Below are 144,179 nucleotides of genomic sequence, written 5' to 3'. Positions count from 1 at the left end.
TCCAAACCAGGTTTAATGGACTGCTACAGTGTGTTACCACTTTACTACGTGATCCAAAGCAGAAAAAACCCTCGATCAGGTCAACATGTATGTTAAAACTGCGACAGAATGACCCTGATGAGGGCAAATCCCAGGCCTAACCTAGACCTAACATGCGTTGTCCTCTAAAATATTGATGGAAACCAGGTTTAATTGACTGTTTCAGTTTTGTACATCATTACTACGTGATGCAATCCAGAAAAAGCCCAGGATCTAGCCATCAAGTATGAGAAATATGCGAAAGAATGAGCCTGATAAGAGCAAATCCCAGACCTAACCTAGACCTAAAATGAATTATTCTCTAAAATATTGATCGAAACCAGGTTTAATTGACTGTTTCAGTGTGGTACCACATTACTACGTGATCCAAACCAGTAAAACCCAAGGATCCGTTCAACAAGTATGTGAAGAATGCGAAAGTATGAGTCTGATGAGTGAAAATCCTCGGCCTAACCTAGACCTAACATGCGTTATCCTCTAAAATATTGATCGAAACCTGGTTTAATTGACTGTTTCATTGTTGTACTTCTTTACTACGTGATGCAATCCAGAAAAAGCCCAGGATCTAGCCATCAAGTATGAGAAATATGCGAAAGAATGAGCGTGATGAGAGCAAATCCCAGACCTAACCTAGACCTAACATGAATTATTCTGTAAAATATTGATCGAAACCAGGTTTAATTGACTGTTTCAGTGTCGTACCACATTACTACGTGATCCAAACCAGTAAAACCCCGGGATCCATTCAACAAGTATGTGAAGAATGCGAAAGTATGAGTCCGATGAGTGAAAATCCTCGGCCTAACCTAGACCTAACATGCGTTATCCTCAAAAATATTGATCGAAACCAGGTTTAATGGACAGTTTCAGTGTGGTACCACACTACTACGTGATCCAAACCAGAAAAAAACCCAGGATCTGTACAACAAGTATGTGAAATACGCGATAGTATGAGTCTGATGAGTGAAAATCCCAGACCGAACCTAGACCTAACATGCGTTATCCTCTAAAATATTGATCCAAACCAGGTTTAATGGACTGTTTCAGTGTGGTACCACACTACTACCTGATCCAAACCAGAAAAAAACCCAGGATCTGTTCAACCAGTATGTGAAAAACGCGAAAGTATGAGCCTGATGAGGGCAAATCCCATACCGATCCCAGACCTAACTTGCGTTATCCTCTAAAATATTGATCGAAACCAGGTTTAATTGACTGTTCCAGTGTGGTACCACATTACTACGTGATCCAATCCAGAAATAGCCCAGGATCTAGCCATGAAGTATGAGAAATATGCGAAAGTATGAGCCTGATGAGGGCAAATCCTATACCTAACCCAGACCTAACATGCGTTATCCTCAAAAATATTTATCAAGACCAGCTTTAACTGAATGTTTCAGTGTGGTACCACATTACTACGTGATCCATACCAGAAAGAACCCAGGATCCGTTCAACAAGTATCTGAGGAATGCGAAAGTATGAGTCTGATGAGCGAAAATCTCAGGGCTAACCTAGACATAACATGCATTATCTTCTAAAATATTGATCGAAACCAGGTTCAGTGGGCTGTTTCAGTGTGGTACCACTTTACTTCGTGATACAAAGCAGAAAAAACCCTCGATCAGGTCAACATGTATGTTAGAACTGCGAAAGTATGACCCTGATGGGGGCAAATCCCAGGCCTAACCGAGACCTAACATGAATTATTCTCTAAAATATTGATCGAAACCAGGTTTAATTGACTGTTTCAGTGTTGTACTTCATTACTACGTGACGCAATCCAGAAAAAGTCCCGGATCTAGCCATCAAGTATGAGAAATATGCGAAAGAATGAGCCTGATGGGAGCAAATCCCAGACCTAACCCAGACCTAACATGAATTATTCTCTAAAATATTCATCGAAACCAGGTTTAATTGACTGTTTCAGTGTGGTACCACATTATTACGTGATCCAATCCAGTAATAGCCCAGGATCCAGCCATGAAGTATGAGAAATATGCGAAAGTATGAGCCGGATGAGGGCAAATCCTAGACCTAACCCAGACCTAACATGCGTTATCCTCTAAAATGTTTATCAAGACCAGGTTTAATTGATTGTTTCAGTGTGGTACCACATTACTACGTGATCCACACGAGAAAAAACCCAAGATCCGTTCAACAAGTATGTGAAGAATGCGAAAGTATGAGTCTGATGAGTGAAAATCCCAGGCCTAGCGTAGACCTAACATGCGTTATCCTCAAAAATATTGATCGAAACCTGGTTTAATCGACTGTTTCGGTGTGGTACCACATTACTACGTGAACCAAACCAGAAAAAACCCAGGATCAGTTCAACAAGTATGTGAAAAACGCGAAAGTATGAGCCTGATGAGGGCAAATCCTTGACCTAACCCAGTCCTAACATGCGTTATCCTCTAAAATATTGATCCAAACCAGGTTTAATGGACAGCTTCAGTGTGATACCACTTTACTACGTGATCCAAACCAGTAAAATCCCAGGATCCGTTCAACAAGTATGTGAAAAACGCGAAAGTATGAGCCTGATGTGGGCAAATCCCAGACCTATCCCAGACCTAACTTGCGTTGTCCTCTAAGATATTGATGGAAACCAGGTTTAATTGACTGTTTCAGTGTTGTACTTCATTACTTCGAGATGCAATCCAGAAAAAGCCCAGGATCTAGCCATCAAGTATGAGAAATATGCGAAAGAATGAGCCTGATGAGAGCAAATCCCAGACCTAACCTACACCTAACATGAATTATTCTCTAATATATTGATCGAAACCAGGTTTAATTGACTGTTTCAGTGTGGTCCCACATTACTACGTGATCCAAACCAGAAAAAACCCAGGATCCGTTCAACAAGTATGTGAAGAATGCGAAAGTATGAGTCTGATGAGTGAAAATCCCAGGCCTAACCTAGACCTTACATGCGTTATCCTCTAAAATATTGATCGAAACCAGGTTAAATCGACTGTTTCAGTGTGGTACCACATTACTACGTGATCCAATCCAGTAATAGCCCAGGATCCAGCCATGAAGGATGAGAAATATGCGAAAGTATGAGCCGGATGAGGGCAAATCCTATGCCTGACCCAGACCTAACATGCGTTATCCTCTAAAATATTTATCAAGACCAGGTTTAATTGATTGTTTCAGTGTGGTACCACATTACTACGTGATCCACACCAGAAAAAACCCAAGATCCGTTCAACAAGTATGTGAACAATGCGAAAGTATGAGTCTGGTGAGTGAAAATCCCAGGCCTAACCTAGACCTAACATGCGTTATCCTCAAAAATATTGATCGAAACCTGGTTTAATCGACTGTTTCAGTGTGGTACCACAATACTACGTGATGCAATCCAGAAAAAGCCCAGGATCTAGCCATCAAGTATGAGAAATATGCGAAAGAATGAGCCTGATGAGGGCAAATCCCAGGCCTAACCTAGACCTAGCATGCGTTATCCTCAAAAATATTGATCGAAACCTGGTTTAATCGACTGTTTCAGTGTGGTACCACAATACTACGTGATGCAATCCAGAAAAAGCCCAGGATCTAGCCATCAAGTATGAGAAATATGCGAAAGAATGAGCCTGATGAGGGCAAATCCTAGACATATCCCAGACCTAACTTGCGTTATCCTCTAAAATATTGATCGAAACAAGGTTTAATTTAGTGTGGTACCACTTTACTACGTGATCCAAAGCAGAAAAAACCCTCGATCAGGTCAACATGCATGTTAAAACTGCGAAAGTATGACCCTGAAGAGGGCAAATCCCAGGCCTAACCTAGACCTAACATGCGTTGTCTTCTTAAATATTGAGCGAAACCAGGTTTAGTGGACAGCTTCAGTGTGATACCACTTTACTATGTGATCCAAACCAGTAAAACCCCAGGATCCGTTCAACAAGTATGTGAAGAATGCGAAAGTATGAGTCCGATGAGTGAAAATCCTCGGCCTAACCTAGACCTAACATGCGTTATCCTCAAAAATATTGGTCGAAACCAGGTTTAATGGACAGTTTCAGTGCGGTACCACACTAATACGTGATCCAAACCAGAAAAAAACCCAGGATCTGTTCAACAAGTATGTGAAATACGCGAAAGTATGAGCCTGATGAGTGAAAATCCCAGGCCTAACCTAGACCTAACATGCGTTATCCTCAAAAATATTGATCGAAACCTGGTTTAATCGACTGTTTCAGTGTGGTACCACATTACTATGTGATCCAAACCAGAAAATAGCCCAGGATCTATCCATGAAGTATAAGAAATATGCGAAAGTATGAGCCTGATGAGGGCAAATCCTAGTCCTAACCCAGACCTAACATGCGTTGTCCTCAAAAATATTTATCAAGACAAGGATTAACTGATTGTTTCAGTGTGGTACCACATTACTACGTGAACCATACCAGAAAAAACCCAGGATCCGTTCAACAAGTATCTGAAGAATGCGAAAGTATGAGTCTGATGAGCGAAAATCTCAGGGCTAACCTAGACATAACATGCATTATCCTCTAAAATATTGATCCAAACCAGGTTTAGTGGACTGTTTCAGTGTGGTACCACTTTACTACGTGATACAAAGCAGAAAAAACCCTCGATCAGGTCAACATGTATGTTAGAACTGCGAAAGTATGACCCTGATGAGGGCAAATCCCAGGCCTAACCTAGACCTAACATGAATTATTCTCTAAAATATTGATCGAAACCAGGTTTAATTGACTGTTTCAGTGTTCTACTTCATTACTACGTGACGCAATCCAGAAAAAGCCCCGGATCTAGCCATCAAGTATGAGAAATATGCGAAAGAATGAGCCTGATGAGAGCAAATCCCAGACCTAACCCAGACCTAACATGAATTACTCTCTAAAATATTGATCGAAACCAGGTTTAATTGACTGTTTCAGTGTGGTACCGCATTATTACGTGTTCCAATCCAGTAATAGCCCAGGATCCAGCCATGAAGTATGAGAAATATGCGAAAGTATGAGCCGGATGAGGGCAAATCCTAGACCTAACCCAGACCTAACATGCGTTATCCTCTAAAATATTTACCAAGACCAGGTTTAATTGATTGTTTCAGTGTGGCACTACATTACTACGTGATCCACACCAGAAAAAACCCAAGATCCGTTCAACAAGTATGTGAACAATGCGAAAGTATGAGTCTGATGAGTGAAAATCCCAGGCCTAACCTAGACCTAACATGCGTTATCCTCAAAAATATTGATCGAAACCTGGTTTAATCGACTGTTTCAGTGTGGTACCACAATACTACGTGATACAATCCAGAAAAAGCCCAGGATCTAGCCATCAAGTATGAGAAATATGCGAAAGAATGAGCCTGATGAGGGCAAATCCTAGACCTATCCCAGACCTAACTTGCGTTATCCTCTAAAATATTGATCGAAACAAGGTTTAATTGACTGTTTTAGTATGGTACCACTTTACTACGTGATCCAAAGCAGAAAAAACCCTCGATCAGGTCAACATGCATGTTAAAACTGCGAAAGTATGACCCTGATGAGGGCAAATCCCAGGCCTAACCTAGACCTAACATGCGTTGTGTTCTTAAATATTGAGCGAAACCAGGTTTAATGGACTGTTTCAGTGTGGTACCACATTACTACGTGAACCAAACCAGAAACAACCCAGGATCAGTTCAACAAGTATGTGAAAAACGCGAAAGTATGAGCCTGATGAGGGCAAATCCTAGACCTAACCCAGACCTAACATGAATTATTCTCTAAAATATTGATCGAAGCCAGGTTTAATTGACTATTTCAGTGTGGTACCACATTACTACGTGATCCAAACCAGTAAAACCCCAGGATCCGTTCAACAAGTATGTGAAGAATGCGAAAGTATGAGTCTGATGAGTGAAAATCCTCGCCCTAACCTACACCTAACATGCGTTATCCTCAAAAATATTGATCGAAACCAGGTTTAATGGACAGTTTCAGTGTGGTACCACACTACTACGTGATCCAAACCAGAAAAAATCCCAGGATCTGTTCAACAATTATGTGAAATACGCGAAAGTATGAGCCTGATGGGGGCAAATCCCAGACCTAACTTGCGTTATCCTCTAAAATATTGAACGAAACCAGGTTTAGTTGACTGTTTCAGTGTGGTACCACATTACTGCGTGATCCAAACCAGAAAAAAACCCATGATCTGTTCAACAAGTATGTGAAGTATGCGAAAGTATGAGTCTGATGAGGGCAAATCCCAGGCCTAAACAACACATAGCTTTCGTTATCCTCTAAAATGTTGATCGAAACCAGGTTTAATTGACTGTTTTAGTGTGGTACCACTTTACTACGTGATCCAATGCAGAAAAAACCCTCGATCAGGTCAACATGCATGTTAAAACTGCGAAAGTATGAGCCTGATGAGAGCAAATCCCAGACCTGACCTAGACCTAACATGGATTATTCTCTAAAATATTGATCGAAACCAGGTTTAATTGACTGTTTCAGTGTGGTACCACATTACTACGTGATCCGAACCAGAAAAAAACCCAGGATCTGTCCAACAAGTATGTGAAGTATGCGAAAGTGTGAGTCTGATGAGGGCAAATCCCAGGCCTAAACTAGACATAACTTTCGTTATCCTCTAAAATGTTGATCGAAACCAGGTTTAATTGACTGTTTTAGTGTGGTACCAGTTTACTACGTGATCCAATGCAGAAAAAACCCTCGATCAGGCCAACATGCATGTTAAAACTGCGAAAGTATGAGCCTGATGATGGCAAATCCCAGACCAATCCCAGACCTAACATGCGTTATCCTCAAAAATATTAATCGTAACCAGGTTTAATCGACTGTTTCAGTGTGGTCCCACATTACTACGTGATCCAAACCAGAAAAAACCCAGGATCCGTTCAACAAGTATGTGAAGAATGCAAAAGTATGAGTCTGATGAGTGAAAATCCCAGGCCTAACCTAGACCTAACATGCGTTATCCTCAAAAATATTGATCGAAACCTGGTTTAATCGACTGTTTCAGTATGGTACCACATTACTACGTGACTCAAACCAGAAAAAACCCAGGATCTGTTCAACAAGTATGTGAAAAACGCGAAAGTATGAGCTTGATGTGGGCAAATCCCAGACCTATCCCAGAACAAACTTGCGTTATCCTCTAAAATATTGATCGAAACCAGGTTTAATCGACTGTTTCAGTGTGGTACCACATTGCTGCGTGATCCAAACCAGAAAATAGCCCAGGATCTATCCATGAAGTATAAGAAATATGCGAAAGTATGAGCCTGAAGAGGGCAAATCCTAGTCCTAACCCAGACCTAACATGCGTTATCCTCAAAAATATTTATCAAGACCAGGTTTAACTGATTGTTTCAGTGTGGTACCACATTACTACGTGAACCATACCAGAAAAAACCCAGGATCCGTTCAACAAGTATCTGAAGAATGCGAAAGTATGAGTCTGATGAGCGAAAATCTCAAGGCTAACCTAGACATAACATGCATTATCCTCTAAAATATTGATCCAAACCAGGTTTAGTGGACTGTTTCAGTGTGGTACCACTTTACTACGTGATACAAGGCAGAAAAAACCCTCGATCAGGTCAACATGTATGTTAGAACTGCGAAAGTATGACCCTGATGAGGGCAAATCCCAGGCCTAACCCAGACATAACATGAATTATTCTCTAAAATATTGATCGAAACCAGGTTTAATTGACTGTTTCAGTGTTGTACTTCATTACTACGTGACGCAATCCAGAAAAAGCCCCGAATCTAGCCATCAAGTATGAGAAATATGCGAAAGAATGAGCCTGATGAGAGCAAATCCCAGACCTTACCCAGACCTAACATGAATTATTCTCTAAAATATTGATCGAAACCAGGTTTAATTGACTGTTTCAGTGTGGTACCGCATTATTACGTGTTCCAATCCAGTAATAGCCCAGGATCCAGCCATGAAGTATGAGGAATATGCGAAAGTATGAGCCGGATGAGGGCAAATCCTAGACCTAACCCAGACCTAACATGAATTATTCTCTAAAATATTGATCGAAACCAGGTTTAATTGACTATTTCAGTGTGGTACCACATTACTACGTGATCCAAACCAGAAAAAAACCCATGATCTGTTCAACAAGTATGTGAGGTATGCGAAAGTATGAGTCTGATGAGGGCAAATCCCAGGCCTAAACTAGACATAGCTTTCGTTATCCTCTAAAATGTTGATCGAAACCAGGTTTAATTGACTGTTTTAGTGTGGTACCACTTTACTACGTGATCCAATGTAGAAAAAACCCTCGATCAGGTCAACATGCATGTTTAAACTGCGAAAGTATGAGCCTGATGAGGGCAAATCCCAGACCTATCCCAGACCTAACATGCGTTATCCTCAAAAATATTTATCGAAACCAGGTTTAATCGACTGTTTCAGTGTGGTCCCACATTACTACGTGATCCAAACCAGAAAAAACCCAGGATCCGTTCAACAAGTATGTGCAGAATGCGAAAGTATGAGTCTGATGAGTGTAAATCCCAGGCCTAACCTAGACCTAACATGCGTTATCGTCAAAAATATTGGTCGAAACCTGGTTTAATTGACTGTTTCAGTGTTGTACTTCATTACTACGAGATGCAATCCAGAAAAAGCCCAGGATCTATCCATGAAGTATGAGAAATTTGCGAAAGAATGAGCCTGATGAGAGCAAATCCCAGACCTAACCTAAACCTAACACGAATTATTCTCTAAAATATTGATCGAAACCAGGTTTAATTGACTGTTTCAGTGTGGTACCACATTACTACGTGATCCAAACCAGTAAAACCCCAGGATCAGTTCAACAAGTATGTGAAAAACGCGAAAGTATGAGCCTGATGAGGGCAAATCCTAGACCTAACCCAGACCTAACATGCGTTATCCTCTAAAATGTTTATCAAGACCAGGTTTAATTGATTGTTTCAGTGTGGTACCACATTACTACGTGATCCACACCAGAAAAAACCCAGGATCAGGTCAACAAGTATGTGAAAAACGCGAAAGTATGAGCCTGATGAGGGCAAATCCTAGACCTAACCCAGTCCTAACATGCGTTATACTCTAAAATATTGATCCAAACCAGGTTTAATGGACAGCTTCAGTGTGATACCACTTTACTATGTGATCCAAACCAGTAAAACCCCAGGATCCGTTCAACAAGTATGTGAAGAATGCGAAAGTATGAGTCCGATGAGTGAAAATCCTCGGCCTAACCTAGACCTAACATGCGTTATCCTCAAAAATATTGGTCGAAACCAGGTTTAATGGACAGTTTCAGTGCGGTACCACACTAATACGTGATCCAAACCAGAAAAAAACCCAGGATCTGTTCAACAAGTATGTGAAATACGCGAAAGTATGAGCCTGATGAGTGAAAATCCCAGGCCTAACCTAGACCTAACATGCGTTATCCTCAAAAATATTGATCGAAACCTGGTTTAATCGACTGTTTCAGTGTGGTACCACATTACTATGTGATCCAAACCAGAAAATAGCCCAGGATCTATCCATGAAGTATAAGAAATATGCGAAAGTATGAGCCTGATGAGGGCAAATCCTAGTCCTAACCCAGACCTAACATGCGTTGTCCTCAAAAATATTTATCAAGACCAGGTTTAACTGATTGTTTCAGTGTGGTACCACATTACTACGTGAACCATACCAGAAAAAACCCAGGATCCGTTCAACAAGTATCTGAAGAATGCGAAAGTATGAGTCTGATGAGCGAAAATCTCAGGGCTAACCTAGACATAACATGCATTATCCTCTAAAATATTGATCCAAACCAGGTTTAGTGGACTGTTTCAGTGTGGTACCACTTTACTACGTGATACAAAGCAGAAAAAACCCTCGATCAGGTCAACATGTATGTTAGAACTGCGAAAGTATGACCCTGATGAGGGCAAATCCCAGGCCTAACCTAGACCTAACATGAATTATTCTCTAAAATATTGATCGAAACCAGGTTTAATTGACTGTTTCAGTGTTGTACTTCATTACTACGTGACGCAATCCAGAAAAAGCCCCGGATCTAGCCATCAAGTATGAGAAATATGCGAAAGAATGAGCCTGATGAGAGCAAATCCCAGACCTAACCCAGACCTAACATGAATTACTCTCTAAAATATTGATCGAAACCAGGTTTAATTGACTGTTTCAGTGTGGTACCGCATTATTACGTGTTCCAATCCAGTAATAGCCCAGGATCCAGCCATGAAGTATGAGAAATATGCGAAAGTATGAGCCGGATGAGGGCAAATCCTAGACCTAACCCAGACCTAACATGCGTTATCCTCTAAAATATTTACCAAGACCAGGTTTAATTGATTGTTTCAGTGTGGCACTACATTACTACGTGATCCACACCAGAAAAAACCCAAGATCCGTTCAACAAGTATGTGAACAATGCGAAAGTATGAGTCTGATGAGTGAAAATCCCAGGCCTAACCTAGACCTAACATGCGTTATCCTCAAAAATATTGATCGAAACCTGGTTTAATCGACTGTTTCAGTGTGGTACCACAATACTACGTGATACAATCCAGAAACAGCCCAGGATCTAGCCATGAAGTATGAGAATTATGCGAAAGTATGAGCCTGATGAGGGCAAATCCTAGGCCTAACCCAGACCTAACATGCGTTGTCCTCTAAAATATTTATCAAGACCAGGTTTAATCGACTGTTTCAGTGTGGTACCACATTACTACGTGATCCAATCCAGAAATAGCCCAGGATCTAGCCATGAAGTATGAGAAATATGCGAAAGTATGAGCCTGATGAGGGTAAATCCTAGACCTAACCTAGACCTAACTAACGTTGTCCTCTAAAATATTTATCAAGACCAGGTTTAATCGACTGTTTCAGTGTGGTCCCACATTACTACGTGATCCAAACCAGAAAAAACCCGGGATCCGTTCAACAAGTATGTGAAGAATGCGAAAGTATGAGTCTGATGCGTGAAAATCCCAGGCCTAACCTAGACCTAACATGCGTTATCCTCAAAAATATTGATCGAAACCTGGTTTAATTGACTGTTTTAGTTGTGGTACCACTTTACTACGTGATCCAAAGCAGAAGAAACCCTCGATCAGGTCAACATGCATGTTAAAACTGCGAAAGTATGACCCTGATGAGGTCAAATCCCAGACCTATCCCAGACCTGACATGCGTTATTCTCTAAAATATTTATCAAGACCAGGTTTAATTGATTGTTTCGGTGTGGTCCCACATTACTACGTGATACAATCCAGAAACAGCCCAGGATCTAGCCATGAAGTATGAGAAATATGCGAATGTATGAGTCTGATGAGTGAAAATCCCAGACCTATCCCAGACCTAACTTGCGTTATCCTCTAAAATAAAGATCGAAACCAGGTTTAATTGACTGTTTTAGTTGTGGTACCACTTTACTACGTGATCCAAAGCAGAAAAAACCCTCGATCAGTTCAACATGCATGTTAAAACTGCGAAAGTATGACCCTGATGAGGTCAAATCCCAGACCTATCCCAGACCTGACATGCGTTATCCTCTAAAATATTTATCAAGACCAGGTTTAATTGATTGTTTCGGTGTGGTCCCACATTACTACGTGATCCGAACCAGAAAAAACCCAGGATCCGTCCATCAAGTATGTGAAGAATGCGAAAGTATGAGTCTGATGAGTGAAAACCCCAGACCTAACCTAGACCTAACATGCGTTATCCTCTAAAATATTGATCCAAACCAGGTTTAATCGACTGTTTCAGTGTGGTACCACTTTGCTACGTGATCCAAAGCAGAAAAAACACTCGATCAGGTCAACAAGTATGTTAGAACTGCGAAAGTATGACCCTGATGAGGGCAAATCCCAGACCTATCCCAGACCTAACTTGCGTTGTCCTCAAAAATATTGATCGAAACCAGGTTTAATCGACTGTTTCAGTGTTGTACTTCATTACTACGTGATACAATCCAGAAACAGCCCAGGATCTAGCCATGAAGTATGAGAATTATGCGAAAGTATGAGCCTGATGAGGGCGAATCCCAGACCTATCCCAGACCTAACTTGCGTTATCCTCTAAAATATTGATCGAAACCAGGTTTAATTGACTGTTTCAGCGTGGTACCACATTACTACGTGGTACAATCCAGAAACAGCCCAGGATCTAGCCATGAAGTATGAGAAATATGCGAATGTATGAGCCTGATGAGGACAAATCCTAGACCTAACCCAAACCTAACATGCGTTATCCTCTAAAATATTTATCAAGACCAGGTTTAATTGAATGTTTCAGTGTGGTACCACATTACTACGTGAACCAAACCAGAAAAGACCCAGGATCCGTTCAACAAGTATGTGAAGAATGCGAAAGTATGAGTCTGAGGAGTGAAAATCCCAGGGCTAACTTAGACCTAACATGCGTTATCCTCTAAAATATTGTTCCAAACCAGGTTTAATGGACTGTTTCAGTGTGGTACCACTTTACTACGTGATCCAATCCAGAAATAGCCCAGGATCTAGCCGTGAAGTATGAGAAATATGCGAAAGTATGAGCCTGACGAGGGCAAATCCTAGACCTAACTCGGACCTAACATGCGTTATCCTCTAAAATATTTATCATGACCAGGTTTGATTGATTGTTTCAGTGTGGTCCCACATTACTACGTGATCCAAACCAGAAAAAACCCAGGATCCGTTCAACAAGTATGTGAAGAATGCGAAAGTATGAGTCTGATGAGTGAAAATCCCCGGCCTAACCTAGACCTAACATGCGTTATCCTCAAAAATATTGATCGAAACCAGGTTTAATCGACTGTTTCAGCGTGGTACCACATTACTACGTGATACAATCAAGAAACAGCCCAGGATCTAGCCATGAAGTATGAGAAATATGCGAATGTATGAGCCTGATGAGGACAAATCCTAGACCTATCCCAAACCTAACATGCGTTATCCTCTAAAATATTTATCAAGACCAGGTTTAATTGAATGTTTCGGTGTGGTACCACACTACTACGTGACCCAAACCGGAAAAAACCCAGGATCTGTTCAACAAGTATGTGAAAAACGCGAAAGTATGAGTCTGATGAGTGAAAATCCCCGGCCTAACCTAGACCTAACATGCGTTATCCTCAAAAATATTGATCGAAACCAGGTTTAATCGACTGTTTCAGTGTTGTACTTCATTACTACGTGATACAATCCAGAAACAGCCCAGGATCTAGCCATGAAGTATGAGAATTATGCGAAAGTATGAGCCTGATGAGGGCAAATCCTAGGCCTAACCCAGACCTAACATGCGTTGTCCTCTAAAATATTTATCAAGACCAGGTTTAATTGAATGTTCCAGTGTGGTACCACATTACTACGTGAACCAAACCAGAAAAAACCCAGGATCTGTTCAACAAGTATGTGAAGTATGCGAAAGTATGAGTCTGATGAGGGCAAATCCCAGGCCTAAACTAGACATAACGTTCGTTATCCTCTAAAATATTCATCAAAACCTGGTTTAATCGACTGTTTCAGTGTGGTACCACAATACTACGTGATGCAATCCAGAAAAAGCCCAGGATCTAGCCAGCAAGTATGAGAAATATGCGAAAGAATGAGCCAGACGATGGCAAATCCTAGAACTATCCCAGACCTAACTTGCGTTATCCTCTAAAATATTGATCGAAACAAGGTTTAATTGACTGTTTTAGTGTGGTACCACTTTACTACGTGATCCAAAGCAGAAAAAACCCTCGATCAGGTCAACATGCATGTTAAAACTGCGAAAGTATGACCCTGATGAGGGCAAATCCCAGGCCTAACCTAGACCTAACATGCGTTGTCTTCTAAAATATTGAGCGAAACCAGGTTTAATGGACTTTTTCAGTGTGGTACCACATTACTACGTGAACCAAACCAGAAAAAACCCAGGATCAGTTCAACAAGTATGTGAAAAACGCGAAAGTATGAGCCTGATGAGGGCGAATCCCAGACCTATCCCAGACCTAACTTGCGTTATCCTCTAAAATATTGATCGAAACCAGGTTTAATTCACTGTTTCAGCGTGGTACCACGTTACTACGTGATACAATCCTGAAACAGCCCAGGATCTAGCCATGGAGTATGAGAAATATGCGAAAGTATGAGCCTGACGAGGGCAAATCCTAGGCCTAACCCAAACCTAACATGCGTTATCCTCTAAAATATTGATCCAAACCAGGTTTAGTGGACTGTTTCAGTGTGGTACCACTTTACTACGTGATACAAGGCAGAAAAAACCCTCGATCAGGTCAACATGTATGTTAGAACTGCGAAAGTATGACCCTGATGAGGGCAAATCCCAGGCCTAACCCAGACATAACATGAATTATTCTCTAAAATATTGATCGAAACCAGGTTTAATTGACTGTTTCAGTGTTGTACTTCATTACTACGTGACGCAATCCAGAAAAAGCCCCGAATCTAGCCATCAAGTATGAGAAATATGCGAAAGAATGAGCCTGATGAGAGCAAATCCCAGACCTTACCCAGACCTAACATGAATTATTCTCTAAAATATTGATCGAAACCAGGTTTAATTGACTGTTTCAGTGTGGTACCGCATTATTACGTGTTCCAATCCAGTAATAGCCCAGGATCCAGCCATGAAGTATGAGGAATATGCGAAAGTATGAGCCGGATGAGGGCAAATCCTAGACCTAACCCAGACCTAACATGAATTATTCTCTAAAATATTGATCGAAACCAGGTTTAATTGACTATTTCAGTGTGGTACCACATTACTACGTGATCCAAACCAGAAAAAAACCCATGATCTGTTCAACAAGTATGTGAGGTATGCGAAAGTATGAGTCTGATGAGGGCAAATCCCAGGCCTAAACTAGACATAGCTTTCGTTATCCTCTAAAATGTTGATCGAAACCAGGTTTAATTGACTGTTTTAGTGTGGTACCACTTTACTACGTGATCCAATGTAGAAAAAACCCTCGATCAGGTCAACATGCATGTTTAAACTGCGAAAGTATGAGCCTGATGAGGGCAAATCCCAGACCTATCCCAGACCTAACATGCGTTATCCTCAAAAATATTTATCGAAACCAGGTTTAATCGACTGTTTCAGTGTGGTCCCACATTACTACGTGATCCAAACCAGAAAAAACCCAGGATCCGTTCAACAAGTATGTGCAGAATGCGAAAGTATGAGTCTGATGAGTGTAAATCCCAGGCCTAACCTAGACCTAACATGCGTTATCGTCAAAAATATTGGTCGAAACCTGGTTTAATTGACTGTTTCAGTGTTGTACTTCATTACTACGAGATGCAATCCAGAAAAAGCCCAGGATCTATCCATGAAGTATGAGAAATTTGCGAAAGAATGAGCCTGATGAGAGCAAATCCCAGACCTAACCTAAACCTAACACGAATTATTCTCTAAAATATTGATCGAAACCAGGTTTAATTGACTGTTTCAGTGTGGTACCACATTACTACGTGATCCAAACCAGTAAAACCCCAGGATCAGTTCAACAAGTATGTGAAAAACGCGAAAGTATGAGCCTGATGAGGGCAAATCCTAGACCTAACCCAGACCTAACATGCGTTATCCTCTAAAATGTTTATCAAGACCAGGTTTAATTGATTGTTTCAGTGTGGTACCACATTACTACGTGATCCACACCAGAAAAAACCCAGGATCAGGTCAACAAGTATGTGAAAAACGCGAAAGTATGAGCCTGATGAGGGCAAATCCTAGACCTAACCCAGTCCTAACATGCGTTATACTCTAAAATATTGATCCAAACCAGGTTTAATGGACAGCTTCAGTGTGATACCACTTTACTATGTGATCCAAACCAGTAAAACCCCAGGATCCGTTCAACAAGTATGTGAAGAATGCGAAAGTATGAGTCCGATGAGTGAAAATCCTCGGCCTAACCTAGACCTAACATGCGTTATCCTCAAAAATATTGGTCGAAACCAGGTTTAATGGACAGTTTCAGTGCGGTACCACACTAATACGTGATCCAAACCAGAAAAAAACCCAGGATCTGTTCAACAAGTATGTGAAATACGCGAAAGTATGAGCCTGATGAGTGAAAATCCCAGGCCTAACCTAGACCTAACATGCGTTATCCTCAAAAATATTGATCGAAACCTGGTTTAATCGACTGTTTCAGTGTGGTACCACATTACTATGTGATCCAAACCAGAAAATAGCCCAGGATCTATCCATGAAGTATAAGAAATATGCGAAAGTATGAGCCTGATGAGGGCAAATCCTAGTCCTAACCCAGACCTAACATGCGTTGTCCTCAAAAATATTTATCAAGACCAGGTTTAACTGATTGTTTCAGTGTGGTACCACATTACTACGTGAACCATACCAGAAAAAACCCAGGATCCGTTCAACAAGTATCTGAAGAATGCGAAAGTATGAGTCTGATGAGCGAAAATCTCAGGGCTAACCTAGACATAACATGCATTATCCTCTAAAATATTGATCCAAACCAGGTTTAGTGGACTGTTTCAGTGTGGTACCACTTTACTACGTGATACAAAGCAGAAAAAACCCTCGATCAGGTCAACATGTATGTTAGAACTGCGAAAGTATGACCCTGATGAGGGCAAATCCCAGGCCTAACCTAGACCTAACATGAATTATTCTCTAAAATATTGATCGAAACCAGGTTTAATTGACTGTTTCAGTGTTGTACTTCATTACTACGTGACGCAATCCAGAAAAAGCCCCGGATCTAGCCATCAAGTATGAGAAATATGCGAAAGAATGAGCCTGATGAGAGCAAATCCCAGACCTAACCCAGACCTAACATGAATTACTCTCTAAAATATTGATCGAAACCAGGTTTAATTGACTGTTTCAGTGTGGTACCGCATTATTACGTGTTCCAATCCAGTAATAGCCCAGGATCCAGCCATGAAGTATGAGAAATATGCGAAAGTATGAGCCGGATGAGGGCAAATCCTAGACCTAACCCAGACCTAACATGCGTTATCCTCTAAAATATTTACCAAGACCAGGTTTAATTGATTGTTTCAGTGTGGCACTACATTACTACGTGATCCACACCAGAAAAAACCCAAGATCCGTTCAACAAGTATGTGAACAATGCGAAAGTATGAGTCTGATGAGTGAAAATCCCAGGCCTAACCTAGACCTAACATGCGTTATCCTCAAAAATATTGATCGAAACCTGGTTTAATCGACTGTTTCAGTGTGGTACCACAATACTACGTGATACAATCCAGAAACAGCCCAGGATCTAGCCATGAAGTATGAGAATTATGCGAAAGTATGAGCCTGATGAGGGCAAATCCTAGGCCTAACCCAGACCTAACATGCGTTGTCCTCTAAAATATTTATCAAGACCAGGTTTAATCGACTGTTTCAGTGTGGTACCACATTACTACGTGATCCAATCCAGAAATAGCCCAGGATCTAGCCATGAAGTATGAGAAATATGCGAAAGTATGAGCCTGATGAGGGTAAATCCTAGACCTAACCTAGACCTAACTAACGTTGTCCTCTAAAATATTTATCAAGACCAGGTTTAATCGACTGTTTCAGTGTGGTCCCACATTACTACGTGATCCAAACCAGAAAAAACCCGGGATCCGTTCAACAAGTATGTGAAGAATGCGAAAGTATGAGTCTGATGCGTGAAAATCCCAGGCCTAACCTAGACCTAACATGCGTTATCCTCAAAAATATTGATCGAAACCTGGTTTAATTGACTGTTTTAGTTGTGGTACCACTTTACTACGTGATCCAAAGCAGAAGAAACCCTCGATCAGGTCAACATGCATGTTAAAACTGCGAAAGTATGACCCTGATGAGGTCAAATCCCAGACCTATCCCAGACCTGACATGCGTTATTCTCTAAAATATTTATCAAGACCAGGTTTAATTGATTGTTTCGGTGTGGTCCCACATTACTACGTGATACAATCCAGAAACAGCCCAGGATCTAGCCATGAAGTATGAGAAATATGCGAATGTATGAGTCTGATGAGTGAAAATCCCAGACCTATCCCAGACCTAACTTGCGTTATCCTCTAAAATAAAGATCGAAACCAGGTTTAATTGACTGTTTTAGTTGTGGTACCACTTTACTACGTGATCCAAAGCAGAAAAAACCCTCGATCAGTTCAACATGCATGTTAAAACTGCGAAAGTATGACCCTGATGAGGTCAAATCCCAGACCTATCCCAGACCTGACATGCGTTATCCTCTAAAATATTTATCAAGACCAGGTTTAATTGATTGTTTCGGTGTGGTCCCACATTACTACGTGATCCGAACCAGAAAAAACCCAGGATCCGTCCATCAAGTATGTGAAGAATGCGAAAGTATGAGTCTGATGAGTGAAAACCCCAGACCTAACCTAGACCTAACATGCGTTATCCTCTAAAATATTGATCCAAACCAGGTTTAATCGACTGTTTCAGTGTGGTACCACTTTGCTACGTGATCCAAAGCAGAAAAAACACTCGATCAGGTCAACAAGTATGTTAGAACTGCGAAAGTATGACCCTGATGAGGGCAAATCCCAGACCTATCCCAGACCTAACTTGCGTTGTCCTCAAAAATATTGATCGAAACCAGGTTTAATCGACTGTTTCAGTGTTGTACTTCATTACTACGTGATACAATCCAGAAACAGCCCAGGATCTAGCCATGAAGTATGAGAATTATGCGATAGTATGAGCCTGATGAGGGCGAATCCCAGACCTATCCCAGACCTAACTTGCGTTATCCTCTAAAATATTGATCGAAACCAGGTTTAATTGACTGTTTCAGCGTGGTACCACATTACTACGTGGTACAATCCAGAAACAGCCCAGGATCTAGCCATGAAGTATGAGAAATATGCGAATGTATGAGCCTGATGAGGACAAATCCTAGACCTAACCCAAACCTAACATGCGTTATCCTCTAAAATATTTATCAAGACCAGGTTTAATTGAATGTTTCAGTGTGGTACCACATTACTACGTGAACCAAACCAGAAAAGACCCAGGATCCGTTCAACAAGTATGTGAAGAATGCGAAAGTATGAGTCTGAGGAGTGAAAATCCCAGGGCTAACTTAGACCTAACATGCGTTATCCTCTAAAATATTGTTCCAAACCAGGTTTAATGGACTGTTTCAGTGTGGTACCACTTTACTACGTGATCCAATCCAGAAATAGCCCAGGATCTAGCCGTGAAGTATGAGAAATATGCGAAAGTATGAGCCTGACGAGGGCAAATCCTAGACCTAACTCGGACCTAACATGCGTTATCCTCTAAAATATTTATCATGACCAGGTTTGATTGATTGTTTCAGTGTGGTCCCACATTACTACGTGATCCAAACCAGAAAAAACCCAGGATCCGTTCAACAAGTATGTGAAGAATGCGAAAGTATGAGTCTGATGAGTGAAAATCCCCGGCCTAACCTAGACCTAACATGCGTTATCCTCAAAAATATTGATCGAAACCAGGTTTAATCGACTGTTTCAGCGTGGTACCACATTACTACGTGATACAATCAAGAAACAGCCCAGGATCTAGCCATGAAGTATGAGAAATATGCGAATGTATGAGCCTGATGAGGACAAATCCTAGACCTATCCCAAACCTAACATGCGTTATCCTCTAAAATATTTATCAAGACCAGGTTTAATTGAATGTTTCGGTGTGGTACCACACTACTACGTGACCCAAACCGGAAAAAACCCAGGATCTGTTCAACAAGTATGTGAAAAACGCGAAAGTATGAGTCTGATGAGTGAAAATCCCCGGCCTAACCTAGACCTAACATGCGTTATCCTCAAAAATATTGATCGAAACCAGGTTTAATCGACTGTTTCAGTGTTGTACTTCATTACTACGTGATACAATCCAGAAACAGCCCAGGATCTAGCCATGAAGTATGAGAATTATGCGAAAGTATGAGCCTGATGAGGGCAAATCCTAGGCCTAACCCAGACCTAACATGCGTTGTCCTCTAAAATATTTATCAAGACCAGGTTTAATTGAATGTTCCAGTGTGGTACCACATTACTACGTGAACCAAACCAGAAAAAACCCAGGATCTGTTCAACAAGTATGTGAAGTATGCGAAAGTATGAGTCTGATGAGGGCAAATCCCAGGCCTAAACTAGACATAACGTTCGTTATCCTCTAAAATATTCATCAAAACCTGGTTTAATCGACTGTTTCAGTGTGGTACCACAATACTACGTGATGCAATCCAGAAAAAGCCCAGGATCTAGCCAGCAAGTATGAGAAATATGCGAAAGAATGAGCCAGACGATGGCAAATCCTAGAACTATCCCAGACCTAACTTGCGTTATCCTCTAAAATATTGATCGAAACAAGGTTTAATTGACTGTTTTAGTGTGGTACCACTTTACTACGTGATCCAAAGCAGAAAAAACCCTCGATCAGGTCAACATGCATGTTAAAACTGCGAAAGTATGACCCTGATGAGGGCAAATCCCAGGCCTAACCTAGACCTAACATGCGTTGTCTTCTAAAATATTGAGCGAAACCAGGTTTAATGGACTTTTTCAGTGTGGTACCACATTACTACGTGAACCAAACCAGAAAAAACCCAGGATCAGTTCAACAAGTATGTGAAAAACGCGAAAGTATGAGCCTGATGAGGGCGAATCCCAGACCTATCCCAGACCTAACTTGCGTTATCCTCTAAAATATTGATCGAAACCAGGTTTAATTCACTGTTTCAGCGTGGTACCACGTTACTACGTGATACAATCCTGAAACAGCCCAGGATCTAGCCATGGAGTATGAGAAATATGCGAAAGTATGAGCCTGACGAGGGCAAATCCTAGGCCTAACCCAAACCTAACATGCGTTATCCTCTAAAATATTGATCCAAACCAGGTTTAATGGACAGCTCCAGTGTGATACCACTTTACTACGTGATCCAAAGCAGAAAAACCCTCGATCAGGTCAACATGTATGTTAAAACTGCGAAAGTATGACCCTGATGAGGGCAAATCCCAGGCCTAACCTAGACCTAACATGCGTTGTCCTCAAAAATATTGATGGAAACCAGGTTTAATTGACTGTTTCAGTGTTGTACTTCATTACTACGTGGTGGAATCCAGAATAACCCCAGGATCTAGCCATCAAGTATGAGAAATATGCGAAAGAATGAGCCTGATGAGAGCAAATCCCAGACCTGACCTAGACCTAACATGGATTATTCTCTAAAATATTTATCGAAACCAGGTTTAATTCACTGTTTCAGTGTGGTACCACATTACTACGTGATCCAAACCAGAAAAAAACCCATGATCTGTTCATCAAGTATGTGAAAAACGCGAAAGTATGAGCCTGATGAGGGCAAATCCCAGACCTATCCCAGAACAAACTTGCGTTATCCTCTAAAATATTGATCGAAACCAGGTTTAATTGACTGTTTTAGTGTGGTACCACTTTACTACGTGATCCAAAGCAGAAAAAACCCTCGATCAGGTCAACAAGTATGTGAAAAACGCGAAAGTATGAGCCTGATGAGGGCAAATCCTTGACCTAACCCAAACCTAACATGCGTTATCCTCTAAAATAATGATCGAAACCAGGTTTAATTGATTGTTTTAGTTATGGCACTACTTTACTACGTGATCCAAAGCAGAAAAAACCCTCGATCAGGTCAACATGCATGTTAAAACTGCGAAAGTATGACCCTGATGAGGGCAAATCCCAGGCCTAACCTAGACCTAACATGAGTTATCTTCTAAAATATTGAGCGAAACCAGGTTTAATTGACTGTTTCAGTGTGGTACCACATTACTACGTGATCCAATCCAGAAATAGCCCAGGATCTAGCCATGAAGTATGAGAATTATGCGAAAGTATGAGCCTGATGAGGGCAAATCCTAGACCTAACCCAGATCTAACATGCGTTGTCCACTAAAATATTTATCAAGACCAGGTTTAATCGACTGTTTCAGTGTGGTCCCACATTACTACGTGATCCAAACCAGAAAAAACCCGGGATCCGTTCAACAAGTATGTGAAGAATGCGAAAGTATGAGTCTGATGCGTGAAAATCCCAGGCCTAACCTAGACCTAACATGCGTTATCCTCAAAAATATTGATCGAAACCGGGTTTAATTGGCTGTTTTAGTTGTGGTACCACTTTACTACGTGATCCAAAGCTGAAAAAACCCAGGATCTGTTCAACAAGTATGTGAAGTATGCGAAAGTATGAGTCTGATGAGGGCAAATCCCAGGCCTAAACTAGACATAACGTTCGTTATCCTCTAAAATATTCATCGAAACCTGGTTTAATCGACTGTTTCAGTGTGGTACCACAATACTACGTGATGCAATCCAGAAAAAGCCCAGGATCTAGCCAGCAAGTATGAGAAATATGCGAAAGAATGAGCCAGACGAGGGCAAATCCTAGAACTATCCCAGACCTAACTTGCGTTATCCTCTAAAATATTGATCGAAACAAGGTTTAATTGACTGTTTTAGTGTGGTACCACTTTACTACGTGATCCAAAGCAGAAAAAACCCTCGATCAGGTCAACATGCATGTTAAAACTGCGAAAGTATGACCCTGATGAGGGCAAATCCCAGGCCTAACCTAGACCTAACATGCGTTGTCTTCTAAAATATTGAGCGAAACCAGGTTTAATGGACTTTTTCAGTGTGGTACCACATTACTACGTTATCCAAAGCAGAAAAAACCCTCGATCAGGTCAACATGCATGTTAAAACTGCGAAAGTATGACCCTGATGAGGGCAAATCCCAGGCCAAACCTAGACCTAACATGCGTTATCTTCTAAAATATTGATCGATACCAGGTTTAATTGACTGTTTCAGTGTGGTACCACATTACTACGTGATCCAAACCAGTAAAACCCCAGGATCAGTTCAACAAGTATGTGAAAAACGCGAAAGTATGAGTCTGATGAGTGAAAATCCCCGGCCTAACCTAGACCTAACATGCGTTATCCTCAAAAATATTGATCGAAACCAGGTTTAATCGACTGTTTCTGTGTGGTACCACACTACTACGTGACCCAAACCGGAAAAAACCCAGGATCTGTTCAACAAGTATGTGAAAAACGCGAAAGTATGAGCCTGATGAGGGCAAATCCCAGACCTATCCCAGACCTAACTTGCGTTATCCTCTAAAATATTGAACGAAACCAGGTTTAATTGAATGTTTCAGCGTGGTACCACACTACTACGTGATACAATACAGAACCAGCCCAGGATCTAGCCATGAAGTATGAGAAATATGCGAAAGTATGAGCCTGATCAGGGCAAATCCTAGACCTAACCCAAACCTAACATGCGTTATCCTCTAAAATATTTATCAAGACCAGGTTTAATTGAATGTTCCAGTGTGGTACCACATTACTACGTGAACCAAACCAGAAAAAACCCAGGATCCGTTCAACAAGTATGTGAAGAAAGCGAAAGTATGAGTCTGATGAGTGAAAATCCCAGGGCTAACCTAGACCTAACATGCGTTATCCTCTAAAATATTGATCCAAACCAGGTTTAATGGACTGTTTCAGTGTGGTACCACTTTACTACCTGATCAAAAAACAGAAAAAACACTCGATCACGTCAACATGTATGTTAAAACTGCGAAAGTATGAGCCTGATGAGGGCAAATCCCAGGCCTAACCTAGACCTAACATGCATTATCTTCTAAAATTTTGACCGAAACCAGGTTTAATTGACTGTTTCAGTGTGGTACCACATTACTACGTGATCCAATCCAGAAATAGCGCAGGATCTAGCCATGAAGTATGAGAAATATGCGAAAGTATGAGCCTGATGAGGGCAAATCCTAGACCTAACCCAGACCTAACATGCGTTGTCCTCTAAAATATTTATCAAGACCAGGTTTAATCGACTGTTTCGGTGCGGTCCCACATTACTACGTGATCCAAAGCAGAAAAAACCCTCGATCAGGTCAACATGCATGTTAAAACTGCGAAAGTATGACCCTGATGAGGTCAAATCCCAGACTTATCCCAGACCTGACATGCGTTATCCTCTAAAATATTTATCAAGACCGGGTTTAATTGATTGTTTCGGTGTTGTCCCACATTACTACGTGATCCAAACCAGAAAAAACCCAGGATCTGTTCAACAAGTATGTGAAAAACACGAAAGTATGAGCCGGATGAGGGTAAATCCCAGACCTATCCCAGACCAAACTTGCGTTATCCTCTAAAATATTGATCGAAACCAGGTTTAATCGACTGTTTCAGTGTGGTCCCACATTACTACGTGATCCAAAGCAGAAAAAACCCTCGATCAGGTCAACATGCATGTTAAAACTGCGAAAGTATGACCCTGATGAGGTCAAATCCCAGACTTATCCCGGATCTGACATGCGTTATCCTCTAAAATATTTATCAAGACCAGGTTTACTTGATTGTTTCGGTGTTGTCCCACATTACTACGTGATCCAAACCAGAAAATAACCCAGGATCTGTTCAACGAGTATGTGAAGTGTGCGTAAGAATGAGCCTGACGAGGGCAAATCCTAGACCTAACCCAGACCTAACATGCGTTATCCTCTAAAATATTTATCATGACCAGGTTTAATTGATTGTTTCGGTGTGGTCCCACATTACTACGTGATCCAAACCAGAAAGAACCCAGGATCTGTTCAACGAGTATGTGAAGTGTGCGAAAGTATGAGTCTGATGAGGGCAAATCCCAGACCTATCCCAGACCTAACATGCGTTATCCTCAAAAATATTGATCGAAACCTGATTTAATCGACTGTTTCAGTGTGGTACCACATTACTATGTGATCCAAACCAGAAAATAACCCAGGATCTGTTCAACGAGTATGTGAAGTGTGCGAAAGTATGAGTCTGATGAGGGCAAATCCCAGACCTATCCCAGACCTAACATGCGTTATCCTCAAAAATATTGATCAAAACCTGGTTTAATCCACTGTTTCAGTGTGGTACCACATTACTACGTAACCCAAACCAGAAAAAACCCAGGATCTGTTCAACAAGTATGTGAAAAACACGAAAGTATGAGCCTGATGGGGGCAAATCCGAGACCTATCCCAGACCTAACTTGCGTTATCCTCTATAATATTGATCGAAACCAGGTTTAATTGACTGTTTCAGTGTGGTACCACATTACTACGTGATCCAATCCAGAAATAGCCCAGGATCTAGCCATGAAGTATGAGAAATATGCGAAAGTATGAGCCTGACGAGGGCAAATCCTAGACCTAACCCAGACCTAACATGCGTTATCCTCAAAAATATTGATCGAAACCTGATTTAATCGACTGTTTCAGTGTGGTACCACATTACTATGTGATCCAAACCAGAAAAAACCCAGGATCCGTTCAACAAGTATGTGAAGAATGCGAAAGTATGAGTCTGATGAGTGAAAGTCCCAGGCCTAACCTAGACCTAACATGCGTTATCCTCAAAAATATTGATCGAAACCAGGTTTAATCGACTGTTTCTGTGTGGTACCACACTACTACGTGACCCAAACCGGAAAAAACCCAGGATCTGTTCAACAAGTATGTGAAAAACGCGAAAGTATGAGCCTGATGAGGGCAAATCCCAGACCTATCCCAGACCTAACTTGCGTTATCCTCTAAAATATTGAACGAAACCAGGTTTAATTGAATGTTTCAGCGTGGTACCACACTACTACGTGATACAATACAGAACCAGCCCAGGATCTAGCCATGAAGTATGAGAAATATGCGAAAGTATGAGCCTGATCAGGGCAAATCCTAGACCTAACCCAAACCTAACATGCGTTATCCTCTAAAATATTTATCAAGACCAGGTTTAATTGAATGTTCCAGTGTGGTACCACATTACTACGTGAACCAAACCAGAAAAAACCCAGGATCCGTTCAACAAGTATGTGAAGAAAGCGAAAGTATGAGTCTGATGAGTGAAAATCCCAGGGCTAACCTAGACCTAACATGCGTTATCCTCTAAAATATTGATCCAAACCAGGTTTAATGGACTGTTTCAGTGTGGTACCACTTTACTACCTGATCAAAAAACAGAAAAAACACTCGATCACGTCAACATGTATGTTAAAACTGCGAAAGTATGAGCCTGATGAGGGCAAATCCCAGGCCTAACCTAGACCTAACATGCATTATCTTCTAAAATTTTGACCGAAACCAGGTTTAATTGACTGTTTCAGTGTGGTACCACATTACTACGTGACCCAATCCAGAAATAGCGCAGGATCTAGCCATGAAGTATGAGAAATATGCGAAAGTATGAGCCTGATGAGGGCAAATCCTAGACCTAACCCAGACCTAACATGCGTTGTCCTCTAAAATATTTATCAAGACCAGGTTTAATCGACTGTTTCGGTGCGGTCCCACATTACTACGTGATCCAAAGCAGAAAAAACCCTCGATCAGGTCAACATGCATGTTAAAACTGCGAAAGTATGACCCTGATGAGGTCAAATCCCAGACTTATCCCAGACCTGACATGCGTTATCCTCTAAAATATTTATCAAGACCGGGTTTAATTGATTGTTTCGGTGTTGTCCCACATTACTACGTGATCCAAACCAGAAAAAACCCAGGATCTGTTCAACAAGTATGTGAAAAACACGAAAGTATGAGCCGGATGAGGGTAAATCCCAGACCTATCCCAGACCAAACTTGCGTTATCCTCTAAAATATTGATCGAAACCAGGTTTAATCGACTGTTTCAGTGTGGTCCCACATTACTACGTGATCCAAAGCAGAAAAAACCCTCGATCAGGTCAACATGCATGTTAAAACTGCGAAAGTATGACCCTGATGAGGTCAAATCCCAGACTTATCCCGGATCTGACATGCGTTATCCTCTAAAATATTTATCAAGACCAGGTTTACTTGATTGTTTCGGTGTTGTCCCACATTACTACGTGATCCAAACCAGAAAATAACCCAGGATCTGTTCAACGAGTATGTGAAGTGTGCGTAAGAATGAGCCTGACGAGGGCAAATCCTAGACCTAACCCAGACCTAACATGCGTTATCCTCTAAAATATTTATCATGACCAGGTTTAATTGATTGTTTCGGTGTGGTCCCACATTACTACGTGATCCAAACCAGAAAGAACCCAGGATCTGTTCAACGAGTATGTGAAGTGTGCGAAAGTATGAGTCTGATGAGGGCAAATCCCAGACCTATCCCAGACCTAACATGCGTTATCCTCAAAAATATTGATCGAAACCTGATTTAATCGACTGTTTCAGTGTGGTACCACATTACTATGTGATCCAAACCAGAAAATAACCCAGGATCTGTTCAACGAGTATGTGAAGTGTGCGAAAGTATGAGTCTGATGAGGGCAAATCCCAGACCTATCCCAGACCTAACATGCGTTATCCTCAAAAATATTGATCAAAACCTGGTTTAATCCACTGTTTCAGTGTGGTACCACATTACTACGTAACCCAAACCAGAAAAAACCCAGGATCTGTTCAACAAGTATGTGAAAAACACGAAAGTATGAGCCTGATGGGGGCAAATCCGAGACCTATCCCAGACCTAACTTGCGTTATCCTCTATAATATTGATCGAAACCAGGTTTAATTGACTGTTTCAGTGTGGTACCACATTACTACGTGATCCAATCCAGAAATAGCCCAGGATCTAGCCATGAAGTATGAGAAATATGCGAAAGTATGAGCCTGACGAGGGCAAATCCTAGACCTAACCCAGACCTAACATGCGTTATCCTCAAAAATATTGATCGAAACCTGATTTAATCGACTGTTTCAGTGTGGTACCACATTACTATGTGATCCAAACCAGAAAAAACCCAGGATCCGTTCAACAAGTATGTGAAGAATGCGAAAGTATGAGTCTGATGAGTGAAAGTCCCAGGCCTAACCTAGACCTAACATGCGTTATCCTCAAAAATATTGATCGAAACCTGGTTTAATCGACTGTTTCAGTGTTGTACCACATTACTACCGGACCCAAACCAGAAAAAACCCAGGATCTGTTCAACAAGTATGTGAAGAATGCGACAGTATGAGTCTGATGTGTGAAAATCCCAGACCTATCCCAGACCAAACTTGCGTTATCCTCTATAATATTGATCGAAACCAGGTTTAACCGACTGTTTCAGTGTGGTACCACATTGCTACGTGATCCAAACCAGAAAAAACCCAGGATCAGTTCAACAAGTATGTGAAAAACGCGAAAGTATGAGCCTGATGAGGGCGAATCCCAGACCTATCCCAGACCTAACTTGCATTATCCTCTAAAATATTGATCCAAACCAGGTTTAATGGACTGCTTCAGTGTGGTACCTCTTTACTACGTGATCCAAAGCAGAAAAAAACCCAGGATCTGTTCAATAAGTATGTGAAGTATGCGAAAGTATGAGTCTGATGAGGGCAAATCCCAGACCTATCCCAGACCTAACTTGCGTTATCCTCTAAAATATTGATCCAAACCAGGTTTAATGGACTGCTTCAGTGTGGTACCACATTACTACGTGATCCAAACCAGAAAAAAACCCAGGATCTGTTCAACAAGTATGTGAAAAACGCGAAAGTATGAGCCTGATGAGGGCAAATCCCAGACCTATCCCAGACCTAACTTGCGTTATCCTCTAAAATATTGATCGAAACCTGGTTTAATTGACTGTTTCAGTGTGGTACCACATTACCACGTGATGCAATCCAGAAATATCCCAGGATATAGCCATGAAGTATAAGAAATATGCGAAAGTATGAGTCGGATGGGGGCAAATCCCAGAACTATCCCAGACCAAACTTGCGTTATCCTCTAAAATATTTATCAGGACCAGGTTTAATTGATTGTTTCAGTGTGGTCCCACATTACTACGTGATCCAAACCAGAAAAAACCCAGGATCCGTTCAACAAGTATGTGAAGAATGCGAAAGTATGAGTCTGATGAGTGAAAATCCCAGACCTCACCTAGTCATAACATACGTTATCCTCTAAAATACTGATCCAAACCAGGTTTAATCGACTGTTTCAGTGTGGTACCACATTGCTACGTGATCCAAACCAGAAAAAACCCAGGATCAGTTCAACAAGTATGTGAAAAACGCGAAAGTATGAGCCTGATGAGGGCGAATCCCAGACCTATCCCAGACCTAACTTGCGTTGTCCTCTAAGATATTGATGGAAACCAGGTTTAATTGACTGTTTTAGTTGTGGTACCACTTTACTACGTGATCCAAAGCAGAAAAAACCCTCGATCAGGTCAACATGCATGTTAAAACTGCGAAAGTATGACCCTGATGAGGGCAAATCCCAGGCCTAACCTAGACCTAACATGCGTTATCTTCTAAAATATTGAGCGAAACCAGGTTTTATTGACTGTTTCAGTGTGGTACCACATTACTACGTGATCCAATCCGGAAAAAGCCCAGGATCTAGCCATCAAGTATGAGAAATATGCGAAAGAATGAGCCTGATGAGAGCAAATCCCAGACCTAACCTTGACCTAACGTGAATTATTCTCTAAAATATTGATCGAAACCAGGTTCAATTGACTGTTTCAGTGTGGTACCACATTACTACATGATCCAAACCAGTAAAAACCCAGGATCAGTTCAACAAGTATGTGAAAAACGCGAAAGTATGAGCCTGATGAGGGCGAATCCCAGACCTATCCCAGACCTAACTTGCGTTGTCCTCTAAGATATTGTTGGAAACCAGGTTTAATTGACTGTTTTAGTTGTGGTACCACTTTACTACGTGATCCAAAGCAGGAAAAACCCTCGATCAGGTCAACATGCATGTTAAAACTGCGAAAGTATGACCCTGATGAGGGCAAATCCCAGGCCTAACCTAGACCTAACATGCGTTATCTTCTAAAATATTGAGCGAAACCAGGTTTTATTGACTGTTTCAGTGTGGTACCACATTACTACGTGATCCAATCCAGAAAAAGCCCAGGATCTAGCCATCAAGTATGAGAAATATGCGAAAGAATGAGCCTGATGAGAGCAAATCCCAGACCTAACCTTGACCTAACGTGAATTATTCTCTAAAATATTGATCGAAACCAGGTTCAATTGACTGTTTCAGTGTGGTACCACATTACTACATGATCCAAACCAGTAAAAACCCAGGATCTGTTCAACAAGTATGTGAAGAATACGAAAGTATGAGTCTGATGAGTGAAAATCCTCGGCCCAACCTAGACCTAACATGCGTTATCCTCAAAAATATTGATCGAAACCAGGTTTAATCGACTGTTTCAGTGTGGTCCCACATTACTACGTGATCCAATCCAGAACTAGCCCAGGATCGAGCCATGAAGTATGAGAAATATGCGAAAGTATGGCGCCTGACAAGGGCAAATCCTAGACCTAAGCCAGACCTAACATGCGTTATCCTCTAAAATATTTATCAAGACCAGGTTTAATTGATTGTTTCAGTGTGGTCACACATTACTACGTGATCCAAACCAGAAAAAACCCAGGATCAGTTCAACAAGTATGTGAAAAACGCGAAAGTATGAGCCTGATGAGGGCGAATCCCAGACCTATCCCAGACCTAACTTGCGTTATCCTCTAAAATATTGATCGAAACCAGGTTTAATTGACTGTTTCAGTGTTGTACTTCATTACTACGCGATGCAATCCAGGAAAAGCCCAGGATCTAGCCATCAAGTATGAGAAATATGCGAAAGAATGAGCTTGATGAGATCAAATCCCAGACCTAACCTAGACCTAACATGAATTATTCTCTTAAATATTGGTCGAAACCAGGTTTAATTGACTGTTTCAGTGTGGCCCCACATTACTACGTGATCCAAACCAGAAAAAACCCAGGATCCGTTCAACAAGTATGTGAAGAATACGAAAGTATGTGTCTGATGAGTGAAAATCCCAGGCCTAACCTAGACCTAACATGCGTTATCCTCTAAAATATTTATCATGACCAGGTTTAATTGATTGTTTCGGTGTGGTCCCACATTACTACGTGATCCAAACCAGAAAGAACCCAGGATCTGTTCAACGAGTATGTGAAGTGTGCGAAAGTATGAGTCTGATGAGGGCAAATCCCAGACCTATCCCAGACCTAACATGCGTTATCCTCAAAAATATTGATCAAAACCTGGTTTAATCCACTGTTTCAGTGTGGTACCACATTACTACGTAACCCAAACCAGAAAAAACCCAGGATCTGTTCAACAAGTATGTGAAAAACACGAAAGTATGAGCCTGATGGGGGCAAATCCGAGACCTATCCCAGACCTAACTTGCGTTATCCTCTATAATATTGATCGAAACCAGGTTTAATTGACTGTTTCAGTGTGGTACCACATTACTACGTGATCCAATCCAGAAATAGCCCAGGATCTAGCCATGAAGTATGAGAAATATGCGAAAGTATGAGCCTGACGAGGGCAAATCCTAGACCTAACCCAGACCTAACATGCGTTATCCTCAAAAATATTGATCGAAACCTGATTTAATCGACTGTTTCAGTGTGGTACCACATTACTATGTGATCCAAACCAGAAAAAACCCAGGATCCGTTCAACAAGTATGTGAAGAATGCGAAAGTATGAGTCTGATGAGTGAAAGTCCCAGGCCTAACCTAGACCTAACATGCGTTATCCTCAAAAATATTGATCGAAACCTGGTTTAATCGACTGTTTCAGTGTTGTACCACATTACTACCGGACCCAAACCAGAAAAAACCCAGGATCTGTTCAACAAGTATGTGAAGAATGCGACAGTATGAGTCTGATGTGTGAAAATCCCAGACCTATCCCAGACCAAACTTGCGTTATCCTCTATAATATTGATCGAAACCAGGTTTAACCGACTGTTTCAGTGTGGTACCACATTGCTACGTGATCCAAACCAGAAAAAACCCAGGATCAGTTCAACAAGTATGTGAAAAACGCGAAAGTATGAGCCTGATGAGGGCGAATCCCAGACCTATCCCAGACCTAACTTGCATTATCCTCTAAAATATTGATCCAAACCAGGTTTAATGGACTGCTTCAGTGTGGTACCTCTTTACTACGTGATCCAAAGCAGAAAAAAACCCAGGATCTGTTCAATAAGTATGTGAAGTATGCGAAAGTATGAGTCTGATGAGGGCAAATCCCAGACCTATCCCAGACCTAACTTGCGTTATCCTCTAAAATATTGATCCAAACCAGGTTTAATGGACTGCTTCAGTGTGGTACCACATTACTACGTGATCCAAACCAGAAAAAAACCCAGGATCTGTTCAACAAGTATGTGAAAAACGCGAAAGTATGAGCCTGATGAGGGCAAATCCCAGACCTATCCCAGACCTAACTTGCGTTATCCTCTAAAATATTGATCGAAACCTGGTTTAATTGACTGTTTCAGTGTGGTACCACATTACCACGTGATGCAATCCAGAAATATCCCAGGATATAGCCATGAAGTATAAGAAATATGCGAAAGTATGAGTCGGATGGGGGCAAATCCCAGAACTATCCCAGACCAAACTTGCGTTATCCTCTAAAATATTTATCAGGACCAGGTTTAATTGATTGTTTCAGTGTGGTCCCACATTACTACGTGATCCAAACCAGAAAAAACCCAGGATCCGTTCAACAAGTATGTGAAGAATGTGAAAGTATGAGTCTGATGAGTGAAAATCCCAGACCTCACCTAGTCATAACATACGTTATCCTCTAAAATATTGATCCAAACCAGGTTTAATCGACTGTTTCAGTGTGGTACCACATTGCTACGTGATCCAAACCAGAAAAAACCCAGGATCAGTTCAACAAGTATGTGAAAAACGCGAAAGTATGAGCCTGATGAGGGCGAATCCCAGACCTATCCCAGACCTAACTTGCGTTGTCCTCTAAGATATTGATGGAAACCAGGTTTAATTGACTGTTTTAGTTGTGGTACCACTTTACTACGTGATCCAAAGCAGAAAAAACCCTCGATCAGGTCAACATGCATGTTAAAACTGCGAAAGTATGACCCTGATGAGGGCAAATCCCAGGCCTAACCTAGACCTAACATGCGTTATCTTCTAAAATATTGAGCGAAACCAGGTTTTATTGACTGTTTCAGTGTGGTACCACATTACTACGTGATCCAATCCGGAAAAAGCCCAGGATCTAGCCATCAAGTATGAGAAATATGCGAAAGAATGAGCCTGATGAGAGCAAATCCCAGACCTAACCTTGACCTAACGTGAATTATTCTCTAAAATATTGATCGAAACCAGGTTCAATTGACTGTTTCAGTGTGGTACCACATTACTACATGATCCAAACCAGTAAAAACCCAGGATCAGTTCAACAAGTATGTGAAAAACGCGAAAGTATGAGCCTGATGAGGGCGAATCCCAGACCTATCCCAGACCTAACTTGCGTTGTCCTCTAAGATATTGTTGGAAACCAGGTTTAATTGACTGTTTTAGTTGTGGTACCACTTTACTACGTGATCCAAAGCAGGAAAAACCCTCGATCAGGTCAACATGCATGTTAAAACTGCGAAAGTATGACCCTGATGAGGGCAAATCCCAGGCCTAACCTAGACCTAACATGCGTTATCTTCTAAAATATTGAGCGAAACCAGGTTTTATTGACTGTTTCAGTGTGGTACCACATTACTACGTGATCCAATCCAGAAAAAGCCCAGGATCTAGCCATCAAGTATGAGAAATATGCGAAAGAATGAGCCTGATGAGAGCAAATCCCAGACCTAACCTTGACCTAACGTGAATTATTCTCTAAAATATTGATCGAAACCAGGTTCAATTGACTGTTTCAGTGTGGTACCACATTACTACATGATCCAAACCAGTAAAAACCCAGGATCTGTTCAACAAGTATGTGAAGAATACGAAAGTATGAGTCTGATGAGTGAAAATCCTCGGCCCAACCTAGACCTAACATGCGTTATCCTCAAAAATATTGATCGAAACCAGGTTTAATCGACTGTTTCAGTGTGGTCCCACATTACTACGTGATCCAATCCAGAACTAGCCCAGGATCGAGCCATGAAGTATGAGAAATATGCGAAAGTATGGCGCCTGACAAGGGCAAATCCTAGACCTAACCCAGACCTAACATGCGTTATCCTCTAAAATATTTATCAAGACCAGGTTTAATTGATTGTTTCAGTGTGGTCACACATTACTACGTGATCCAAACCAGAAAAAACCCAGGATCAGTTCAACAAGTATGTGAAAAACGCGAAAGTATGAGCCTGATGAGGGCGAATCCCAGACCTATCCCAGACCTAACTTGCGTTATCCTCTAAAATATTGATCGAAACCAGGTTTAATTGACTGTTTCAGTGTTGTACTTCATTACTACGTGATGCAATCCAGGAAAAGCCCAGGATCTAGCCATCAAGTATGAGAAATATGCGAAAGAATGAGCTTGATGAGATCAAATCCCAGACCTAACCTAGACCTAACATGAATTATTCTCTTAAATATTGGTCGAAACCAGGTTTAATTGACTGTTTCAGTGTGGCCCCACATTACTACGTGATCCAAACCAGAAAAAACCCAGGATCCGTTCAACAAGTATGTGAAGAATACGAAAGTATGTGCCTGATGAGTGAAAATCCCAGGCCTAACCTAGACCTAACATGCGTTATCCTCATAAATATTGCTCGAAACCTGGTTTAATCGACTGTTTCAGTGTGGTACCACATTACTACATGACCCAAACCTGAAAAAACCCAGGATCTGTTCAACAAGTATGTGAAAAACGCGAAAGTATGAGCCTGATGAAGGCAAATCCGAGACCTATCCCAGGCCTAACTTGCGTTACCCTCTAAAATATTGATCCAAGCCAGGTTTAATGGACTGTTTCAGTGTGGTACCACACTACTACGTGATCCAAACCAGAAAAAACCCAGGATCTGTTCAACAAGTATGTGAAAAACGCGAAAGTATGAACCTGATGAGGGCAAATCCCAGACCTATCCCAGACCTAACTTGCGTTATCCTCTAAAATATTAATCGAAACCAGGTTTAATCGACTGTTTCAGTGTGGTACCACATTACTGCGTGATCCAAACCAGAAAAAAACCCAGGATCTTGTCAAGGAGTACGTGAAGTGTGCGAAAGTATGAGTCTGATGAGGGATAATCCGAGACCTATCCCAGACCTAACTTGCGTTATCCTCTAAAATAGTGATCGAAACCAGGTTTAATTGACTGTTTTAGTTGTGGTACCACTTTACTACGTGATCCAAAGCAGAAAAAACCCTCGATCAGGTCAACATGCATGTTAAAACTGCGAAAGTATGACCCTGATGAGGGCAAATCCCAGGCCTAACCTAGACCTAACATGCGTCATCTTCTAAAATATTGATCGAAACCGGGTTTAATCGACTGTTTCAGTGTGGTACCACATTACTACCTGACCCAAACCAGAAAAAACCCAGGATCTGTTCAACAAGTATGTGAAGAATGTGAAAGTATGAGTCTGATGAGTGAAAATCCCAGACCAAACCTAGACCTAACATGCGTTATCCTCAAAAATATTGATCGAAACCGGGTTTAATCGACTTGTTTCAGTGTGGTACCACATTACTACCTGACCCAAACCAGAAAAAACCCAGGATCTGTTCAACAAGTATGTGAAGAATGCGAAAGTATGAGTCTGATGAGTGAAAATCCCAGGCCTAACCTAGACCTAACATGAATTATTCTCTAAAATATTGATCGAAACCAGGTTTAATGACTGTTTCAGTGTGGTCCCACATTACTACGTGATCCAAACCAGAAAAAACCCAGGATCTGTTCAACGAGTATGTGAAGTGTGCGAAAGTATGAGCCTGATGAGGGCAAATCCCAGACCTATCCCAGACCAAACTTGCGTTATCCTCTAAAATATTGATCGAAACCAGGTTTAATCGACTGTTTCAGTGTGGTACCACATTGCTGCGTGATCCAAACCAGAAAAAACCCAGGATCAGTTCAACAAGTATGTGAAAAACGCGAAAGTATGAGCCTGATGAGGGCGAATCACAGACCTATCCCAGACCTAACTTGCGTTATCCTCTAAAATATTGATCGAAACCAGGTTTAATTGACTGTTTCAGCGTGGTACCACATTACTACGTGATACAATCCAGAAACAGCCCAGGATCTAGCCATGAAGTATGAGAAATATGCGAAAGTATGAGCCTGATGAGGGCAAATCCTAGACCTAACCCAAACCTAACATGCGTTATCCTCTAAAATATTGATCCAAACCAGGTTTAATGGACTGCTTCAGTGTGGTACCACTTTACTACGTGATCCAAAGCAGAAAAAACCCTCGATCAGGCCAACATGTATGTTAAAACTGCGAATGTATGACCCTGATGAGGGCAAGTCCCTGGCCTAACCTAGACCTAACATGCGTTGTCCTCTAAAATATTGATGGAAACCAGATTTAACTGACTGTTTCAGTGTTGTACTTCATTACTACGTGATGCAATCCAGGAAAAGCCCAGGATCTAGCCATCGAGTATGAGAAATATGCGAAAGAATGAGCTTGATGAGAGCAAATCCCAGACCTAACCTAGACCTAACATGAGTTATTCTCTTAAATATTGGTCGAAACCAGGTTTAATTGACTGTTTCAGAGTGGTCCCACATTACTACGTGATCCAAACCAGAAAAAACCCAGGATCCGTTCAACAAGTATGTGAAGAATACGAAAGTATGTGTCTGATGAGTGAAAATCCCAGGCCTAACCTAGACCTAACATGCGTTATCCTCAAAATTATTGATCGAAACCAAGTTTAATCGACTGTTTCTGTGTGGTACCACATTGCTACGTGATCCAAACCAGAAAAAACCCAGGATCAGTTCAACAAGTATGTGAAAAACGCGAAAGTATGAGCCTGATGAGGCCGAATCCCAGACCTATCCCAGACCTAACTTGCGTTGTCCTCTAAGATATTGATGGAAACCAGGTTTAATTGACTGTTTCAGTGTTGTACTTCATTACTACGTGATGCAATCCAGAAAAAGCCCAGGATCTAGCCATCAAGTACGAGAAATATGCGAAAGAATGAGCCTGATGAGAGCAAATCCCAGACCTAACCTAGACCTAACATGAATTACTCTCTAAAATATTGATCGAAACCAGGTTTAATTGACTGCTTCAGTGTGGTACCACTTTACTGCGTGATCCAAAGCAGTAAAAACCCTCGATCAGGCCAACATGTATGTTAAAACTGCGAAAGTATGACCCTGATGAGGGCAAATCCCAGGCCTAACCTAGACCTAACATGCGTTATCCTCAAAAATATTGATCGAAACCGGGTTTAATCGACTGTTTCAGTGTGGTACCACATTACTACCTGACCCAAACCAGAATAAACCCAGGATCTGTTCAACAAGTATGTGAAGAATGCGAAAGTATGAGTCTGATGAGTGAAAATCCCAGACCTAACCCAGACCAAACTGGCGTTATCCTCTAAAATATTGATCGAAACCAGGTTTAATCGACTGTTTCAGTGTGGTACCTAATTGCTATGTGATCCAAACCAGAAAAAACCCAGGATCAGTTCAACAAGTATGTGAAAAACGCGAAAGTATGACCCTAATGAGGGCAAATCCCTGGCCTAACCTAGACCTTACATGCGTTGTCCTCTAATATATTGATGGAAACCAGGTTTAATTGACTGTTTCAGTGTTGTACTTCATTACCACGTGATGCAATCCAGGAAAAGCCCAGGATCTAGCCATCAAGTATCAGAAATATGCGAAAGAATGAGCTTGATGAGTGAAAATCCCAGACCTATCCCAGACCTAACATGCGTTATCCTCAAAAATATTAATCGAAACCAGGTTTAATCGACTGTTTCAGTGTGGTACCACATTACTACGTGATCCAAACCAGAAAAAAACCCAGGATCTTGTCAAGGAGTACGTGAAGTGCGCGAAAGTATGAGTCTGATGAGGGATAATCCGAGACCTATCCCAGACCTAACTTGCGTTATCCTCTAAAATAGTGATCGAAACCAGGTTTAATTGACTGTTTTAGTTGTGGTACCACTTTACTACGTGATCCAAAGCAGAAAGAACCCTCGATCAGGTCAACATGCATGTTAAAACTGCAAAAGTATGGCCCTGATGAGGGCAAATCCCAGGCCTAACCTAGACCTAACATGCGTCATCTTCTAAAATATTGATCGAAACCGGGTTTAATCGACTGTTTCAGTGTGGTACCACATTACTACCTGACCCAAATCAGAAAAAACCCAGGATCTGTTCAACAAGTATGTGAAGAATGCGAAAATATGAGCCTGAAAAGGGCGAATCCCAGACCTATCCCAGACCTAACTTGCGTTGTCCTCTAGGATATTGATGGAAACCAGGTTTAATTGACTGTTTCAGTGTTGTACTTCATTACTACGTGATCCAATCCAGAAATAGCCCAGGATCTAGCCATGAAGTATGAGAAATATGCGAAAGTATGGCGCCTGACAAGGGCAAATCCTAGACCTAACCCAGACCTAACATGCGTTATCCTCTAAAATATTTATCAAGACCAGGATTAATTGATTGTTTCAGTGTGGTACCACATTGCTACGTGATCCAAACCAGAAAAAACCCAGGATCAGTTCAACAAGTATGTGAAAAACGCGAAAGTATGACCCTGATGAGGGCAAATCCCTGGCCTAACCTAGACCTAACATGCGTTGTCCTCTAAAAAATTGATGGAAACCAGATTTAATTGACTGTTTCAGTGTTGTACTTCATTACTACGTGATGCAATCCAGGAAAAGCCCAGGATCTAGCCATCAAGTATGAGAAATATGCGAAAGTATGGGGCCTGACAAGGGCAAATCCTAGACCTAACCCAGACCTAACATGCGTTATCCTCTAAAATATTGATCCAAACCAGGTTTAATGGACTGTTTCAGTGTGGTGCCACACTACTACGTGATACAAACCAGAAACAGCCCAGGATCTAGCCATGAAGTATGAGAAATATGCGAAAGTATGAGCCTGATGAGGGCAAATCCTAGACCTAACCCAGACCTAACATGCGTTATCCTCTAAAATATTGAGCGAAACCAGGTTTAATAGACTGTTTCAGTGTGGTACTACACTACTTCGTGATCCAAACCAGAAAAAACCCAGGATCTGTTCAACAAGTATGTGAAAAACGCGAAAGTATGAGCCTGATGAGGGCAAATCCCAGACCTATCCCAGACCTAACTTGCGTTATCCTCTAAAATATTGATCGAAACCAGGTTTAATCGACTGTTTCAGTGTGGTACCACATTACTACGTGATCCAAACCAGAAAAAACCCAGGATCAGTTCAACAAGTATGTGAAGAATGCGAAAGTATGAGACTGATGAGTGAAAATCCCAGGGCTAACCTAGACCTAACTTGCGTTGTCCTCTAAGATATTGATGGAAACCAGGTTTAATTGACTGTTTCAGTGTTGTACTTCATTACTACGTGATGCAATCCAGAAAAAGCCCAGGATCTAGCCATCAAGTATGAGAAGTATGCGAAAGAATGAGCCTGATGAGAGCAAATCCCAGACCTAACCCAGACCTAACATGCGTTATCCTCTAAAATATTGAGCGAAACCAGGTTTAATAGACTGTTTCAGTGTGGTACCACACTACTTTGTGATCCAAACCAGAAAAAACCCAGGATCTGTTCAACAAGTATGTGAAAAACGCGAAAGTGTGAGCCTGATGAGGGCAAGTCCAAGACCTATCCCAGACCCAACTTGCGTTGTCCTCTAAGATATTGATGGAAACCAGGTTTAATTGACTGTTTCAGTGTTGTACTTCATTACTACGTGATGCAATCCAGAAAAAGCCCAGGATCTAGCCATCAAGTATGAGAAATATGCGAAAGAATGAGCCTGATGAGAGCAAATCCCAGACCTAACCTAGACCTAACATGAATTATTCTCTAAAATATTGATCGAAACCAGGTTTAATGACTGTTTCAGTGTGGTCCCACATTACTACGTGATCCAAACCAGAAAAAACCCAGGATCTGTTCAACGAGTATGTGAAGTGTGCGAAAGTATGAGTCTGATGAGGGCAAATACCAGACCTATCCCAGACCTAGCATGCGTTATCCTCTAAAATATTTATCAAGACCAGGTTTAATTGATTGTTCTAGTGTGGTCCCACGTTACTACGTGATCCAAACCAGAAAAAACCCATGATCCGTTCAACAAGTATCTGAAGAATGCGAAAGTATGAGTCTGATGAGTGAAAATCCCAGACCTAACCAAGACCTAACATGCGTTATCCTCAAAAATATTGATCGAAACCTGGTTTAATCGACTGTTTCGGTGTGGTACCACATTACTATGTGATCCAAACCAGAAAATAACCCAGGATCTGTTCAACGAGTATGTGAAGTGTGCGAAAGTATGAGTCTGATGAGGGTAAATCCCAGACCTATCCCAGACCTAACATGCGCTATCCTCTAAAATATTTATCAAGACCAGGTTTAATTGATTGTTTCAGTGTGGTCCCACACTACTACGTGATCCAAACCAGAAAAAACCCAGGATCTGTTCAACGAGTATGTGAAGTGTGCGAAAGTATGAGCCTGATGAGGGCAAATCCCAGACCTATCCCAGACCAAACTTGCGTTGTCCTCTAAGATATTGATGGATACCAGGTTTAATTGACTGTTTCAGTGTTGTACTTCATTACTACGTGATGCAATCCAGAAAGAGCCCAGGATCTAGCCATCAAGTATGAGAAATATGCGAAAGAATGAGCCTGATGAGAGCAAATCCCAGACCTAACCTAGACCTAACATGAATTATTCTCTAAAATATTGATCGAAACCAGGTTTAATTGACTGTTTCAGTGTGGTCCCACATTACTACGTGATCCAAACCAGAAAAAACCCAGGATCCGTTCAACAAGTATGTGAAGAATGCGAAAGTATGAGCCTGATGAGTGAAAATCCCAGGCCTAACCTAGACCTAACATGCGTTATCCTCAAAAATATTGATCGAAACCTGGTTTAATCGACTGATCCAGTGTGGTACCACATTACTATGCGATCCAAACCAGAAAATAACCCAGGATCAGTTCAACAAGTATGTGAAAAACGCGAAAGTATGAGCCTGATGAGGGCGAATCACAGACCTATCCCAGACCTAACTTGCGTTATCCTCTAAAATATTGATCGAAACCAGGTTTAATTGACTGTTTCAGCGTGGTACCACATTACTACGTGATACAATCCAGAAACAGCCCAGGATCTAGCCATGAAGTATGAGAAATATGCGAAAGTATGAGCCTGATGAGGGCAAATCCTAGACCTAACCCAAACCTAACATGCGTTATCCTCTAAAATATTGATCCAAACCAGGTTTAATGGACTGCTTCAGTGTGGTACCACTTTACTACGTGATCCAAAGCAGAAAGAACCCTCGATCAGGTCAACATGCATGTTAAAACTGCAAAAGTATGGCCCTGATGAGGGCAAATCCCAGGCCTAACCTAGACCTAACATGCGTCATCTTCTAAAATATTGATCGAAACCGGGTTTAATCGACTGTTTCAGTGTGGTACCACATTACTACCTGACCCAAATCAGAAAAAACCCAGGATCTGTTCAACAAGTATGTGAAGAATGCGAAAATATGAGCCTGAAAAGGGCGAATCCCAGACCTATCCCAGACCTAACTTGCGTTGTCCTCTAGGATATTGATGGAAACCAGGTTTAATTGACTGTTTCAGTGTTGTACTTCATTACTACGTGATCCAATCCAGAAATAGCCCAGGATCTAGCCATGAAGTATGAGAAATATGCGAAAGTATGGCGCCTGACAAGGGCAAATCCTAGACCTAACCCAGACCTAACATGCGTTATCCTCTAAAATATTTATCAAGACCAGGATTAATTGATTGTTTCAGTGTGGTACCACATTGCTACGTGATCCAAACCAGAAAAAACCCAGGATCAGTTCAACAAGTATGTGAAAAACGCGAAAGTATGACCCTGATGAGGGCAAATCCCTGGCCTAACCTAGACCTAACATGCGTTGTCCTCTAAAAAATTGATGGAAACCAGATTTAATTGACTGTTTCAGTGTTGTACTTCATTACTACGTGATGCAATCCAGGAAAAGCCCAGGATCTAGCCATCAAGTATGAGAAATATGCGAAAGTATGGGGCCTGACAAGGGCAAATCCTAGACCTAACCCAGACCTAACATGCGTTATCCTCTAAAATATTGATCCAAACCAGGTTTAATGGACTGTTTCAGTGTGGTGCCACACTACTACGTGATACAAACCAGAAACAGCCCAGGATCTAGCCATGAAGTATGAGAAATATGCGAAAGTATGAGCCTGATGAGGGCAAATCCTAGACCTAACCCAGACCTAACATGCGTTATCCTCTAAAATATTGAGCGAAACCAGGTTTAATAGACTGTTTCAGTGTGGTACTACACTACTTCGTGATCCAAACCAGAAAAAACCCAGGATCTGTTCAACAAGTATGTGAAAAACGCGAAAGTATGAGCCTGATGAGGGCAAATCCCAGACCTATCCCAGACCTAACTTGCGTTATCCTCTAAAATATTGATCGAAACCAGGTTTAATCGACTGTTTCAGTGTGGTACCACATTACTACGTGATCCAAACCAGAAAAAACCCAGGATCAGTTCAACAAGTATGTGAAGAATGCGAAAGTATGAGTCTGATGAGTGAAAATCCCAGGGCTAACCTAGACCTAACTTGCGTTGTCCTCTAAGATATTGATGGAAACCAGGTTTAATTGACTGTTTCAGTGTTGTACTTCATTACTACGTGATGCAATCCAGAAAAAGCCCAGGATCTAGCCATCAAGTATGAGAAGTATGCGAAAGAATGAGCCTGATGAGAGCAAATCCCAGACCTAACCCAGACCTAACATGCGTTATCCTCTAAAATATTGAGCGAAACCAGGTTTAATAGACTGTTTCAGTGTGGTACCACACTACTTCGTGATCCAAACCAGAAAAAACCCAGGATCTGTTCAACAAGTATGTGAAAAACGCGAAAGTGTGAGCCTGATGAGGGCAAGTCCAAGACCTATCCCAGACCCAACTTGCGTTGTCCTCTAAGATATTGATGGAAACCAGGTTTAATTGACTGTTTCAGTGTTGTACTTCATTACTACGTGATGCAATCCAGAAAAAGCCCAGGATCTAGCCATCAAGTATGAGAAATATGCGAAAGAATGAGCCTGATGAGAGCAAATCCCAGACCTAACCTAGACCTAACATGAATTATTCTCTAAAATATTGATCGAAACCAGGTTTAATGACTGTTTCAGTGTGGTCCCACATTACTACGTGATCCAAACCAGAAAAAACCCAGGATCTGTTCAACGAGTATGTGAAGTGTGCGAAAGTATGAGTCTGATGAGGGCAAATACCAGACCTATCCCAGACCTAGCATGCGTTATCCTCTAAAATATTTATCAAGACCAGGTTTAATTGATTGTTCTAGTGTGGTCCCACGTTACTACGTGATCCAAACCAGAAAAAACCCATGATCCGTTCAACAAGTATCTGAAGAATGCGAAAGTATGAGTCTGATGAGTGAAAATCCCAGACCTAACCAAGACCTAACATGCGTTATCCTCAAAAATATTGATCGAAACCTGGTTTAATCGACTGTTTCGGTGTGGTACCACATTACTATGTGATCCAAACCAGAAAATAACCCAGGATCTGTTCAACGAGTATGTGAAGTGTGCGAAAGTATGAGTCTGATGAGGGTAAATCCCAGACCTATCCCAGACCTAACATGCGCTATCCTCTAAAATATTTATCAAGACCAGGTTTAATTGATTGTTTCAGTGTGGTCCCACACTACTACGTGATCCAAACCAGAAAAAACCCAGGATCTGTTCAACGAGTATGTGAAGTGTGCGAAAGTATGAGCCTGATGAGGGCAAATCCCAGACCTATCCCAGACCAAACTTGCGTTGTCCTCTAAGATATTGATGGATACCAGGTTTAATTGACTGTTTCAGTGTTGTACTTCATTACTACGTGATGCAATCCAGAAAGAGCCCAGGATCTAGCCATCAAGTATGAGAAATATGCGAAAGAATGAGCCTGATGAGAGCAAATCCCAGACCTAACCTAGACCTAACATGAATTATTCTCTAAAATATTGATCGAAACCAGGTTTAATTGACTGTTTCAGTGTGGTCCCACATTACTACGTGATCCAAACCAGAAAAAACCCAGGATCCGTTCAACAAGTATGTGAAGAATGCGAAAGTATGAGCCTGATGAGTGAAAATCCCAGGCCTAACCTAGACCTAACATGCGTTATCCTCAAAAATATTGATCGAAACCTGGTTTAATCGACTGATCCAGTGTGGTACCACATTACTATGCGATCCAAACCAGAAAATAACCCAGGATCAGTTCAACAAGTATGTGAAAAACGCGAAAGTATGAGCCTGATGAGGGCGAATCACAGACCTATCCCAGACCTAACTTGCGTTATCCTCTAAAATATTGATCGAAACCAGGTTTAATTGACTGTTTCAGCGTGGTACCACATTACTACGTGATACAATCCAGAAACAGCCCAGGATCTAGCCATGAAGTATGAGAAATATGCGAAAGTATGAGCCTGATGAGGGCAAATCCTAGACCTAACCCAAACCTAACATGCGTTATCCTCTAAAATATTGATCCAAACCAGGTTTAATGGACTGCTTCAGTGTGGTACCACTTTACTACGTGATCCAAAGCAGAAAAAACCCTCGATCAGGCCAACATGTATGTTAAAACTGCGAATGTATGACCCTGATGAGGGCAAGTCCCTGGCCTAACCTAGACCTAACATGCGTTGTCCTCTAAAATATTGATGGAAACCAGATTTAACTGACTGTTTCAGTGTTGTACTTCATTACTACGTGATGCAATCCAGGAAAAGCCCAGGATCTAGCCATCGAGTATGAGAAATATGCGAAAGAATGAGCTTGATGAGAGCAAATCCCAGACCTAACCTAGACCTAACATGAGTTATTCTCTTAAATATTGGTCGAAACCAGGTTTAATTGACTGTTTCAGAGTGGTCCCACATTACTACGTGATCCAAACCAGAAAAAACCCAGGATCCGTTCAACAAGTATGTGAAGAATACGAAAGTATGTGTCTGATGAGTGAAAATCCCAGGCCTAACCTAGACCTAACATGCGTTATCCGGTAAAATATTGATCGAAACCTGGTTTAATCGACTGTTTCAGTGTGGTACCACATTACTACGTGACCCAAACCTGAAAAAACCCAGGATCTGTTCGACAAGTATGTGAAAAACGCGAAAGTATGAGCCTGATGAGGGCAAATCCCAGACCTATCCCAGACCTAACTTGCGTTATCCTCTAAAATATTGATCGAAACCAGGTTTAATTGACTGTTTCAGTGTGGTACCACATTACTACGTGATCCAATCCAGAAATAGCCCAGGATCTAGCCATGAAGTATGAGAAACATGCGAAAGTATGAGCCTGACGAGGGCAAAGCCTAGACCTAACCTAGACCTAACATGAATTCTTCTCTAAATTATTGATCGAAACCAGGTTTAATTGACTGTTTCAGTGTGGCACCACATTACTACGTGATCCAAACCAGAAAAAACCCAGGATCCGTTCATCAAGTATGTGAAGAATGCGAAAGTATGAGTCTGATGAGTGAAAATCCCAGGCCTAACCTAGACCTAACATGCGTTATCCTCAAAATTATTGATCGAAACCAAGTTTAATCGACTGTTTCTGTGTGGTACCACATTGCTACGTGATCCAAACCAGAAAAAACCCAGGATCAGTTCAACAAGTATGTGAAAAACGCGAAAGTATGAGCCTGATGAGGCCGAATCCCAGACCTATCCCAGACCTAACTTGCGTTGTCCTCTAAGATATTGATGGAAACCAGGTTTAATTGACTGTTTCAGTGTTGTACTTCATTACTACGTGATGCAATCCAGAAAAAGCCCAGGATCTAGCCATCAAGTACGAGAAATATGCGAAAGAATGAGCCTGATGAGAGCAAATCCCAGACCTAACCTAGACCTAACATGAATTACTCTCTAAAATATTGATCGAAACCAGGTTTAATTGACTGCTTCAGTGTGGTACCACTTTACTGCGTGATCCAAAGCAGTAAAAACCCTCGATCAGGCCAACATGTATGTTAAAACTGCGAAAGTATGACCCTGATGAGGGCAAATCCCAGGCCTAACCTAGACCTAACATGCGTTATCCTCAAAAATATTGATCGAAACCGGGTTTAATCGACTGTTTCAGTGTGGTACCACATTACTACCTGACCCAAACCAGAATAAACCCAGGATCTGTTCAACAAGTATGTGAAGAATGCGAAAGTATGAGTCTGATGAGTGAAAATCCCAGACCTAACCCAGACCAAACTGGCGTTATCCTCTAAAATATTGATCGAAACCAGGTTTAATCGACTGTTTCAGTGTGGTACCTAATTGCTATGTGATCCAAACCAGAAAAAACCCAGGATCAGTTCAACAAGTATGTGAAAAACGCGAAAGTATGACCCTAATGAGGGCAAATCCCTGGCCTAACCTAGACCTTACATGCGTTGTCCTCTAATATATTGATGGAAACCAGATTTAATTGACTGTTTCAGTGTTGTACTTCATTACCACGTGATGCAATCCAGGAAAAGCCCAGGATCTAGCCATCAAGTATCAGAAATATGCGAAAGAATGAGCTTGATGAGTGAAAATCCCAGACCTATCCCAGACCTAACATGCGTTATCCTCAAAAATATTAATCGAAACCAGGTTTAATCGACTGTTTCAGTGTGGTACCACATTACTACGTGATCCAAACCAGAAAAAAACCCAGGATCTTGTCAAGGAGTACGTGAAGTGTGCGAAAGTATGAGTCTGATGAGGGATAATCCGAGACCTATCCCAGACCTAACTTGCGTTATCCTCTAAAATAGTGATCGAAACCAGGTTTAATTGACTGTTTTAGTTGTGGTACCACTTTACTACGTGATCCAAAGCAGAAAGAACCCTCGATCAGGTCAACATGCATGTTAAAACTGCAAAAGTATGGCCCTGATGAGGGCAAATCCCAGGCCTAACCTAGACCTAACATGCGTCATCTTCTAAAATATTGATCGAAACCGGGTTTAATCGACTGTTTCAGTGTGGTACCACATTACTACCTGACCCAAATCAGAAAAAACCCAGGATCTGTTCAACAAGTATGTGAAGAATGCGAAAATATGAGCCTGAAAAGGGCGAATCCCAGACCTATCCCAGACCTAACTTGCGTTGTCCTCTAGGATATTGATGGAAACCAGGTTTAATTGACTGTTTCAGTGTTGTACTTCATTACTACGTGATCCAATCCAGAAATAGCCCAGGATCTAGCCATGAAGTATGAGAAATATGCGAAAGTATGGCGCCTGACAAGGGCAAATCCTAGACCTAACCCAGACCTAACATGCGTTATCCTCTAAAATATTTATCAAGACCAGGATTAATTGATTGTTTCAGTGTGGTACCACATTGCTACGTGATCCAAACCAGAAAAAACCCAGGATCAGTTCAACAAGTATGTGAAAAACGCGAAAGTATGACCCTGATGAGGGCAAATCCCTGGCCTAACCTAGACCTAACATGCGTTGTCCTCTAAAAAATTGATGGAAACCAGATTTAATTGACTGTTTCAGTGTTGTACTTCATTACTACGTGATGCAATCCAGGAAAAGCCCAGGATCTAGCCATCAAGTATGAGAAATATGCGAAAGTATGGGGCCTGACAAGGGCAAATCCTAGACCTAACCCAGACCTAACATGCGTTATCCTCTAAAATATTGATCCAAACCAGGTTTAATGGACTGTTTCAGTGTGGTGCCACACTACTACGTGATACAAACCAGAAACAGCCCAGGATCTAGCCATGAAGTATGAGAAATATGCGAAAGTATGAGCCTGATGAGGGCAAATCCTAGACCTAACCCAGACCTAACATGCGTTATCCTCTAAAATATTGAGCGAAACCAGGTTTAATAGACTGTTTCAGTGTGGTACTACACTACTTCGTGATCCAAACCAGAAAAAACCCAGGATCTGTTCAACAAGTATGTGAAAAACGCGAAAGTATGAGCCTGATGAGGGCAAATCCCAGACCTATCCCAGACCTAACTTGCGTTATCCTCTAAAATATTGATCGAAACCAGGTTTAATCGACTGTTTCAGTGTGGTACCACATTACTACGTGATCCAAACCAGAAAAAACCCAGGATCAGTTCAACAAGTATGTGAAGAATGCGAAAGTATGAGTCTGATGAGTGAAAATCCCAGGGCTAACCTAGACCTAACTTGCGTTGTCCTCTAAGATATTGATGGAAACCAGGTTTAATTGACTGTTTCAGTGTTGTACTTCATTACTACGTGATGCAATCCAGAAAAAGCCCAGGATCTAGCCATCAAGTATGAGAAGTATGCGAAAGAATGAGCCTGATGAGAGCAAATCCCAGACCTAACCCAGACCTAACATGCGTTATCCTCTAAAATATTGAGCGAAACCAGGTTTAATAGACTGTTTCAGTGTGGTACCACACTACTTCGTGATCCAAACCAGAAAAAACCCAGGATCTGTTCAACAAGTATGTGAAAAACGCGAAAGTGTGAGCCTGATGAGGGCAAGTCCAAGACCTATCCCAGACCCAACTTGCGTTGTCCTCTAAGATATTGATGGAAACCAGGTTTAATTGACTGTTTCAGTGTTGTACTTCATTACTACGTGATGCAATCCAGAAAAAGCCCAGGATCTAGCCATCAAGTATGAGAAATATGCGAAAGAATGAGCCTGATGAGAGCAAATCCCAGACCTAACCTAGACCTAACATGAATTATTCTCTAAAATATTGATCGAAACCAGGTTTAATGACTGTTTCAGTGTGGTCCCACATTACTACGTGATCCAAACCAGAAAAAACCCAGGATCTGTTCAACGAGTATGTGAAGTGTGCGAAAGTATGAGTCTGATGAGGGCAAATACCAGACCTATCCCAGACCTAGCATGCGTTATCCTCTAAAATATTTATCAAGACCAGGTTTAATTGATTGTTCTAGTGTGGTCCCACGTTACTACGTGATCCAAACCAGAAAAAACCCATGATCCGTTCAACAAGTATCTGAAGAATGCGAAAGTATGAGTCTGATGAGTGAAAATCCCAGACCTAACCAAGACCTAACATGCGTTATCCTCAAAAATATTGATCGAAACCTGGTTTAATCGACTGTTTCGGTGTGGTACCACATTACTATGTGATCCAAACCAGAAAATAACCCAGGATCTGTTCAACGAGTATGTGAAGTGTGCGAAAGTATGAGTCTGATGAGGGTAAATCCCAGACCTATCCCAGACCTAACATGCGCTATCCTCTAAAATATTTATCAAGACCAGGTTTAATTGATTGTTTCAGTGTGGTCCCACACTACTACGTGATCCAAACCAGAAAAAACCCAGGATCTGTTCAACGAGTATGTGAAGTGTGCGAAAGTATGAGCCTGATGAGGGCAAATCCCAGACCTATCCCAGACCAAACTTGCGTTGTCCTCTAAGATATTGATGGATACCAGGTTTAATTGACTGTTTCAGTGTTGTACTTCATTACTACGTGATGCAATCCAGAAAGAGCCCAGGATCTAGCCATCAAGTATGAGAAATATGCGAAAGAATGAGCCTGATGAGAGCAAATCCCAGACCTAACCTAGACCTAACATGAATTATTCTCTAAAATATTGATCGAAACCAGGTTTAATTGACTGTTTCAGTGTGGTCCCACATTACTACGTGATCCAAACCAGAAAAAACCCAGGATCCGTTCAACAAGTATGTGAAGAATGCGAAAGTATGAGCCTGATGAGTGAAAATCCCAGGCCTAACCTAGACCTAACATGCGTTATCCTCAAAAATATTGATCGAAACCTGGTTTAATCGACTGATCCAGTGTGGTACCACATTACTATGCGATCCAAACCAGAAAATAACCCAGGATCAGTTCAACAAGTATGTGAAAAACGCGAAAGTATGAGCCTGATGAGGGCGAATCACAGACCTATCCCAGACCTAACTTGCGTTATCCTCTAAAATATTGATCGAAACCAGGTTTAATTGACTGTTTCAGCGTGGTACCACATTACTACGTGATACAATCCAGAAACAGCCCAGGATCTAGCCATGAAGTATGAGAAATATGCGAAAGTATGAGCCTGATGAGGGCAAATCCTAGACCTAACCCAAACCTAACATGCGTTATCCTCTAAAATATTGATCCAAACCAGGTTTAATGGACTGCTTCAGTGTGGTACCACTTTACTACGTGATCCAAAGCAGAAAAAACCCTCGATCAGGCCAACATGTATGTTAAAACTGCGAATGTATGACCCTGATGAGGGCAAGTCCCTGGCCTAACCTAGACCTAACATGCGTTGTCCTCTAAAATATTGATGGAAACCAGATTTAACTGACTGTTTCAGTGTTGTACTTCATTACTACGTGATGCAATCCAGGAAAAGCCCAGGATCTAGCCATCGAGTATGAGAAATATGCGAAAGAATGAGCTTGATGAGAGCAAATCCCAGACCTAACCTAGACCTAACATGAGTTATTCTCTTAAATATTGGTCGAAACCAGGTTTAATTGACTGTTTCAGAGTGGTCCCACATTACTACGTGATCCAAACCAGAAAAAACCCAGGATCCGTTCAACAAGTATGTGAAGAATACGAAAGTATGTGTCTGATGAGTGAAAATCCCAGGCCTAACCTAGACCTAACATGCGTTATCCGGTAAAATATTGATCGAAACCTGGTTTAATCGACTGTTTCAGTGTGGTACCACATTACTACGTGACCCAAACCTGAAAAAACCCAGGATCTGTTCGACAAGTATGTGAAAAACGCGAAAGTATGAGCCTGATGAGGGCAAATCCCAGACCTATCCCAGACCTAACTTGCGTTATCCTCTAAAATATTGATCGAAACCAGGTTTAATTGACTGTTTCAGTGTGGTACCACATTACTACGTGATCCAATCCAGAAATAGCCCAGGATCTAGCCATGAAGTATGAGAAACATGCGAAAGTATGAGCCTGACGAGGGCAAAGCCTAGACCTAACCTAGACCTAACATGAATTCTTCTCTAAATTATTGATCGAAACCAGGTTTAATTGACTGTTTCAGTGTGGCACCACATTACTACGTGATCCAAACCAGAAAAAACCCAGGATCCGTTCATCAAGTATGTGAAGAATGCGAAAGTATGAGTCTGATGAGTGAAAATCCCAGGCCTAACCTAGACCTAACATGCGTTATCCTCAAAATTATTGATCGAAACCAAGTTTAATCGACTGTTTCTGTGTGGTACCACATTGCTACGTGATCCAAACCAGAAAAAACCCAGGATCAGTTCAACAAGTATGTGAAAAACGCGAAAGTATGAGCCTGATGAGGCCGAATCCCAGACCTATCCCAGACCTAACTTGCGTTGTCCTCTAAGATATTGATGGAAACCAGGTTTAATTGACTGTTTCAGTGTTGTACTTCATTACTACTTGATGCAATCCAGAAAAAGCCCAGGATCTAGCCATCAAGTACGAGAAATATGCGAAAGAATGAGCCTGATGAGAGCAAATCCCAGACCTAACCTAGACCTAACATGAATTACTCTCTAAAATATTGATCGAAACCAGGTTTAATTGACTGCTTCAGTGTGGTACCACTTTACTGCGTGATCCAAAGCAGTAAAAACCCTCGATCAGGCCAACATGTATGTTAAAACTGCGAAAGTATGACCCTGATGAGGGCAAATCCCAGGCCTAACCTAGACCTAACATGCGTTATCCTCAAAAATATTGATCGAAACCGGGTTTAATCGACTGTTTCAGTGCGGTACCACATTACTACCTGACCCAAACCAGAATAAACCCAGGATCTGTTCAACAAGTATGTGAAGAATGCGAAAGTATGAGTCTGATGAGTGAAAATCCCAGACCTAACCCAGACCAAACTGGCGTTATCCTCTAAAATATTGATCGAAACCAGGTTTAATCGACTGTTTCAGTGTGGTACCTAATTGCTACGTGATCCAAACCAGAAAAAACCCAGGATCAGTTCAACAAGTATGTGAAAAACGCGAAAGTATGACCCTAATGAGGGCAAATCCCTGGCCTAACCTAGACCTTACATGCGTTGTCCTCTAATATATTGATGGAAACCAGATTTAATTGACTGTTTCAGTGTTGTACTTCATTACCACGTGATGCAATCCAGGAAAAGCCCAGGATCTAGCCATCAAGTATCAGAAATATGCGAAAGAATGAGCTTGATGAGTGAAAATCCCAGACCTATCCCAGACCTAACATGCGTTATCCTCAAAAATATTAATCGAAACCAGGTTTAATCGACTGTTTCAGTGTGGTACCACATTACTACGTGATCCAAACCAGAAAAAAACCCAGGATCTTGTCAAGGAGTACGTGAAGTGTGCGAAAGTATGAGTCTGATGAGGGATAATCCGAGACCTATCCCAGACCTAACTTGCGTTATCCTCTAAAATAGTGATCGAAACCAGGTTTAATTGACTGTTTTAGTTGTGGTACCACTTTACTACGTGATCCAAAGCAGAAAGAACCCTCGATCAGGTCAACATGCATGTTAAAACTGCAAAAGTATGGCCCTGATGAGGGCAAATCCCAGGCCTAACCTAGACCTAACATGCGTCATCTTCTAAAATATTGATCGAAACCGGGTTTAATCGACTGTTTCAGTGTGGTACCACATTACTACCTGACCCAAATCAGAAAAAACCCAGGATCTGTTCAACAAGTATGTGAAGAATGCGAAAATATGAGCCTGAAAAGGGCGAATCCCAGACCTATCCCAGACCTAACTTGCGTTGTCCTCTAGGATATTGATGGAAACCAGGTTTAATTGACTGTTTCAGTGTTGTACTTCATTACTACGTGATCCAATCCAGAAATAGCCCAGGATCTAGCCATGAAGTATGAGAAATATGCGAAAGTATGGCGCCTGACAAGGGCAAATCCTAGACCTAACCCAGACCTAACATGCGTTATCCTCTAAAATATTTATCAAGACCAGGTTTAATTGATTGTTTCAGTGTGGTACCACATTGCTACGTGATCCAAACCAGAAAAAACCCAGGATCAGTTCAACAAGTATGTGAAAAACGCGAAAGTATGACCCTGATGAGGGCAAATCCCTGGCCTAACCTAGACCTAACATGCGTTGTCCTCTAAAAAATTGATGGAAACCAGATTTAATTGACTGTTTCAGTGTTGTACTTCATTACTACGTGATGCGATCCAGGAAAAGCCCAGGATCTAGCCATCAAGTATGAGAAATATGCGAAAGTATGGGGCCTGACAAGGGCAAATCCTAGACCTAACCCAGACCTAACATGCGTTATCCTCTAAAATATTGATCCAAACCAGGTTTAATGGACTGTTTCAGTGTGGTCCCACACTACTACGTGATCCAAACCAGAAAAAACCCAGGATCTGTTCAACGAGTATGTGAAGTGTGCGAAAGTATGAGCCTGATGAGGGCAAATCCCAGACCTATCCCAGACCAAACTTGCGTTGTCCTCTAAGATATTGATGGATACCAGGTTTAATTGACTGTTTCAGTGTTGTACTTCATTACTACGTGATGCAATCCAGAAAGAGCCCAGGATCTAGCCATCAAGTATGAGAAATATGCGAAAGAATGAGCCTGATGAGAGCAAATCCCAGACCTAACCTAGACCTAACATGAATTATTCTCTAAAATATTGATCGAAACCAGGTTTAATTGACTGTTTCAGTGTGGTCCCACATTACTACGTGATCCAAACCAGCAAAAACCCAGGATCCGTTCAACAAGTATGTGAAGAATGCGAAAGTATGAGTCTGATGAGTGAAAATCCCAGGGCTAACCTAGACCTAACTTGCGTTGTCCTCTAAGATATTGATGGAAACCAGGTTTAATTGACTGTTTCAGTGTTGTACTTCATTACTACGTGATGCAATCCAGAAAAAGCCCAGGATCTAGCCATCAAGTATGAGAAGTATGCGAAAGAATGAGCCTGATGAGAGCAAATCCCAGACCTAACCCAGACCTAACATGCGTTATCCTCTAAAATATTGAGCGAAACCAGGTTTAATAGACTGTTTCAGTGTGGTACCACACTACTTCGTGATCCAAACCAGAAAAAACCCAGGATCTGTTCAACAAGTATGTGAAAAACGCGAAAGTGTGAGCCTGATGAGGGCAAGTCCAAGACCTATCCCAGACCCAACTTGCGTTGTCCTCTAAAATATTGATCGAAACCAGGTTTAATGACTGTTTCAGTGTGGTCCCACATTACTACGTGATCCAAACCAGAAAAAACCCAGGATCTGTTCAACGAGTATGTGAAGTGTGCGAAAGTATGAGTCTGATGAGGGCAAATACCAGACCTATCCCAGACCTAGCATGCGTTATCCTCTAAAATATTTATCAAGACCAGGTTTAATTGATTGTTCTAGTGTGGTCCCACGTTACTACGTGATCCAAACCAGAAAAAACCCATGATCCGTTCAACAAGTATCTGAAGAATGCGAAAGTATGAGTCTGATGAGTGAAAATCCCAGACCTAACCAAGACCTAACATGCGTTATCCTCAAAAATATTGATCGAAACCTGGTTTAATCGACTGTTTCGGTGTGGTACCACATTACTATGTGATCCAAACCAGAAAATAACCCAGGATCTGTTCAACGAGTATGTGAAGTGTGCGAAAGTATGAGTCTGATGAGGGTAAATCCCAGACCTATCCCAGACCTAACATGCGCTATCCTCTAAAATATTTATCAAGACCAGGTTTAATTGATTGTTTCAGTGTGGTCCCACACTACTACGTGATCCAAACCAGAAAAAACCCAGGATCTGTTCAACGAGTATGTGAAGTGTGCGAAAGTATGAGCCTGATGAGGGCAAATCCCAGACCTATCCCAGACCAAACTTGCGTTGTCCTCTAAGATATTGATGGATACCAGGTTTAATTGACTGTTTCAGTGTTGTACTTCATTACTACGTGATGCAATCCAGAAAGAGCCCAGGATCTAGCCATCAAGTATGAGAAATATGCGAAAGAATGAGCCTGATGAGAGCAAATCCCAGACCTAACCTAGACCTAACATGAATTATTCTCTAAAATATTGATCGAAACCAGGTTTAATTGACTGTTTCAGTGTGGTCCCACATTACTACGTGATCCAAACCAGAAAAAACCCAGGATCCGTTCAACAAGTATGTGAAGAATGCGAAAGTATGAGCCTGATGAGTGAAAATCCCAGGCCTAACCTAGACCTAACATGCGTTATCCTCAAAAATATTGATCGAAACCTGGTTTAATCGACTGATCCAGTGTGGTACCACATTACTATGCGATCCAAACCAGAAAATAACCCAGGATCTGTCCAACGAGTATGTGAAGTGTGCGAAAGTATGAGCCTGATGAGAGCAAACCCCAGACCTAACCTAGACCTAACATGAATTATTTTCTAAAATATTGATCGAAACCAGTTTTAATTGACTGTTTCAGTGTGGTACCACATTACTACGTGATCCGAACCAGAAAAAACCCAGGATCAGTTCAACAAGTATGTGAAGAATGCGAAAGTATGAGTCTCATGAGTGAAAATCCCAGGGCTAACCTAGACCTAACATGCGTTATCCTCTAAAATATTGATCGAAACCAGGTTTAAGCGACAGTTTCAGTGTGGTACCACATTACTACGTGATCCAAACCAGAAAAAACCCAGGATCAGTTCAACGAGTATGTGAAGTGTGCGAAAGTATGGGTCTGATGAGGGCAAATCCCAGACCTATCCCAGACCTAACATGCGTTATCCTCTAAAATATTTATCAAGACCAGGTTTAATCGGTCGCCGCTGAGCCGTACCGCGTCCCTGATCACCCTCATTGGGTGGGCGACGCGGACGGCTTGGTGGCGACGGTATGGGGAGGGGGCGACGGGTCCCCACCGTTCTCCTTGTTGGAGCGCGGTCGGGGATTCGTCGCCGTGGACTGGGGGGGAGTCGCTGTGGTGGGGTGCTACATTTCGCCCCGTAGCGGTCACGCTGCGTTCGAGCTGTACTTGGCCGAGGTCGCGGCATGCGTGCAGCGCTACGCGGCCCGGCCGGTGCTGGTCCTGGGGGATTTTAATGCCAAGTCGGTGGCTTGGGGATCCCCCGGGACCTCCGTTCGCGGCGGGATCCTGGGCGATTGGGCGGCGGGGCTCGACCTCCGGGTATTGAACCGGGGGTCGGAGCACACATGCGTGCGGCGATATGGGGGGTCCATCGTGGATGTTGGATTCGCGACCCCCAACGCCGTGCGCATGGTGTCGGGTTGGCACGTGGTCGCGGGGGCGGAGACACTCTCCGATCACCGGTACATCCGGATGGAGGTCTCTGCCGCCGCGAGTGCATCCCGACACGGCCGCCTGCGTGGCACCCCACCACGCCGCTGGGCGCTTCGGCGCCTGGACAAGGACGCCCTGATGGCAGCTGCCCTCGCTGCAACTTGGCCGCAGGGAGCGGCCGAGTTGCCGAGCATAGAGGAGGAGGTCGCCCGGCTCGGAGCATTGGTCGCGGGTATTTGCGACGCGGCGATGCCTCGGGTCGGGCGGGCTTCTCCTCGCCGGGCGGTGTACTGGTGGTCGGACGCGATCGCGGAGTTGCGAGTCGCGACTGTCCGCGCCCGACGCCAGTACACCCGCGCGCGCCGTCGTCAACGTACAGGCGACGGCGTGGCGCGAGCGAGGGCAGCTGATGACCTGTATGGAGCATACCGCGTGGCGCGGGTTGCTCTGCAGGTCGCCATCAAACGGGCCAAGACCCAGGCATGGAAGGAGCTCCTTCAGACCCTTGATGACGATCCATGGGGGCGCCCATATAAGGTGGTGCTGAATAAGCTCCGCCCGTGGGCGCCCCCCGTCACCGAGGGTCTTGACCCCCGGCTGCTGGAGGACGTGGTCAATACACTCTTCCCAATTGGGGAGAGGGGACCGCGTCCTCCGGCGGCGGCGGCTGTCCCAGTGGAGTGGACGGCCGAGCTGGGGGTCACGCAGGAGGAGCTGGCAGCGGCCATAAGACGGCTCGGGGTTCGTAACACGGCCCCGGGTCCGGATGGTGTGCCCGGCCGGGTTTGGGTCTTGACCCAGGGCGTCCTTGGGGCCGACCTCAGGCGGTTGTTCGACCGCTGCCTGAGGGACGGGCGATTCCCCCCCAGTTGGAAGGTGGCGAGGATGGTCCTCCTCCGGAAGGAGGGTCGGCCCGCGGAGTCTCCCTCCGCATACCGGCCCATTTGTCTCCTCGACGAGGTGGGTAAGCTCTTCGAGCGTGTGATTGCTGCCCGCCTCGTCGAGCACCTGTCGCGGGGTGATCCCGGTCTGGCCGACTGCCAGTTCGGTTTCCGGGGGGGCCGATCGACTATCGACGCGATACGTCGTGTGAGGGCCCTCTCGGAGGCGGCCGTCTCCCGGGGAGGGGTGGCATTGGCAATATCCTTGGATATTGCCAATGCCTTTAACACCCTCCCCTTGGATGAGATAAGGAGGGGACTCGAATATCATCGAGTCCCCCCTTGTCTCAGGGCGGTCGTCGGGGATTATCTCCGCGGCAGGTGGATCGAGTATCCGGGCCGGGATGGTGATATGCGGAGGGAGGTGTACTGCGGTGTTCCGCAGGGGTCGGTCCTCGGGCCACTCCTGTGGAACATCGCGTACGACTCGGTGTTGCGGGCCGGCCTCCCCGACGGCGTCAGCACGGTGTGTTATGCGGATGACACACTGGTGCTGGCCGTCGGGGCGCACTGGGGGAGGGCCATGCGTCGCGCGGAGGAGGGGTCGCAACGCGTCGTCGACCGGATCAGGGGGATGGGGATGACGGTGGCGGTCCATAAGACCGAGGTGATTGCGTTTCATTCACGTCGGCAGGATCCGCCACCCCCTCTGATCCGGGTGGGTGGGGCTGACATCGAGGTGAAGCCCCAGATCAGGTATCTAGGGCTGATCCTCGATAGCCACTGGCGTTTCGAGGAGCATTTCCGCTGCCTGGCCCCCCGGTTGGAAAGGATGGTTGCGGCTCTGGGCCGGATCCTGCCCAACCTGGGGGGCCCGGCGGGCCGAGTTCGTCGCCTCTATGTGGCAATGGTCCAGTCGGTGGCCCTATACGGGGCCCCCGTCTGGGCGGACGACCTGGCTGCCTCCCGGCGCAGCATGACTATGCTGCGTCGGGTGCAGAGGCGCATGGCGCTCAGGGTCGTCCGCGGGTATCGCACCATGTCACATGAGGCGGCGACGGTTCTAGCGGGGATGCCGCCCATGGACCTGCTCGCGCGGTCGCATGCGGTGATGTACCGGCACCGCGTCGACCGTCGCGCGGGGGTGGGGGCGGTCCCGGGCGGGCAGGAACCTGCTTGGGGCGATTTGAAGCGCCAGGCCCGGCAGTCCGTGTTGCTCGCGTGGCAGGAGCGGCTGGCTCTGCCAACCGCGGGGCACCGGACTGTCGGGGCTGTTCGGCCACTCCTGAAGGAGTGGCTGAACAGAGGCCATGGCAGCCTCACCTACCGGCTGGCACAGGTATTTTCCGGGCATGGCAGCTTCGGAAGATACCTGTGCCGGATAGGGAAGGAGCCGACGGCGCGTTGCTGCCACTGCGACGCTGAGCAGGACACGGCGGATCATACCCTGGAGGTATGCCCCGCGTGGGAGGGGGAGCGCCGTGTCCTGGTCGGCGTCGTCGGGCGGGATGTCTCGCTGCCGGGCGTGGTGCGCGCCATGCTCGGCAGCGAGGAGAAGTGGAGGGCCGTGGCCTCCTTCTGCGACAACGTAATGTTGCAGAAGGAGGCCGCGGGGAGGGAGCGCGAGCTTCAGCGGCGCGCTGAAGCTCGCGCTCGTGCGGTGGCCCGAGGTCGTCGCCCGGTCGCGAGGCGTCGCGGGCGGCCGCCTCGGCGTGGCGGATGACCTAGGCTGGGAGGGGGGTCCTGAGGGGACCCTCCTCCCGCCAGGCGGCGCCGGGTCGGACCGGTTGGGGGTAGGAGTGCCTCCCCCTACCGGTCCGACGCAAGGGGAGGCACCCTCGGCGGTCTGGTGCGGCCATGAACGCCCGGCCGCCGAGGGGTGGAAACGGGGTCGCGAGCGGTTGCGAGTTGGGGCTCGCAGCCGCCACTAAACGCGGCCCCGGGACGGATAGCGGCGGGATGGAGTGGCCCCGTCTCGCCGCTATGAGGCAGTGTGTCTACTGGGGGGACCGATTGTCCCCCCGGGGGATGGGCGCGAAAGCGCGGGCACGGGGAGGATACCGGAAGAATGCTTTGAGCGATTCCCGGTATCCTCCCAAAGCGTGCCGAAGGGTCACCGTGGGGTTTTTAGTGGGTAGGTCCCGCGCCTGTCGTTGTACGGGCGCGGGGAATCCCACACACCCCTCCCACCTCTCCCCAAGGAGGTGGGAGGGAGTCTTTCGAAGATTTTCCCCACGACAAAAAAAAAAAAAAAAAAAAAAAGGTTTAATTGATTTTTTCAGTGTGGACCCACATTACTACGTGATGCAACCCAGAAAAAGCCCAGGATCTAGCCATCAAGTTTGAGAAATATGCGAAAGAATGAGCCTGATGAGGGCAAATCCTAGACCTAACCCAGTCCTAACATGCGTTATCCTCTAAAATATTCACCGCAAGCTGGTTTAATGGACTGCTTCAGTGTGGTACCACACTACTACGTGATCCAAACCAGAAAAAACCCAGGATCTGTTCAACAGGTATGTGAAAAACGCGAAAGTATGAGTCTGATGAGGTCAAATCCCAGACCTATCCCAGACTTATGTTGCGTTGTCCTCTAAGATATTGATGGAAACCAGGTTTAATTGACTGTTTCAGTGTTGCACTTCATTACTACGTGATGCAATCCAGAAAAAGCCCAGGATCTAGCCATCAAGTATGAGAAATATGCGAAAGAATGAGCCTGATGAGAGCAAATCCCAGACCTAACCTAGACCTAACATGAATTATTCTCTAAAATATTGATCGAAACCAGGTTTAATTGACTGTTTCAGTGTGGTCCCACATTACTACGTGATCCAAACCAGAAAAAACCCAGGATCCGTTCAACAAGTATGTGAAGAATGCGAAAGTATGAGTCTGATGAGTGAAAATCCCAGGCCTAACCTAGACCTAACGTGCGTTATCCTCAATAATATTGATCGAAACCAGGTTTAATTGACGGTTTCGGTGTTGTACTTCATTACTACGTGATGCAATCCAGAAAAAGCCCAGGATCTAGCCGTTAAGTATGAGAAATATGCGAAAGAATGAGCCTGATGAGAGCAAATCCCAGACCTAAGTTAGACCTAACATGAATTATTCTCTAAAATATTGATCAAAACCAGGTTTAATTGACTGTTTCAGTGTGGTACCACATTACTACGTGATCCAATCCAGAAATAGCCCAGGATCCAGCCATGAAGTACGAGAAATATACGAAAGAATGAGCCTGATGGGAGCAATTCCCAGACCTAACCAAGACCTAACATGAATTATTCTCTAAAATATTGATCAAAACCAGGTTTAATTGACTGTTTCAGTGTGGTACCACATTAATACGTGATCCAATCCAGAAATAGCCCAGGATCCAGCCATGAAGTATGAGAAATATGCGTAAGTATGAGCCTGATGAGGGCAAATCCTAGACCTAACCCAGACCTAACATGCGTTATCCTCTAAAATATTGATCGCAACCAGGTTTAATGGACTGTTTCAGTGTGGTACCACACTACTTCGTGATCCAAACCAGAAAAAACCCTGCATCTGTTCAACAAGTATGTGAAAAACGCGAAAGTATGAGTCTGATGAGGTCAAATCCCAGACCTATCCCAGACTTATGTTGCGTTATCCTCTAAAATACTGATCGAAACCAGGTTTAATCGACTGTTTCAGTGTGGTACCACATTACTACGTGATCCAAACCACAAAAAACCCAGGATCCGTTCAACAAGTATGTGAAGAATGCGAAAGTATGAGTCTGATGAGTGAAAATCCCCGACCTAACCTAGACCTAACATGCGTTATCCTCTAAAATATTGATCCAAACCAGGTTTAATGGACTGTTTCAGTGTGGTACCACACTACTACGTGATCCAAACCAGAAAAACCCCAGGATCTGTTCAACAAGTATGTGAAAAACGCGAAAGTATGAGTCTGGTGAGGGCAAGTCCCAGACCTATCCCAGACCTAACTTGCGTTGTCCTCTAAGATATTGATGGAAACCAGGTTTAATTGACTGTTTCAGTGTTGCACTTCATTACTACGTGATGCAATCCAGAAAAAGCCCAGGATCTAGCCATCAAGTATGAGAAATATGCGAAAGAATGAGCCTGATGAGAGCAAATCCCAGACCTAACCTAGACCTAACATGAATTATTCTCTAAAATATTGATCGTAACCAGGTTTAATTGACTGTTTCAGTGTGGTCCCACATTACTACGTGATCCAAACCAGAAAAAACCCAGGATCCGTTCAACAATTATGTGAAGAATGCGAAAGTATGAGTCTGATGAGTGAAAATCCCAGGCCTAACCTAGACCTAACGTGCGTTATCCTCAATAATATTGATCGAAACCAGGTTTAATTGACGGTTTCGGTGTTGTACTTCATTACTACGTGATGCAATCCAGAAAAAGTCCAGGATCTAGCCGTTAAGTATGAGAAATATGCGAAAGAATGAGCCTGATGAGAGCAAATCCCAGACCTAAGTTAGACCTAACATGAATTATTCTCTAAAATATTGATCAAAACCAGGTTTAATTGACTGTTTCAGTGTGGTACCACATTACTACGTGATCCAATCCAGAAATAGCCCAGGATCCAGCCATGAAGTACGAGAAATATACGAAAGAATGAGCCTGATGGGAGCAAATCCCAGACCTAACCAAGACCTAACATGAATTATTCTCTAAAATATTGATCAAAACCAGGTTTAATTGACTGTTTCGGTGTGGTACCACATTACTACGTGATCCAATCCAGAAATAGCCCAGGATCCAGCCATGAGGTATGAGAAATATGCGAAAGTATGAGCCTGATGAGGGCAAATCCCAGACCTAACCTGGACCTAACATGAATTATTCTCTAAAATATTGATCAAAACCAGGTTTAATTGACTGTTTCAGTGTGGTACCACATTAATACGTGATCCAATCCAGAAATAGCCCAGGATCCAGCCATGAAGTATGAGAAATATGCGTAAGTATGAGCCTGATGAGGGCAAATCCTAGACCTAACCCAGACCAAACATGCGTTATCCTCAAAAGTATCGTTCGAAGCCTGGTTTAATCGACTGTTTCAGTGTGGTAGCACATTACTATGCGATCCAAACCAGAAAATAACCCAGCATCTGTTTTACGAGTATGTGAAGTGTGCGAAAGTATGAGTCCGATGAGGGCAAATCCCAGACCTATCCCAGACCTAGCTTGCGTTGTCCTCTAAGGTATTGATGGAAACCAGGTTTAATTGACTGTTTCAGCGTTGTACTTCATTACTACGTGATGCAATCCAGAAAAAGCCCAGGATCTAGCCATCAAGTATGAGAAATATGCAAAAGAATGAGCCTGATGAGAGCAAATCCCAGACCTAACCTAGACCTAACATGAATTATTCTCTAATATATTGATCGAAACCAGGTTTAATTGACTGTTTCAGTGTGGTCCCACATTACTACGTGATCCAAACCAGAAAAAACCCAGGATCCGTTCAACAAGTATGTGAAGAATGCGAAAGTATGAGTCTGATGAGTGAAAATCCCAGGCCTAACCTAGACCTAACATGCGTTATCCTCAAAAATATTGATCGAAACCTGGTTTAATCGACTGTTTCAGTGTGGTACCACATTACTATGCGATCCAAACCAGAAAATAACACAGGATCTGTCAAACGAGTATGTGAAGTGTGCGAAATTATGAGCCTGATGAGAGCAAATCCCAGACCTAACCTAGACCTAACATGAATTATTCTCTAAAATATTGTTCGAAACCAGGTTTAATTGACTGTTTCAGTGTGGTACCACATTACTACGTGATCCAAACCAGAAAAAGCCCAGGATCAGTTCAACAAGTATGTGAAAAACGCGAAAGTATGAGCCTGATGAGGGCGAATCCCAGACCTATGCCAGACCTAACTTGCGTTATCCTCTAAAATATTGATCGAAACCAGGTTTAATTGACTGTTTCAGCGTGGTACCACATTACTACGTGGTACAATCCAGAAACAGCCCAGGATCTAGCCATGAAGTATGAGAAATATGCGAAAGTATGAGCCTGACGAGGGCAAATCTTAGACTTAACCCAAACCTAACATGCGTTATCCTCTAAAATATTTATAAAGATCAGGTTTAATCGAATGTTTCAGCGTGGTACCACATTCCTACGTGAACCAAACCAGAAAAAACCCAGGATCCGTTCAACAAGTATGTGAAGAATGCGAAAGTATGAGTCTGATGAGTGAAAATCCCAGGCCTAACCTAGACCCAACATGCGTTATCCTCAATAATATTGATCGAAACCAGGTTTAATTGAGTGTTTCAGTGTTGTACTTCATTACTACGTGATGCAATCCAGAAAAAGCCCAGGATCTAGCCATCAAGTATGAGAAATATGCGAAAGAATGAGCCTGATGAGAGCAAATCCCAGACCTAACCTAGACCTAACATGCGTTGTCCTCTAAAATATTGATGGAAACCAGGTTTAATTGACTGTTTCAGTGTTGTACTTCATTACTACGTGATGCAATCCAGAAAAAGCCCAGGATCTAGCCATCAAGTATGAGAAATATGCGAAAGAATGAGCCTGATGAGAGCAAATCCCACACCTAACCTAGACCTAACATGAATTATTCTCTAAAATATTGATCAAAACCAGGTTTAATTGACTGTTTCAGTGTGGTACCACACTACCACGTGATCCAAACCAGAAAAAACCCAGGATTTGTTCAACAAGTATGTGAAAAACGCGAAAGTATGAGTCTGATGAGGTCAAATACCAGACCTATCCCAGACTTAACTTGCGTTATCCTTTAAAATATTGATCGAAACCAGGTTTAATCGACTGTTTCAGCGTGGTACCACATTACTATGTGATACAATCCAGAAACAGCCCAGGATCTAGCCATCAAGTATGAGAAATATGCGAAAGAATGAGCCTGATGAGTGCAAATTCCAGACCTAACCTAGACCTAACATGCGTTATCCTCTAAAATATTTATCAAGACCAGGTTTAATTGAATGTTTCAGTGTGCTACCACATTACTACGTGAACCAAACCAGAAAAAACCCTCGATCAGGTCAACATGTATGTTAAAACTGCGAAAGTTTGACCCTGATGAGAGAGAAAATACCCGGCCTAACCTAGACCTAACATGCGTTATCCTCTAAGATATTGATCGAAACGAGGTTTAATTGACTGTTTCAGCGTGGTACCACATTACTACGTTATACAATCCAGAAACAGCCCAGGATCTAGCCATCAAGTATGAGAAATATGCGAAAGAATGAGCCTGATGAGTGCAAATCCCAGACCTAACCTAGACCTAACATGAATTATTCTCCAAAATATTGATCGAAACCAGGTTTAATTGACTGTTTCAGTGTGGTACCACATTACTACGTGATCCAATCCAGAAATAGCCCAGGATCCAGCCATGAAGTATGAGAAATATGCGATAGTATGAGCCTGATGATGGCAAATCCTAGAACTAACCCAGACCTAACATGCGTTATCCTCTAAAATATTTATCAAGATCAGGTTTAATTGATGTTTTCAGTGTGGTACCACATTACTACGTGATTCACACCAGAAAAAACCCAAGATCCGTTCAACAGGTATGTGAAGAATGCGAAAGTATGAGTCTGATGAGTGAAAATCCCAGGCCTAACCTAGACCTAACATGCGTTATCCTCAATAATATTGATCGAAACCAGGTTTAATTGAGTGTTTCAGTGTTGTACTTCATTACTGCGTGATGCAATCCAGAAAAAGCCCAGGATCTAGCCGTCAAGTATGAGAAATAAGCGAAAGAATGAGCCTGATGAGAGCAAATCCCAGACCTAACCTAGACCTAACATGAATTATTCTCTAAAATATTGATCAAAACCAGGTTTAATTGACTGTTTCAGTGTGGTACTTCATTACTACGTGATGCAATCCAGAAAAAGCCCAGGATCTAGCCATCTAGTATGAGAAATATGCGAAAGAATGAGCCTGATGAGAGCAAATCCCTGACCTAACCTAGACCTAACTTGAATTATTCTCTAAAATATACATCAAAACCAGGTATAATCGACTGTTTCGGTGTGGTACCACAGTACCACCTGATCCAAACCAGAAAAAACCAAGGATCAGTCCAACAAGAATGTGAAGAATGCGAAAGTATGAGTCTGATGAGTGAAAATCCCAGGGCTAACCTAGACCTAACATGCGTTATCCTCAATAATATTGATCGAAACCAGGTTTAATTGAGTGTTTCAGTGTTGTACTTCATTACTACGTGATGCAATCCAGAAAAAGCCCAGGAACTAGCCATCTAGTATGAGAAATATGCGAAAGAATGAGCCTGATGAGAGCAAATCCCTGACCTAACCTAGACCTAACATGCGTTGTCCTCTAAAATATTGATGGAAACCAGGTTTAATCGAATGTTTCAGTGTGGTACCACATTACTATGTGATCCAATCCAGAAATAGCCCAGGATCCAGCCATGAAGTATGAGAAATATGCGAAAGTAGGAGCCTGATGAGGGCAAATCCTAGACCTAACCCAGACCTAACATGCGTATCCTCAAAAATATTGATCGAAACCAGGTTTAATCGACTGTTTCAGTGTGGTACCACACTACTACGTGACCCAAACCAGAAAAAACCCAGGATCTGTTCAACAAGTATGTGAAAAACGCGAAAGTATGAGCCTGATGAGTGAAAATCCCAGACCTAACCTAGACCTGACATGCGTTGTCCTCTAAAATATTGATGGAAACCAGGTTTAATTGACTGTTTCAGTGTTGTACTTCATTACTACGTGATGCAATCCAGAAAAAGCCCAGGATCTAGCAATCAAGTATGAGAAATATGCGAAAGAATGAGCCTGATGAGAGCAAATCCCTGACCTAGCCTAGACCTAACATGAATTATTCTCTAAAATATTGATCAAAACCAGGTTTAATTGACTTTTTCAGTGTGGTACCACATTACTATGTGATCCAATCCAGAAATAGCCCAGGATCCAGCCATGAAGTATGAGAAATATGCGAAAGTAGGAGCGTGATGAGTGAAAATCCCCGGCCTAACCTAGACCTAACATGCGTTATCCTCAATAATATTGATCCAAACCAGGTTTAATGGACTGTTTCAGTGTGGTACCACCTTACTACGTGATCCAAAGCAGAAAAAACCCTCGATCAGGTCAACATGTATGTTAAAACTGCGAAAGAATGGGCCTGATGAGAGCAAATCCCTGACCTAACCTAGACCTAACATGAATTATTCTGTAAAATATTGATCGAAACGAGGTTTAATTGACTGTTTCAGCGTGGTACCACATTACTACGTGATACACTCCAGAAACAGCCCAGGATCTAGCCATCAAGTATGAGAAATATGCGAAAGAATGAGTCTGATGAGGGCAAATCCCAGACCTATCCCAGACCTAACATGCGTTATCCTCTAAAATATAGATCGAAACCAGGTTTAATCGACTGTTTCAGTGTGGTACCACAGTACCACCTGATCCAAACCAGAAAAAACCAAGGATCTGTCCAACAAGAATGTGAAGAATGCGAAAGTATGAGTCTGATGAGTGAAAATCCCAGGGCTAACCTAGACCTAACATGCGTTATCCTCTAAAATATTGATCCAAACCAGGTTTAATTGATTGTTTCTGTGTGGTCCCACATTACTACGTGATCCAAACCAGAAAAAACCCAGGATCCGTTCAACAAGTATGTGAAGAATGCGAAAGTATGAGTCTGATGAGTGAAAATCCCAGACCTAACCTAGGCCTAACATGCGTTAACCTCTAAAATGTTGATCCAAACCAGGTTTAATGGACTGTTTCAGTGTGGTACCACACTACTGCGTGATGCAAACCAGAAAAAACCCAGGATCTGTTCAACAAGTATGTGAAAAACGCGAAAGTATGAGCCTGATGTGGGCAAATCCCAGACCTATCCCAGACCTAACTTGTGTTGTCCTCTAAGATATTGATGGAAACCAGGTTTAATTGACTGTTTCAGTGTTGTACTTCATTACTACGTGATGCAATCCAGCAAAAGCACAGGATCTAGCCATCATGTATGAGAAATATGCGAAAGAATGAGCCAGATGAGAGCAAATCCCAGACCTAACCTAGACCTAACATGAATTATTCTCTAATATATTGATCGAAACCAGGATTAATTGACTGTTTCAGTGTGGTCCCACATTACTACGTGATCCAAACCAGAAAAAACACAGGATCCGTTCAACAAGTATGTGAAGAATGCGAAAGTATGAGTCTGATGAGTGAAAATCCCAGGCCTAACCTAGACCTAACATGCGTTATCCTCTAAAATATTGATCGAAGCCTGGTTTAATCGACTGTTTCAGTGTGGTACCACATTACTATGTGATCCAAACCAGAAAATAACCCAGGATCTGTTCAACGAGTATGTGAAGTGTGCGAAAGTATGAGTCTGATGAGGTCAAATCCTAGACCTATCCCAGACCTAACTTGCGTTATCCTCTAAAATATTGATCGAAACCAGGTTTAATCGACTGTTTCAGTGTGGTACCACATTACTACGTGATCCAAACCAGAAAAAACCCAGGATCAGTTCAACAAGTATGTGAAAAACGCGAAAGTATGAGCCTGGTGATGGCGAACCCAGACCTATCCCAGACCTAACTTGCGTTATCCTCTAAAATATTGATCGAAACCAGGTTTAATCGACTGTGTTACGTATGTCGAACGTTTCGTTCCTCAAATTTTTCTTGCCACTTGCGTGCATTATGAAATCGCCCTGCTACTTATCTAACCTTTGAAATGGGGGTCACTTCCGTCGCGATGCAGCAGCCCGTTAATTAATACAATTCGGAGAATAGAGCAGCCCGTTAATTAATACAATTCGGAGAATAGTGCACACGGTGATTTCTAACGTACTTTTGAATCCGCCCCACACAGATTTTTTGGTATATAAACCCTGTGATTTCATTACTCAGGGGATCATAATCGTACCGTCACGTTAGAGTCAACGTCACGTCTCTTGTCACGCGTATACGATTTGATAGTCAGTTGTATCTTGCGAGATCGGGCTACCGTACCCTTTAGTATCAAACCATATAGAATCCGTGAACCGGCATAAATTCTATTGCGGCCTTTATTTCCAACTGACATACCCCCGCATCGCCAGTGCGTCAACACCGTGCAAGATCTTTTTAGGTAAATATACTCATTCTTTGATCGCGACACAAGATACACGAAACAATTGTATTTTATTTGTTGATATAAGAATATATCTACTTTTATTATCAAATCAGAGTTACCCAACTTCTTTAACCCACAATTATATAAAGCGATTATTATTAGTTAAACGTTCCCATAATAATATAACCTTACCGCTCGGGTTATATTATATTTAATAATTCACAGTTACGAGGTCAATTAACACATCCCCAAATCCAAATACAACCTCTTACAACCTAGTGGCTCCTCGATTACGCATCGAGTTCGTCCACGCAATCTATTACCATCCTAGCGGCTCCCTGATTTCGCATCAGGTTCGTCCGCATCCTACAGCTCCCTGATTTCGCATCAGGTTCGTCTGTGATTTATCCAACCTCCCAGCAGCTCCTCGATTTCGCATTGAGTTCGTCTGCGTTTCTTCCAACCTCCTAGCAGCTCCCCAATTTCGCATTGGGTTCGTCTGCGTCGTTATCAACAATCCTAGTGACTCCCCGATTTCGCATCGGGTTCGTTCACGACGTTTCACCCTCCTACGGCTCCCTGGTTTCGCACCAGGTTCGTCCGTACGTGACTCCATCCCAGAGGCTCCCTGATTTCGCATCAGGTTCGTCCTCGTTATCAACTATCCTAGCGGCTCCCCGATTTCGCATCGGGTTCGTCCGTGTACCTAACTAACAAATTGATACCATATTCCATATTCTTTCTCGCACTCGCAGGCCACGCGCGCTGCACGGCCCTGGCTCGTAACAGAAACTGGTGACAGCGATGGGATTTAACTATTTTAGAATCGCTACGTAATTTTTGGGTTTCTTGAGAAGTTGAAATTTCTCTTCTTGAATTTAGACGATATACTAGTTTTCGCTAGTTAAGTCAACCAGTTAACTCTTGTTAAGAATATACTAGTTTTCGCTAGTTAATACACATTGTTAATTGGATTTAAATATACTAGTTTTCTCTAGTTGAATTAAAATAAATTATTAAAAATGACAAGTTCACAAGCAAATATTTCGTCGAACGATATTATGAACTTGACATTATCGCTTGCAAATTCAATGTCACTTTTGACACAAAAGACATGCATACAAAACGTTACATCGACGATACCGACTTTCGACGGAGAAACTCCATCTTTATCGCGTTTTGCACAAAGTGTGGAGGATGGGTTAACATTGATACCTGAGGGTTCGGAAGCCGATTATCTGGCGATTGTTCAGACTAAACTCATAGGTCCCGCACGAAGGTGCACCTTAGAGCATAAATTCGTGAGTGTTAGCGAATTGATTAAACATTTAAAAAAGAGATTCGCGCCGGGAAAAAGTTTGTCGTATTTCCAAGTAGACATCGCGAGTTTACGTATTCGCGAGGGTGAAAGTTTGCGACAGTACGTCGACAGGACTAGTCACCTTGTTTATTGCGCGCGCGGAGCCATTCGAGAAAGATACCGGGACAACGCCGAAGATTTCATCAAGGAGATGGAACGAGATGTTTTGGAAAATTTCATCGAAGGCTTACCGGATCGTATTTCTTGGAAGGTGTCGGCACAATTTAGAGACATACGGACTCTTGAAGATGCTTACGACGCCGTGCTGCATATAGACAGGAAACTAAGGAATCGAAGACAAATGCCCCGGAACGAATCATCTGCACGGTGGTCACGAAAGGATCGTGGAACCGAAGATTATCGCCACCGCGACAATCAAGTGTCGTACCCTGGCTCGCCGAGTCGTTATGACCGAGGGCGGCATGCTAGAACATACGAAGGTCAAGAGGATCGAGAGGAACAACCACATGCGTCGGCATGGCCCGTGCGACAAAGGAGCCCCTCGATTTCCCCTTCGAGGCGTTCTTACGATTTTCCTAAGGATGAAGGAAATCATTATTCCATATTAAAAAATTCCGAAAGATATCGCGAACCGAAATTATATTGTTGGTATTGTGAAACTACGGGACACGACGGGAAATCCTGTAGGAAAAATCCGCGTAATCCAAAAAACCGACGCGACTCGCGGGACTCGTCAGCCGAATCGAACGGGTCTTTAAACTTCAATCGCGCTCACCGTACCGGCGACACGATGAGCGGCAACGAAACCCGTCGTCAAAGAACAGTACACTTCGAAAACGACTCCTTATCAAAGAAACACCTGCCCCACGTCTCGAAACCAAAGTCCCAGAACTGGAATTAGGAAAGGGAACATTTTTAATCGATTGCGGTGCAGCCATCAACTTAGTACGTCTCGATGTTTTAGGAACAAAAGCAATAATAAATTCTCGCGAAGAAATAGAAATAACAGGATTAACCACAACTCCAATTTACACGTTAGGAACCACAATTCTCCATATTCACGATACACCCGCATTTTTCTATATAGTAAGAACTCTTGCAATAGACGCTGATGGACTCATCGGAAGCCCATTTTTAATGCAAGAGGGTGCCGAAATTTCTTATTATCATGGGACCATGGTATTAAGGAACAAACCTATTAGACCATTACGTTTTTCAAACCGCAATGATTTGTTTTCATCTTTAAACTCACAAACTCCGACTAAACACAGGCTCGAAGCTCGTACGATACAACAAATCGCGGTAAAAATAGCAAACCCGACAGTAAAGGAAGGATATTTACCACGTATTAAAACTCACGATCAACTGTACGTAGGGGAAGCAGCTGTAACAAATAACAACGGAAAATGTCACGTCTTAGCAACGAACACCAGCAGCGAAGACCTCGACGTAGAGATAGAACCACAGATAATAGAACCGTACGATTTTCTAAGCACATCGGACGAAGACCTTTGCTCATATGCAGAACAGCCAACAAAATTCAGGACCACCGAAGATAGGATAGAAAAACTCGTAAATACACTAAATACCAATCATTTAAACAGGGAAGAACGAGCATCCGTCACTGATTTAATAAAAGAATTTCCAGACCGATTTTTTCTGCTTGGAGACAAATTAGGAAAAGCAGCCGATTTTAATCATTCGATTCACACCATAGACGAAATACCAGTAAACACAAGACAATATCGATATCCGCCTGTGCATCAGGACGAAATACAAAAACAGGTTAGCGCATTATTATCACAAGGCATAATTACTCCGTCAAAATCACCCTACAACTCACCTTTATGGATCGTACCGAAGAAAGCTGACTCACAGGGAAACAAACGTTGGCGCATGGTAATAGACTTTCGCGCATTAAACGAAAAGACAATCTCCGACAAATATCCATTACCACAAATCACAGAAATTTTGGACCGATTAGGAGGAGCAAAATATTTTTCCGTTTTTGATCTCGCCAGTGGATTTCACCAGATAGAAATGAATCCAAGGGATAAGCAAAAAACAGCATTCACCACACCGCATGGACATTACGAATTTTCAAGAATGCCTTTTGGCTTAAAGAACGCTCCACCTACATTTCAACGCCTCATGGATCAAGTTCTCACCGGATTACAAGGAACAGACCTCTTCGTTTACCTGGACGACATTGTCGTTTACGCTTCATCATTGCAAGAACATAATATCAAAGTTAAAAAATTATTGAACCGCCTTCGGGAACAGGGCTTAACCCTTCAAACTGACAAATGCGAATTTCTACGCAAAGAAGTTGCATATTTAGGACATATAATTTCCGAAAAGGGGGTAAGACCGGATCCAAGAAAATTAAAAGCTGTGCAAGACTTTCCCACACCGAAAACGCAGAAGAATATTCAACAATTTTTGGGCTTAGCAGGATATTACAGAAGATTTATACCAGATTTCACCGTGAAGTCAAAACCATTGATCAATTTACTAGGAAAGGGCATTAAATTTAAATGGACAGAAGAACAAGATCAAAGTTTTAATCAACTACGTAAAGAACTTTGTCAACAACCTATATTGCAGTATCCGGATTTCACCAAACCCTTCATCGTGACTACAGACGCATCCGAATACGCCATAGGAGCTGTACTTAGCCAGGGGGAAATAGGAAAGGATTTACCGATAGCATATGCATCTCGAAGCCTTAATAAACCTGAAAAGAATTATTCGGCAACAGAGAAGGAATGTCTCGCAATGGTTTACGCAGTAAAGTATTTCCGACCCTATATTTATGGAACAAAATTCACCCTTGTCACAGATCACCGTCCCTTAGTCTGGCTACATTCAGTTAAGGACCCGACCTCCAGGCTAATAAAATGGAAATTACGACTTTCGGAATACGAGTATCAGGTTATCCACAAGTGTGGAAAAACGAACATGAATGCGGACGCGTTATCGCGCAACCCTCCATCAGTCTGTACCGCTCATTCCGCGGGAGTCAAAGGACGATCCCGACTTCCGGGCTCAAGTACCACCGACTACCGATAAGCAATTCATAGGTCACCGTATACAACAGTTACGTCGAGATAGGGAAAACCGACCCAAATACCGGGAGGCTAGTAGTAGCTCGGACGAAGAACAAGGCCCCTCTTATGGAAAAATTCAACACTCGCCGATAATAGCTAGACACCGAACTCTACCCAGCTTATCGCACGAAGTAACATTGCCAGACGAATCTCAGGAAATCATAAACAACTTACTGCCAGCAGTAAACTCCACAAGGAACACACTACCGGAGGAAGATAACAATTTACCCGATGACCTAATGTCCTTTGAAGAACCACTTGAAATTACCAATAATGAAAATACAATTATGGAAAATCCTCGTAAAAATGTATTCAGTACTCCACAGGTAACACCGCATGTTACAGACGAAATTTTACAACCAGCCATAATTTATCCACCTGCAAGGGTTGCAACCGAAGCAAGTGCAGAACGGCTACCTGACGCCTTTGACCGCACGCCTGACCCTTACCTACCATACGCGTCCGACACAGATGTTTTAACCGACGAAAACGAGCACCGATACACTGCGTCAAAACAATCTTATAAAATAACTGTTTCTTCGAACACCCTCGCTGCGGAAAACGGACATTACGCGCACTTCATATCAGCAGATTGCAACCTAATATCCACCGTAGGAAAAGTATTACTGGACACCGAAATAATTAATAAACCGGATCTTTTGGCAGCGCAACCGAAAAAGGGACACGTATTGACTTCAGACAATGGATTGTTTAAAACCTTCAGTATAGTAATTTCTGACAATTTTTACGACAATATTACGGCAAAAGATGTATCCCATGGGTTAAAGACTCTCAGACATACCCTGGACCAAAATCAAATAAATTCCTTTCGAATCTCTGTAACAGGAGATTTACACAAATTACCAGCTAACAAATTTTACAAAATATTAGAAGAAGTTTTTACCGAAACAGATCAACAAATTACTCTATGCAGCTGTGCTATCACCACACCGTCTGAATCGGATAGATTGGATATAATTCGCGAAGCCCATGATAGTTTAATTGGAGGGCATAAAGGGATAACAAAAACGTACAAACGCATTCGATCAAAATTCCATTGGCCAAAAATGCGCAACGAAATTCAAGAGTACATCAGGACATGCCAAAGTTGCCAAGAACAAAAATTAGTTCTAGCAAAGACTCGCCAACCCATGTTGATCACCGACACACCGCTGGATGCATTTGACAAAATATCACTGGACACCGTGGGACCTCTTCCAATCACGCCTAATGGAAATAGACATATTCTTACCATACAGGACAATCTGACGAAATACTGCGTGGCAGTTGCAATACCTAATATCCGAGCCGCGACCATTGCAGATGCCTTCGCACGACACTTTATCGCAATCTACGGTACACCTCGCGCAATATTAACAGATAAAGGAACTAGTTTCATTGGAAATTTAATGACGAATTTGGCAGAAATATTTAAAATCAAACAAATAACAACTTCCGGATACAGACCACAAACTAATGGATCATTGGAAAGAAGTCACATCGTGCTCACTGAATACCTCAAACATTACATGGATAATTACGAAGATTGGGATTTATTAATTCCTTTTGCAATGTTCTCATATAACACATCCGTTCACGAAGCAACAAATTTCACACCATACGAGTTAATTTTTGGAAAAGTAGCTCGAGAACCCAGTTCCTTCCCAGATAAAGAGAAATTAAAATCATATGGAGATTATTTACAGGACTTGATTTCACACATAACTAAAATCCGTAACATTACTTCAGAGAATTTAAATAAAGCGAAAATTCGTTCAAAAGATTATTACGATAGACGGTCAAACCCAGTAAATTTCAACGTAGGCGATTTTGTTTACGTACTTCTCGAACCTCGTATAAATAAATTCGACCCACACTACATTGGACCATACAAAATTCTAGACGTAACAGACCGAAACAACGTTGTCATTCAAACCGACAGTAAAATAATTACAAAGCACCAAGACAAATTAAAACCTGCTTATTTCCCATCTTCAGTGGAATCAAATCACTCAGTGGATCATGATGTTCATCTGGATGCTTCTGATACCACTGACCACTGGCCAGGAAATAACTAAGAACGGTTCAACAATAACGCCGCTGGTGAACGATGCCGGATTGTTCTACGAGAGACTGCCAGAAATTAGGATTTTCCGCAGACAATGGCGCTTAGTCACATCATTAGACGTTAACCGATACCTCAATCATGCTCCACCTGTAAAGGAATTTATTAAAGCTATCAATCAACTCTGTGACCGTCACGATTCTCTTCATTGCATCAGCAAAGAATGGGGACCCCGATTAATCAAGAAAGAAGAAAACATGTTCCAGTACATCAAGTTAATAAAAACTGCAATGGGTGATATTCCAATTACTAAATCATCGCGTCGCAGTGTACCTTTTGGATTCATCGGCAGCCTAAGCAAAACATTATTTGGAACCTTGACACAAGAAGATGCGGAATATTATAATCAAGAGTTAAATAAAATTTATAATGACCAACATGAAATAACAGAGATCATAGAAAAACAAACCCATATAATTAGAGCCGAATTTTCTTCCACTCATGACAGAATTGTTAACCTAACAAAATTCACTACTCAATTAATGAAAACTATGGCTGAACACTCATTAATGTTCCGTGAAACAGAATCCAACATAAGCAAATTACGTTTCGAAGCAGCAGCAAGGGACGCGGTATTTGAGATTGAAAAAGGACTGGATGACTACAATGCCAATCTGTTATTATTAATAGATTCCATACTTTTGGCAAAACAGGGAATTCTGCATCCGGCAATTTTTTCACTGCAGCAGTTATTACGATCTGCCCAGAGAATCAAACAAACATCGAAGCATGAATTTCCTCTGACGCCGGAAGAACTACTTACGGAGCAAATTGAAAGAATTACGAAGTTAAACGTCATTTTTAAAAGGGGAAGAATACTTTTTGAACTCTCGATACCCTTACTTGAAACAAGAGCCTACAGTTTATATAAGATATATCCTTGCCCATCCATACATAAAATTGGGAAAAAATCTGTAGTTTCATACATCAAATCAAAAATTCAATTCCTTGCTGTATCATCAGACGAACAACAATATATTATTCCAACTGAGGACTACCTGAACCACTGTCATTTCCATCGCGGACAATTTGTGGGACCATCAACACTACCAATATACCAAACGGACCGCCACGCTATCTGCGAATCTACGGCGTTACTGAACCCTTCTGCAATAAAATGGTCGACCTGCGACATAAGAATAACCTCTTCTATAAAACCATATTGGCAAACTCTAAACAGACCGTCTACATGGTTGTACTTCATGCCCGAACAACAAAAGGCGCGGATCTACTGCCAGGGAGACAAAGGAGTAATCAAAAATATGTCAAACACAGGAATTTTTGAACTCAAACCTGGATGCCGTGCAACGATTAATTCCATACAATTCGAAGCCGTAGAAACAATGAAAACAACTGAGAACATCATTTACTACCCTTCAAACGTGTATAATTTGTCAATAATATTACCAGAACCCGCAACGCATCACCTAGAAGTTTTGGAGAGAGACACCTTTGACGCAAACCATACAACTTCTACCTGGGATAAGCTACCTGCAGCAGTGTCACTTACCGAAATAGAACAACGAGCAAGAGAACTAGCAAATCATCGAACCAGTTTTCGCAACCAGAATATCATTAATTTCACGTTCATCGGAACCGTATTCATAACATTAACTGTGGCAGGCATAATAATAATTGGAAAAATCTGGGTCAACAAACTATCCAAAAATACAAATCCTCCAGAGGAACCGAATAAAATTACAATAAATATACCTAATACCCTGGAAACAGATAAAAAAATCGAAAGGCCGAGCGCAACAATTTTCTAGAGACGCCTGCACCCTTAGCGGCTCCCCTCCACCTACACGCAGGGAAGTTGGAGTGCCCAAGGTTTAAACACAGAACACAACATGATACTACACACCCCGACACATTTAGCTTTCAATTATTCTACTTTTCGCGACTTTTATTATTTTCTTTTGTAAATAAGTAACAGGGCGCTTTCCGTCTAATATGAAAGCATCACGCATAACGCGATGTTTCATCTTGGGGGGGGGAGATGTTACGTATGTCGAACGTTTCGTTCCTCAAATTTTTCTTGCCACTTGCGTGCATTATGAAATCGCCCTGCTACTTATCTAACCTTTGAAATGGGGGTCACTTCCGTCGCGATGCAGCAGCCCGTTAATTAATACAATTCGGAGAATAGAGCAGCCCGTTAATTAATACAATTCGGAGAATAGTGCACACAGTGATTTCTAACGTACTTTTGAATCCGCCCCACACAGATTTTTTGGTATATAAACCCTGTGATTTCATTACTCAGGGGATCATAATCGTACCGTCACGTTAGAGTCAACGTCACGTCTCTGGTCACGCGTATACGATTTGATAGTCAGTTGTATCTTGCGAGATCGGGCTACCGTACCCTTTAGTATCAAACCATATAGAATCCGTGAACCGGCATAAATTCTATTGCGGCCTTTATTTCCAACTGACATACCCCCGCATCGCCAGTGCGTCAACACCGTGCAAGATCTTTTTAGGTAAATATACTCATTCTTTGATCGCGACACAAGATACACGAAACAATTGTATTTTATTTGTTGATATAAGAATATATCTACTTTTATTATCAAATCAGAGTTACCCAACTTCTTTAACCCACAATTATATAAAGCGATTATTATTAGTTAAACGTTCCCATAATAATATAACCTTACCGCTCGGGTTATATTATATTTAATAATTCACAGTTACGAGGTCAATTAACACATCCCCAAATCCAAATACAACCTCTTACAACCTAGTGGCTCCTCGATTACGCATCGAGTTCGTCCACGCAATCTATTACCATCCTAGCGGCTCCCTGATTTCGCATCAGGTTCGTCCGCATCCTACAGCTCCCTGATTTCGCATCAGGTTCGTCTGTGATTTATCCAACCTCCCAGCAGCTCCTCGATTTCGCATTGAGTTCGTCTGCGTTTCTTCCAACCTCCTAGCAGCTCCCCAATTTCGCATTGGGTTCGTCTGCGTCGTTATCAACAATCCTAGTGACTCCCCGATTTCGCATCGGGTTCGTTCACGACGTTTCACCCTCCTACGGCTCCCTGGTTTCGCACCAGGTTCGTCCGTACGTGACTCCATCCCAGAGGCTCCCTGATTTCGCATCAGGTTCGTCCTCGTTATCAACTATCCTAGCGGCTCCCCGATTTCGCATCGGGTTCGTCCGTGTACCTAACTAACAAATTGATACCATATTCCATATTCTTTCTCGCACTCGCAGGCCACGCGCGCTGCACGGCCCTGGCTCGTAACAACTGTTTCAGTGTGGTACCACATTACTACGTGATCCAAAGCAGAAAAAACCCTCGATCAGGTCAACATGTATGTTAAAACTGCGAAAGTATGACCCTGATGAGGACAAGTCCCAGACCTAACCTAGACTTAACATGCGTTGTCCTCTAAAATATTGATGGAAACCAGGTTTAATTGACTGTTTCAGTGTTGTACTTCATTACTACGTGATGCAATCCAGAAAAAGCCCAGGATCTAGCCATCAAGTATGAGAAATATGCGAAAGAATGACCCTGATGAGGACAAGTCCCAGACCTAACCCAGACCTAACATGAATTATTCTCTAAAATATTGATCGAAACCTGGTTTAATTGACTGTTTCAGTGTGGTACCACATTACTATGTGATCCAATCCAGAAATAGACCAGGATCCAGCCATGAAGTATGAGAAATATGCGAAAGTATGAGCCTGATGAGGGCAAATCCTAGACCTAACCCAGACCTAACATGCGTTATCCTCTAAAATATTCATCAAGATCAGGTTTAATTGATTGTTTCAGTGTGGTACCACATTACTACGTGATCCACACCAGAAAAATCCCAAGATCCGTTCAACAAGAATGTGAAGTATGCGAAAGTATGAGTCTGATGAGTGAAAATCCCAGGCCTAACCAAGACCTAACATGCGTTATCCCCAATTATATTGATCGAAACCAGGTTTAATCGACTGTTTCAGTGTGGTACCACTTTACTACGTGATCCAAACCAGAAAAAAACCCAGGATCTGTTCAAAGAGTGTGTGAAGTGTGCGAAATTATGAGTCTGATGAGGGCAAATCCCAGGCCTAACCTAGACCTAACATGCGTTATCTTCTAAAATATTGAGCGAAACCAGGTTTCGTGGACTGTTTCAGTGTGGTACCACACTACTTCGTGAGCCAAACCAGAACAAACCCAGGATCTGTTCAACAAGAATGTGAAAAACGCGAAACTGTGAGCCTGATGAGGGCAAATCTTAGACCTAACCCAGACCTAAGATGCGTTATCCTCTAAAATATTTATCCAGACCAGGTTTAATTCAATGTTTCAGTGTGGTACCACATTACTACGTGATCCAAACCAGAAAAAATCCAGGATCCGTTCAACAAGTATGTGAAAAATGCGAAAGTATGACACTGATTCCTTGGGGCCGACCTCAGGCGGTTGTTCGACCGCTGCCTGAGGGACGGGCGATTCCCCCCCAGTTGGAAGGTGGCGAGGATGGTCCTCCTCCGGAAGGAGGGTCGGCCCGCGGAGTCTCCCTCCGCATACCGGCCCATTTGTCTCCTCGACGAGGTGGGCAAGCTCTTCGAGCGTGTGATTGCTGCCCGCCTCGTCGAGCACCTGTCGCGGGGTGATCCCGGTCTGGCCGACTGCCAGTTCGGTTTCCGGGGGGGGGGCCGATCGCCTATCGACGCGATAGGTCGTGTGAGGGCCCTCTCGGAGGCGGCCGTCTCCCGGGGAGGGGTGGCATTGGCAATATCCTTGGATATTGCCAATGCCTTTAACACCCTCCCCTGGGAAGAGATAAGGAGGGGACTCGAATATCATCGAGTCCCCCCTTGTCTCAGGGCGGTCGTCGGGGATTATCTCCGCGGCAGGTGGATCGAGTATCCGGGCCGGGATGGTGATATGCGGAGGGGGGTGTACTGCGGTGTTCTGCAGGGGTCGGTCCTCGGGCCACTCCTGTGGAACATCGCGTACGACTCGGTGTTGCGGGCCGGCCTCCCCGACGGCGTCAGCACGGTGTGTTATGCGGATGACACACTGGTGCTGGCCGTCGGGGCGCACTGGGGGAGGGCCATGCGTCGCGCGGAGGAGGGGTCGCAACGCGTCGTCGACCGGATCAGGGGGATGGGGATGACGGTGGCGGTCCATAAGACCGAGGTGATTGCGTTTCATTCACCTCGGCAGGTTCCGCCACCCCCTCTGATTCGGGTGGGTGGGGCTGACATCGCGGTGAAGCCCCAGATCAGGTATCTAGGGCTGATCCTCGATAGCCACTGGCGTTTCGAGAAGCATTTCCGCTGCCTGGTCCCCCGGTTGGAAAGGATGGTTGCGGCTCTGGGCCGGATCCTGCCCAACCTGGGGGGCCCGGCGGGCCGAGTTCGTCGCCTCTATGTGGCAATGGTCCAGTCGGTGGCCCTATACGGGGCCCCCGTCTGGGCGGACGACCTGGCTGCCTCCCGGCGCAGCATGACTATGCTGCGTCGGGTGCAGAGGCGCATGGCGCTCAGGGTCGTCCGCGGGTATCGGACCATGTCACATGAGGCGGCGACGGTTCTAGCGGGGATGCCGCCCATGGACCTGCTCGCGCGGTCGCACGCGGTGATGTACCGGCACCGCGTCGACCGTCGCGCGGGGGTGGGGGCGGTCCCGGGCGGGCAGGAACCTGCTTGGGGCGATTTGAAGCGCCAGGCCCGGCAGTCCGTGTTGCTCGCGTGGCAGGAGCGGCTGGCTCTGCCAACCGCGGGGCACCGGACTGTCGGGGCTGTTCGGCCACTCCTGAAGGAGTGGCTGGACAGAGGCCATGGCAGCCTCACCTACCGGCTGGCACAGGTATTTTCCGGGCATGGCAGCTTCGGAAGATACCTGTGCCGGATAGGGAAGGAGCCGACGGCGCGTTGCTGCCACTGCGACGCTGAGCAGGACACGGCGGATCATACCCTGGAGGTATGGCCCGCGTGGGAGGGGGAGCGCCGTGTCCTGGTCGGCGTCGTCGGGCGGGATGTCTCGCTGCCGGGCGTGGTGCGCGCCATGCTCGGCAGCGAGGAGAAGTGGAGGGCCGTGGCCTCCTTCTGCGAGAACGTAATGTTGCAGAAGGAGGCCGCGGGGAGGGAGCGCGAGCTTCAGCGGCGTGCTGAAGCGCGCGCTCGTGCGGTGGCCCGAGGTCGTCGCCCGGTCGCGAGGCGTCGCGGGCTGCCGCCTCGGCGTGGCGGATGACCTAGGCTGGGAGGGGGGTCCTGAGGGGACCCTCCTCCCGCCAGGCGGCGCCGGGTCGGACCAGTTGGGGGTAGGAGTGCCTTCCCCTACCGCTCCGACGCAAGGGGAGGCACCCTCGGCGGTCTGGTGCGGCCATGAACGCCCGGCCGCCGAGGGATGGAAACGGGGACGCGGGCGGTTGCGAGTTGGGGCTCGCAGCCGCCACTAAACGCGGCCCCGGGACGGATAGCGGCGGGATGGAATGGCCCCGTCCCGCCGCTATGAGGCAGTGTGTCTACTGGGGGGACCGATTGTCCCCCCGGGGGATGGGCGCGAAAGCGCGGGCACGGGGAGGATACCGGAAGAATGCTTCGAGCGATTCCCGGTATCCTCCCAAAGCGTGCCGAAGGGTCACCGTGGGGTTTTTAGTGGGTAGGTCCCGCGCCTGTCGTTGTACGGGCGCGGGGAATCCCACACACGCCTCCCACCTCTCCCCAAGGAGGTGGGAGGGAGTCTTTCGAAGATTTTCCCCACGACAAAAAAAAAAAAAAAAAAAAAAAAAAAAAAAAGTATGACACTGATGAGGGCAAATCCCAGATCTATCCCAGACCTAACTAGCGTTGTCCTCTAAAATATTGATGGAAACCAGGTTTCATTGACTGTTTCAGTGTGGTACTACATTACTACGTGATGCAATGCAGAAAAAGCCCAGGATCTAGCCATCAAGTATGAGAAATATGCGAAAGAATGAGCCTGATGAGAGCAAATCCCAGACCTAACCTAGACCTAACATGAATTATTCTCTAAAATATTGATCGAAACCAGGTTTAATGGACTGTTTCAGTGTGGTACCACATTACTACGTGACCCAAACCAGAAAAAACCCAGGATCTGTTCAACAAGTATGTGAAAAACGCGAAAGTATGAGCCTGGTGAGGGCAAGTCCCAGACCTATCCCAGACCTAACTTGCGTTGTCCTCTAAGATATTGATGGAAACCAGGTTTAATTGACTGTTTCAGTGTTGCACTTCATTACTACGTGATGCAATCCAGAAAAAGCCCAGGATCTAGCCATCAAGTATGAGAAATATGCGAAAGAATGAGCCTGATGAGAGCAAATCCCAGACCTAACCTAGACCTAACATGAATTATTCTCTAAAATATTGATCGAAACCAGGTTTAATTGACTGTTTCAGTGTGGTCCCACATTACTACGTGATCCAAACCAGAAAAAACCCAGGATCCGTTCAACAAGTATGTGAAGAATGCGAAAGTATGAGTCTGATGAGTGAAAATCCCAGGCCTAACCTAGACCTAACGTGCGTTATCCTCAATAATATTGACCGAAACCAGGTTTAATTGACGGTTTCGGTGTTGTACTTCATTACTACGTGATGCAATCCAGAAAAAGCCCAGGATCTAGCCGTTAAGTATGAGAAATATGCGAAAGAATGAGCCTGATGAGAGCAAATCCCAGACCTAAGTTAGACCTAACATGAATTATTCTCTAAAATATTGATCAAAACCAGGTTTAATTGACTGTTTCAGTGTGGTACCACATTACTACGTGATCCAATCCAGAAATAGCCCAGGATCCAGCCATGAAGTACGAGAAATATACGAAAGAATGAGCCTGATGGGAGCAAATCCCAGACCTAACCAAGACCTAACATGAATTATTCTCTAAAATATTGATCAAAACCAGGTTTAATTGACTGTTTCAGTGTGGTACCACATTACTACGTGATCCAATCCAGAAATAGCCCAGGATCCAGCCATGAAGTATGAGAAATATGCGAAAGTATGAGCCTGATGAGGGCAAATCCCAGACCTAACCTGGACCTAACATGAATTATTCTCTAAAATATTGATCAAAACCAGGTTTAATTGACTGTTTCAGTGTGGTACCACATTAATACGTGATCCAATCCAGAAATAGCCCAGGATCCAGCCATGAAGTATGAGAAATATGCGTAAGTATGAGCCTGATGAGGGCAAATCCTAGACCTAACGTAGACCTAACATGCGTTATCCTGTAAAATGTTGATCCAAACCAGGTTTAATGGGCTGTTTCAGTGTGGTACCACACTACTACGTGATCCAAACCAGACAAAACCCACCATCTGTTCAACAAGTATGTGAAAAACGCGAAAGTATGAGCCTGATGTGGGCAAATCCCAGACCTATCCCAGACCTAACTTGCGTTGTCCTCTAAGATATGGATGGAAACCAGGTTTAATTGGCTGTTTCGGTGTTGTACTTCATTACTACGTGATGCAATCCAGAAAAAGCCCAGGATCTAGCCATCAAGTATGAGAAACATGCGAAAGAATGAGCCTGATGAGAGCAAATCCCAGACCTAACCTAGACCTAACATGAATTATTCTCTAAAATATTGATCCAAACCAGGTTTAATGGACTGTTTCAGTGTGGTACCACTTTACTACGTGATCCAAAGCAGAAATACCCTCGATCAGGTCAACATGTATGTTAACACTGCGAAAGTATGACCCTGATGAGGGCAAATCCCAGGCCTAACCTAGACCTAACATGCGTTGTCCTCTAAAATATTGATGGAAACCAGGTTTAATTGACCGTTTCAGTGTTGTACTTCATTACTACGTGATGCAATCCAGAAAAAGCCCAGGATCTAGCCATCAAGTATGAGAAATATGCGAAAGAATGAGCCTGATGAGAGCAAATCCCAGACCTAACCTAGACCTAACATGAATTATTCTTTAAAATATTGATCAGAACCAGGTTTAATTGACTGTTTCAGTGTGGTACCACATTACTACGTGATCCAATCCAGAAATAGCCCAGGATCCAGCCATGAAGTATGAGAAATATGCGAAAGTATGAGCCTGATGAGGGCAAATCCCAGAACTGTCCCAGACCTAACTTGCGTTGTCCTGTAAAATATTGATCGAAACCAGGTTTAATTGACTGTTTCAGTGTGGTACCACATTACTACGTGTCCAATCCAGAAATAGCCCATGATCTAGCCATGAAGTATGAGAGATATGCGAAAGTATGAGCCTGACGAGGGAAAATCCTAGACCTAACCCAGACCTAACATGCGTTATCCTCTAAAATATTTATCAAGACCAGGTTTAATTATTTGTTTCAGTGTGGTCCCACATTACTACGTGATCCAAACCAGAAAAAACCCAGGATCCGTTCAACAAGTATGTGAAGAATGCGAAAGTATGAGTCTTATGAGTGAAAATCCCAGGCCTAACCTATACCTAACATGCGTTATCCGCAAAAATATTTATCAAGACCTGGTTTAAATGTTTGTTTCAGTGTGGTACCACATTACTACGTAAACCATACCAGAAAAAACCCAGGATCCGGTCAACAAGTATGTGAAAAATGCGAAAGTATGACACTGATGAGGGCAAATCCCAGACCTATCCCAGACCTAACTTGCGTTGTCCTCTAAAATATTGATGGAAACCAGGTTTCATTGACTGTTTCAGTGTGGTACTCCATTACTACGTGATGCAATCCAGAAAAAGCCCAGGATCTAGCCATCAAGTAAGAGAAATATGCGAAAGAATGAGCCTGATGAGAGCAAATCCTAGACCTAACCCAGAACTAACATGCGTTATCCTCTAAAATATTGATCGAAACCAGGTTTAATGGACTGTTTCAGTGTGGTACCACACTACTACGTGATCCAAACCAGAAAAAAACCCAGGATCTGTTCAACAAGTATGTGAAAAACGCGAAAGTATGAGCCTGATGAGGTCAAAACCCAGACCTATCCCATACTTAACATGCGTTATCCTCTAAAATATTGATCGAAACCAGGTTTAATGGACTGTTTCAGTGTGGTACCACACTACTACGTGATCCAAACCAGAAAAAAACCCAGGATCTGTTCAACAAGTATGTGAAAAACGCGAAAGTATGAGCCTGATGAGGGCAAATCCCAGAACTATCCCAGACCTAACTTGCGTTGTCCTCTAAAATATTGATCGAAACCAGGTTTAATTGACTGTTTCACTGTGGTACCACATTACTACGTGGTCCAATCCAGAAATAGCCCATGATCTAGCCATGAAGTATGAGAGATATGCGAAAGTATGAGCCTGACGAGGGAAAATCCTAGACCTAACCCAGACCTAACATGCGTTATCCTCTAAAATATTTATCAAGACCAGGTTTAATTATTTGTTTCAGTGTGGTCCCACATTACTACGTGATCCAAACCAGAAAAAACCCAGGATCCGTTCAACAAGTATGTGAAGAATGCGAAAGTATGAGTCTTATGAGTGAAAATCCGAGGCCTAACCTATACCTAACATGCGTTATCCTCAAAAATATTGATCGAAACCTGGTTTAATCGACTGTTTCAGTGTGGTACCACATTACTATGTGATCCAAACCAGAAAATAACCCAGGATCTGTTCAACGAGTATGTGAAGTGTGCGAAAGTTTGAGTCTGATGAGGGCAAATCCCAGACCTATCCCAGACCTAACTTGCGTTATCCTCTAAAATATTGATCGAAACCAGGTTTAATAGACTGTTTCAGTGTGGTACCACATTACTACGTGATCCAAACCAGAAAAAACCCAGGATCAGTTCAACAAGTATGTGGAAAACGCGATAGTATGAGCCTGATGAGGGCGAATCCCAGGCCTATCTCAGACCTAACTTGCGTTAGCCTCTAAAATATTGATCGAAACCAGGTTTAATTGACTGTTTCAGCGTGGTGCCACATTACTACGTGACACAATCCAGAAATAGCCCAGGATCTAGCCATGAAGTATGAGAAATATGTGAAAGTGTGAGCCTGATGAGGGCAAATCCTAGACGTAACCCGGACCTAACATACGTTATCCTCTAAAATATTTATCAAGGCCAGGTTTAATTGAATGTTTCAGTGTGGTACCACATTACTACGTGTACCAAACCGGAAAAAACCCAGGATCTGTTCAACAAGTATGTGAAAAACGCGAAAGTATGAGCTTGATGAGGGCAAATCCCAGACCTATCCCAGACCTAACTTGCGTTATCCTCTAAGATATTGATCGAAACCAGGTTTAATTGACTGTTTCAGTGTGGTACCACATTACTACCTGATGTCATCCAGAAAAAGCCCCGGATCTAGCCATCAAGTATGAGAAATATGCGAAAGAATGAGCCTGATGAGAGCAAATCCCAGGCCTAACCTAGACCTAACATGCGTTATCCTCAAAAATAATGATCGAAACCTGGTTTAATCGACTGTTTCAGTGTGGTACCACATTGCTATGTGATCCAATCCAGAAAATAGCCCACGATCTATCCATGAAGTATAAGAAATATGCGAAAGTATGAGCCTGATGAGGGCAAATCCTAGACCTAACCCAGACCTAACATGCGTTATCCTCAAAAATATTTATCAAGACCAGGTTTAATCGACTGTTTCAGTGTGGTACCACATTGCTATGTGATCCAATCCAGAAAATAGCCCACGATCTATCCATGAAGTATAAGAAATATGCGAAAGAATGACCCTGATGTGGGCAAATCCCAGACCTAACCCAGACCTAACATGAATTATTCTCTAAAATATTTATCAAGACCAGGCTTAATTATTTGTTTCAGTGTGGTCCCACATTACTACGTGATCCAAACCAGAAAAAACCCAGGATCCGTTCAACAAGTATGTGAAGAATGCGAAAGTATGAGTCTGATGAGTGAAAATCCCAGGCCTAAACTATACCTAACATGCGTTATCCTCAAAAATATTGAGCGAAACCTGGTTTAATCGACTGTTTCAGTGTGGCACCACATTACCATGTGATCCAAACCAGAAATAGCCCAGGATCTAGGCATGAAGTATGAGAAATATGCGAAAGTATGAGCCTGATGAGGGCAAATCCTAGACCTAACCCAGACCTAACATGCGTTATCATCTAAAATATTTATCAAGACCTGGTTTAATTGATTGTTTCAGTGTGGTACCACATTACTACGTGACACAATCCAGAAATAGCCCAGGATCTAGCCATGAAGTATGAGAAATATGCGAAAGTATGAGCCTGATGAGGGCAAATCCCAGGCCTAACCTAGACATAACTTTCGTTATCCTCTAAAATATTGATCGAAACCAGGTTTAGTGGGCTGCTTCAGTGTGGTACCACATTACTGCGCGATCCAAACCAGAAAAAACCCAGGATCTGTTCAACAAGTATGTGAAAAATGCGAAAGTATGACCCTGATGTGGGCAAATCCCAGACCTATCCCAGACCTAACTTGCATTGTCCTCTAAAATATTGATCGAAACCAGGTTTAATTGACTGTTTCAGTGTGGTACCACATTACTACGTGATCCAATCCAGAAATAGCCCAGGATCTAGCCATGAAGTATGAGAAATATGCGAAAGTATGAGCCTGATGAGGGCAAATCCTAGACCTAACCGAGACCTAACATGCGTTATCATCTAAAATATTTATCAAGACCTGGTTTAATTGATTGTTTCAGTGTGGTACCACATTACTACGTGAACCATACCAGAAAAAACCCAGGATCCGTTCAACAAGTATCTGAAGAATGCGAGAGTATGAGTCTCATGAGTGAAAATATCAGGGCTAACCTAGACCTAACATGCATTATCCTCTAAAATATTGATCCACACCAGGTTTAGTGGACTGTTTCAGTGTGGTACCATTTTACTACGTGATCCAAAGCAGAAAAAACCCTCGATCAGGTCAACATGTATGTCAGAACTGCGAAAGTATGACCCTGATGAGGGCAAATCCCAGGCCTAACCTAGACCTAACATGAATTATTCCCTAAAATATTGAACGAAACCAGGTTTAATTGACTGTTTCAGTGTTGTACTTCATTACTACGTGATGCAATCCAGAAAAAGCCCAGGATCTAGCCATCAAGTATGAGAGATATGCGAAAGAATGAGCCTGATGAGAGCAAATCTTAGACCTAACACAGACCTAAGATGCGTTATCCTCTAAAATATTTATCCAGACCAGGTTTCATTGAATGTCTCAGTGTGGTACCACATTACTACGTGATCCAATCCAGAAATAACCCAGGATCTAGCCATGAAGTATGAGAAATATGCGAAAGTATGAGCCTGATGAGGGCAAATCCTAGACCTAACCCAAACCTAACATGCGTTATCCTCTAAAATATTGATCAGGACCAGGTTTAATTGAATGTTTCAGTGTGGTACCACATTACTACGTGAACCAAACCAGAAAAAACCCAGGATCTGTTAAACGAGTATGTGAAGTGTGCGAAAGTATGAGCCTGATGAGGGCGAATCCCAGACCTATCCCAGACCTAACTTGCGTTATCCTCTAAAATATTGATCGAAACAAGGTTTAATTGACTGTTTCAGTGTGGTACCACATTACTACGTGATCCAATCCAGAAATAGCCCAGGATCTATCCATGGAGTATAAGAAATATGCGGAAGTATGAGCCTGATGAGGGCAAATCCTAGACCTAACCCAGACCTAACATGCGTTATCCTCTAAAATATTGATCGAAACCAGGTTTAATGGACTGTTTCAGTGTGGTACCACATCACTACGTGAACCATACCAGAAAAAACCCAGGATCCGTTCAACAAGTATGTGAAAAATGCGAAAGTATGACACTGATGAGGGCAAATCCCAGACCTATCCCAGACCTAACTTGCGTTGTCCTCTAAAATATTGATGGAAACCAGGTTTCATTGACTGTTTCAGTGTGGTACTACATTACTACGTGATGCAATCCAGAAAAAGCCCAGGATCTAGCCATCAAGTATGAGAAATATGCGAAAGAATGAGCCTGATGAGAGCAAATCACAGACCTAACCTAGACCTAACATGAATTATTCTCAAAAATATTGATCGAAACCAGGTTTAATGGACTGTTTCAGTGTGGTACCACACTACTGTGTGATCCAAACCAGAAAAAAACCCAGGATCTGTTCAACAAGTATGTGAAAAACGCGAAAGTATGTGCCTGATGAGGTCAAAACCCAGACCTATCCCAGACCTAACATGCGTTATCCTCTAAAATATTGATCGAAACCAGTTTTAATTGACTGTTTCAGTGTGGTACCACATTACTACGTGATCCAATCCAGAAATAGCCCAGGATCTATCCATGAAGTATAAGAAATATGCGGAAGTATGAGCCTGATGAGGGCAAATCCTAGACCTAACCCAGACTTAACATGCGTTATCCTCTAAAATATTGATCGAAACCAGGTTTAATGGACTGTTTCAGTGTGGTACCACACTACTACGTGATCCAAACCAGAAAAAAACCCAGGATCTGTTCAACAAGTATGTGAAAAACGCGAAAGTATGAGCCTGATGAGGGCAAATCCCAGAACTATCCTAGACCTAACTTGCGTTATCCTCTAAAATATTGATCGAAACCAGGTTTAATTGACTGTTTCAGTGTGGTACCACATTACTACGTGGTCCAATCCAGAAATAGCCCATGATCTAGCCATGAAGTATCAGAAATATGCGAAAGTATGAGCCTGACGAGGGCAAATCCTAGACCTAACCCAGACCTAACATGCGTTATCCTCTAAAATATTTATCAAGACCAGGCTTAATTATTTGTTTCAGTGTGGTCCCACATTACTACGTGATCCAAACCAGAAAAAACCCAGGATCCGTTCAACAAGTATCTGAAGAATGCGAAAGTATGAGTCTGATGAGTGAAAATCTCAGGGCTAACCTAGACCTAACATGCATTATCCTCTAAAATATTGATCCAAACCAGGTTTAGTGGACTGTTTCAGTGTGGTAGCACTTTACTACGTGATCCAAAGCAGAAAAAATCCTCGATCAGGTCAACATGTATGTTAGAACTGCGAAAGTATGACCCTGATGAGGGCAAATCCCAGGCCTAACCTAGACCTAACATGAATTATTCTCTAAAATATTGATCGAAACCAGGTTTAATTGACTGTTTCGGTGTTGTACTTCATTACTACGTGATGCAATCCAGAAAAAGCCCAGGATCTAGCCATCAAGTATGAGAAATATGCGAAAGAATGACCCTGATGTGGGCAAATCCCGGACCTAACCCAGACCTAACATGAATTATTCTCTAAAATATTGATCGAAACCAGGTTTAATTGACTGTTTCAGTGTGGTACCACATTACTACGTGATCCAATCCAGAAATAACCCAGGATCTAGCCATGAAGTATGAGAAATGTGCGAAAGTATGAGCCTGATGAGGGCAAATCCTAGACCTAACCCAAACCTAACATGCGTTATCCTCTAAAATATTGATCAGGACCAGGTTTAACTGAATGTTTCAGTGTGGTACCACATTACTACGTGATCCATACCAGAAAAAACCCAGGATCTGTTCAACAAGTATGTGAAAAATGCGAAAGCATGAGTCTGATGAGGGCGAATCCCAGACCTATCCCAGACCTAACTTGCGTTATCCTCTAAAATATTGATTGAAACAAGGTTTAATTGACTGTTTCAGCGTGGTGCCACATTACTACGTGATACAATCCAGAAACAGCCCAGGATCTATCGATGAAGTATGAGAAATATGCGAAAGTATGAGCCAGATGTGGGCAAATCCTAGACCTAACCCAAACCCAACATGCGTTATCCTCTAAAATATTTATCAAGACCAGGTTTATTTGAATGTTTCAGTGTGGTACCACATTACTACGTGATCCAAACCAGAAAAAACCCAGGATCCGTTCAACAAGTATGTGAAGAATGCGAACGTAAGAGTCTGATGAGGGCAAATCCCAGACCTATCCCAGACCTAACTCGCGTTGTCCTCTAAGATATTGATGGAAACCAGGTTTAATTGACTGTTTCAGTGTTGTACTTCATTACTGCGTGATGCAATCCAGAAAAAGCCCAGGATCTAGCCATCAAGTATGATAAATATGCGAAAGAATGAGTCTGATGAGTGCAAATCCCAGACCTAACCTAGACCTAACATGAATTATTCTCTAAAATATTGATCGAAACCAGGTTTAATTGACGGTTTCAGTGTGGTACCACATTACTACGTGATCCAATCCAGTAAAAGCCCAGGATCCGTTCAACAAGTATGTGAAGAATGCGAAAGTATGAGTCTGATAAGTGAAAATCCTCGGCCTAACCTAGACCTAACATGCGTTATCCTCAAAAATATTGATCGAAACCAGGTTTAATGGACAGTTTCAGTGTGGTACCACACTACTACGTGATCCAAACCAGAAAAAAACCCAGGATCTGTTCAACAAGTATGTGAAGAATGCGAAAGAATGACCCTGATGTGGGGAAATCCCAGACCTAACCCAGACCTAACTTGCATTGTGCCCTAAAATATTGATCGTAACCAGGTTTAATTGACTGTTCCAGTGTGGTACCACATTACTACGTGATCCAATCCAGAAATAGCCCAGGATCTAGCCATGAAGTATGAGAAATATGCGAAAGTATGAGCCTGATGAGGGCAAATCCTAGACCTAACCCAGACCTAACATGCGTTATCATCTAAAATATTTATCAAGACCTGGTTTAATTGTTTGTTTCAGTGTGGTACCACATTACTACGTGAACCATACCAGAAAAAACCCAGGATCCGTTCAACAAGTATCTGAAGAATGCGAAAGTATGAGTCTGATGAGTGAAAATCTCAGAGCTAACCTAGATCTCACATGCATGATCCTCTAAGATATTGATCCAAACGAAGTTTAGTGGACTGTTTCAGTGTGGTACCACTTTACTACGTGATCCAAAGCAGAAAAAACCCTCGATCAGGTCAACATGTATGTTAGAACTGTGAAAGTATGACCCTGATGAGGGCTAATCCCAGGCCTAACCTAGACCTAACATGAATAATTCTCTAAAATATTGATCGAAACCAGGTTTAATTGACTGTTTCAGTGTGGTCCCACATTACTACGTGATCCAAACCAGAAAAAACCCAGGATCCGTTCAACAAGTATGTGAAGAATGCGAAAGAATGAGTCTGATGAGTGAAAATCCCAGGCCTAACCTAGACCTAACATGCGTTCTCCCCAAAAATATTGATCGAAACCTGGTTTAATCGACTGTTTCAGTGTGGTACCACATTACTATGTGATCCGAACCAGAAAATAGCCCAGGATCTATCCATGAAATATAATAAATATGCGAAAGTATGAGCCTGATGAGGGCAAATCCTAGACCTAACCCAGACCTAACATGCGTTATCCTCAAAAATATTTATCAAGACCAGGTTTAACTGAATGTTTCAGTGTGGTACCACATTACTACGTGATCCATACCAGAAAAAACCCAGGATCTGTTCAACAAGTATGTGAAAAATGCGAAAGCATGAGTCTGATGAGGGCAAATCCCCGACCTATCCCAGACCTAACTTGCGTTGTCCTCTAAGATATTGATGGAAACCAGGTTTAATTGACTGTTTCAGTGTTGTACTTCATTACTACGTGATGCAATCCAGAAAAAGCCCCGGATCTAGCCATCAAGTATGAGAAATATGCGAAAGAATGAGTCTGATGAGTGCAAATCCCAGACCTAACCTAGACCTAACATGAATTATTCTCTAAAATATTGATCGAAACCAGGTTTAATTGACTGTTTCAGTGTGGTACCACATTACTACGTGATCCAATCCAGTAAAAGCCCAGGATCCGTTCAACAAGTATGTGAAGAATGCGAAAGTATGAGTCTGATGAGTGAAAATCCTCGGCCTAACCTAGACCTAACATGCGTTATCCTCAAAAATATTGATCGAAACCAGGTTTAATGGACAGTTTCAGTGTGGTACCACACTACTACGTGATCCAAACCAGAAAAAACCCCAGGATCTGTTCAACAAGTATGTGAAGAATGCGAAAGAATGAGTCTGATGAGTGAAAATCCCGGGCCTAACCTAGACCTAACATGCGTTATCCTCAAAAATATTGATCGAAACCTGGTTTAATCGACTGTTTCAGTGTGGTACCACACTACTATGTGATCCAAACCAGAAAATAGCCCAGGATCTATCCATGAAGTATAAGAAATATGCGAAAGTATGAGCCTGATGAGGGCAAATCCTAGACCTAACCCAGACCTAACATGCGTTATCCTCGAAAGTATTTATCAAGACCAGGTTTAACTGAATGTTTCAGTGTGGTACCACATTACTACGTGATCCATACCAGAAAAAACCCTGGATCTGTTCAACAAGTATGTGAAAAATGCGAAAGCATGAGTCTGATGAGGGCAAATCCCAGGCCTAACCTAGACATAACTTGCATTGTCCCCTAAAATATTGATCGAAACCAGGTTTAATTGACTGTTCCAGTGTGGTACCACATTACTACGTGATGCAATTCAGAAAAAGCCCAGGATCTAGCCATCAAGTATGAGAAATATGCGAAAGAATGAGCCTGATGAGGGCAAATCCTAGACCTATCCCAGACCTAACTTGCGTTATCCTCTAAAATATTGATCGAAACCAGGTTTAATTGACTGTTTCAGTGTGGTACCACATTACTACGTGATGAAATGCAGTAAAACTCCAGGATCCGTTCAACAAGTATGTGAAGAATGCGAAAGTATGAGTCTGATGAGTGAAAATCCTCGGCCTAACCTAGACCTAACATGAATTATCCTCTAAAATATTGAACGAAACCAGGTATAGTGGGCTGTTTGAGTGTGGTACCACATTACTTCGCGATCCAAACCAGAAATAGCCCAGGATCTAGCCATGAAGTATGAGAAATATGCGAAAGTATGAGCCTGATGAGGGCAAATCCTAGACCTAACCCAGACCTAACATGCGTTTTCATCTAAAATATTTATCAAGACCTGGTTTAATTGTTTGTTTCAGTGTGGTACCACATTACTACGTGAACCATACCAGAAAAAACCCAGGATCCGCTCAACAAGTATCTGAAGAAAGCGAAGGTATGAGTCTGATGAGTGAAAATTTCAGGGCTAACCTAGACCTAACATGTATTATCCTCTAAAATATTGATCCAAACCAGGTTTAGTGGACTGTTTCAGTGTGGTACCACTTTACTACGTGATCCAAAGCAGAAAAAACCCTCGATCAGGTCAACATGTATGTTAGAACTGTGAAAGTATGACCCTGATGAGGGCAAATCCCAGGCCAAACCTAGACCTAACATGAATTATTCTCTAAAATATTGAACGAAACCAGGTTTAATTGACTGTTTCAGTGTTGTACTTCATTACTACGTGATGCAATTCAGAAAAAGCCCAGGATCTAGCCATGAAGTATGAGAAATATGCGAAAGAATGAGCCTGATGAGGGCAAATCCTAGACCTATCCCAGACCTAACTTGCGTTATCCTCTAAAATATTGATCGAAACCAGGTTTAATTGACTGTTTCAGTGTGGTACCACATTACTACGTGATCAAATCCAGTAAAACTCCAGGATCCGTTCAACAAGTATGTGAAGAATGCGAAAGTATGAGTCTGATGAGTGAAAATCCTCGGCCTAACCTAGACCTAACATGCGTTATCCTCAAAAATATTGATCGAGACCAGGTTCAATGACAGTTTCAGTGTGGTACCACACTACAACGTGATCCAAACCAGAAAAAAACGCAGGATCTGTTCAACAAGTATGTGAAAAACGCGAAAGTATGAGCCTGATGAGGGCAAATCCCAGGCCTAACCTAGACATAACTTTCGTTATCCTCTAAAATATTGATCGAAACCAGGTTTAATTGACTGTTTCAGTGTTGTACTTCATTACTACGTGATGCAATTCAGAAAAAGCCCAGGATCTAGCCATCAAGTATGAGAAATATGCGAAAGAATGAGCCTGATGAGGGCAAATCCTAGACCTATCCCAGACCTAACTTGTGTTATCCTCTAAAATATTGATCGGAACCAGGTTTAATTGACTGTTTCAGTGTGGTCCCACATTACTACGTGATCCAAACCAGAAAAAACCCAGGATCCGTTCAACAAGTATGTGAAGAATGCGAAAGAATGAGTCTGATGAGTGAAAATCCCAGGCCTAACCTAGACCTAACATGCGTTATCCTCAAAAATATTCATCGAAACCTGGTTTAATCGACTGTTTCAGTGTGGTACCACATTACTATGTGATCCAAACCAGAAAATAGCCCAGGATCTATCCATGAAGTACAATAAATATGCGAAAGTATGAGCCTGATAAGGGCGTAATCCTAGACCTAACCCAGACCTAACATGCGTTATCCTCAAAAATATTTATCAAGACAAGGTTTAACTGAATGTTTCAGTGTGGTACCACATTACTACGTGATCCATACCAGAAAAAACCCAGGATCTGTTCAACAAGTATGTGAAAAATGCGAAAGCATGAGTCTGATGAGAGCAAATCCCAGGCCCAACCTAGACATAACTTTCGTTATCCTCTAAAATATTGATCGAAACCAGGTTTAGTGGGCTGTTTCAGTGTGGTACCACATTACTGCGCGATCCAAACCAGAAAAAACCCAGGATCTGTTTAACAAGTATGTGAAAAATGCGAAAGTATGACCCTGATGTGGGCAAATCCCAGACCTAACCCAGACCTAACTTGCATTGTCCTCTGAAATATTGATCGAAACCAGGTTTAATTGACTGTTCCAGTGTGGTACCGCATTACTACGTGATCCAATCCAGAAATAGCCCAGGATCTAGCCATGAAGTATGAGAAATATGCGAAAGTATGAGCCTGACGAGGGCAAATCCTAGACCTAACCCAGACCTAACATGCGTTATCATCTAAAATATTTATCAAGACCTGGTTTAATTGTTTGTTTCAGTGTGGTGCCACATTACTACGTGAACCATACCAGAAAAAACCCAGGATCCGTTCAACAAGTATCTGAAGAAAGCGAAGGTATGAGTCTGATGAGTGAAAATTTCAGGGCTAACCTAGACCTAACATGTATTATCCTCTAAAATATTGATCCAAACCAGGTTTAGTGGACTGTTTCAGTGTGGTACCACTTTACTACGTGATCCAAAGCAGAAAAAACCCTCGATAAGGTCAACATGTATGTTAGAACTGCGAAAGTATGGCCCTTATGAGGGCAAATCCCAGGCCTAACCTAGACCTAACATGAATTATTCTCTAAAATATTGATCGAAACCAGGTTTAGTTGACAGTTTCAGTGTTGTACTTCATTACTACGTGATGCAATCCAGAAAAAGCCCAGGATCTAGCCATCAAGTATGAGAGATATGCGAAAGAATGAGCCTGATGAGAGCAAATCCCAGACCTAACCCAGACCTAACATGAATTATTCTCTAAAATATTGATCGAAACCAGGTTTAATTGACTGTTTCAGTGTGGTACCACATTACTACGTGATCCAATCCAGTAATAGCCCAGGATCCAGCCATGAAGTGTGAGAAATATGCGAAAGTATGAGCCTGATGAGGGCAAATCCTAGACGTAACCCAGACCTAACATGCGTTATCCTCTAAAATATTTATCAAGACCAGGTTTAATTGATTGTTTCAGTGTGGTACCACATTACTACGTGATCCACACCAGAAAAAACCCAGGATCCGTCCAACAGGTATGTGAAGAATGCGAAAGTATGAGTCTGCTGAGTGAAAATCCCAGGCCTAACCTAGACCTAACATGCGTTATCCTCAAAAATATTCATCGAAACCTGGTTTAATCGACTGTTTCAGTGTGGTACCACAATACTACGTGATGCAATCCAGAAAAAGCCCAGGAGCTAGCCATCAAGTATGAGAAATATGCGAAAGAATGAGCCTGATGAGGGCAAATCCTAGACCTATCCCAGACCTAACTTGCGTTATCCACTAAAGTATTGATCGAAACCAGGTTTAATTGACTGTTTTAGTGTGGTACCAGTTTACTACGTGATCCAAAGCAGAAAAAACCCTCGATCAGGTCAACATGCATGTTAAAACTGCGAAAGTATGACCCTGATGAGCGCCAATCCCAGGCCTAACCTAGACCTAACATGCGTTATCCTCTAAAATATTGATCGAAACCAGGTTTAATTGACTGTTTCAGCGTGATACCGCGTTCCTACGTGATACAATCCTGAAACAGCCCAGGATCTAGCCTTCAAGTATGAGAAATATGCGAAAGAATGAGCCTGATGAGGGCAAATCCTAGACCTATCCCAGACCTAACTTGCGACATCCTCTAAAATATTGATCGAAACCAGGTTTAATGGACAGTTTCAGTGTGGTACCACACTACTACGTGATCCAAACCAGAAAAAAACGCAGGATCTGTTCAACAAGTATGTGAAAAACGCGAAAGTATGAGCCTGATGAGGGCAAATCCCAGGCCTATCCCAGACCTAACTTGCGTTATACTCTAAAACATTCATCGAAACCAGGTTTAATTGACTGTTTCAGTGTGGTACCACATTACTACGTGATCCAATCCAGAAATAGCCCAGGATCTAGCCATGAGGTATGAGAAATATGCGAAAGTATGAGCCTGACGAGAGCAAATCCTAGACCTAACCCAGACCTAACATGCGTTATCCTCTAAAATATTTATCAAGACCAGGTTTAATTGATTGTTTCAGTGCGGTACCACATTACTACGTGACCCACACCAAAAAAAACCCAAGATCCATTCAACAAGTATGTGAAGAATGCGAAAGTATGAGTCTGATGAGTGAAAATCCCAGGCCTAACCTAGACCTAACATGCGTTATCCTCTAAAATATTGATCGAAACCTGGTTTAATCGACTATTTCAGTGTGGTACCACAATACTACGTGATGCAATCCAGAAAAAGCCCAGGATCTAGCCTTCAAGTATGAGAAATATGCGAAAGAATGAGCCTGATGAGGGCAAATCCTAGACCTATCCCAGACCTAACTTGCGACATCCTCTAAAATATTGATCGAAACCAGGTTTAATTGACTGTTCCAGTGTGGTACCACATTACTACGTGATCAAATCCAGTAAAACCCCAGGATCCGTTCAACAAGTATGTGAAGAATGCGAAAGTATGAGTCTGATGAGTGAAAATCCTCGGCCTAACCTAGACCTAACATGCGTTATCCTCAAAAATATTGATCGAAACCAGGTTTAATGGACAGTTTCAGTGTGGTACCACACTACTACGTGATCCAAACCAGAAAAAAACGCAGGATCTGTTCAACAAGTATGTGAAAAACGCGAAAGTATGAGCCTGATGAGGGCAAATCCCAGACCTATCCCAGACCTAACTTGCGTTATACTCTAAAACATTCATCGAAACCAGGTTTAATTGACTGTTTCAGTGTGGTACCACATTACTACGTGATCCAATCCAGAAATAGCCCAGGATCTAGCCATGAGGTATGAGAAATATGCGAAAGTATGAGCCTGACGAGAGCAAATCCTAGACCTAACCCAGACCTAACATGCGTTATCCTCTAAAATATTTATCAAGACCAGGTTTAATTGATTGTTTCAGTGCGGTACCACATTACTACGTGACCCACACCAAAAAAAACCCAAGATCCATTCAACAAGTATGTGAAGAATGCGAAAGTATGAGTCTGATGAGTGAAAATCCCAGGCCTAACCTAGACCTAACATGCGTTATCCTCTAAAATATTGATCGAAACCTGGTTTAATCGACTATTTCAGTGTGGTACCACAATACTACGTGATGCAATCCAGAAAAAGCCCAGGATCTAGCCTTCAAGTATGAGAAATATGCGAAAGAATGAGCCTGATGAGGGCAAATCCTAGACCTATCCCAGACCTAACTTGCGACATCCTCTAAAATATTGATCGAAACCAGGTTTAATTGACTGTTCCAGTGTGGTACCACATTACTACGTGATCAAATCCAGTAAAACCCCAGGATCCGTTCAACAAGTATGTGAAGAATGCGAAAGTATGAGTCTGATGAGTGAAAATCCTCGGCCTAACCTAGACCTAACATGCGTTATCCTCAAAAATATTGATGGAAACCAGGTTTAATGGACAGTTTCAGTGTGGTACCACACTACTACGTGATCCAAGCCAAAAAAAATCGCAGGATCTGTTCAACAAGTATGTGAAAAACGCGAAAGTATGAGCCTGATGAGGGCAAATCCCAGTCCTATCCCAGACCTAACTTGCGTTATCCTCTAAAATATTGATCGAAACCAGGTTTAATTGACTGTTTCAGTGTAGTCCCACATTACTACGTGATCCAAACCAGAAAAACCCAGGATCCGTTCAACAAGTATGTGAAGAATGCGAAAGTATGAGTCTGCTGAGTGAAAATCCCAGGCCTAACCTAGACATATCTTTCGTTATCCTCTAAAATATTGATCGAAACCAGGTTTAGTGGGCTGTTTGAGTGTGGTACCACATTACTGCGCGATCCAAACCAGAAAAAACCCAGGATCTGTTCAACAAGTATGTGAAAAATGCTAAAGTGTGACCCTGATGTGGGGAAATCCCAGACCTAACCCAGACCTAACTTGCATTGTCCCCTAAAATATTGATCGAAACCAGGTTTAATTGACTGTTCCAGTGTGGTATCACATTACTACGTGATCCAATCCAGAAATAGCCCAGGATCCGTTCAACAAGTATGTGAAGAATGCGAAAGTATGAGTCTGCTGAGTGAAAATCCCAGGCCTAACCTAGACATATCTTTCGTTATCCTCTAAAATATTGATCGAAACCAGGTTTAGTGGCTGTTTGAGTGTGGTACCACATTACTGCGCGATCCAAACCAGAAAAAACCCAGGATCTGTTCAACAAGTATGTGAAAAATGCGAAAGTGTGACCCTGATGTGGGGAAATCCCAGACCTAACCCAGACCTAACTTGCATTGTCCCCTAAAATACTGATCGAAACCAGGTTTATTTGACTGTTCCAGTGTGGTATCACATTACTACGTGATCCAATCCAGAAATAGCCCAGGATCTAGCCATGAAGTATGAGATATATGCGAAAGTATGAGCCTGATGAGGGCAAATCCTATACCTAAGCCAGACCTAACATGCGTTATCATCTAAAATATTTATCAGGACCTGGTTTAATTGTTTGTTTCAGTGTGGTACCACATTACTACGTGAACCATACCAGAAAAAACCCAGGATCCGTTCAACAAGTATCTGAAGAATGCGAAAGTATGAGTCTGATGAGTGAAAATCTCAGGGCTAACCTAGACCTCACATGCATTATCCTCTAAAATATTGATCCAAACGAAGTTTAGTGGACTGTTTCAGTGTGGTACCACTTTACTACGTGATCCAAAGCAGAAAAAAACCCTCGATCAGGTCAACATGTATGTTAGAACTGTGAAAGTATGACCCTGATGAGGGCAAATCCCAGGCCTAACCTAGACCTAACATGAATTATTCTCTAAAATATTGATCGAAACCAGGTTTAATTGACTGTTTCAGTGTTGTACTTCATTACTACGTGATGCCATTCAGAAAAAGCCCAGGATCTAGCCATCAAGTATGAGAAATATGCGAAAGAATGAGCCTGATGAGGGCAAATCCTAGACCTATCCCAGGCCTAACTTGCGTTATCCTCTAAAATATTGATCGAAACCAGGTTTAATTGACTGTTTCAGTGTAGTACCACATTACTACGTGATCAAATCCAGTAAAACTCCAGGATCCGTTCAACGAGTATGTGATGAATGCGAAAGTATGAGTCTGATGAGTGAAAATCCTCGGCCTAACCTAGACCTAACATGCGTTATCCTCAAAAATATTGATCGAAACCAGGTTTAATTGACTGTTTCAGTGTAGTCCCACATTACTACGTGATCCAAACCAGAAAAACCCAGGATCCGTTCAACAAGTATGTGAAGAATGCGAAAGAATGAGTCTGATGAGTGAAAATCCCAGGCCTAACCTAGACCTAACATGCGTTGTCCTCTAAGATATTGATGGAAACCGGGTTTAATTGACTGTTTCAGTGTTGTACTTCATTACTACGTGATGCAATCCAGAAAAAGCCCAGGATCTAGCCATCAAGTATGAGAAATATGCGAAAGAATGAGTCTGATGAGTGCAAATCCCAGACCTAACCTAGACCTAACATGCGTTATCCTCAAAAATATTTATCAAGACCAGGTCTAACTGAATGTTTCAGTGTGGTACCACATTACTACGTGATCCATACCAGAAAAAAACCAGGATCTGTTCAACAAGTATGTGAAAAATGCGAAAGCATGAGTCTGATGAGGGCAAATTCCAGGCCTAACCTAGACATAACTTTCGTTATCCTCTAAAATATTGATCGAAACCAGGTTTAGTGGGCTGTTTCAGTGTGGTACCACATTACTGCGCGATCCAAACCAGAAAAAACCCAGGATCTGTTCAACAAGTATGTGAAAAATGCGAAAGTGTGACCCTGATGTGGGGAAATCCCAGACCTAACCCAGACCTAACTTGCATTGTCCTCTGAAATATTGATCGAAACCAGGTTTAATTGACTGTTCCAGTGTGGTACCACATTACTACGTGATCCAATCCAGAAATAGCCCAGGATCTAGCCATGAAGTATGAGAAATATGCGAAAGTATGAGCCTGATGAGGGCAAATCCTATACCTAAGCCAGACCTAACATGCGTTATCATCTAAAATATTTATCAGGACCTGGTTTAATTGTTTGTTTCAGTGTGGTACCACATTACTACGTGAACCATACCAGAAAAAACCCAGGATCCGTTCAACAAGTATCTGAAGAATGCGAAAGTATGAGTCTGATGAGTGAAAATCTCAGGGCTAACCTAGACCTCACATGCATTATCCTCTAAAATATTGATCCAAACGAAGTTTAGTGGACTGTTTCAGTGTGGTACCACTTTACTACGTGATCCAAAGCAGAAAAAACCCTCGATCAGGTCAACATGTATGTTAGAACTGTGAAAGTATGACCCTGATGAGGGCAAATCCCAGGCCTAACCTAGACCTAACATGAATTATTCTCTAAAATATTGATCGAAACCAGGTTTAATTGACTGTTTCAGTGTAGTACCACATTACTACGTGATCAAATCCAGTAAAACTCCAGGATCCGTTCAACGAGTATGTGATGAATGCGAAAGTATGAGTCTGATGAGTGAAAATCCTCGGCCTAACCTAGACCTAACATGCGTTATCCTCAAAAATATTGATCGAAACCAGGTTTAATTGACTGTTTCAGTGTAGTCCCACATTACTACGTGATCCAAACCAGAAAAACCCAGGATCCGTTCAACAAGTATGTGAAGAATGCGAAAGAATGAGTCTGATGAGTGAAAATCCCAGGCCTAACCTAGACCTAACATGCGTTGTCCTCTAAGATATTGATGGAAACCGGGTTTAATTGACTGTTTCAGTGTTGTACTTCATTACTACGTGATGCAATCCAGAAAAAGCCCAGGATCTAGCCATCAAGTATGAGAAATATGCGAAAGAATGAGTCTGATGAGTGCAAATCCCAGACCTAACCTAGACCTAACATGCGTTATCCTCAAAAATATTTATCAAGACCAGGTCTAACTGAATGTTTCAGTGTGGTACCACATTACTACGTGATCCATACCAGAAAAAAACCAGGATCTGTTCAACAAGTATGTGAAAAATGCGAAAGCATGAGTCTGATGAGGGCAAATTCCAGGCCTAACCTAGACATAACTTTCGTTATCCTCTAAAATATTGATCGAAACCAGGTTTAGTGGGCTGTTTCAGTGTGGTACCACATTACTGCGCGATCCAAACCAGGAAAAACCCAGGATCTGTTCAACAAGTATGTGAAAAATGCGAAAGTGTGACCCTGATGTGGGGAAATCCCAGACCTAACCCAGACCTAACTTGCATTGTCCTCTGAAATATTGATCGAAACCAGGTTTAATTGACTGTTCCAGTGTGGTACCACATTACTACGTGATCCAATCCAGAAATAGCCCAGGATCTAGCCATGAAGTATGAGAAATATGCGAAAGTATGAGCCTGATGAGGGCAAATCCTTTACCTAAGCCAGACCTAACATGCGTTATCATCTAAAATATTTATCAGGACCTGGTTTAATTGTTTGTTTCAGTGTGGTACCACATTACTACGTGAACCATACCAGAAAAAACCCAGGATCCGTTCAACAAGTATCTGAAGAATGCGAAAGTATGAGTCTGATGAGTGAAAATCTCAGGGCTAACCTAGACCTCACATGCATTATCCTCTAAAATATTGATCCAAACGAAGTTTAGTGGACTGTTTCAGTGTGGTACCACTTTACTACGTGATCCAAAGCAGAAAAAACCCTCGATCAGGTCAACATGTATGTTAGAACTGTGAAAGTATGACCCTGATGAGGGCAAATCCCAGGCCTAACCTAGACCTAACATGAATTATTCTCTAAAATATTGATCGAAACCAGGTTTAATTGACTGTTTCAGTGTTGTACTTCATTACTACGTGATGCCATTCAGAAAAAGCCCAGGATCTAGCCATCAAGTATGAGAAATATGCGAAAGAATGAGCCTGATGAGGGCAAATCCTAGACCTATCCCAGACCTAACTTGCGTTATCCTCTAAAATATTGATCGAAACCAGGTTTAATTGACTGTTTCAGTGTAGTACCACATTACTACGTGATCAAATCCAGTAAAACTCCAGGATCCGTTCAACGAGTATGTGATGAATGCGAAAGTATGAGTCTGATGAGTGAAAATCCTCGGCCTAACCTAGACCTAACATGCGTTATCCTCAAAAATATTGATCGAAACCAGGTTTAATGACAGTTTCAGTGTGATACCACACTACTACGTGATCCAAACCAGAAAAAAACGCAGGATCTGTTCAACAAGTATGTGAAAAACGCGAAAGTATGAGCCTGATGAGGGCAAATCCCAGTCCTATCCCAGACCTAACTTGCGTTATCCTCTAAAATATTGATCGAAACCAGGTTTAATTGACTGTTTCAGTGTAGTCCCACATTACTACGTGATCCAAACCAGAAAAACCCAGGATCCGTTCAACAAGTATGTGAAGAATGCGAAAGAATGAGTCTGATGAGTGAAAATCCCAGGCCTAACCTAGACCTAACATGCGTTGTCCTCTAAGATATTGATGGAAACCGGGTTTAATTGACTGTTTAAGTGTTGTACTTCATTACTACGTGATGCAATCCAGAAAAAGCCCAGGATCTAGCCATCAAGTATGAGAAATATGCGAAAGAATGAGTCTGATGAGTGCAAATCCCAGACCTAACCTAGACCTAACATGCGTTATCCTCAAAAATATTTATCAAGACCAGGTTTAACTGAATGTTTCAGTGTGGTACCACATTACTACGTGATCCATACCAGAAAAAACCCAGGATCTGTTCAACAAGTATGTGAAAAATGCGAAAGCATGAGTCTGATGAGGGCAAATTCCAGGCCTAACCTAGACATAACTTTCGTTATCCTCTAAAATATTGATCGAAACCAGGTTTAGTGGGCTGTTTCAGTGTGGTACCACATTACTACGTGATCCAAAGCAGAAAAAACCCTCGATAAGGTCAACATGTATGTTAGAACTGCGAAAGTATGACCCTTATGAGGGCAATTCCCAGGCCTAACCTAGACCTAACATGAATTATTCTCTGAAATATTGATCGAACCAGGTTTAATTGACAGTTTCAGTGTTGTACTTCATTACTACGTCATCCAATCCAGTAATAGCCCAGGATCCAGCCATGAAGTATGAGAAATATGCGAAAGTATGAGCACGATGATGGCAAATCCTAGACGTAACCCAGACCAAACATGCGTTATCCTCTAAAATATTTATCAAGACCAGGTTTAATTGATTGTTTCAGTGTGGTCCCACATTACTACGTGATCCAAACCAGAAAAAACCCGGGATCCGTTCAACAAGTATGTGAAGAATGCGAAAGAATGAGTCTGATGAGTGAAAATCCCAGGCCTAACCTAGACCTAACATGCGTTATCCTCAAAAATATTGATGGAAACCAGGTTTAATGGACAGTTTCAGTGTGGTACCACACTACTACGTGATCCAAACCAGAAAAAATCGCAGGATCTGTTCAACAAGTATGTGAAAAACGCGAAGGTATGAGCCTGATGAGGGCAAATCCTAGACCTATCCCAGACCTAACTTGCGTTGTCCTCTAAGATATTGATGGAAACCAGGTTTAATTGACTGTTTCAGTGTTGTACTTCATTACTACGCGATGCAATCCAGAAAAAGCCCAGGATCTAGCCATCAAGTAGGAGAAATATGCGAAAGAATGAGTCTGATGAGTGCAAATCCCAGACCTAACCTAGACCTAACATGAATTATTCTCTAAAATATTGATCGAAACCAGGTTTAATGGACAGTTTCAGTGTGGTACCACACTACTACGTGATCCAAACCAGAAAAAATCGCAGGATCTGTTCAACAAGTATGTGAAAAACGCGAAAGTATGAGCCTGATGAGGGCAAATCCTAGACCTATCCCAGACCTAACTTGCGTTGTCCTCTAAGATATTGATGGAAACCAGGTTTAATTGACTGTTTCAGTGTAGTACCACATTACTACGTGATCAAATCCAGTAAAACTCCAGGATCCGTTCAACGAGTATGTGAAGAATGCGAAAGTATGAGTCTGATGAGTGAAAATCCTCGGCCTAACCTAGACCTAACATGCGTTATCCTCAAAAATATTGATCGAAACCAGGTTTAATGACAGTTTCAGTGTGGTACCACACTACTACGTGATCCATACCAGAAAAAAACCAGGATCTGTTCAACAAGTATGTGAAAAATGCGAAAGCATGAGTCTGATGAGGGCAAATTCCAGGCCTAACCTAGACATAACTTTCGTTATCCTCTAAAATATTGATCGAAACCAGGTTTAGTGGGCTGTTTCAGTGTGGTACCACATTACTGCGCGATCCAAACCAGAAAAAACCCAGGATCTGTTCAACAAGTATGTGAAAAATGCGAAAGTGTGACCCTGATGTGGGGAAATCCCAGACCTAACCCAGACCTAACTTGCATTGTCCTCTGAAATATTGATCGAAACCAGGTTTAATTGACTGTTCCAGTGTGGTACCACATTACTACGTGATCCAATCCAGAAATAGCCCAGGATCTAGCCATGAAGTATGAGAAATATGCGAAAGTATGAGCCTGATGAGGGCAAATCCTATACCTAAGCCAGACCTAACATGCGTTATCATCTAAAATATTTATCAGGACCTGGTTTAATTGTTTGTTTCAGTGTGGTACCACATTACTACGTGAACCATACCAGAAAAAACCCAGGATCCGTTCAACAAGTATCTGAAGAATGCGAAAGTATGAGTCTGATGAGTGAAAATCTCAGGGCTAACCTAGACCTCACATGCATTATCCTCTAAAATATTGATCCAAACGAAGTTTAGTGGACTGTTTCAGTGTGGTACCACTTTACTACGTGATCCAAAGCAGAAAAAACCCTCGATCAGGTCAACATGTATGTTAGAACTGTGAAAGTATGACCCTGATGAGGGCAAATCCCAGGCCTAACCTAGACCTAACATGAATTATTCTCTAAAATATTGATCGAAACCAGGTTTAATTGACTGTTTCAGTGTTGTACTTCATTACTACGTGATGCCATTCAGAAAAAGCCCAGGATCTAGCCATCAAGTATGAGAAATATGCGAAAGAATGAGCCTGATGAGGGCAAATCCTAGACCTATCCCAGACCTAACTTGCGTTATCCTCTAAAATATTGATCGAAACCAGGTTTAATTGACTGTTTCAGTGTAGTACCACATTACTACGTGATCAAATCCAGTAAAACTCCAGGATCCGTTCAACGAGTATGTGATGAATGCGAAAGTATGAGTCTGATGAGTGAAAATCCTCGGCCTAACCTAGACCTAACATGCGTTATCCTCAAAAATATTGATCGAAACCAGGTTTAATGACAGTTTCAGTGTGATACCACACTACTACGTGATCCAAACCAGAAAAAAACGCAGGATCTGTTCAACAAGTATGTGAAAAACGCGAAAGTATGAGCCTGATGAGGGCAAATCCCAGTCCTATCCCAGACCTAACTTGCGTTATCCTCTAAAATATTGATCGAAACCAGGTTTAATTGACTGTTTCAGTGTAGTCCCACATTACTACGTGATCCAAACCAGAAAAACCCAGGATCCGTTCAACAAGTATGTGAAGAATGCGAAAGAATGAGTCTGATGAGTGAAAATCCCAGGCCTAACCTAGACCTAACATGCGTTGTCCTCTAAGATATTGATGGAAACCGGGTTTAATTGACTGTTTAAGTGTTGTACTTCATTACTACGTGATGCAATCCAGAAAAAGCCCAGGATCTAGCCATCAAGTATGAGAAATATGCGAAAGAATGAGTCTGATGAGTGCAAATCCCAGACCTAACCTAGACCTAACATGCGTTATCCTCAAAAATATTTATCAAGACCAGGTTTAACTGAATGTTTCAGTGTGGTACCACATTACTACGTGATCCATACCAGAAAAAACCCAGGATCTGTTCAACAAGTATGTGAAAAATGCGAAAGCATGAGTCTGATGAGGGCAAATTCCAGGCCTAACCTAGACATAACTTTCGTTATCCTCTAAAATATTGATCGAAACCAGGTTTAGTGGGCTGTTTCAGTGTGGTACCACATTACTACGTGATCCAAAGCAGAAAAAACCCTCGATAAGGTCAACATGTATGTTAGAACTGCGAAAGTATGACCCTTATGAGGGCAATTCCCAGGCCTAACCTAGACCTAACATGAATTATTCTCTGAAATATTGATCGAACCAGGTTTAATTGACAGTTTCAGTGTTGTACTTCATTACTACGTCATCCAATCCAGTAATAGCCCAGGATCCAGCCATGAAGTATGAGAAATATGCGAAAGTATGAGCACGATGATGGCAAATCCTAGACGTAACCCAGACCAAACATGCGTTATCCTCTAAAATATTTATCAAGACCAGGTTTAATTGATTGTTTCAGTGTGGTCCCACATTACTACGTGATCCAAACCAGAAAAAACCCAGGATCCGTTCAACAAGTATGTGAAGAATGCGAAAGAATGAGTCTGATGAGTGAAAATCCCAGGCCTAACCTAGACCTAACATGCGTTATCCTCAAAAATATTAATCGAAACCAGGTTTAATTGACTGTTCCAGTGTGGTACCACATTACTACGTGGTCCATTCCAGTAATAGCCCAGGATCCAGCCATGAAGTATGAGAAATATGCGAAACTATGAGCCTGATGAGGGCAAATCCTAGACCTAACCCAGACCTAACATGCGTTATCCTCTAAAATATCTATCAAGACCAGGTTTAATTGATTGTTTCAGTGTGGTACCACACTACTACGTGATCCACACCAGAAAAAACCCAAGATCCGTTCAACAGGTATGTGAAGAATGCGAAAGTATGAGTCTGATGAGTGAAAATCCCAGGCCTAACCTAGACCTAACATGCGTTATCCTCAAAAATATTGATCGAAACCTGGTTTAATCGACTGTTTCAGTGTGGTACCACAATACTACGTGATGCAATCCAGAAAAAGCCCAGGATCTAGCCATGAAGTATGAGAAATATGCGAAAGAATGAGCATGATGAGGGCAAATCCTAGACCTATCCCAGACCTAACATGCGTTATCCTCTAAAATATTGATCGAAACCAGGTTTAATTGACTGTTTCAGTGTGGTACCACATTACTACGTGATCAAATCCAGTAAAACACCAGGATCCGTTCAACAAGTATGTGAAGAATGCGAAAGTATGAGTCTGATGAGTGAAAATCCTCGGCCTAACCTAGACCTAACATGCGTTATCCTCAAAAATATTGATGGAAACCAGGTTTAATGGACAGTTTCAGTGTGGTACCACACTACTACGTGATCCAAACCAGAAAAAATCGCAGGATCTGTTCAACAAGTATGTGAAAAACGCGAAGGTATGAGCCTGATGAGGGCAAATCCTAGACCTATCCCAGACCTAACTTGCGTTGTCCTCTAAGATATTGATGGAAACCAGGTTTAATTGACTGTTTCAGTGTTGTACTTCATTACTACGCGATGCAATCCAGAAAAAGCCCAGGATCTAGCCATCAAGTAGGAGAAATATGCGAAAGAATGAGTCTGATGAGTGCAAATCCCAGACCTAACCTAGACCTAACATGAATTATTCTCTAAAATATTGATCGAAACCAGGTTTAATGGACAGTTTCAGTGTGGTACCACACTACTACGTGATCCAAACCAGAAAAAATCGCAGGATCTGTTCAACAAGTATGTGAAAAACGCGAAAGTATGAGCCTGATGAGGGCAAATCCTAGACCTATCCCAGACCTAACTTGCGTTGTCCTCTAAGATATTGATGGAAACCAGGTTTAATTGACTGTTTCAGTGTAGTACCACATTACTACGTGATCAAATCCAGTAAAACTCCAGGATCCGTTCAACGAGTATGTGAAGAATGCGAAAGTATGAGTCTGATGAGTGAAAATCCTCGGCCTAACCTAGACCTAACATGCGTTATCCTCAAAAATATTGATCGAAACCAGGTTTAATGACAGTTTCAGTGTGGTACCACACTACTACGTGATCCAAACCAGAAAAAAACGCAGGATCTAGCCTTCAAGTATGGGAAATATGCGAATGAATGAGCCTGACAAGAGCAAATCCTAGACCTAACCCAGACCTAACATGCGTTATCCTCTAAAATATTTATCAAGACCAGGTTTAATTGATTGTTTCAGTGTGGTCCCACATTACTACGTGATGCAAACCAGAAAAAACCCAGGATCCGTTCAACAAGTATGTGAAGAATGCGAAAGAATGAGTCTGATGAGTGAAAATCCCAGGCCTAACCTAGCCCTAACATGCGTTATCCTCAAAAATATTGATCGAAACCTGGTTTAATCGACTGTTTCAGTGTGGTACCACATTACTATGTGATCCAAACCAGAAAATAGCCCAGGATATATCCATGAAGTATAATAAATATGCGAAAGTATGAGCCTGATGAGGCCAAATCCTATACCTAACCCAGACCTAACATGCGTTATCCTCAAAAATATTTATCAAGACCAGGTTTAACTGAATGTTTCAGTGTGGTACCACACTACTACGTGATCCATACCAGAAAAAACCCAGGATCTGTTCAACAAGTATGTGAAAAATGCGAAAGCATGAGTCTGATGAGGGCAAATCCCAGGCCTAACCTAGACATAACTTTCGTTATCCTCTAAAATATTGATCGAAACCAGGTTTAGTGGGCTGTTTCAGTGTGGTACCACATTACTGCGCGATCCAAACCAGAAAAAACCCAGGATCTGTTCAACAAGTATGTGAAAAATGCGAAAGTATGACCCTGATGTGGGCAAATCCCAGACCTAACCCAGACCTAACTTGCATTGTCCTCTGAAATATTGATCGAAACCAGGTTTAATTGACTGTTCCAGTGTGGTACCACATTACTACGTGATCCAATCCAGAAATAGCCCAGGATCTAGCCATGAAGTATGAGAAATATGCGAAAGTATGAGCCCGATGAGGGCAAATCCTAGACCTAACCCAGACCTAACATGCGTTATCATCTAAAATATTTATCAAGACCTGGTTTAATTGTTTGTTTCAGTGTGGTACCACATTACTACGTGATCCAATCCAGTAAAAGCCCAGGATCCGTTCAACAAGTATGTGAAGAATGCGAAAGTATGAGTCTGCTGAGTGAAAATCCCAGGCCTAACCTAGACATAACTTTCGTTATCCTCTAAAATATTGATCGAAACCAGGTTTAGTGGGCTGTTTCAGTGTGGTACCACATTACTGCGCGATCCAAACCAGAAAAAACCCAGGATCTGTTCAACAAGTATGTGTAAAATGCGAAAGTATGACCCTGATGTGGGGAAATCCCAGAACTAACCCAGACCTAACTTGCATTGTCCCCTAAAATATTGATCGAAACCAGGTTTAATTGACTGTTCCAGTGTGGTACCACATTACTACCTGATCCAATCCAGAAATAGCCCAGGATCTAGCCATGAAGTATGAGAAATATGCGAAAGTATGAGCCTGATGAGGGCAAATCCTAGACCTAACCCAAACCTAACATGCGTTATCATCTAAAATATTTATCAAGACCTGGTTTAATTGTTTGTTTCATTGTGGTACCACATTACTACGTGAACCATAAGAGAAAAAACCCGGGATCCGTTCAACAAGTATCTGAAGAATGCGAAAGTATGAGTCTGATGAGTGAAAATCTCAGGGCTAACCTAGACCTCACATGCATTATCCTCTAAGATATTGATCCAAACGAAGTTTAGTGGACTGTTTCAGAGTGGTACCACTTTACTACGTGATCCAAAGCAGAAAAAACCCTCGATAAGGTCAACATGTATGTTAGAACTGCGAAAGTATGACCCTTATGAGGGCAAATCCCAGGCCTAACCTAGACCTAACAGTGAATTATTCTCTAAAATATTGATCGAAACCAGGTTTAATTGACTGTTTCAGTGTTGTACTTCATTACTACGTGACGCAATTCAGAAAAAGCCCAGGATCTAGCCATCAAGTATGAGAAATATGCGAAAGAATGAGCCTGATGAGGGCAAATCCTAGACCTACCCCAGACCTAACTTGCGTTATCCTCTAAAATATTGATCGAAACCAGGTTTAATTGACTGTTTCAGTGTAGTACCACATTACTACGTGATCAAATCCAGTAAAACTCCAGGATCCGTTCAACGAGTATGTGAAGAATGCGAAAGTATGAGTCTGATGAGTGAAAATCCTCGGCCTAACCTAGACCTAACATGCGTTATCCTCAAAAATATTGATCGAAACCAGGTTTAATGACAGTTTCAGTGTGGTACCACACTACTACGTGATCCAAACCAGAAAAAAACGCAGGATCTAGCCTTCAAGTATGGGAAATATGCGAATGAATGAGCCTGACAAGAGCAAATCCTAGACCTAACCCAGACCTAACATGCGTTATCCTCTAAAATATTTATCAAGACCAGGTTTAATTGATTGTTTCAGTGTGGTCCCACATTACTACGTGATGCAAACCAGAAAAAACCCAGGATCCGTTCAACAAGTATGTGAAGAATGCGAAAGAATGAGTCTGATGAGTGAAAATCCCAGGCCTAACCTAGCCCTAACATGCGTTATCCTCAAAAATATTGATCGAAACCTGGTTTAATCGACTGTTTCAGTGTGGTACCACATTACTATGTGATCCAAACCAGAAAATAGCCCAGGATATATCCATGAAGTATAATAAATATGCGAAAGTATGAGCCTGATGAGGCCAAATCCTAGACCTAACCCAGACCTAACATGCGTTATCCTCAAAAATATTTATCAAGACCAGGTTTAACTGAATGTTTCAATGTGGTACCACACTACTACGTGATCCATACCAGAAAAAACCCAGGATCTGTTCAACAAGTATGTGAAAAATGCGAAAGCATGAGTCTGATGAGGGCAAATCCCAGGCCTAACCTAGACATAACTTTCGTTATCCTCTAAAATATTGATCGAAACCAGGTTTAGTGGGCTGTTTCAGTGTGGTACCACATTACTGCGCGATCCAAACCAGAAAAAACCCAGGATCTGTTCAACAAGTATGTGAAAAATGCGAAAGTATGACCCTGATGTGGGCAAATCCCAGACCTAACCCAGACCTAACTTGCATTGTCCTCTGAAATATTGATCGAAACCAGGTTTAATTGACTGTTCCAGTGTGGTACCACATTACTACGTGATCCAATCCAGAAATAGCCCAGGATCTAGCCATGAAGTATGAGAAATATGCGAAAGTATGAGCCCGATGAGGGCAAATCCTAGACCTAACCCAGACCTAACATGCGTTATCATCTAAAATATTTATCAAGACCTGGTTTAATTGTTTGTTTCAGTGTGGTACCACATTACTACGTGATCCAATCCAGTAAAAGCCCAGGATCCGTTCAACAAGTATGTGAAGAATGCGAAAGTATGAGTCTGCTGAGTGAAAATCCCAGGCCTAACCTAGACATAACTTTCGTTATCCTCTAAAATATTGATCGAAACCAGGTTTAGTGGGCTGTTTCAGTGTGGTACCACATTACTGCGCGATCCAAACCAGAAAAAACCCAGGATCTGTTTAACAAGTATGTGTAAAATGCGAAAGTATGACCCTGATGTGGGGAAATCCCAGACCTAACCCAGACCTAACTTGCATTGTCCCCTAAAATATTGATCGAAACCAGGTTTAATTGACTGTTCCAGTGTGGTACCACATTACTACCTGATCCAATCCAGAAATAGCCCAGGATCTAGCCATGAAGTATGAGAAATATGCGAAAGTATGAGCCTGATGAGGGCAAATCCTAGACCTAACCCAAACCTAACATGCGTTATCATCTAAAATATTTATCAAGACCAGGTTTAATTGATTGTTTCAGTGTGGTCCCACATTACTACGTGATGCAAACCAGAAAAAACCCAGGATCCGTTCAACAAGTATGTGAAGAATGCGAAAGAATGAGTCTGATCATGGGGGCGCCCATATAAGGTGGTGCTGAATAAGCTCCGCCCGTGGGCGCCCCCCGTCACCGAGGGTCTTGACCCCCGGCTGCTGGAGTACGTGGTCAATACACTCTTCCCAATTGGGGAGAGGGGACCGCGTCCTCCGGCGGCGGCGGCTGTCCCAGTGGAGTGGACGGCCGAGCTGGCGGTCACGCAGGAGGAGCTGGCAGCGGCCATCAGACGGCTCGGGGTTCGTAACACGGCCCCGGGTCCGGATGGTGTGCCCGGCCGGGTTTGGGTCTTGACCCAGGGCGTCCTTGGGGACGACCTCAGGCGGTTGTTCGACCGCTGCCTGAGGGACGGGCGATTCCCCCCCAGTTGGAAGGTGGCGAGGATGGTCCTCCTCCGGAAGGAGGGTCGGCCCGCGGAGTCTCCCTCCGCATACCGGCCCATTTGTCTCCTCGACGAGGTGGGCAAGCTCTTCGAGCGTGTGATTGCTGCCCGCCTCGTCGAGCACGTGTCGCGGGGTGATCCCGGTCTGGCCGACTGCCAGTTCGGTTTCCGGGGGGGCCGATCGACTATCGACGCGATAGGTCGTGTGAGGGCCCTCTCGGAGGCGGCCGTCTCCCGGGGAGGGGTGGCATTGGCAATATCCTTGGATATTGCCAATGCCTTTAACACTCTCCCCTGGGAAGAGATAAGGAGGGGGCTCGAATATCATCGAGTCCCCCCTTGTCTCAGGGCGGTCGTCGGGGATTATCTCCGCGGCAGGTGGATCGAGTATCCGGGCCGGGATGGTGATATGCGGAGGGAGGTGTACTGCGGTGTTCCGCAGGGGTCGGTCCTCGGGCCACTCCTGTGGAACATCGCGTACGACTCGGTGTTGCGGGCCGGCCTCCCCGACGGCGTCAGCACGGTGTGTTATGCGGATGACACACTGGTGCTGGCCGTCGGGGCGCACTGGGGGAGGGCCATGCGTCGCGCGGAGGAGGGGTCGCAACGCGTCGTCGACCGGATCAGGGGGATGGGGATGACGGTGGCGGTCCATAAGACCGAGGTGATTGCGTTTCACTCACCTCGGCAGGATCCGCCACCCCCTCTGATTCGGGTGGGTGGGGCAAACATCGAGGTGAAGCCCCAGATCAGGTATCTGGGGCTGATCCTCGATAGCCACTGGCGTTTCGAGAAGCATTTCCGCTGCCTGGTCCCCCGGTTGGAAAGGATGGTTGCGGCTCTGGGCCGGATCCTGCCCAACCTGGGGGGCCCGGCGGGCCGAGTTCGTCGCCTCTATGTGGCAATGGTCCACTCGGTGGCCCTATACGGGGCCCCCGTCTGGGCGGACGACCTGGCTGCCTCCCGGCGCAGCATGACTATGCTGCGTCGGGTGCAGAGGCGCATGGCGCTCAGGGTCGTCCGCGGGTATCGGACCATGTCACATGAGGCGGCGACGGTTCTAGCGGGGATGCCGCCCATGGACCTGCTCGCGCGGTCGCACGCGGTGATGTACCGGCACCGCGTCGACCGTCGCGCGGGGGTGGGGGCGGTCCCGGGCGGGCAGGAACCTGCTTGGGGCGATTTGAAGCGCCAGGCCCGGCAGTCCGTGTTGCTCGCGTGGCAGGAGCGGCTGGCTCTGCCAACCGCGGGGCACCGGACTGTCGGGGCTGTTCGGCCACTCCTGAAGGAGTGGCTGGACAGAGGCCATGGCAGCCTCACCTACCGGCTGGCACAGGTATTTTCCGGGCATGGCAGCTTCGGAAGATACCTGTGCCGGATAGGGAAGGAGCCGACGGCGCGTTGCTGCCACTGCGACGCTGAGCAGGACACGGCGGATCATACCCTGGAGGTATGCCCCGCGTGGGAGGGGGAGCGCCGTGTCCTGGTCGGTGTCGTCGGGCGGGATGTCTCGCTGCCGGGCGTGGTGCGCGCCATGCTCGACAGCGAGGAGAAGTGGAGGGCCGTGGCCTCCTTCTGCGAGAACGTAATGTTGCAGAAGGAGGCCGCGGGGAGGGAGCGCGAGATTCAGCGGCGCGCTGAAGCTCGCGCTCGTGCGGTGGCCCGAGGTCGTCGCCCGGTCGCGAGGCGTCGCGGGCGGCCGCCTCGGCGTGGCGGATGACCTAGGCTGGGAGGGGGGTCCTGAGGGGACCCTCCTCCCGCCAGGCGGCGCCGGGTCGGACCGGTTGGGGGTAGGAGTGCCTCCCCCTACCGGTCCGACGCAAGGGGAGGCACCCTCGGCGGTCTGGTGCGGCCATGAACGCCCGGCCGCCGAGGGGTGGAAACGGGGTCGCGGGCGGTTGCGAGTTGGGGCTCGCAGCCGCCACTAAACGCGGCCCCGGGACGGATAGCGGCGGGATGGAGTGGCCCCGACCCGCCGCTATGAGGCAATGTGTCTACTGGGGGGACCGATTGTCCCCCCGGGGGATGGGCGCGAAAGCGCGGGCACGGGGAGGATACCGGAAGAATGCTTCGAGCGATTCCCGGTATCCTCCCAAAGCGTGCCGAAGGGTCACCGTGGGGTTTTTAGTGGGTAGGTCCCGCGCCTGTCGTTGTACGGGCGCGGGGAATCCCACACACCCCTCCCACCTCTCCCCAAGGAGGTGGGAGGGAGTCTTTCGAAGATTTTCCCCACGACAAAAAAAAAAAAAAAAAAAAAAAAAAAAAAAAAGAATGAGTCTGATGAGTGAAAATCCCAGGCCTAACCTAGCCCTAACATGCGTTCTCCTCAAAAATATTGATCGAAACCTGGTTTAATCGACTGTTTCAGTGTGGTACCACATTACTATGTGATCCAAACCAGAAAATAGCCCAGGATATATCCATGAAGTATAATAAATATGCGAAAGTATGAGCCTGATGAGGCCAAATCCTAGACCTAACCCAGACCTAACATGCGTTATCCTCAAAAATATTTATCAAGACCAGGTTTAACTGAATGTTTCAGTGTGGTACCACACTACTACGTGATCCATACCAGAAAAAACCCAGGATCTGTTCAACAAGTATGTGAAAAATGCGAAAGCATGAGTCTGATGAGGGCAAATCCCAGGCCTAACCTAGACATAACTTTCGTTATCCTCTAAAATATTGATCGAAACCAGGTTTAGTGGGCTGTTTCAGTGTGGTACCACATTACTGCGCGATCCAAACCAGAAAAAACCCAGGATCTGTTCAACAAGTATGTGAAAAATGCGAAAGTATGACCCTGATGTGGGCAAATCCCAGACCTAACCCAGACCTAACTTGCATTGTCCTCTGAAATATTGATCGAAACCAGGTTTAATTGACTGTTCCAGTGTGGTACCACATTACTACGTGATCCAATCCAGAAATAGCCCAGGATCTAGCCATGAAGTATGAGAAATATGCGAAAGTATGAGCCCGATGAGGGCAAATCCTAGACCTAACCCAGACCTAACATGCGTTATCATCTAAAATATTTATCAAGACCTGGTTTAATTGTTTGTTTCAGTGTGGTACCACATTACTACGTGAACCATACCAGAAAAAACCCAGGATCCGTTCAACAAGTATCTGAAGAAAGCGAAGATATGAGAGTTATGAGTGAAAATTTCAGGGCTAACCTAGACCTAACATGTATTATCCTCTAAAATATTGATCCAAACCAGGTTTAGTGGACCGTTTCAGTGTGGTACCACTTTACTACGTGATCCAAAACAGAAAAAACTCTCGATAAGGTCAACATGTATGTTAGAACTGCGAAAGTATGACCCTTATGAGGGCAAATCCCAGGCCTAACCTAGACCTAACATGAATTATTCTCTAAAATATTGATCGAAACCAGGTTTAATTGACTGTTTCAGTGTGGTGCCACATTACTACGTGATCCAATCCAGTAATAGCCCAGGATCCAGCCATGAAGTATGAGAAATATGCGAAAGTATGAGCACGATGAGGGCAAATCCTAGACGTAACCCAGACCTAACATGCGTTATCCTCTAAAATATTTATCAAGACCAGGTTTAATTAATAGTTTCAGTGTGGTACCACATTACTACGTGATCCACACCAGAAAAAACCCAAGATCCGTTCAACAAGTATGTGAAGAATCCCCTCAGGGGCTGCCAGCCTTTCAGCTGCAGTACGGGCTTAACGAACCCGGGGTACCCGAGTCATACACACACCGTAAGCCTCCTGTTGGTCGTCACAACGACCCATTCACAATTCCCTATTGGTTTTGTGAATGGTACGTGACGGCAGGAGGAACGGGGGTCTTGGCTTAACCGCCTGGGCCACGAGTATGGCGACTCTATAAAATCGCCCTCCAATCCTAAGCTATGGTGCGCGGCGATGGGATGCATGGTTGGGGGAGAAGGCCCAATCCCAAGCGACCACCTCCGGGGAACCTGCCGAACCCCCGGAGTATTAGGCTTACCCGGGTAAGGCGGCTCTGCCCGGGTGGACCTTTATTTCCGACCATCTCGTGGGATTTTTATGGACACTGAAAATAAAATGGGGATGGGGCGGGTTTTGTCGGTTGGGGAGGACGGAGACGGGGTTGGGGTTAGGGTGGCGGCGCTCGCGCCCCACTCAGCGCCAGGTCCGGCTTCGTGGAGGGTGGAGGAGGACGACGAGACGGCGTCGGTCTCGTCCTTCTCCTCCAGCACGAGCCACATAGGCTCTAAGAGGAAGAGGACGGGGCAGGCCGTCGTCGAGGTGGGCGGGGCGATGAGCCCGTCGGTGAGGCTGAGTTGCCTCAGGGACGAGGTGACCGAGGAGATATCGGAGAGGATCTCCTCGTCCCTGAGGCGGGTGGAGAAAGTCGCCGCTGCCTGCGCCTTTAAGGGGCAGAAAAGCGGTGGCGCGGAGGCCCTGAAGGCCGCGGCGGAGGAAATGAGGGAGGCGGCGCGGGAGCTCAGAGGGCGGAACGCCCGTCTGCAGCTCCTGTTGGAGGAGGAGCGACAGGGGAGGAGGAGGGCAGAGGCGCTGTGGAACAGCGCGGCCCTCCCTCCCATCCTCCCTCCTCCTCCACCGCCGCGTCCCTCGGCGGAAGTAAATAAGCGGAGTGCGGCGGCAGTGGTGCGGGGCACCGCGGGCCCCTCCACCCGCACTCCGCCCGTGAAGAAGTCCCCGTCCTCCTCAGAAGACGATCTTCTGAGGAGGATTGGGGACATGATTGATGGCAAGCTGGCCGCCTTCCGGGAGGAGCTCCTCGCCGGAAGAGCGGTCAGCAGGAAGGCGGTGCCTCCCCGACCTGTTCCGGTACAGTCGGGGAAGGCAAAGAAGGGCGGAGTGAAGGCTCCGCCCAGCGTTGCGGCACCAGGGCCCCGGGTCGCGACCCCCAAGGGGGGTGGTGTACCCGTGGTCGCGGTGGTCGCGTCCTCCACAGCACCCTCCCAAGGGGGGGTGGCGTGGAGTGAGGTGGTGGGGCGGAAGGCGAAGCGGGCGGCGAGGAAGGCCTCGCAACCGCAGCCTCCGCCTCCGCCGCCGGCGGCCAAGGTAAAGGCCGCGAAGGTCGGGAAGGCACGACCAGCTCGTCCCCCAAAAACGGCAGCGGTGACGCTGACCGTTGCGCAGGGGGGCGACCTGACCCTCGCGGAGGCGATGCGGCTCGCCAGGGAGAATATCTCCCTGGAAGAGCTGGGCATCGCCTCCGTGAGGGCGAAGAGGGCCGTGACCGGGGGTCTCTTGCTGGAGATCCCCGGTGCAGAAGGCGGCGCGAAGGCGGATCGTCTCGCCCAGAGGCTCCGGGAGCAGCTGGGCGAGCGAGGTGTCCGGGTCGCCCGGCCCACGAAGCGCACGGAGATGCGCGTTTGTGGGCTGGACGACTCGGTCAGCGCACAGGATGTGTCCCGTGCCCTTGCGAGGGCGGGGGACTGTCCTGTGGAGGACCTGCGGATCGGAGAGATCCGCAGGTCGCCCTCCGGCCTCGGATCGGTGTGGGCCCGGTGCCCCCTCTCCGCCGCCCGTAAGGTGGCGGAATCCGGGAGGGTGTTGGTGGGGTGGGTTTCGGCGCGAGTGGAAATCCTCGCGCCGCGCCCGCTCCAGTGTCACCGCTGCCTCGAATTGGGGCACGTGAGGCAGTGGTGCACCTCGCCGGTGGACCGCAGCGGTCAGTGTTACCGCTGCGGTGCCAAAGAGCACCGTGCGAGCCAGTGCTCGGCGGCCCCCCACTGCCCGCTGTGTGCGGACATGGGGAGGCCAGCCGATCACAGGGTGGGGAGCAAGAAGTGCTCCCCCCCTCCCGGAAGGAGAGGAAGAGGCGGGCTGCACCGGCTCCGGTGCCGAGGGCGGTGGCATCGTCCTCCATGGAGGTGGACGGTGCTACGGGGACGGACGGCCGGGAGGAGGCTGGCGCGGCCATTAATTAATGCCGCCCCGCCTCCTCCTCCAGGCCAACCTCAACCACTGCCGCGCGGCACAGGACTTGATGTCCCAAGTCCTCGCGGAGTGGGGGGTTGGCGTGGCGGTCGCCGCCGAGCCGTACCGCGTCCCTGATCACCCTCATTGGGTGGGCGACGCGGACGGCTTGGTGGCGACGGTATGGGGAGGGGGCGACGGGTCCCCACCGTTCTCCTTGTTGGAGCGCGGTCGGGGATTCGTCGCCGTGGACTGGGGGGGAGTCGCTGTGGTGGGGTGCTACATTTCGCCCCGTAGCGGTCACGCTGCGTTCGAGCTGTACTTGGCCGAGGTCGCGGCATGCGTGCAGCGCTACGCGGCCCGGCCGGTGCTGGTCCTGGGGGATTTTAATGCCAAGTCGGTGGCTTGGGGATCCCCCAGGACCTCCGTTCGCGGCGGGATCCTGGGCGATTGGGCGGCGGGGCTCGACCTCCGGGTATTGAACCGGGGGTCGGAGCACACATGCGTGCGGCGATATGGGGGGTCCATCGTGGATGTTGGATTCGCGACCCCCAACGCCGTGCGCATGGTGTCGGGTTGGCACGTGGTCGCGGGGGCAGAGACACTCTCCGATCACCGGTACATCCGGATGGAGGTCTCTGCCGCCGCGAGTGCATCCCGACACGGCCGCCTGCGTGGCACCCCACCACGCCGCTGGGCGCTTCGGCGCCTGGACAAGGACGCCCTGATGGCAGCTGCCCTCGCTGCAACTTGGCCGCAGGGAGCGGCCGAGTTGTCGAGCATAGAGGAGGAGGTCGCCCGGCTCGGAGCATTGGTCGCGGGTATTTGCGACGCGGCGATGCCTCGGGTCGGGCGGGCTTCTCCTCGCCGGGCGGTGTACTGGTGGTCGGACGCGATCGCGGAGTTGCGAGTCGCGGCTGTCCGCGCCCGACGCCAGTACACCCGCGCGCGCCGTCGTCAACGTACAGGCGACGGCGTGGCGCGAGCGAGGGCAGCTGATGACCTGTATGGAGCATACCGCGTGGCGCGGGTTGCTCTGCAGGTCGCCATCAAACGGGCCAAGACCCAGGCATGGAAGGAGCTCCTCCAGACCCTTGATGACGATCCATGGGGGCGCCCATATAAGGTGGTGCTGAATAAGCTCCGCCCGTGGGCGCCCCCCGTCACCGAGGGTCTTGACCCCCGGCTGCTGGAGGACGTGGTCAATACACTCTTCCCAATTGGGGAGAGGGGACCGCGTCCTCCGGCGGCGGCGGCTGTCCCAGTGGAGTGGACGGCCGAGCTGGCGGTCACGCAGGAGGAGCTGGCAGCGGCCATCAGACGGCTCGGGGTTCGTAACACGGCCCCGGGTCCGGATGGTGTGCCCGGCCGGGTTTGGGTCTTGACCCAGGGCGTCCTTGGGGACGACCTCAGGCGGTTGTTCGACCGCTGCCTGAGGGACGGGCGATTCCCCCCCAGTTGGAAGGTGGCGAGGATGGTCCTCCTCCGGAAGGAGGGTCGGCCCGCGGAGTCTCCCTCCGCATACCGGCCCATTTGTCTCCTCGACGAGGTGGGCAAGCTCTTCGAGCGTGTGATTGCTGCCCGCCTCGTCGAGCACCTGTCGCGGGGTGATCCCGGTCTGGCCGACTGCCAGTTCGGTTTCCGGGGGGGCCGATCGACTATCGACGCGATAGGTCGTGTGAGGGCCCTCTCGGAGGCGGCCGTCTCCCGGGGAGGGGTGGCATTGGCAATATCCTTGGATATTGCCAATGCCTTTAACACCCTCCCCTGGGAAGAGATAAGGAGGGGACTCGAATATCATCGAGTCCCCCCTTGTCTCAGGGCGGTCGTCGGGGATTATCTCCGCGGCAGGTGGATCGAGTATCCGGGCCGGGATGGTGATATGCGGAGGGAGGTGTACTGCGGTGTTCCGCAGGGGTCGGTCCTCGGGCCACTCCTGTGGAACATCGCGTACGACTCGGTGTTGCGGGCCGGCCTCCCCGACGGCGTCAGCACGGTGTGTTATGCGGATGACACACTGGTGCTGGCCGTCGGGGCGCACTGGGGGACGGCCATGCGTCGCGCGGAGGAGGGGTCGCAACGCGTCGTCGACCGGATCAGGGGGATGGGGATGACGGTGGCGGTCCATAAGACCGAGGTGATTGCGTTTCATTCACCTCGGCAGGATCCGCCACCCCCTCTGATCCGGGTGGGTGGGGCTGACATAGAGGTGAAGCCCCAGATCAGGTATCTGGGGCTGATCCTCGATAGCCACTGGCGTTTCGAGGAGCATTTCCGCTGCCTGGTCCCCCGGTTGGAAAGGATGGTTGCGGCTCTGGGCCGGATCCTGCCCAACCTGGGGGGCCCGGCGGGCCGAGTTCGTCGCCTCTATGTGGCAATGGTCCAGTCGGTGGCCCTATACGGGGCCCCCGTCTGGGCGGACGACCTGGCTGCCTCCCGGCGCAGCATGACTATGCTGCGTCGGGTGCAGAGGCGCATGGCGCTCAGGGTCGTCCGCGGGTATCGGACCGTGTCACATGAGGCGGCGACGGTTCTAGCGGGGATGCCGCCCATGGACCTGCTCGCGCGGTCGCACGCGGTGATGTACCGGCACCGCGTCGACCGTCGCGCGGGGGTGGGGGCGGTCCCGGGCGGGCAGGAACCTGCTTGGGGCGATTTGAAGCGCCAGGCCCGGCAGTCCGTGTTGCTCGCGTGGCAGGAGCGGCTGGCTCTGCCAACCGCGGGGCACCGGACTGTTGGGGCTGTTCGGCCACTCCTGAAGGAGTGGCTGGACAGAGGCCATGGCAGCCTCACCTACCGGCTGGCACAGGTATTTTCCGGGCATGGCAGCTTCGGAAGATACCTGTGCCGGATAGGGAAGGAGCCGACGGCGCGTTGCTGCCACTGCGACGCTGAGCAGGACACGGCGGATCATACCCTGGAGGTATGCCCCGCGTGGGAGGGGGAGCGCCGTGTCCTGGTCGGCGTCGTCGGGCGGGATGTCTCGCTGCCGGGCGTGGTGCGCGCCATGCTCGGCAGCGAGGAGAAGTGGAGGGCCGTGGCCTCCTTCTGCGAGAACGTAATGTTGCAGAAGGAGGCCGCGGGGAGGGAGCGCGAGCTTCAGCGGCGTGCTGAAGCGCGCGCTCGTGCGGTGGCCCGAGGTCGTCGCCCGGTCGCGAGGCGTCGCGGGCGGCCGCCTCGGCGTGGCGGATGACCTAGGCTGGGAGGGGGGTCCTGAGGGGACCCTCCTCCCGCCAGGCGGCGCTGGGTCGGACCGGTTGGGGGTAGGAGTGCCTCCCCCTACCGGTCCGACGCAAGGGGAGGCACCCTCGGCGGTCTGGTGCGGCCATGAACGCCCGACCGCCGAGGGGTGGAAACGGGGTCGCGGGCGGTTGCGAGTTGGGGCTCGCAGCCGCCACTAAACGCGGCCCCGGGACGGATAGCGGCGGGATGGAGTGGCCCCGTCCCGCCGCTATGAGGCAGTGTGTATACTGGGGGGACCGATTGTCCCCCCGGGGGATGGGCGCGAAAGCGCGGGCACGGGGAGGATACCGGAAGAATGCTTCGAGCGATTCCCGGTATCCTCCCAAAGCGTGCCGAAGGGTCACCGTGGGGTTTTTAGTGGGTAGGTCCCGCGCCTGTCGTTGTACGGGCGCGGGGAATCCCACACACCCCTCCCACCTCTCCCCAAGGAGGTGGGAGGGAGTCTTTCGAAGATTTTCCCCACGACAAAAAAAAAAAAAAAAAAAAAAAAAAAAGTATGTGAAGAATGCGAAAGTATGAGTCTGATGAGTGAGAATCCCAGGCCTAACCTAGACCTAACATGCGTTATCCTCAAAAATATTGATCGAAACCTGGTTTAATCGACTGTTTCAGTGTGGTACCACAATACTACGTGATGCAATCCAGAAAAAGCCCAGGATCTAGCCATCAAGTATGAGAAATATGCGAAAGAATGAGCCTGATGAGGGCAAATCCTAGACCTATCCCAGACCTAACTTGCGTTATCCTCTAAAATATTGACCGAAACCAGGTTTAATTGAGTGTTTCAGTGTGGTGCCACATTACTACGTGATCAAATCCAGTAAAACCCCAGGATCCGTTCAACAAGTATGTGAAGAATGCGAATGTATGAGTCTGATGAGTGAAAATCCTCGGCCTAACCTAGACCTAACATGCGTTATCCTCAAAAATATTGATCGAAACCAGGTTTAATGGACAGTTTCAGTGTGGTACCACACTACTACGTGATCCAAACCAGAAAGAAACGCAGGATCTGTTCAACAAGTATGTGAAAAACGCGAAAGTATGAGCCTGATGAGGGCAAATCCCAGACCTATCCCAGGCCTAACTTGCGTTATCCTCTAAAATATTCATCGAAACCAGGTTTAATTGACTGTTTCAGTGTGGTACCACATTACTACGTGATCCAATCCAGAAATAGCCCAGGATCTAGGCATGAGGTATGAGAAATATGCGAAAGTATGAGCCTGACGAGAGCAAATCCTAGACCTAACCCAGACCTAACCTGCGTTATCCTCTAAAATATTTATCAAGACCAGGTTTAATTGATTGTTTCAGTGTGGTACCACATTACTACGTGATCCACACCTAGAAAAAACCCAAGATCCGTTCAACAAGTATGTGAAGAATGCGAAAGTATGAGTCTGATGAGTGAAAATCCCAGGCCTAACCTAGACCTAAAATGCGTTATCCTCAAAAATATTGATCGAAACCTGGTTTAATCGACTCTTTCAGTGTGGTACCACAATACTACGTGATGCAATCCAGAAAAAGCCCAGGATCTAGCCTTCAAGTATGAGAAATATGCGAAAGAATGAGCCTGACAAGAGCAAATCCTAGACCTAACCCAGACCTAACATGCGTTATCCTCTAAAATATTTATCAAGACCAGGTTCAATTGATTGTTTCAGTGTGGTCCCACATTACTACGTGATCCAAACCAGAAAAAACCCAGGATCCGTTCAACAAGTATGTGAAGAATGCGAAAGAATGAGTCTGATGAGTGAAAATCCCAGGCCTAACCTAGACCTAACATGCGTTATCCTCAAAAATATTGATCGAAACCTGGTTTAATCGACTGTTTCAGTGTGGTACCACATTACTATGTGATCCAAACCAGAAAATAGCCCAGGATATATCCATGAAGTATAATAAATATGCGAAAGTATGAGCCTGATGAGGGCAAATCCTAGACCTAACCCAGACCTAACATGCGTTATCCTCAAAAATATTTATCAAGACCAGGTTTAACTGAATGTTTCAGTGTGGTACCACATTACTACGTGATCCATACCAGAAAAAACCCAGGATCTGTTCAACAAGTATGTGAAAAATGCGAAAGTATGACCCTGATGTGGGCATATCCCAGGCCTAACCTGGACCTAACATGAATTATTCTCTAAAATATTGATCGAAACCAGGTTTAATTGACTGTTTCAGTGTGGTACCACATTACTACGTGATTCAATCCAGAAATAGCCCAGGATCTAGCCATGAGGTATGAGAAATATGCGAAAGTATGAGCCTGACGAGAGCAAATCCTAGACCTAACCCAGACCTAACATGCGTTATCCTCTAAAATATTTATCAAGACCAGGTTTAATTGATTGTTTCAGTGTGGTCCCACATTACTACGTGATCCAAACCAGAAAAAACCCAGGATCCGTTCAACAAGTATGTGAAGAATGCGAAAGCATGTGTCTGATGAGGGCAAATCCCAGGCCTAACCTAGACATAACTATCGTTATCCTCTAAAATATTGATCGAAACCAGGTTTAGTGGGCTGTTTCAGTGTGGTACCACATTACTGCGCGATCCAAACCAGAAAAAACCCAGGATCTGTTCAACAAGTATGTGAAAAATGCGAAAGTATGACCCTGATGTGGGCAAATCCCAGACCTAACCCAGACCTAACTTGCGTTGTTCTCTAAAATATTGATCGATACCAGGTTTAATTGACTGTTCCAGTGTGGTACCACATTACTACGTGATCCAATCCAGAAATAGCCCAGGATCTAGCCATGAAGTACGAGAGATATGCGAAAGTATGAGCCTGATGAGGGCAAATCCTAGACCTAACCCAGACCTAACATGCGTGATCATCTAAAATATTTATCAAGACCTGGTTTAATTGTTTGTTTCAGTGTGGTACCACATTACTACGTGAACCATACCAGAAAAAACCCAGGATCCGTTCAACAAGTATGTGAAGAATGCGAAAGTATGAGTCTGATGAGTGAAAATTTCAGGGCTAACCTAGACCTAACATGCGTTATCCTCAAAAATATTGATCGAAACCTGGTTTAATCGACTATTTCAGTGTGGTACCACAATACTACGTGATCAATCCAGAAAAAGCCCAGGATCTAGCCTTCAAGTATGAGAAATATGCGAAAGAATGAGCCTGATGAGGGCAAATCCTAGACCTATCCCAGACCTAACTTGCGACATCCTCTAAAATATTGATCGAAACCAGGTTTAATTGACTGTTTCAGTGTGGTACCACATTACTACGTGATCAAATCCAGTAAAACCCCAGGATCCGTTCATCAAGTATGTGAAGAATGCGAAAGAATGTGTCTGATGAGTGAAAATCCTCGGCCTAACCTAGACCTAACATGCGTTATCCTCAAAAATATTGATCGAAACCAGGTTTAATGGACAGTTTCAGTGTGGTACCACACTACTTCGTGATCCAAACCAGAAAAAAACGCAGGATCTGTTCAACAAGTATGTGAAAAACGCGAAAGTATGAGCCTGATGAGGGCAAATCCCAGACCTATCCCAGACCTAACTTGCGTAATCCTCTAAAATATTCATCGAAACCAGCTTTAATTGACTGTTTCAGTGTGGTACCACATTACTATGTGATCCAAACCAGAAAATAGCCCAGGATCTATCCATGAAGTATAATAAATATGCGAAAGTATGAGCCTGATGAGGGCAAATCCTAGACCTAACCCAGACCTAACATGCGTTATCCTCAAAAATATTTATCAAGACCAGGTTTAATTGATTGTTTCAGTGTGGTACCACATTTCTACGTGATCCACACCAGAAAAAACCCAAGATCCGTTCAACAAGTATGTGAAGAATGCGAATGTATGAGTCTGATGAGTGAAAATCCTCGGCCTAACCTAGACCTAACATGCGTTATCCTCAAAAATATTGATCGAAACCAGGTTTAATGGACAGTTTCAGTGTGGTACCACACTACTACGTAATCCAAACCAGAAAGAAACGCAGGATCTGTTCAACAAGTATGTGAAAAACGCGAAAGTATGAGCCTGATGAGGGCAAATCCTAGACCTATCCCAGACCTAACTTGCGTTATCCTCTAAAATATTCATCGAAACCAGGTTTAATTGAATGTTTCATTGTGGTACCACATTACTACGTGATCCAATCCAGAAGTAGCCCAGGATCTAGCCATGAGGTATGAGAAATATGCGAAAGTATGAGACTGACGAGAGCAAATCCTAGACCTAACCCAGACCTAACATGCGTTATCCTCTAAAATATTTATCAAGACCAGGTTTAATGGACAGTTTCAGTGTGGTACCACACTACTACGACGTGATCCAAACCAGAAAAAAACGCAGGATCTGTTCAACAAGTATGTGAAAAACGCGAAAGTATGACCCTGATGAGGGCAAATGCCAGGCCTAACGTAGACCTAACATGAATTATTCTCTAAAATATTGATCGAAACCAGGTTTAATTGACTGTTTCAGTGTTGTACATCACTACTACGTGATGCAATCCAGAAAAAGCCCAGGATCTAGCCATCAAGTATGAGAGATATGCGAAAGAATGAGCCTGATGAGAGCAAATCCCAGACCTAACCCAGACCTAACATGAATTATTCTCTAAAATATTGATCGAAACCAGGTTCAATTGACTGTTTCAGTGTGGTACCACATTACTACGTGATCCAATCCAGTAATAGCCCAGGATCCAGCCATGAAGTATGAGAAATATGCGAAAGTATGAGCCTGATGAGGGCAAATCCTAGACGTAACCCAGACCTAGCATGCGTTATCCTCTAAAATATTTATCAAGACCAGGTTTAATTGATTGTTTCAGTGTGGTACCACATTACTACGTGATCCACACCAGAAAAAACCCAAGATCCGTTCAACAAGTATGTGAAGAATGCGAAAGTATGAGTCTGATGAGTGAAAATCCCAGGCCTAACCTAGACCTAACATGCGTAATCCTCAAAAATATTTATGGAAACCTGGTTTAATCGACTGTTTCAGTGTGGTACCACAATACTACGTGATGCAATCCAGAAAATGCCCAGGATCTATCCATCAAGTATGAGAAATATGCGAAAGAATGAGCCTGATGAGGGCAAATCCTAGACCTATCCCAGACCTAACTTGCATTATCCTCTAAAATATTGACCGAAACCAGGTTTAATTGACTGTTTCAGTGTGGTACCACATTACTACGTGACCAAATCTAGTAAAACCCCAGGATCCGTTCAACAAGTATGTGAAGAATGCGAATGTATCAGTCTGATGAGTGAAAATCCTCGGCCTAACCTAGACCTAACATGCGTTATCCTCAAAAATATTGATCGAAACCAGGTTTAATTGACTGTTTCAGTGTTGTACTTCATTACTACGTGATGCAATCCAGAAAGAGCCCAGGATCTAGCCATCAAGTATGAGAAATATGCGAAAGAATGAGCCTGATGAGGGCAAATCCTAGACCTATCCCAGACCTAACTTGCGTTATCCTCTAAAGTATTGATCGAAACCAGGTTTAATTGACTGTTTCAGTGTGGTACCACATTACTACGTGACCAAATCCAGTAAAACCCCAGGATCCGTTCAACAAGTATGTGAAGAATGCGAATGTATGAGTCTGATGAGTGAAAATCCCAGGCCTAACCTAGACCTAACATGCGTTATCCTCAATAATATTTATCGAAACCTGGTTTAATCGACTGTTTCAGTGTGGTACCACATTACTACGTGATCCAATCCAGAAATAGCCCAGGATCTAGGCATGAGGTATGAGAAATATGCGAAACTATGAGCCTGACGAGAGCAAATCCTAGACCTAACCCAGACCTAACCTGCGTTATCCTCTAAAATATTTATCAAGACCAGGTTCAGTGGGCTGTTTCAGTGTGGTACCACATTACTACGGGATCCACACCAGAAAAAACCCAAGATCCGTTCAACGAGTATGTGAAGAATGCGAAAGTATGAGTCTGATGAGTGAAAATCCCAGGCCTAACCTAGACCTAACATGCGTTATCCTCAAAAATATTGATCGAAACCTGGTTTAATCGACTGTTTGAGTGTGGTACCACAATACTACGTGATGCAATCCAAAAAAAGCCCAGGATCTAGCCTTCAAGTATGAGAAATATGCGAAAGAATGAGCCTGATGAGGGCAAATCCTAGACCTATCCCAGACCTAACTTGCGTTATCCTCTAAAGTATTGATCGAAACCAGGTTCAGTGGGCTGTTTCAGTGTGGTACCACATTACTGCGCGATCCAAACCAGAAAAAACCCAGGATCTGTTCAACAAGTATGTGAAAAATGCGAAAGTATGAGCCTGACGAGAGCAAATCCTAGACCTAACCCAGACCTAACCTGCGTTATCCTCTAAAATATTTATCAAGACCAGGTTTAATTGATTGTTTCAGTGTGGTACCACATTACTACGTGATCGACACCCGAAAAAACCCAAGATCCGTTCAACAAGTATGTGAAGAATGCGATAGTATGAGTCTGCTGAGTGAAAATCCCAGGCCTAACCTTGACCTAACATGCGTTATCCTCAAAAATATTGATGGAGACCAGGTTTAATTGACTGTTTCAGTGTTGTACTTCATTACTACGTGATGCAATCCAGAAAGAGCCCAGGATCTAGCCATCAAGTATGAGAAATATGCGAAAGAATGAGCCTGATGAGGGCAAATCCTAGACCTATCCCAGACCTAACTTGCGTTATCCTCTAAAGTATTGATCGAAACCAGGTTTAATTGACTGTTTTAGTGTGGTACCAGTTTACTACGTGATCCAAAGCAGAAAAAACCCTCGATCAGGTCAACATGCATGTTAAAACTGCGAAAGTATGACCCTGATGAGCGCAAATCCCAGGCCTAACCTAGACCTAACATGCGTTATCTTCTAAAATATTGAGCGAAACCAGGTTTAATTGATTGTTTCAGTGTGGTACCACATTACTACGTGATCCAATCCAGAAATAGCCCAGGATCTAGCCATGAGGTAAGAGAAATATGCGAAAGTATGAGCCTGACGAGAGCAAATCCTAGACCTAACCCAGACCTAACATGCGTTATCCTCTAAAATATTTATCAAGACCAGGTTTAATTGATTGTTTCAGTGTGGTACCACATTACTACGTGATCCACACCAAAAAAAACCCAAGATGCATTCAACAAGTATGTGAAGAATGCGAAAGTATGAGTCTGATGAGTGAAAATCCCAGGCCTAACCTAGACCTAACATGCGTTATCCTCAAAAATATTGATCGAAACCAGGTTTAATTGACTGTTTCAGTGTGGTACCACAATACTACGTGATGCAATCCAGAAAAAGCCCAGGATCTAGCCTTCAAGTATGAGAAATATGCGAAAGAATGAGCCTGACAAGAGCAAATCCTAGACCTAACCCAGACCTAACATGCGTTATCCTCTAAAATATTTATCAAGACCAGGTTCAATTGATTGTTTCAGTGTGGTCCCACATTACTACGTGATCCAAACCAGAAAAAACCCAGGATCCGTTCAACAAGTATGTGAAGAATGCGAAAGAATGAGTCTGATGAGTGAAAATCCCAGGCCTAAACTAGACCTAACATGCGTTATCCTCAAAAATATTGATCGAAACCTGGTTTAATCGACTGTTTCAGTGTGGTACCACATTACTATGTGATCCAAACCAGAAAATAGCCCAGGATATATCCATGAAGTATAATAAATATGCGAAAGTATGAGCCTGATGAGGGCAAATCCTAGACCTAACCCAGACCTAACATGCGTTATCCTCAAAAATATTTATCAAGACCAGGTTTAACTGAATGTTTCAGTGTGGTACCACATTACTACGTGATCCATACCAGAAAAAACCCAGGATCTGTTCAACAAGTATGTGAAAAATGCGAAAGTATGACCCTGATGTGGGCATATCCCAGGCCTAACCTGGACCTAACATGAATTATTCTCTAAAATATTGATCGAAACCAGGTTTAATTGACTGTTTCAGTGTGGTACCACATTACTACGTGATTCAATCCAGAAATAGCCCAGGATCTAGCCATGAGGTATGAGAAATATGCGAAAGTATGAGCCTGACGAGAGCAAATCCTAGACCTAACCCAGACCTAACATGCGTTATCCTCTAAAATATTTATCAAGACCAGGTTTAATTGATTGTTTCAGTGTGGTCCCACATTACTACGTGATCCAAACCAGAAAAAACCCAGGATCCGTTCAACAAGTATGTGAAGAATGCGAAAGCATGAGTCTGATGAGGGCAAATCCCAGGCCTAACCTAGACCTAACTTTCGTTATCCTCTAAAATATTGATCGAAACCAGGTTTAGTGGGCTGTTTCAGTGTGGTACCACATTACTGCGCGATCCAAACCAGAAAAAACCCAGGATCTGTTCAACAAGTATGTGAAAAATGCGAATGTATGACCCTGATGTGGGCAAATCCCAGACCTAACCCAGACCTAACTTGCGTTGTTCTCTAAAATATTGATCGATACCAGGTTTAATTGACTGTTCCAGTGTGGTACCACATTACTACGTGATCCAATCCAGAAATAGCCCAGGATCTAGCCATGAAGTACGAGAGATATGCGAAAGTATGAGCCTGATGAGGGCAAATCCTAGACCTAACCCAGACCTAACATGCGTGATCATCTAAAATATTTATCAAGACCTGGTTTAATTGTTTGTTTCAGTGTGGTACCACATTACTACGTGAACCATACCAGAAAAAACCCAGGATCCGTTCAACAAGTATGTGAAGAATGCGAAAGTATGAGTCTGATGAGTGAAAATTTCAGGGCTAACCTAGACCTAACATGCGTTATCCTCAAAAATATTGATCGAAACCTGGTTTAATCGACTATTTCAGTGTGGTACCACAATACTACGTGATGCAATCCAGAAAAAGCCCAGGATCTAGCCTTCAAGTATGAGAAATATGCGAAAGAATGAGCCTGATGAGGGCAAATCCTAGACCTATCCCAGACCTAACTTGCGACATCCTCTAAAATATTGATCGAAACCAGGTTTAATTGACTGTTTCAGTGTGGTACCACATTACTACGTGATCAAATCCAGTAAAACCCCAGGATCCGTTCAACAAGTATGTGAAGAATGCGAAAGAATGTGTCTGATGAGTGAAAATCCTCGGCCTAACCTAGACCTAACAACCGTTATCCTCAAAAATATTGATCGAAACCAGGTTTAATGGACAGTTTCAGTGTGGTACCACACTACTACGTGATCCAAACCAGAAAAAAACGCAGGATCTGTTCAACAAGTATGTGAAAAACGCGAAAGTATGAGCCTGATGAGGGCAAATCCCAGACCTATCCCAGACCTAACTTGCGTAATCCTCTAAAATATTCATCGAAACCAGCTTTAATTGACTGTTTCAGTGTGGTACCACATTACTATGTGATCCAAACCAGAAAATAGCCCAGGATCTATCCATGAAATATAATAAATATGCGAAAGTATGAGCCTGATGAGGGCAAATCCTAGACCTAACCCAGACCTAACATGCGTTATCCTCTAAAATATTCATCGAAACCAGGTTTAATTGACTGTTTCATTGTGGTACCACATTACTACGTGATCCAATCCAGAAGTAGCCCAGGATCTAGCCATGAGGTATGAGAAATATGCGAAAGTATGAGACTGACGAGAGCAAATCCTAGACCTAACCCAGACCTAACATGCGTTATCCTCTAAAATATTTATCAAGACCAGGTTTAATGGACAGTTTCAGTGTGGTACCACACTACTACGACGTGATCCAAACCAGAAAAAAACGCAGGATCTGTTCAACAAGTATGTGAAAAACGCGAAAGTATGACCCTGATGAGGGCAAATGCCAGGCCTAACCTAGACCTAACATGAATTATTCTCTAAAATATTGATCGAAACCAGGTTTAATTGACTGTTTCAGTGTTGTACATCACTACTACGTGATGCAATCCAGAAAAAGCCCAGGATCTAGCCATAAAGTATGAGAGATATGCGAAAGAATGAGCCTGATGAGGGCAAATCCTAGACGTAACCCAGACCTAACATGCGTTATCCTCTAAAATATTTATCAAGACCAGGTTTAATTGATTGTTTCAGTGTGGTACCACATTACTACGTGATCCACACCAGAAAAAACCCAAGATCCGTTCAACAAGTATGTGAAGAATGCGAAAGTATGAGTCTGATGAGTGAAAATCCCAGGCCTAACCTAGACCTAACATGCGTAATCCTCAAAAATATTTATGGAAACCTGGTTTAATCGACTGTTTCAGTGTGGTACCACAATACTACGTGATGCAATCCAGAAAATGCCCAGGATCTATCCATCAAGTATGAGAAATATGCGAAAGAATGAGCCTGATGAGGGCAAATCCTAGACCTATCCCAGACCTAACTTGCATTATCCTCTAAAATATTGACCGAAACCAGGTTTAATTGACTGTTTCAGTGTGGTACCACATTACTACGTGACCAAATCTAGTAAAACCCCAGGATCCGTTCAACAAGTATGTGAAGAATGCGAATGTATGAGTCTGATGAGTGAAAATCCTCGGCCTAACCTAGACCTAACATGCGTTATCCTCAAAAATATTGATCGAAACCAGGTTTAATTGACTGTTTCAGTGTTGTACTTCATTACTACGTGATGCAATCCAGAAAGAGCCCAGGATCTAGCCATCAAGTATGAGAAATATGCGAAAGAATGAGCCTGATGAGGGCAAATCCTAGACCTATCCCAGACCTAACTTGCGTTATCCTCTAAAGTATTGATCGAAACCAGGTTTAATTGACTGTTTCAGTGTGGTACCACATTACTACGTGACCAAATCCAGTAAAACCCCAGGATCCGTTCAACAAGTATGTGAAGAATGCGAATGTATGAGTCTGATGAGTGAAAATCCCAGGCCTAACCTAGACCTAACATGCGTTATCCTCAATAATATTTATCGAAACCTGGTTTAATCGACTGTTTCAGTGTGGTACCACATTACTACGTGATCCAATCCAGAAATAGCCCAGGATCTAGGCATGAGGTATGAGAAATATGCGAAAGTATGAGCCTGACGAGAGCAAATCCTAGACCTAACCCAGACCTAACCTGCGTTATCCTCTAAAATATTTATCAAGACCAGGTTTAATTGATTGTTTCAGTGTGGTACCACATTACTACGTGATCGACACCCGAAAAAACCCAAGATCCGTTCAACAAGTATGTGAAGAATGCGATAGTATGAGTCTGCTGAGTGAAAATCCCAGGCCTAACCTTGACCTAACATGCGTTATCCTCAAAAATATTGATGGAGACCAGGTTTAATTGACTGTTTCAGTGTTGTACTTCATTACTACGTGATGCAATCCAGAAAGAGCCCAGGATCTAGCCATCAAGTATGAGAAATATGCGAAAGAATGAGCCTGATGAGGGCAAATCCTAGACCTATCCCAGACCTAACTTGCGTTATCCTCTAAAGTATTGATCGAAACCAGGTTTAATTGACTGTTTTAGTGTGGTACCAGTTTACTACGTGATCCAAAGCAGAAAAAACCCTCGATCAGGTCAACATGCATGTTAAAACTGCGAAAGTATGACCCTGATGAGCGCAAATCCCAGGCCTAACCTAGACCTAACATGCGTTATCTTCTAAAATATTGAGCGAAACCAGGTTTAATTGATTGTTTCAGTGTGGTACCACATTACTACGTGATCCAATCCAGAAATAGCCCAGGATCTAGCCATGAGGTAAGAGAAATATGCGAAAGTATGAGCCTGACGAGAGCAAATCCTAGACCTAACCCAGACCTAACATGCGTTATCCTCTAAAATATTTATCAAGACCAGGTTTAATTGATTGTTTCAGTGTGGTACCACATTACTACGTGATCCACACCAAAAAAAACCCAAGATCCATTCAACAAGTATGTGAAGAATGCGAAAGCATGAGTCTGATGAGGGCAAATCCCAGGCCTAACCTAGACCTAACTTTCGTTATCCTCTAAAATATTGATCGAAACCAGGTTTAGTGGGCTGTTTCAGTGGGGTACCACATTACTGCGCGATCCAAACCAGAAAAAACCCAGGATCTGTTCAACAAGTATGTGAAAAATGCGAATGTATGACCCTGATGTGGGCAAATCCCAGACCTAACCCAGACCTAACTTGCGTTGTTCTCTAAAATATTGATCGATACCAGGTTTAATTGACTGTTCCAGTGTGGTACCACATTACTACGTGATCCAATCCAGAAATAGCCCAGGATCTAGCCATGAAGTACGTGAGATATGCGAAAGTATGAGCCTGATGAGGGCAAATCCTAGACCTAACCCAGACCTAACATGCGTGATCATCTAAAATATTTATCAAGACCTGGTTTAATTGTTTGTTTCAGTGTGGTACCACATTACTACGTGAACCATACCAGAAAAAACCCAGGATCCGTTCAACAAGTATGTGAAGAATGCGAAAGTATGAGTCTGATGAGTGAAAATTTCAGGGCTAACCTAGACCTAACATGCGTTATCCTCAAAAATATTGATCGAAACCTGGTTTAATCGACTATTTCAGTGTGGTACCACAATACTACGTGATGCAATCCAGAAAAAGCCCAGGATCTAGCCTTCAAGTATGAGAAATATGCGAAAGAATGAGCCTGATGAGGGCAAATCCTAGACCTATCCCAGACCTAACTTGCGACATCCTCTAAAATATTGATCGAAACCAGGTTTAATTGACTGTTTCAGTGTGGTACCACATTACTACGTGATCAAATCCAGTAAAACCCCAGGATCCGTTCAACAAGTATGTGAAGAATGCGAAAGAATGTGTCTGATGAGTGAAAATCCTCGGCCTAACCTAGACCTAACATGCGTTATCCTCAAAAATATTGATCGAAACCAGGTTTAATGGACAGTTTCAGTGTGGTACCACACTACTACGTGATCCAAACCAGAAAAAAACGCAGGATCTGTTCAACAAGTATGTGAAAAACGCGAAAGTATGAGCCTGATGAGGGCAAATCCCAGACCTATCCCAGACCTAACTTGCGTAATCCTCTAAAATATTCATCGAAACCAGCTTTAATTGACTGTTTCAGTGTGGTACCACATTACTATGTGATCCAAACCAGAAAATAGCCCAGGATCTATCCATGAAATATAATAAATATGCGAAAGTATGAGCCTGATGAGGGCAAATCCTAGACCTAACCCAGACCTAACATGCGTTATCCTCAAAAATATTTATCAAGACCAGGTTTAATTGATTGTTTCAGTGTGGTACCACATTTCTACGTGATCCACACCAGAAAAAACCCAAGATCCGTTCAACAAGTATGTGAAGAATGCGAATGTATGAGTCTGATGAGTGAAAATCCTCGGCCTAACCTAGACCTAACATGCGTTATCCTCAAAAATATTGATCGAAACCAGGTTTAATGGACAGTTTCAGTGTGGTACCACACTACTACGTAATCCAAACCAGAAAGAAACGCAGGATCTGTTCAACAAGTATGTGAAAAACGCGAAAGTATGAGCCTGATGAGGGCAAATCCCAGACCTATCCCAGACCTAACTTGCGTTATCCTCTAAAATATTCATCGAAACCAGGTTTAATTGACTGTTTCATTGTGGTACCACATTACTACGTGATCCAATCCAGAAGTAGCCCAGGATCTAGCCATGAGGTATGAGAAATATGCGAAAGTATGAGACTGACGAGAGCAAATCCTAGACCTAACCCAGACCTAACATGCGTTATCCTCTAAAATATTTATCAAGACCAGGTTTAATGGACAGTTTCAGTGTGGTACCACACTACTACGACGTGATCCAAACCAGAAAAAAACGCAGGATCTGTTCAACAAGTATGTGAAAAACGCGAAAGTATGACCCTGATGAGGGCAAATGCCAGGCCTAACCTAGACCTAACATGAATTATTCTCTAAAATATTGATCGAAACCAGGTTTAATTGACTGTTTCAGTGTTGTACATCACTACTACGTGATGCAATCCAGAAAAAGCCCAGGATCTAGCCATAAAGTATGAGAGATATGCGAAAGAATGAGCCTGATGAGGGCAAATCCTAGACGTAACCCAGACCTAACATGCGTTATCCTCTAAAATATTTATCAAGACCAGGTTTAATTGATTGTTTCAGTGTGGTACCACATTACTACGTGATCCACACCAGAAAAAACCCAAGATCCGTTCAACAAGTATGTGAAGAATGCGAAAGTATGAGTCTGATGAGTGAAAATCCCAGGCCTAACCTAGACCTAACATGCGTAATCCTCAAAAATATTTATGGAAACCTGGTTTAATCGACTGTTTCAGTGTGGTACCACAATACTACGTGATGCAATCCAGAAAATGCCCAGGATCTATCCATCAAGTATGAGAAATATGCGAAAGAATGAGCCTGATGAGGGCAAATCCTAGACCTATCCCAGACCTAACTTGCATTATCCTCTAAAATATTGACCGAAACCAGGTTTAATTGACTGTTTCAGTGTGGTACCACATTACTACGTGACCAAATCTAGTAAAACCCCAGGATCCGTTCAACAAGTATGTGAAGAATGCGAATGTATGAGTCTGATGAGTGAAAATCCTCGGCCTAACCTAGACCTAACATGCGTTATCCTCAAAAATATTGATCGAAACCAGGTTTAATTGACTGTTTCAGTGTTGTACTTCATTACTACGTGATGCAATCCAGAAAGAGCCCAGGATCTAGCCATCAAGTATGAGAAATATGCGAAAGAATGAGCCTGATGAGGGCAAATCCTAGACCTATCCCAGACCTAACTTGCGTTATCCTCTAAAGTATTGATCGAAACCAGGTTTAATTGACTGTTTCAGTGTGGTACCACATTACTACGTGACCAAATCCAGTAAAACCCCAGGATCCGTTCAACAAGTATGTGAAGAATGCGAATGTATGAGTCTGATGAGTGAAAATCCCAGGCCTAACCTAGACCTAACATGCGTTATCCTCAATAATATTTATCGAAACCTGGTTTAATCGACTGTTTCAGTGTGGTACCACATTACTACGTGATCCAATCCAGAAATAGCCCAGGATCTAGGCATGAGGTATGAGAAATATGCGAAAGTATGAGCCTGACGAGAGCAAATCCTAGACCTAACCCAGACCTAACCTGCGTTATCCTCTAAAATATTTATCAAGACCAGGTTCAGTGGGCTGTTTCAGTGTGGTACCACATTACTACGGGATCCACACCAGAAAAAACCCAAGATCCGTTCAACGAGTATGTGAAGAATGCGAAAGTATGAGTCTGATGAGTGAAAATCCCAGGCCTAACCTAGACCTAACATGCGTTATCCTCAAAAATATTGATCGAAACCTGGTTTAATCGACTGTTTGAGTGTGGTACCACAATACTACGTGATGCAATCCAAAAAAAGCCCAGGATCTAGCCTTCAAGTATGAGAAATATGCGAAAGAATGAGCCTGATGAGGGCAAATCCTAGACCTATCCCAGACCTAACTTGCGTTATCCTCTAAAGTATTGATCGAAACCAGGTTCAGTGGGCTGTTTCAGTGTGGTACCACATTACTGCGCGATCCAAACCAGAAAAAACCCAGGATCTGTTCAACAAGTATGTGAAAAATGCGAAAGTATGAGCCTGACGAGAGCAAATCCTAGACCTAACCCAGACCTAACCTGCGTTATCCTCTAAAATATTTATCAAGACCAGGTTTAATTGATTGTTTCAGTGTGGTACCACATTACTACGTGATCGACACCCGAAAAAACCCAAGATCCGTTCAACAAGTATGTGAAGAATGCGATAGTATGAGTCTGCTGAGTGAAAATCCCAGGCCTAACCTTGACCTAACATGCGTTATCCTCAAAAATATTGATGGAGACCAGGTTTAATTGACTGTTTCAGTGTTGTACTTCATTACTACGTGATGCAATCCAGAAAGAGCCCAGGATCTAGCCATCAAGTATGAGAAATATGCGAAAGAATGAGCCTGATGAGGGCAAATCCTAGACCTATCCCAGACCTAACTTGCGTTATCCTCTAAAGTATTGATCGAAACCAGGTTTAATTGACTGTTTTAGTGTGGTACCAGTTTACTACGTGATCCAAAGCAGAAAAAACCCTCGATCAGGTCAACATGCATGTTAAAACTGCGAAAGTATGACCCTGATGAGCGCAAATCCCAGGCCTAACCTAGACCTAACATGCGTTATCTTCTAAAATATTGAGCGAAACCAGGTTTAATTGATTGTTTCAGTGTGGTACCACATTACTACGTGATCCAATCCAGAAATAGCCCAGGATCTAGCCATGAGGTAAGAGAAATATGCGAAAGTATGAGCCTGACGAGAGCAAATCCTAGACCTAACCCAGACCTAACATGCGTTATCCTCTAAAATATTTATCAAGACCAGGTTTAATTGATTGTTTCAGTGTGGTACCACATTACTACGTGATCCACACCAAAAAAAACCCAAGATCCATTCAACAAGTATGTGAAGAATGCGAAAGTATGAGTCTGATGAGTGAAAATCCCAGGCCTAACCTAGACCTAACATGCGTTATCCTCAAAAATATTGATCGAAACCAGGTTTAATTGACTGTTTCAGTGTGGTACCACAATACTACGTGATGCAATCCAGAAAAAGCCCAGGATCTAGCCTTCAAGTATGAGAAATATGCGAAAGAATGAGCCTGATGAGGGCAAATCCTAGACCTATCCCAGACCTAACTTGCGACATCCTCTAAAATATTGATCGAAACCAGGTTTAATTGACTGTTTCAGTGTGGTACCACATTACTACGTGATCAAATCCAGTAAAACCCCAGGATCCATTCAACAAGTATGTGAAGAATGCGAAAGTATGAGTCTGATGTGTGAAAATCCTCGGCCTAACCTAGACCTAACATGCGTTATCCTCAAAAATATTGATCGAACCAGGTTTAATGGACAGTTTCAGTGTGGTACCACACTACTACGACGTGATCCAAACCAGAAAAAAACGCAGGATCAGTTCAACAAGTATGTGAAAAACGCGAAAGTATGAGCCTGATGAGGGCAAATCCCAGACCTATCCCAGACCTAACTTGCGTTATCCTCTAAAATATTGATCGAAACCAGGTTTAATTGACTGTTTCAGTGTGGTACCACATTACTACGTGATCCAATCCAGAAATAGCCCAGGATCTAGCCATGAGGTATGAGAAATATGCGAAAGTATGACCCTGACGAGAGCAAATCCTAGACCTAACCCAGACCTAACATGCGTTATCCTCTAAAATATTTATCAAGACCAGGTTTAATTGATTGTTTCAGTGTGGTACCACATTACTACGTGATCGACACCCGAAAAAACCCAAGATCCGTTCAACAAGTATGTGAAGAATGCGAAAGTATGAGTCTGCTGAGTGAAAATCCCAGGCCTAACCTAGACCTAACATGCGTTATCCTCAAAAATATTGATCGAAACCTGGTTTAATCGACTGTTTCAGTGTGGTACCACATTACTATGTGATCCAAACCAGAAAATAGACCAGGATCTATCCATGAAGTATTATAAATATGCGAAAGTATGAGCCTGATGAGGGCAAATCCTAGACCTAACCCAGACCTAACATGCGTTATCCTCAAAAATATTTATCAAGACCAGGTTTAACTGAATGATTCAGTGTGGTACCACATTACTACGTGATCCATACCAGAAAAAACCCAGGATCTGTTCAACAAGTATGTGAAAAATGCGAAAGTATGACCCTGATGTGGGCAAATGCCAGGCCTAACCTAGACCTAACATGAATTATACCCCAAAATATTGATCGAAACTAGGTTTAATTGACTGTTTCAGTGTTGTGCTTCATTACTACGTGATGCAATCCAGAAAAAGCCCAGGATCTAGCCATCAAGTATGAGAGATATGCGAAAGAATGAGCCTGATGAGAGCAAATCCCAGACCTAACCCAGACCTAACATGAATTATTCTCTAAAATATTGATCGAAACCAGGTTTAATTGACTGCTCCAGTGTGGTACCACATTACTACGTGATCCATTCCAGTAATAGCCCAGGATCCAGCCATGAAGTATGAGAAATATGCGAAACTATGAGCCTGATGAGGGCAAATCCTAGACCTAACCTAGACCTAACATGCGTTATCCTCTAAAATATTTATCAGGACCAGGTTTAATTGATTGTTTCAGTGTGGTACCACATTACTACGTGATCCACACCAGAAAAAACCCAAGATCCGTTCAACAAGTATGTGAAGAATGCGAAAGAATGAGTCTGATGAGTGAAAATCCCAGGCCTAACCTGGACCTAACATGCGTTATCCTCAAAAATATTGATCGAAACCTGGTTTAATCGACTGTTTCAGTGTGGTACCACAATACTACGTGATGCAATCCAGAAAAAGCCCAGGATCTAGCCATCAAGTATGAGAAATATGCGAAAGAATGAGCCTGATGAGGGCAAATCCTAGACCTATCCCAGACCTAACTTGCGTTATCCTCTAAAATATTGATCGAAACCAGGTTTAATTGACTGTTTCAGTGTGGTACCACATTACTACGTGATCAAATCCAGTAAAACCCCAGGATCCGTTCAACAAGTATGTGAAGAATGCGAAAGCATGAGTCTGATGAGGGCAAATCCCAGGCCTAACCTAGACATAACTTTCGTTATCCTCTAAAATATTGATCGAAACCAGGTTTAGTGGGCTGTTTCAGTGTGGTACCACATTACTGCGCGATCCAAACCAGAAAAAACCCAGGATCTGTTCAACAAGTATGTGAAAAATGCGAAAGTATGACCCTGATGTGGGCAAATCCCAGACCTAACCCAGACCTAACTTGCATTGTCCTCGAAAATATTGATCGATACCAGGTTTAGTTGACTGTTCCAGTGTGGTACCACATTACTACGTGATCCAATCCAGAAATAGCCCAGGATCTAGCCATGAAGTATGAGAAATATGCGAAAGTATAAGCCTGATGAGGGCAAATCCTAGACCTAACCCAGACCTAACATGCGTTATCATCTAAAATATTTATCAAGACCTGGTTTAATTGTTTGTTTCAGTGTGGTACCACATTACTACGTGAACCATACCAGAAAAAACCCAGGATCCGTTCAACAAGTATCTGAAGAATGCGAAAGTATGAGTCTGATGAGTGAAAATTTCAGGGCTAACCTAGACCTAACATGCATTATCCTCTAAAATATTGATCCAAACCAGGTTTTTTGGACTGTTTCAGTGTGATACCACTTTACTACGTGATCCAAAGCAGAAAAAACCCTCGATCAGGTCAACATGTATGTTAGAACTGCGAAAGTATGACCCTGATGAGGGCAAACGCCAGGCCTAACCTAGACCTAACATGAATTATTCTCTAAAATATTGATCGAAACCAGGTTTAATTGACTGTTTCAGTGTTGTACATCATTACTACGTGATGCAATCCAGAAAAAGCCCAGGATCTAGCCATCAAGTATGAGAGATATGCGAAAGAATGGGCCTGATGAGAGCAAATCCCAGACCTAACCCAGACCTAACATGAATTATTCTCTAAAATATTGATCGAAACCAGGTTTAATTGACCGTTCCAGTGTGGTACCACATTACTACGTGATCCAATCCAGAAATAGCCCAGGATCTAGCCATGAAGTATGAGAAATATGCGAAAGTATAAGCCTGATGAGGGCAAATCCTAGACCTAACCCAGACCTAACATGCGTTATCATCTAAAATATTTATCAAGACCTGGTTTAATTGTTTGTTTCAGTGTGGTACCACATTACTACGTGAACCATACCAGAAAAAACCCAGGATCCGTTCAACAAGTATCTGAAGAATGCGAAAGTATGAGTCTGATGAGTGAAAATTTCAGGGCTAACCTAGACCTAACATGCATTATCCTCTAAAATATTGATCCAAACCAGGTTTTTTGGACTGTTTCAGTGTGATACCACTTTACTACGTGATCCAAAGCAGAAAAAACCCTCGATCAGGTCAACATGTATGTTAGAACTGCGAAAGTATGACCCTGATGAGGGCAAACGCCAGGCCTAACCTAGACCTAACATGAATTATTCTCTAAAATATTGATCGAAACCAGGTTTACTTGACTATTTCAGTGTTGTACTTCATTACTACGTGATGCAATCCAGCAAAAGCCCAGGATCTAGCCGTCAAGTATGAGAAATATGCGAAAGAATGAGCCTGATGAGAGCAAATCCCAGACCTAACCCAGACCTAATATGCGTTATCCTCAAAAATATTATCGAAACCAGGTTTAATCGACTGTTTCAGTGGGGTACCACACCACTACGTGACCCAATCCAGAAAAAACCCAGGATCTGTTCAACAAGTATGTGAAAAACGCGAAAGTATGAGCCAGATGAGGGCAAATCCCAGACCTATCCCAGACCTAACTTGCGTTATCCTCTAAAATATTGAACGAAACCAGGTTTAGTTGACTGTTTCTGTGTGGTACCACGTTACTACGTGATACAATCCAGAAATAGCCCAGGATCTAGCCATGAAGTATGAGAAATATGCGAAAGTATGAGCCTGACGAGGGCAAATCCTAGACCTAACCCAGACATATCATGCGTTATCCTCTAAAATATTAATCAAGACCAGGTTTAATTGATTGTTTCTGTGTGGTCCTACATTACTACGTGATCCAAACCAGAAAAAACCCAGGATCCGTTCAACAAGTATGAGAAGAATGCGAAAGTATGAGTCTGATGAGTGAAAATCCTAGGCCTAACCTAGACCTAACATGCGTTATCCTCAAAAATATTGATCGAAACCTGG

The sequence above is a fragment of the Colletes latitarsis genome, unplaced genomic scaffold (genome assembly GCF_051014445.1).
Source record: "Colletes latitarsis isolate SP2378_abdomen unplaced genomic scaffold, iyColLati1 scaffold0007, whole genome shotgun sequence".
Taxonomy (NCBI): domain Eukaryota; kingdom Metazoa; phylum Arthropoda; class Insecta; order Hymenoptera; family Colletidae; genus Colletes; species Colletes latitarsis.
This window is presented reverse-complemented; position numbering follows the sequence as displayed.